A 144,179-nucleotide genomic window follows, 5' to 3' on the forward strand; every position below is an offset into this window, starting at 1 on the left:
CCAAGGCCGGAATAGAGAATATATCTATGAAGATCCACCACCTTTCAAGGCAGTGGCCCTGCCCTTTAGTGATATACTTTCCAGTGGGGGAGCCCTGACCACTCAGATAGTCAGCAGCTTCTAGGTGGATGTCTAGAAGGAGCCAGAGAGAGGGGCAGAGTTTCTCCTTTGTAGAGACATTGTAGGAAACTTTCAGCCCCAGCAGGCTTTTTTTCCAGCATGAATGTGAGCTATTGTATGTTTGAACCACTACAGGATGACTAGGATACTCTAGGATAAATTCCCATAGGAGCACACAACAAATTGATATTAATCATTACACATAGTATGACACATTTGTCCCAAATTAATATAAAATATGGAATTACACCAAAAGGAAAGTATTAGTGATTGCTATTTGTTTAAAAATAATGCTGGTACCATTTCAGAAACATCTATCAGAGAGTTTTGTTTTGTTTCAGCTAATGCACTAGTTGTTACAACAGCCGGATGTGAATAACAGACCAACCTGGGAAATTTCAAGTCCAGTCTTCCTATTAGAAATAACTTTAATTTGAGGTTATTAAAAATAATTTCTCTCTATTATTGAAACTGTCATGATAAAGGCATGAGGGCCAAATATTCAGTAGAAAATTTAGATTACTCAGATAGAAGCAGTATGCGAATAGAGTAATTACTGATCACAGAAATATAGGTTAAGTGTCTATGTCCTTATAACTATAGCAAGAACTGTTACTTGCTCTCCCGACAACCCTGTCCCATTACCCTGACTAACATAACTCTGATTTTATTAGGATGTACAATAGGCCCAAACCCAGGGCGTGGATCTTGCTAGATCTAATCTAGTCCCATGTGCTGGTGGGTGGTCTGGGGGGCATATCACAGTTTTGTACGGTGATACATAAGAAGTCTTCTGGATGGGGGCAGATGGGGTTGGAGATGAATGAATGGCATAGGAAAAGAATGCACTCTGGCTTGCACCAACATCCCCCCTGTGTAAAATGCTCTTCTACAAGGATATAATGCTTGCAGCTTGGGCAGCCATTTTGTGGGCCTAAAGAGACACATCACCAGTATGGTGCCACCGGGAGGCTGGCAGTGTGGAAAGACTAAAAGCCTGCCACTTGGGAAAAACCTGGCACCTGGGACTGATACCTTGATGAATTAAAAGCGCCTCTAAACCCACTCGGGACCAACTTCAGAATTTCTGTCAAATAAACAGTAAACAACTATGGTTTTTATGACTATATTTATATGACTATGACAGTCATATAAAACTGTATACACTTACAGCCAACAGCTGTATAACTTGATAGAGAAATATCTTTCAATTTGTTATTATTATTTGTTTCAAAGGAACAAATAAGAAATACATTTAGATAATTTAAACAACTGACTTCTTCCACTCAGCCAGGCCCAATACCTTTATTGACTCCTATATTTGTAATATTCTCCCCAATTCCAGTTAGTAAATACCTAGTTCAGTCCTAGACCAGTGTTTTTCAACATAAGCATGAATCAGAATCACCTGTTAAAACAGATTGCTGGGCCCATCTCCAGAGTTTCTAACTCAGTAGGTCTCAGGTAGAGCCTGAGAATTTGCATTTTTAACAAGTTCTCAGGTGATGCTGATGTCGCTGATGTGGGGACCATAGTTTGAACAACACTGCCTAGCCTATGGGCAGTCACACCCTAAGTCAGCCAAATCCCTGATGCCTTCTACTTACACCTATACCCCAGATGGTTTAGTCTGAATTTCACTTTTTGACCACAGGATTCCTCTCTATACTTACCAGTAACTTGTTCTGGGCCTCTTTAATGTTATCCAAACTGGTCCACCACAATCCTATGAACTTTGGGTTTGCAGCCTGCCTTGCTTTTATACATATCGTCTGCTCTGCCTAGAGTGTCCCCAAACCTTTTCCCATTAAAGCCTCTTTAGGTCTGACACAGTGGGTGGCTTTCCCTCTCTTGGCCAAATCATTATTTCTTTCTTTTTATCTCAGAGAAATGAAAACCATGGAACTCCAACATGTGGAAATAGGTTAAAGAATCTTTTTTCCTCCCTCTACTCCCTACCAGGTACAAGTGGGGGATGATGTCCTATATAATTGTCATTTGCACATTTGCTGGCCTTAACACAAAAAACTTTAACTCTAAAAACAAAACAAAACATCTTTAACCCTAAAATTGCCTTGTCCCACAGCTGAATGCTCACTCATTCTGCAGAGGACACAGAAAGGTTATGTAAGCTTATAGCTGAGCTGCTAGAAGCAAAACTAGTAACCCTCCCAAGAGTAAGCAACTGCTCTGTCCCTCACATTAATTTCTTTTGGGCAGAAATTATGAGCCCACAGGGACATCTAATCACAACTTTCTCACTTCACTGGTACGAAGAAGCACAATTTCTATACAAAGGGGTCATAAGCAGGGGTGTTGCAGAATGCATAGTCTCCTCCTTTTGACAGGTATGCTACCTGTCTCTGGGACAGTGGCCACAAACTGGAGTGTGTCTTGCTCAAGAACAATATGCAATGTTCACAATCAAGTAAGTCCACCAAGCAAGTTTTCATCCTCATTCCCCAAGAGCTACCTCAATGTTTGAAAAATCCCATTATGAGCTCTCAGTCCCCATGCTGACTTCACCTACCATCAGTGTTTGACATGGTTGATCATTTACGCTCTCTGATACACTTCTCTTGCCTTCCAGGGCATGACACTCTCAAGCTTTTTTCCCTACTGAATGTCCATGAAGTGCCCCCCATTTTTTCCAGTATCCCTTGCTAGTTCCTCCTCTTCTCCCCTCATAATGCCAACAATCTGTCCTTGGTTATCTTCCCTGTTTACATTCATCTATTCATGATCCCAACTTGTCCCATGACTTTATATGCCATCTATATGTAAGTAACTCCCAAATTTGTATCATCTATTCCAAACCCGAGATTCATCTATGCTGCTTAACATTTCCAGTCAAATGGCTAATAGGCAAGGAAATTAACAAGTCCCAGATTTGCCTTTTAATTCCAACATCGCCCACCCCAAACCTACTATTCCCACAAAATCTCATTAAAGAGAAACTTTATCCTTCCACTTGTTCAAGCCAAATCCCTCAGAGTCATCCCTGACTTTTCTTTCTCTCACATTCTGCACTTAGTCTCTTAGAAAATTCTGTTAGCTCTACCTTCAAAATATTCTGGATTGTCCAGAAGCCAATCTCCACCATTACCACCCCCTTCTATCTTTGACCTCCTATAAACTATTCTAGGATGGTGGCCAAAGTGGTGCTTTCTTTTAAAATATGAATCATATTCTACCTTCTCTGTGTTAAAAGCCTGTTGAGTCTCTCCATTTACTTCAGAGTAAAAAGCCAAAGTCCTTACAATGGCCTTATAAAATGTTTCTACCCCCACCTTTGCATCTCTCTACTACAGAGAGACCCATTCTCATCACACTCTGCTCTGGCCACACTGGCCTCTTGGCTTTATCTTACATCTGCCAGACACCCCTCCACCTGAGAGCCTCTACCTGGAATACTATTTCCCCAAGTGGTATTTAACAAGCATCTTCACTTCAAGTCTTCACTCAAATTACTCTTTCTTAATGAAGCCTACCTGTACCATGCTACTTAATACTGTAATCAGCCCTTCTTAGCAATCTCAAGCCTATACTTTGTTTTATTCCATAGCACTTAAATAGTCTAAAATTATGTTGTTTGTTCTATGTTATACTTATTTTGTCCAACTCCCACACTAGAATGAATGATCTTCATCTGTTCTGATGTTTTCTGAACATCTACAATATCTGACATACAACTCTGATCATTATATGTTTTTAATCCCTCCCTTCTAAATTCTGACAATATCCATTATTACTTTTGAAGTATAAAAGAAGAGGAAAAACCAGTGGGTTTCCCAAGGAAGCTGGAAGGTTACTATTAGGGTGACACTACTTGGTAGAAACCACCACCAAAACCTGTTCTTCATCTTTGCAGTATTAGGAGTGTAGTTAGCGGGCACCATTAGTGATCCTCACACAACCAAGACAACAAGACTAATGAATGGTGGAACAAGAATGCCAATTTATAAATCTGAGATTTAAAGTAGAACTACTGAGGATACCACATGTCTACAGGCCTAACAGTGAATTCACTTCATGTGCAAGACAAAATTACTATCAGAAGGCTTAGTCAGAACAAGGAAAATTATTTAGATGATTTGGAAATCTGATGACCCCAGGCTCTAAGCCATATACAACAGAGACTGGTTGAGATGGGCAGGGCACTCTCTTCCTGCTTAATGCCAATCAGTTTCTCCTGATTCATTTTTTCAACACATTTCTTGAGTGCTTGTGATGGGTCATACAGTGTGGGAAGTGAACCCTGAGGATACAAAGCACAATTCTGCTCCCAGTTCTGAGATGTGGGGGTTTCCTCACCACCAAGCAAGACTCCAACACCATCTGGGTATACTACAGATCAACACAATTCTGAAACTGTCTACCTGGAGATAAGATCAGACCCCACATGTTAAGAGCTCAGTCCTAGAAGACTGCCCACCCCTATCCCACTTCAGATACCAATCCAAAGTCCAAGTTGTCCCCTGTGCTTCTGACCCACCCGCTTACAGATCAAAGGTCACAACAGCTCTCTCCTTGGATTCAATTAATTTTCTAGAGGGGTTCACAGAATTCAGAGAAATATTTTACCTACCAGATTACCAGTTTGATACAAATTGATATAACTCAGCAGCTAGATGGAAGAAGTGCATAGGGCAGGGTATGGGGAAAGGGCACAAAGCTTCTATACCCTCTCCAGTGCACCAGTCACTCCAAATCTCCACATGTTCACCAATCCAGAAACTCTCTGAACCCCACCATTCTGAATGTTTATGGAAGCTTCACTGCATAGGAATGAATGATTAAATCACTGGCCACTGGTGATTGATTTAACCTCTAGGTCCTCTCTCCTCCCTGGAAATCAGGGGTAAGACTTGAAAGTTCCAACCTTCTAATCATGGGGTTGGTTCCCCTGACAACCAGCCCCCTTCCTCAGAGAAAGCCAAAAGTTGCCCCATTTACATAATGAAACATGTTAACTCTCCCACCCCTTAAGAAATTCCAAGGGTTTTTTATTTATTAGAGAGTGCAAGCAGGGGAAGAGGCAGAGGGAGGAGAGAGAGAATCTCAAGCAGACTCTGAATGCAGAGCCCAATATGGGATTTGATCTCTCATGATCCTGAGATCATGAACTGAGCCAAAATCAAGAGTTGGACACTTGACTGACTGAGCCACCCAGGTGCTGCAGGAAATTACAAGGGTTTTAAGAGCTCTGTGCCAGAGAGACAAAGACCAAATACATATTACTTATTATAAATCACAATGTCATACAGGGACAAACAAGAGAGAAGAGTTCTTTTTCCTGCCCTTGAGAAACTTGCTTTCTAGTAGAGAAGAAAAATAATCAACATATTAACATTAAAAAAAAAAACAAGATGACCACAGTTTGTGCTTATAGCTGTGAATAAAGTAATGTATTGAAGCTACTTCAAATAGGGTGGTCATGGAAGACCTCAATGAAGCCTAAAACATGAGTTTATACCCTTGATCCGAATCTCCCATCCCATTCTTCCCCCATTTCTGGTAAACACTATTCTGCTCTCTATTACTACGAGGTCAACTTTTTTCTTCTTTTTAAAAAAGTCCATGTATACGTGAGATTGTGTAATATTTTTTTCTATGTCTGGCTTATTTCACTTAGCATAATATCCTCCAGGTTCAACCACATTATTGCAAATGGCAGGATTTCCTTCTTTTTTGAGGTTCTATAGTACTCCATTGTATATACATGCCACATACTCTTTATTCTTTATCCCTTAGCACTTAAACAACTTAGGTTGTTTCTATATTTTGGCTACCGTGAATAAAGCTATAGTGACCCTAGGAGTGCAGAGATCTCTTTGAAAAACTGATTTTGTCTCCTTCTGATATATACCCAGAAGTAGAATTGCAGGATCATATGGGAGATTGATGGTTTTTTTATTTTTTATAAACATATAATATATTTTTATCCCCAGGGGTACAGGTCTGTGAATCGGCAGGTTACACACTTCACAGCACTCACCATAGCACACAGCCTACCCCCCAACCCCCCTCCCCCCATCAACCCTCAGTTTGTTTTGTGAGATTAAGAGTCACTTATGGTTTGTCTCCCTCCCAATCCCATCTTGTTTCATTTACTCTTCTCCTACCCCCTTAACCCCCCATGTTGCATCTCCTCTCCCTCATATCAGGGAGATCATATGATAGTTGTCTTTCTCCAATTGACTTATTTCACTAAGCATGATACCCTCTAGTTCCATCCACGTCATCGCAAATGGCAAGATTTCATTTCTTTTGATGGCTGCATAGTATTCCATTGTATATATATACCACATCTTCTTTATCCATTCCTCTGTTGGAGATTGATTTTTAATTTTTTGAGGGATCTCCCCATTGTTTTCCATAATGGCTGTACCAATTCATCCTACCAACAATGTACAAATGTTCCCTTTCCTCTATTTTATCTTGAGTCAATTTTAGTAACTTAATTTTTTCTTGAAATCATTCATACATATGTAAGTATGTATATAAAATTATCCTGTAATTTATATAAGAGGCTACCTACACATTTTAGGGTACAGTGTGTCAAGAATCTTCTTCCTCTCTTGGGAGGTTGAGTGTTCAAATGTATATGTAAAGAGCTATCAGATAGAGGGTAAAAAGAACATTGGCTGCCTCAAAAAACAGTACCTGTGCACAATAACCAATGACGACCCAGTTTCTGGTTGGTGTGGATCCTGTTAGGTCCAAATTAGGGCACATTGTATAGGAAGTTTGAACCCTCTTCCTACCTGTTTCCTCAGGGTGGGGCTGCTCTGATTCAAGGTAAAGACTGATAATTGCAAATTACCATTTACAGAACTTACTGCCATGTCCACAAAAAATGCCTCCCGGTTGGTTATAAATGATGTAGTAAAATTGTAGTAACTGGTTTTGATTTATAACCCAAAACATTCTATGAAAGAGAAAAGTCTCAATGTGGCTAAGTCTACCTGAGCTTGAACCAGGAAGTACAACAGTAACTAAGACTTTCCAGTTAACAGAAGTAGGTGAAACCCAGTCCTGGTAGCTTTTATCTCAGTCAGTCTGAAACAGTCAGACGGAAAGCTCAGATGAACAATTGCCCATTTGCTTAAGTTACTTTCCAACAAACCTTAGTTCATTTGTTCATTTTAAATATTTATCTATATAATTATGTCATTTTGACTGAAACTTCAGACAACTTTTTTTTTTTTTTTTCCTGCTAAGATTCTTGAGCCACATAATTAAATCAGCACCAGAGGGTTGCACAAATCTCAACAGGGCAGCATTCACTAAAACATCCCAACGCCCTCTATTGCCAAGATATAATGGAATATAAAAGTTATAAATATGATTTCAACTTTAAGTCTCCAACACTCAAAAGACATAGATTTCGTGTGAGATAAACTTACTCTCTTCCCACACTGTCTTATCTGGTCCCAGAAAATCAATATAATTTATAAAGGAAAAGGCACGTGATGGGTTATTTTCTCCCCTCTTCTTGATCCATTCTAATCCCATTGTTAATCCATTTTTCATTCTTTAAAATGTCCCAAATTTGTTTTTTAAGAAACCAATAGTGTGATACTAAAATTTTTCTTTTTTTCTTTTTTTTTTAATTTTATTTTTTATAAACACATATTTTTTTTTCCCCAGGGGTACAGGTCTGTGAATCTCCAGGTTTACACACTTCACAGCACTCACCATAGCACATACCCTACCCAATGTCCATAACCCCAACCCCCTCTCCCAACCCCCCTCCCCCCAGCAACCCTCGATACTAAAATTTTTCTTAAAGAAAGGAATACATTGGCTGTCTTTGGATATCATACTGACTTTTGAAAACTGATTTTTATTATGAGACATTCTGGAGTGGATTAGTGACCAATTGTCATAATTGTTTTAAATACTTCAGTTGGGACCATGGACTCCCAGACATTCTGGCTTTCCAGAGCACAGAGAAGTAGTATATTTATGAAGTAATATACCTGTGCTTTGGGTTCTAACCCTTTTGAGAGACATTAAAATCAGCTCCTTACTTCTCCAGCACTCTGAAAACACTAGTGGTAAAGTTTTAATACATTTGGTTCATTAGACACCATTTTTTATTTATAACATACTAGGATTCCAAAAGGTTTATTTTTAATCTGAATTTCTCAAAAATAGAGACATTTTCAGATGATACTAAAAACTTCAGAGGAAATATGCACAAATTATTACCATTTTGAACATTTGCCTTATATTTTGTGCCCTTTAAAAATGTGTAGTAGTACCTCTGTATTTATGAGAGAATTAATCAAATGAATTAGATTCCATTTCTAGGTCACTCTTATCTGGGATGATTAGTAAGGTGGCCATTACCTGGGAAATGGAGCCCTTTTGACCGTATCTTGATCTCTATGGCAACCCCTACTCTCCACAACACCCAGAAGATGCTTTACTTGCCTCTCCTACACATGAGAGTAATACAGAAATAGCCCGTTGAAACAGAGATGTAGGAGTGGCTTTAAATTATTCAAGATCTTTATTACTAATGAATGCACTTTTGTGAGGCCTTAAAAAGGGTTGTACCCTCAATGTCACTGCTTTGCATGAAATTGCTGGGCAGTCAGAATAAGGCATCAACTCTCCATAGGAATGCTACGTCTGGAAATCTGTTATTACTCAGCTTTTCCCTCTTCCAAAACTGCTGAGTAACCTATATAGGCTGTTTGGCTAACCTGCTTCCCAGTAAAGTAAGAAAGGTAAGGAGCTGGCGAAGAGGCAAATCAATTTCATCTCTCGCTGCACTGTGGATGGAGCGGGAGGCTGGACCCTTCTGCACCCACCTGGGGGCTTTGGGGAGAGCTCAGGGGAGAAGTTTCTACACCAAATAGAGTTTTGATCTGATTGTCCTTGCTATAACTTTTCAAAACAAATCTTACTTGAATATATTTGGAACCTTCCTAGTTTGGGGCAAGTCTGGGATTCTCACTTTTGCTGCCATTTTTTTAAGTAATGAATGTAGTCAGTTTTTGTTTGTAAAATTACCATTAATTCATCCCTTCATTAGAAGAGGAGGAAAGTATTATTGAAATTTAATTATCATGTGACTTTTAAAAACAGCTTTCAACTGCTTATGTGAAAAAATGTTTTTTTCTTAGAACCATGTAAGGTTTCTCATAGCGTAACCCATTAATCCATTCTTTTTGTTGTCAGTAAAAAAATATATAGGGGCGCTTGGGTGGCTCAGTGGGTTAAAACCTCTGCCTTCGGCTCAGGTCATGATCCCAGGGTCCTGGGATCGAGCCCCACAACGGGCTCTCTGCTCAGCAGGGAGCCTGCTTCCTCCTCTGTCTCTGCCTGTCTCTCTGCCTACTTGAGATCTCTGTCTGTCAAATAAATAAATAAAATCTTAAAATATATATATATACATATATATATATATACATACATATGCACATACACATGGGCAATTTGAACAATAGTTACAACATGAAACAACAGGTGACTACTTTTTTTAAAAAAAGATTTATTTATTGATTTCTTTATTTGAGAGACAGCACAAACAGAGGGAGGGGGAGAGGTAGAGGGAAAGGAAGAAACAGACCCCCCACTGAGCAGGGGGAACAACACGGGGCTGGATCCCAAGACCCTGAGATCACGACCTAAGTCGAAGGCAGACACTTAACCAACGGAGCCACCCAGGCGTCCTTGACTACTCTTCTTAAAATAAAACATTGATTGACATCTGTGTACACACACGTATATATACATATATGTGATAAGATGTTCAAATGGATAGTATCTGTCAGAAATTTAATATGTAGATTATTTAGCATAGTACTATTAGAAATTTAAATTGAGAGCTTTAAATTTTGTGCTTAAAAATTCAAGTAAGTTTACATTTTTTTGAGGTGAGATTAAAATTACAATGCCTCCAAAGTTCCAAGTATTCACTGTATTAGTTTCAGGAGCTGCTTGCAGTTTCAGAGATACAGCTCCAAATCCCCACGAGGATATAAGTGTAAGAGGCATCTAGCCCACATTTCTTATTTTTATCCTCCCAAGAGATTACACAGGCTCCCTGAACACCTTTTATTCATCGTTCCATAGGTGAAATGACTTTGCCTAGTTGTCATTTTGTCCTCCCATCTTTCCCCTTCTAACTGCAAAATCTTTTGCTTAAAATATTGGTTTATTTTCTGTTGCAGGGACCTCTTACCATCTGCCATTCCAAGAAATTCCTGAAATGGACCCAGGTAAACAAGGTGAGTATCATTCTCAAGTTTCTGAGCATAGTTTGTAAATGAAAAATTGAGGCACAGATGTTGTATTTTCAGACTTCTGAGGTACAAAACAGGAGACATTCAGCATCTGGCAGAAAAAGAAACTAGTGGGTGATTAAGAAGATTTTCTTTCTTTTCTAAACAGAAATTTGTAATATATGGAAGAGCATTTGGTCTATTGTCCCGAAAGCACCAACGGTAACTTAGCAAGACTTGTTCTCAATATAATTACACCTTAAATTACTATCCAACTACACAGAAAGTAACTTACCTAATTTTTTTATATCTTCATGGTTTACTGGTAAAATGACATCACTGTAGCTATTTTAACATCAGGGGTAGGTTCATAGTACTATGCGGGCCCAAAGTTGGGTGAAAGGTCTCACAGCTGTCACTGTATAAATATTTGATAACTGGGTATGAAGGCACTACCAGGTAGTCTACCAATACCTCTGAATTCCAGGGTAAGCCCAGGAGTGGCTTGTGATTTTTTTTTTTTTTTACAGATTTTATTTATTCATTTGAGAGAGAGAGAACAAGAAAGAGAACATGAACTAGGGGGAGGGAGAGGGAGCTCACCTGCTGAGCAGGGAGCCCAACGCAGTGTGGATGGTGCCTGGATCCTAGGATGCCGGGATCATGACCTGAGCCAAAGCAGACACTTAACTGACTGAGCCACCCAGGTGTCCAAGAACATGCATTTCTAACAAGCTCCCAGGCAGTGCTGACACTCCTCACCTGAAACCACACTTTGAGAATCACTGGCCAAAAATCTATTTTTGGATCATCCCACCAGAGATGATAGTCTGTTCATTAGAGTCTCAGAATCTGTAGAATCTGTAGAATCTGTATAAAGTGACAAAATAAGCATCATTTAAAGCAAAACATGTTTCCCAGTCAAATTGCTTTCATGAACAAGACCATATGTAGCTTGGATTATTATTTCTTTAAGCATCTAAAACTGCTTTCTGCATAGTTGTGGGCCTCAGACATCAAACAACTTCTTCCTTTCTTGAGTTTTCTCCCACCGGCAGAAAAGGAAAAGAAAAAAAAAGCCCTTAGGAAGCAAAGCTGGTAGTGAATCACCTGGGATGCTCATTCATTTTCCACATTGTCCTCGATCACAGCTTGCCGTGTTATGCTGCATAACTTCATCAGATGACACTGCAAAACGTAATTTGACAGGAGTGCCATGGGCCAGATGGTACAGCAGGTAGCGAATCGCTCTTCCACCAGCGGCAGCATCTGGGAAAACCTGCAGAGCCCGAGTTTGCTGATTCTCTGGATCCGTTTGGTGCATCTGAGAGGAACCAGGGCACAAAAACTGGTCAATTTCCAGAAGGAAAGAAAATGTTGGGCATTACAGTTTTGTAAAACTATTTTTGCACCATTCTGGCTACTCTCGATGTGTTTTCCCGTCTCCAGATAGTGGGCAGAGGTGTTTCTTCTAACTTCTCCATAGTCTAATGCTGGCGAGCTGAAAACTGAAAAGTATTTCCAAAACATGGAGAAATGTTAAATAATAAAAGATTAAGAGCAAATTGTAGCTTCTTTGATATGGTTGCATCTGTTCAAAAAAAAAAAAAAAGAGGGAAATAGGATGTGAAGGGTTCTTAAGATTATTTGTTTAATGACATTTTTAGGCACATTCACTTGAGGTAAGTGTCTTCCACTCATGGTCACATACCAATCATTGAATTAGGGTATGTTCCAGGAGAAGCTTTTGCTGTGCTCTAACTCCCCAGGTGTGGATCTGACCTGGTTTGGCACCATAAGCCCCTCAGTGGGTTAGCACAGTGCCTGGCACTCAATACCCACATATATAACAGCTAGGACTTTTTCCCCACAACACTTCAGGGAAAGAAACATTATTTTCTAAACCAAAACCAAGTCTTTGTAGCTTGGTATGAAATTTAAACTCAGTTAAGTTTGGGAAGGAGCCATTCCTTAAACAGATGATAAAAACCTTTTCAGGTTCCTCCACCGAACATCTGATCTGAACTATTCAGGACTTCCTGTCCCGGCATCAGCCCTTCTCCCGCTTCAGGCAAGAGACAGCCATAGCTAGAGTGACCCTGAAATCAAGATTGGTTTTCAAAGCAAGGGAAGTCCAGAATACGTGTATGTGGCAAGGAGGAGGAACTAGGAGAGAGGACAAGGTTGTGGACACAGAAAGTGGGGGATCCCGGTGGTATTTATGTCAAGAACCTCTTCCTAGGTCCACCCAGCTCCCAGTCAGCCTTCTTCTGTTGAACCAGTGCACCTGTTCTGCTTTGGAAGAATAACTTGCCCTTGATCTTGGTCCTTGAAACTCTATTAGTATTGAGTCAAACCCCCATTTCCATGAATAGCTTTAGTTCCTGGATGGGCCTTCCATACAAAGGCCTGGGTGGGCTGACTTTACGGAGGCCCCTTAAACACAAAGAAGCTGTTCAATCTTCCAAAGGAGTGAAGAGTTTAGACCTTGAAACACACACAGGAAGGGACACGGAAAAATTGCCTCTTCATCCTCTAAATGCTCCCATTTCTTCAAGAATAAGAAATTAAAATCAACATAAATTATCCTGCCACATGGGTGTGAGTCGATGAAAGCCACTGGGCAGCCCCCTTGTTGGTGTTTTGCTATCGGGCTTGCTTAGCAGGAGCTAAAGGGCTGTCTGTGTGTCTACTCACAAACGTGTCTCCAGCACACATATCTATTTACCTGATGAAGAAAGTGAAGATCAAATAGTAAACTAATTTCCCCAAAAGGAACAGGAACTAGTTATGACTCTAGAGCTTTCTCTTCTCCACCACACTGTGAAAGGGATGGATAAACACTCAGGACACGAAAAGGGCTCAGAAATGTTAACCATTGTTGTAGTGTTCTTGGTTGTGGTAACTCTCAAAAGAAGGTATAATAATAATTCTTTTCTGATCGTAAAAATAACGGACGCTCTCCATAAACACATTGAGGTGATATCAACAAGTAGAATGAAAATAACTCTACAAAGAATTCTAACAACCAGAAATAACCTCTATGAACCATTTGATAATTGCCCTGAGAAATTAAGCTCCACGTGGCAAGGATTTGTATCTGTTTTGTTAACTGTTACATTTCAAGGGCCTGGAATCATGCTGGGACCATATAGTAAGAGCTCAATAAATATTTGCAGAAGGAATGAATGGATGGAGAGCTTTTGTGTCATTTTCCTATACGCATAAATTTTTGTGTGTACATCTGACTAGAATTTATTTACAAAATTGACTTTATATTCTACACAGTTTTTTTTTATCCTATTTGATTCACAAGACTGTTTCCACTTTTTAAAAATATTTTCTTTGTTTATCTGAGAGAGAGAGCATGCATGAGCTCTGAGGGAGGGGCAGGCAGAGAGAAAGAGAGAAAAGCAGACTCTTTGCTGAGCAGAGAGCCCCAATGCAGGGCCAATCCCAGGACCCTGAGATCATGACCTGACCCAAAGGCAGAAGTTTAACTGACTGAGCCACCCAGGTGCCCCAAGACTGTTTCCTTTTTACATAAAAAGTTTAGTAGACTCAGAGGATGTCCTGTAGGGTCACTTGCAGCCTAGGACACTGCAACCATTATTTTTTGTTCCCAGGTAGGAAAGAAAGCTCTGGACGTTGATTTCTTCACCTGCAGAAATAACGACATGGCTACATGATCTCTAGGATTCCCTTCTCCGGTGTGGGATTTGTCTAACGAGATGGTCCTTTACTCATGATATTTCATGTTTTCTTTCCAGATGCCCTTAACAGTATTGAGAATTCCATTTACAGAACAGCCTTCAAATTACGATCAATGCAAACTCTGTGCCAGTGTAAGTACAGAATCTCTTTAAAAACTTGAAATAATCTGATCCTGATGTATGTTGTAAAATTCACAGAGAAAACAAGAACTCCCCCCATGCGAGTGACTGCTAGCTCCAGAAGGCTGGGTCTATACATTTACCTTATTAGTAACAGAGATGATGGAATGGGGAGAGTACAGCCTTTGTGTGCTACCCACATGTAGCTTCACTGTCTGACAAGAGAAAATAACTTGTGGAAGATGTTTTAAATTTTTTTTTAATTTTTCCTACTTGGTTTCTGGACATTTTTTGTTTGTTTCCTTTTCAGGATACCAATATTGACACAAAATAAAATTGTAAAATTAGTTTAGAATCTACACGTGTAGATTTAAGCATGAAAATTAAAAATTCCTTCTACCATGTATGATTTGCATTTTGAAGTCATACCCCTCTATTTGAACATGCAAAAGTACATTCAGATGAATCATCCTTGGGCCACAAATCTTAAAACGATCTCAAGAATTCTCTGAGAACTGCTTTTTTGCATTAAATTTATATCTGGTTGAATGCCATGATTTTCTTTTCCTATATTATTATCATGGGCAAAATAAGATAAAATACAGTAAAAGTGTTTATTTAGTAAAAATTCTTCAAAATGAAATAAATTGGGTTCTATGTATGAAAAACAACAGGGATTCAAACTAAAGTTATTGATTTCTAGTAAGTGCTGAGTTGCATTAAAAAAAAATTTCATGTGAAGTGATTTATGACATTTATCAGATCAGACCTTAAAGAAGTGTTATACCTAGGACATTTGTCCTGAAGATTGCAATTTTTGTCATAGTTTGCCTTCTGCCTAATAAGTTATTTAGACCAGTGATTTTCAAATTGTGCTTCCCAAAGTGCCTAAGGGTAAGAGTACGGCAGGAAAGGAAGTAGAGGCAACTGAGGGAAGGGCAAAAGACCATCTCTTCAACCAATGCAACTCGTTTTCTCTATTTTCCCTACTGCAAAAGGGCCCTTTGAAGAAGAGACTCCCAGCTTAAAAAAAAAAAAAAAAAAAGGGTTTGACAAATTCATGTATAACTCTTACTTATTATTCCAGAGGTCAATAAAAGGCAGAATATACTCACCAAAAATTTACCCTCAATTCTGCTATTTTCCTGGGGAATTTCTCCCATTAAAGAAAGTGGCAAATGTTCGTGTAAGTCTCCCTCATCAATGCCTGGAGAGTGGACTAACGGTAAAATTTGAGGATATACCTTTTTGAACGTTTTATCACCCCTGGCATTAGAACTTGAATAATACTTATGGGGAATATTAACAATACACAAAACCAGTAGTTCAAAGTTCTCCCCAGAAGAGATATCCAAACAATGATCTGAAAACAAGCAAGTCCCAATGCCTGAGATAAAGCACACGGTGAGCTCCAGGCGGCAGGATCTCAGGGCACCACATAAATCTTGTGGGGAGACGCACGCACACCACCATTATCTGTTTTGCTGTAATACAGAACTCGCCGCAGAGGACAAGAACGCCTTGTGTACAGCGCGCCGGCCAGGGTGATGAGTTTTGTGACTGAGCAACGATAAAACAGTTTGCACTTTCCACCACCTGCAGCCAGGTTTTTATTAAAGTCACAACCTAAAACCTACTCCTCCCTTCTGCAGGCTCTCCCCTTGAAAGCAGGATCAGAGAACAAATAAAAAATTTTATTATACTTGCTAGATTTCTTATCTGTGAGGCTGATTTACGAAGTAGAGAAAAGCGCAGGGTTTTATCATTCCACAGACTGAAGGATTTTCAAGGCCAGCAGCTCTGGGCGCCACTGACATCCTCATCTCTCAGATGGTGCAAGTGGGTGTTTATTAATCTGGTCTGTTATCCTCTGTCTGCAAGAAACCATAGGGTTAGCTCTATTTCATTCTTCCTTGTATTCATTGCCTTGTAAAATTTTTTAGGAAGTGGTAAAAAAAAAAACATAAGAAATAAACCATTATTTTTTGTAAGCAACGTTCGCTTTATTAAGTGCCTTTCCTAGATAAAAATACCGATGGAACCAAGATCAACAAAAAGAAATATCACTGAGCCAAGGGCGGACCCGAAGAGTCTGATAATTCAGCAACTGCACTTTTATAAAGATCACTGGTTTTTTAACTTAGGCAAATGCATTTTAACACAATATTCCTTCTGAAGCAAGGCTGTGGACAGGGAAAACTATATTTGAACACGAAAGGTAAATTTGCTCAATTCACTTAATCAAGAGTCGAAGAACTGTTTTCACCACTTCTCAGCACAGTGCCCTAACTTCCTTAGAAGGCTGCTTTTCAATTTTCTCACTTTTTTTCCCCTTTTCAACGTCATCCTGCAAAGCAACGTCCTAGAGGTTAGGTTGGGAATAATGTTATAACTAGGCTTTACTCACAGATGCGCTTTTCCGAAACCAAATCTGCTATCCCACTAATAAAGTCTGCATTCTACACAAGAGATATTCATCCAAAGAGTGGTCATATTCTAATTCCCTTTAAAGAAAATAGTTGCTATTAAAAAAGTCTTGATTAAACACTAGAAGACATTTGCTTTATTTGAAGCCTTTATTTGAAGCCTGTGTTCCCATTGGAAAATAAGATAATTTCCTGTTTGCTTTCCACAGTGGACTTGATGGACAGCTCTCTGATTCAGCAAGTCCTCCTCCGTCGCAGCCTCTGGGAAGCGAGAGAGATCCCGCTCCCTGTGCAGCAGCTCTCTCAGGCTCTTCAGGAGCTTTTTCATAGAGTCAGGGTGGACAAACCAGGACAGGTGCATCCCAGAGCTTCAGAACTCACTCTGAGCCTTCTCACAACGATGTATGACAGGTGAGGATGTGAAGGTCACACTGTGGCCTCAAGATAGTGTTTAGTCACCGCTGGTCATTGGCCGCCTAGTGTCATCTAAGGTTTGCTTGAGGTTTGTTACATAAGAAGGCCTCTTTGTTTTCCACAAATGTATTATTCATTCAGGAGGGGGATGAAGAAGTACATGTTTATCAGCTTCACTAATACAAATGACCTGTGAATAGCAAAAAGGGAAAAACAAATCCACATGACTTCTGTCTCACACAAACTCATTTCCACTCTGGAGGCATGCCCACCTTTTGTGAAGGTGGTTATCTAGCTATGCATACAAAAAACTACTAAGAAAACTTTTTTCTTGGGTCCCTGGTAGCTTATTTCTTATAACCAATTATTGGTTTTTGTTTTGTTTCTCAGGTACAGTAAGGTTGATTAACCTATGCATGAGTGGCTAAGCGTTGTCTTAGTCTGTTTGGGCTGCTGCAACAAAAATACTGTAGACCTGGTGGCTCAAACAACAAACATTTATTTCTCACCATTCCCAAGGCTGGGAAGTCTGAGGTCAAGGTGCCGGCTGTTTTCAGTGTTTGATGAGGACCAACTTCCTGATTCACAGAGAACTATCTTCTTGCTGTGTCCTCATGTGGTGGAAGGGGTGAGGGAGTTCTCTGAGTTCTCTTTTACTTAATTTTTTTTTTTCTGAGTTCTCTTTTATAAGAAGAGCCCTAACCCAGTTCATGAGGGTTCCAATCTCATGACCTAATCATCCCTAAGTCCCACCTCCAAATTCCATCACATTGGAGGTGAGAATTTTGACATGTGAATTTCAGAGGGATCCAAATATTCAGTCCTCTGCATCTGTAAGCCAATTTAGACCATATCAAAGGCTTAATTATGCATGCCCCGAAGTAAATGATGTGTGTGTGTGTGTGTGTGTGTGTATGTGTGTCTGTGACTGTGTGTTCCCCTGGCTCTCGGGTCTACCCTTCTTCTGCCGCACTTCATTCTGTTTTCCTTAGGTGGTCTTGACCGAGGAGGGCTCATCTTTTAGAATGCATTTTAAAAAATCATAGTAAATATAAAACATTTGGAAAGTGCAGAAAAGAGTGAAGAAGAAGAAATGTTACCCCAAATCCTGCCTCTCAGAGGCAAGCACAGTTTAGCCATCTGGCAAATTCCTAGTGTTTCCTTTTCTAGTTTATTATTTTTTTTAATCACACAAATAATATATAAACATGTTCTCAAGCTATTTTTTCATTATTTCAGACTCCTTAAGCATTAAGCTTTTTTAAAAAGATTGTATTTAGTTATTTGTCATAGAGAGAGAGAGAGAGTACAAACAGGGGGAGTGGCAGGCAGAGGGAGAAGCAGGCTCCCTGTTGAGCAAGGAGCTCAATGAGAGACTCAATCCCACGACCCTGGAATCATGACCTAAGCCAAAGGCAGATGCTTAGCTGACTGAGCCACCTAGGTGCCCTTAGCTAAGCATTAAGCTTTTGAGGAAGCACCTGGATGGTTCAATTAAGCATCTGAGTCTTGATTTCAGCTCAGGTCATAATCTCAGGATCGTGAGAGCGAGCCCACTTTGGGCTGCACTTTGAGCTTGGAGCTTGCTTAAGATTCTCTCTCTCACTCTCCCTCTGCCCCTCCCCACGCCAAAAAACAAACAAACAAACAAACAAACAAAACCAAACAAACAAAAACAACTTTTTTTTTTTGCAAGAAAAAAACACCTCCAACATTAAGCTTTTGACCATCATTTTTAATATCAACGCCTGCTTCTAAGAATCTTCTTGCCTTTGAGGCATTGTTTTGCAGGCTTGGATCTGCACAATCAGTGACCAACAGATGATTAGGCTCTAAGTGAGGGCCTGTGAGCTTGTGGATCTTTTATGTACATGTTTTTGTGCTTGTATCTTTGTTTGGTTTCTAGGTACGTGCATCCTAAGGAAGTGACGCTGCCTGCTCCGTGAAGACGGGGTGCATCCCTGTTTCCCCAGTGCCCAATGCAGTGCTTAGCACCAAGAAAGCGTCCAATAAATATCCGTTGGGCACATGAATGAATGAGTGAATGATGAAAAAATTTAATTCAATTTTTAGTCTGCCAAAACCTAGATATAGGAAAACAGACCACAAAAAATATGAACTTAAAAAAAAAAAAAATAGATAAGAAAGAAAATAAAGAGAAGGAAAGTGTGAACTTGGAAAACGATGTCAGAAGTCTCTATTAATAGTTATAGTCTTTATAAGGCAACTTCACCCAGAATCACCCTGCCTTTCCCATTCTTTTCTCTGTGTTTTGTTGCCGTGTAGCACAGAAACGGGTTTGCTCAAGCTTGTGCCTGCAGCTGCTGCCCTGATTGCTTTGTCCGGGGACAGCCCTCTTACGAAATACAGAGGTAACTCACTGAGGAGTTTATCAAGTGCAGTGACCTCCAAATCTCCAAAAACACTATCTTCTTCATTCATTCCTATGCCCCTGCCATGTGGCTTTTCTTCGATACGCAGTCAGCATGAAGAAAGTTTTCAAGGTGTCGATCTATTCTTTCTAATTATTCATAACTTGGTCGTCCTCGCTATTTATTTGTGTGGGGATTTTTCAGGCACAGAAGTAGTTATTATTCCTTTAAAGACCGGGACTCTCCTCACAATGTCATTTATCAACCTTGTGGTCTTCATCACTGTTGTGCTGAATTATCAGGAGGTTGAAATGTGAGTTGGTTTTCATTAGTTGTCAAATTACCTCATTTGGGAAGTCTTCAAACTAGCAAGCAAATAATCGAGAAATATGGCTTTCCTTTCCTTTTCCCTTCGTACCTACAAATAAACTGCTTAGAATTCAAGGCACTTAGTCTTCCAAGACGTATGGCAAGTGTTCCTTTTAAAGATTTCTTTCTCCCTTTGTATGTCTAGCTCTTTTTCAGCTCTATGCAGAAAATACCAGGGGAGCTTATGATTCTGGGGCACGCATGACTCGAAGCATTTTGAGAAACCTACTAACAGATCTACAGCAGGTAAATCTCTAATACTTAAGAATTCTAAATTCATTCTAGTTATATTAGTCACCTTTATTAGCAAAGAATCTGATTTTTACAGTGTCAGTTCTCCCTTAATACAGTTCTCCATGCCATTCTTCCCCTCTACAGCCACTGCTATTACCTGAGCATAGATGTGACCATTATAATCACTTCTTAACTCAAGCTTCTCCTCTCTCCAACTCTGCCCCCACACTGCAGTCAGTGACTTTTCCAAAATGCAAATGTCACCCTCATGCTTAAAATTCTTCACTGCCCATGCTTGTCTATAGAACAAAGCCTAAATTTTCATATGAAAAGCTTTCATGATTTGACCCAATCCTTTTCTTTTCAAAAAGAGGTAAAATCATGATTTTATAGGATTATAAAAATGAACACCAGTCCAAAAATGTATTTAGTTTATGAATTAAAAAAGGGTATCAGTAAGGTGCTGAAACTAGTTGAAAGAAATAACCGAAGAATGGACAAACTGATAGACAAGGAATATTAAAATGAACTTGCAGGTGGATGCAAGACTGGCTTTTGGAGGAAGTTGGGAGTGAGTCCCTAACCAGGCCAGAATTTATGTGCATATCTATAGATGAGAATTATTTACAATTCAATCTGTTTTCTGCACATTAACTTTGATTCTCTTGCGGAGTTGTAAAATAGCCTAGCTAAAGGAAATGATGCATAGCTCTATACATTCAGGTATCACCATTGAAAAGATCGCCGATGGTTTCTTTTGCTTATTCCACAGACTTTAATTTTTCCTTGCATTTTTTATGCCAATTTCACTTCTATATATCAAAATCCTTGCTCTGCCCAACATGTGCCAAGTTCTCGTCCCCTGACGTGTGCAGCCCCATCTATCAGCAACATTTGTTGCCTATCACTTGGAAAATACCGGAAAATACCGTTCATCTTTCAAGTCATTCAGATGGTTAGTCACCTCCTCACTGAAAGCTCTTTAACTTCCTATGCATAACTTTGTTATAGCACTCATTGAATTTTGTTGCCATTATTATCAGATGTATGCCTTCTACACTAGAGTGTTTCTCAAGGGGAAGGACTGTATTGCACTCCTGTTTATGTCTCCAATGGCTTACAAAGTGCCTGGTTGTAAGGCCTTCGACCAAAGATTAATGAAAGCATAAATGAAATGCAGTGCTGAAGATTCAAATAGTTAAGGTTTCCTCATTTCCTGTGCTTTAAGAACATACAGATTTAATATTGTTTTTATCCTTGCTTAATCGAGGGAATTTAACCCCCTTAAAGCAAAGATATTACTTAACTGTTAAAATGATATTAAATGATGCATCTGAGCATCTACAAATGGTTGGAGCACACTCCAGATTGTCTTGTGTGGAAGTGGTTGCTGTCCTAGTGTGCCTTTTACCCCTGCTTCAAAGATGCCTCTGCTGTTCTTCCAGCTCCTGTAAAGTCCCCACAGTGAGTTTTCTGCACTGTGAAGCAATAATAACTTTCTGTTATTTTTCTCCTATATCTAGGCTGTAAGAAAGAATACTTTGTAAGGTTCTCTGGCTGGGGTCCTGTCAATTAGACTGACAAACGACAGATGAACAAGAGGAGAACAAACAGAAGTTTACTAGCATGTATATGGCACATACACATGGGAGTGCCCAGTGAGGAGTAACTCAAAGGGCTGACTAGAACTCAGGCTTACATACAATCTTAAGCTAAACAAAAGCAAATGGGTTCTGGGCTTCCCAGTGGGGAAGGAAAGTGATGAAAAGGTGACCAGGAAAAGTATGATGAGCAAGGGTTGTTTAAAGTTTGTTGTGAGGATTTAGGTTGGTCCCTTCTCCATTGATAAGAGTTGCTTAGTGTCCTCTTCTTGCTGGTAGGAAGAAGGAGACATCTTTGGCAAATTGAAATTTCCCTCATAAGTATACATTTTCTTGACAAATAAACATTTTCTTTCCTGATTTTAGAGCTTCTCCTGCATCTGCTAGTTTTCATTGGCCTTTAGCTCAAAATAATCCATATGCCAAGGGGGGTGGCATATTCTGGTACTCTTCAAGTACCAGAATTCAAGAATTCTGAACTTGGAATTCTGAACTTGGAATTCTGAACTGGGAATAGTCATGAAGGAAATGGGTAAAGAGGAAGATTATTAGAACTTTAGGACAGGGAGTATGGTTTAGAAAAACCAATCCTGGGGGCACCTGGGTGAGCATCTGACTCTTGATTTCAGCTCAAGTCATGATCTCAGGGTTGTGAAATCGATCCCCATGTCAGGCTCCAAGCTTAGTGGAGAGTCTGCTTGAGATTCTCTCTCTCTCCCTCTCCCTCTGTCTCTTTCTCCTGCACTTGCTCTCTCTCTCTCAAATAAATAAATAAATAAATAAATCTTTAAAAAAGAGAGAGAGAAAGAAAAACCTATCCAAAGTTACCTGTGCTTTGATTTGGTCTTAACATCTCATGTTCGTATTGATCATAATAATTAATATTTCATTTGTTCTAGAAATTCCCAGTAATATTCAACATGTTCATATTTTTTCAAATGGAGTGATGATTTTTTAAAAATTTAGAAAGTTAAACATCAGGCATAGTTATTTCAGAGCTGTTCTGGTGGTGGTGGTGGCACATAGATCCCATTGCCAGCTTTCTGCTAACTCTCAGGCATATCTGCCAGAGCAGAGGTACTACCCAACCATCCTCATGCCTCAGGACTCAAGCTGGTGGAGAGCCAGAGAGAGTGGCAAAGTCTGTCCACGCATTTATGCAGTCAGACTTAAAAGGGTGGGGGAGGGGAGCTTAGGTGAATATTATGAAAGTAGGTGTTCTGAGGGGTATTTTCCTTTTCTTGGAGAAATCCTTGTTCTCACTTTGTAACTACTGTAGCCCCAAACCAGCACCCTACCCAACAAGCCCTAAAAATGTGCTCTTGTTCCAGGCTCAACTGAGGTCAACGAGCCGCCGAAATGGCAGCTCCAGCAGGGCTCCGTCTCCCACATTAGGACGCTCCTGAGAAAACTCTTAGGAAGGTGGAAATTTGCATAGCAAATTATCCTCCCATTGACTTCCATTAAGAACTCAGAGATGGATTCCCATAGAAAATTCCAGGCCTCACCATGTGATTCAAACCACTCCCCCAAGAATCCTAATTATCATTTCAAGTGGCGTTCTGCCTGGGGTAGCATGCCATCTAAGCCACATGCAATCTTCCATAGCACACCTGCAAGAAATTAGTCAAATGGGCAATTAATCCACAAAATCTTTGTGCACATACTTAAAGCCAAAAATGGAGGTTAAAATCCACTACAGAAGTGAGTTTTCTTTTGATTGATGTCAGCATCGCAGAGCCGGCAAATGAACCCCATCTGATCCCCTCTCCTTATTTTACAAGAAGCTAACCCCCCTTTCCAAGGGCTCAGAAACACCCTCTAAATAAGTGTCCAGCTAGTTCCTCAACACTCACAGGCCACAGTATGGATAATGAGTTAGTTTTTCAGACAAAGGCCAAGTGACGTAGGGAGCAGTTACTTCTGTTCAGCTGGTGATGGGGTTATTATCAATTTAAAGTACAGCCATCTTGTCACTATTACGCAAATGTTTGTTGACTCCTGCCTGGCTAATTGTCAGCAAAGTGGTTCTAAGTGCCACTTTCCTGATTAGAAGAATGTTTATTCGAGTTGATGGACTCAGCAGGGGGGTCTTCGAAATTACTTTTGAGCTTGCAGGCAATGCCTCTTGACAGCCTGTGCTGGAGAAGACATCAGACATGAAATGAGGACTCGTGACCACATGGGCATAAATGGAGGTGACAGGTACACGTATCTGTGCATCTAGATATGTCAGAGCCAAGTCTCTGGCCCTCCTGGCAGTCACAAGGGATCCTTAGTCCCTAAGTGGAACTCCTTTGGTCACCTTGATTGAAAGATGGAAACCAGCACAGATGGAACCTTTGGAACCCCTACAATGTGAGTCCAAAGGACAAAGCTCTGTGATCCCACCCTCCTCAACAGAGTAAGGAGTCATGAAGTGAGATCTCAATTCTGCAGCTAAATCACGTTCTCTTTTTACCTGGAGCAAAATATTAAATCTCAAGTGCCCCTTGCTTTAAACAAGGATAATGACTACTGCCCTCGCTCCAAAATTGGTGTTTGTTAAAATGGGATGCTATGAAAGTGTTTGGAAAGATTTTTCTTAAAACGGCTCTGAACATGAATACGGTATCATTGTTACATATAATTAATTCACAAGTAAAGAAGGGCAAAGCAGGGTGAAAATAACATCCCTGGGAGCATAAGAAGTGAAACAATGGAAGCCGTCCCCGTACTGCCCCAATTGCTGGACACTCTTCTCAGTCTCCCCCTTCCTCCTGGCTCCCTTCCTCTCCCATGTTCATTCACTTTCCCCATTCAGACATTGCACAAAACCCACACATTTCTCATCTGCTTGAATGAGGGCAGTTCATCCAGTGTCATACACCAAGTACTTGTGAGTCCCTGGCTGGAAGCACCAGGACGCAGGCGTGCTGATTCCAGGGGTCATGTATTTCTCCAGCTTCTCACGGCTGACATGGGGTTTCCTGCCTCTTGTAGATCCCAGCTGTCGTAGGGGAGAGTCGCGCTCTGTGCTCTGTGGAAAGCGCTACCCGCAGCTGTTTCCAAGGGGTGAGTGCCATGCAAATGTCCCCCAGAGTTGGGGGCAGACATGTGTGCTAACTGGTTCAAATGACAGAATGGTGACTGGGCACAACATCCCAGACAACCTAGTAGAAGATACAAACTTCTTTGGCAGAAACAGCCAGAAAAGAAGATAAAACTACATTTTCCTCTGCACTAGAGACCAAAGTCATGCCTGGCAGCACAATTTGAGTGAGCCATTGTTTTTCAGGTGTTGAGCCCAACAATCAAAGAAGAAAAATTCCTGTCTTGGTTACAGTCTGAGCCTCCCATCCTCCTGTGGCTCCCAACCTGCTACCGGTTATCTGCTACAGAAATGGTCACTCACCCTGCCCGGTGTAGAATCTGCAGGAACTTTCCAATCACAGGACTGAGGTACAGTCATTCATCAATATTTCACAGACAGTCATGCTCCAAAGGGGTCTAGGGGTGGAGCTGCATCCCTCCAGATTCTTCTGTGGTCCTCACACATTTGGAACTCATTTGATATTTTGGGGTCAATAATTTTCTGCATGGGGGATCTTGGTTGACAATAAATTATATTTTATCTTCTACAGCTAATAGAATATTAAATTCTTCCATTGACACATGGTCTGATCAATAAACATTTTTATTCCTCTAAGAGAAAAATATTTTTTCTTCTGTTACCAAAAAAAAAACAAAAAACACTTCTAAATACTTTGGAATCATGCATAAGAATTATAGTAATAATAATAGTTTATTAAGTGTTAAGTTGAGTGGTTCACATGGATCATTTCATTTAAGGACTTGCTAAAACCTCTATAAAAGGTGGTATTACTTTCCCCAGTTTGCAGAGAAGCTAAATAACTTGCACATGGTCAGCAAGTAATTACTGGCAGCCTGAATCCCCAGGCACTGCTTTGCAACCATGATGCCATGCTGCCTCCCAGTGTAGACAACTGGGAACAGGGTCTCAGGAACCAAAGGAAAAATCAGGTTTGCAGGGAGGGGCACAGCTTACACCAGATCCTCACTCTGCTTAGAGGAAAGGGCAGATTGGGAAGCTAGGGGAGATCTTTCCATATCTTTGAAGACAGTCAAACCCTACCTTAGGAAAAGGGTGTTGTTGGTCTCTCATAAATAAAACAGTAAGGAAGTGAAATTAAAGTCAGATAGACTTGGGGAGGAAAGAAGGAAACTGGCAGGTCAAGACCAGGCACAGGGATGCCATTATCCTGGTGAATGAACGCCGGCAGGGGCTGAAGGTGTAGTAGGACTGACTCGCTGGGACAGCTGGGTTGCTAAAAACAAGTCAAAGAACGGGGTGCCCAGAAGGGGAAGGAGTGAGGACTTGGGGACTCTGTTCTTCTCCTCTTATACTTTCAGATCTTAACTAACCCAGATGGTAAACATGCCCCCCGTGGATATAAAATACATCTGCTGGGTCTGCTAGGAAGCTGGAAGATTCTAATTTTGCCGAGAAAACAAAGTGGGTTTGCAGAGAATTCTGAGGACATGGTGACATTTCACTCATGAAAACCTCTCTGCAAATAACTATCCTTTAAGCAATAAAACATAAATGGAAAGGACCTTTGGAAACTGAGCAAACCAAACCAAAGAAATCTCCACACCACAATGAAAGATAAACTCTCTTAGTATTGGACTGTGGAGGAACATGAATAGGATTTATCATGTTATATGCACGTTGCAATCATTTAACCAAAAAACACACACTAATTGAGTAGTTACTGCAAGCCCTGCCCTGGACAGGTACAGGATTCACTTTGCAATTATATAAAATACAACTTTTATGCTGAAATATTTTTTCAAAATTATTATGTGTGACATAAACCAGATATTATTGCTCCTATTTTTTAAAAGATTTTTATTTATTTATTTGACAGACAGAGATCACAAGTAGGCAGAGAGGCAGCCAGAGAGAGTGGAGGAAGCAGGCTCCCTGCTGAACAGAGAGCTTGATCCGAGGACCCTGGGATCATGACCTGAGCTGAAGGCAGAGGCTTTAACCTACTGAGCCACATGGTGATGACCCGTGAGCCACCCAGGCACCCTATTGCTCCTATTTTATAAAGGAGTCTCAAAGAGCTTGAATGACACAGGTCATGCCAAGGCAGAGGGCAAGAAGTGCCATTTTTTAAGTTCAGGTTACCTCCCTTTCTATTGAGAATGAAATTCACTTCTTCTTAGAAATGCCTCTGTGCAAACCATCCTTCATCCTAGACATCCAAGGCAATGTAAAGTTCCCATACATGCAGACACCTGGATGACCTGCACAAGGCCATTAACCTCTCTGGACCTCAGTTTCTTTATAAGTAAAATAAGGAGGGCTGGGCCCATTGGAGTGCTAGGCTTCTTTTAGCTGTAACCTTCTGCGTCTATTAGAAATTATTTGAATTTATGACAGTCCAAAACTTAAACTTGTTTTTTGGCTCTCCCAAACTCCAGCAATAACCTCAAGGCTCTACGTTTTAGTGAGATTAATAAAGTCATTTTAGAGCAGAAGTGTTTGCAGACCTGGAGGTAACAGGAAGAAGGCAAAGGCTTAACCTTCTAAAATAAGAAAAAGTGCAAAGACAGAGATTGGTGCTAAGCCAGTGTTATATTTTAGCAGGACACATCACGTTTATGCTCTATAATAACCATGTAAGTTGAGATGAGATTGGGAAAAAAAAAACTTGATTTTTCTTGGTAAAGACATCAACAGACCAATCTCATTATTCATACTACACCTTTCCTTGTATACCTGTAGGTCGTTTCTGAGCATAAAGGAATTAATGCAAGGTTAGGGTCAGGGTATTGTCCCAGACGAGTCAAGGGCAACCATACGGTAATGCTGGATAATGCAATCAGTACTTATAAATAAACCTTATTTAAAACACTGTATTATACATTTCTTGCAAACAGTAATTGTCTTCCCAATTACGCATGTTGAGTAATTTTCAAAGCTTTGTAAAACTTTGCAAAGCCAAGAAGGCAGAGTTTACTAGTCCCATTTTCCTTGTGCATAAACTAAGTCATTCACTTAACTTCATTCAACTGATGGTCATTAAAAAATCTGTGGTGTTAACTAGGTATCTGCCTCAAGCCTCTGGCACTGGTGGTCTATGCTAGTTGCTAAAATAGCTATTTCTCCATTCGGGTGGTATCCCTGGGCTCAAAGCCTACTTCTACCACTGACCAAGAAGTTGTGTAACTTGGTGTCAGTTGCTTAAAATCTGATTGATTCCGTTTCTTCATCTGGAAAAACGATAATCATAAGAACACCTTCCCTTAAAGAGCTTTCATGGTGATGACCCGTGTGTCAACACATGTATACTGCCTACCCTTTAGTAAGTGTTCCAAAACATTACCTACTATTCTAGCCACTGGACACTATTTATTAATAGTGTAAGATATTATTAATATCTTACCGTGGAACTAGGTATTGAGGTACAGCAATGAACAAGGGCAGCTGATGGTTGTTCTCACAGACCTTGCATGCTCTTGCTCTGCCATCCAGCCTCAGGGGCATTCCAAGTTTTGATTCCTCTGTTCTTTAGAATAATCCAAATGTCTGAAATTCAGGTCTGATAGATGTGAGGTGCTCCAAACCCTCCTTCATGGCTCCAGCCCCCTTCCCTCACTCTTCTTTCTCTTTGTGATTTCATCCTCATTGGTCTCCAGCCCAAAGGCACACTTCCTCCATGAAAACTTCTCACCCACCCTCAGGTGTCTCTGCCTCTCTCCCTCCTATCGCATTTGCCTTCCAATGCCTCATACGTGGTGCATAATCACATATTGCTTAACTTTGCTAGTTAGTACTGCAAGCTTCCCTAACCTCTTTCTGCAGCAAGACATGAAATTTGAAGAGCACAGAGATGTGGTATCACCCTGTTTTCCCTGAGTGTTATGAGACACCCCTCTTTACCACCGTGTCTCAAGATACTCTCCTCCCGTTACCACCGGAGACTTAAGGATGCCACTGTTCATATGGGAAGGACTTCAGTGTTGATGTGTTAAGAAACTTGGATGCAGGGGTCTCTCCCCGACCCTCTCCCCCACACAGTGGCTAGAAGAACTAGCCCTCCTCCACCCCGTTTCTTTCCTACAGACAGACTTCTGGAAAATCGCAAATTTTATTTCAGATTCTTTGTCCACAATTTTATCTTCCCCAGTACCATGCAGGAATGCAGGTCCAGTGTTATCAGATGTTGACAATTTTCAAAAGGAGTCAAAGTTCAGAAAATACTGAAAAATCTCCTGGTTTATTTTATTTTTTAAGTGGGCAACTAAATTCAAAATATATGAATGCGTTGTGCAACCATAGAAAAGGTGGCCCCAGACTTAGGGGTCTATCCCAAGGTTTGTGGCACACAGTGCCTTGTGTAGGCAACGTGCTTGGTATATTCGCAGGGGCATGAATCAGACTTCTAGACTGCAGTCTGTTGGGTGAAACTATGTTAACATAATGCCATATTATAAAAAGTACCACCAAAAGATTAATTCTTTGAGTAAATAAACATGTTAGAGTCACTTAACATCCCTACAAAGTTTGGGAGAAGTTTTGCACTTCCTTGATAGCGTAAATGTCTCCTGTATGTTTTGGGGTGCTCATTGTACACCTGATCTGCTCACGGGCTGGTTGTGACATTATCCGCACTTCCACTGTTATTGGCAGATACCGCTGTCTGAAGTGTCTCAACTTTGACCTCTGCCAAGCGTGCTTCTTTGCTGGGCTTCACAGAGGATCTCCCCAGAAGGTCCATCCTGTGATGGAGGTCTGCGTCCAGGTAACCTCTAACCCACCGCACACCAGTGATTTATGAATCCAGTCAGGGCCAGCTGCAGCAACTAAAGAACTTTCCCTGGATAAACCACAGATTTTGTTCCTTTCATTCGTGATAATATTTAAGGAAGTAACAAGGAAGTAACAAAGTCCACCGAAAATACCTCTCAATATCCATATGCTTTCTCTACATCATAGATTTTAATGAACCTTTGGGGACATGAAAAGGCCAAACAGAGTTCAATCTCATGGGACTGGTCCCACAATATATGGCAGAAAGTATCTGAGGAATAAAAGGGGAGAAACACTGGAAGTGAGTACGGGTTCAAAGAAAAGGCTTGGTTTGCTAAAAATGAGAAAATCAGGTTTCTGATTACTACTATCTTTTGGGGAAACTTTTCTCTTTTCACATGTCTCTTCCCGAAATTCCAGTATTTTTTCTTTAGGAAAAATGAAAGGGAAAAATTACTATCTGTCTTTGGATGGAAAGAATAGAAAACTAAGACTTCATAGTTGCCTTTTAAGTGTTCTTTAAGAAAATTCTAAATACTCAGCAAGAGAATTCAGACCTTTTGAAGAAAAAAGAGAAATAGGATAGTCAAGTTTAAGCAAAGAGCATTTTCATTTTTCCCGGAAAGAACACTTTCTTCTATGCACTAAGTTCCTATAACTCAGTTTCTCTGTACAAAGGTATCACCCTCAAACAGGGCAGTAGTGAAGGGTGTTGGTTAGCTATCCCTACCAAGGACAGATTTGCTTCCTTCTCTTTAACATGAATGGTCCACTAAAGACAAGTGCTTGGAGCGTATTAAAGAATTCCCAGTGGGCATTGTTTTGCTGAACTTGGATAACCCAGATGCTCAGGTTCCTTGGCCCATCAGCTCCCTTTTCCTAAAACTCAGGGGAGGAATAGGACTTTTCAATGTTAGACTGACACCGTGTGGTCATTTTGTTATTACACTTCAGATTTCAAGGGCTGAAAATTTTTAGTAAGATACCTCATTCCTTTGTTCTTTTGGCAAAGGTTCTTTTTTTTTAGGATTTTATTTATTTATTTGACAGACAGAGATCACAAGTAGGCAGAGAGGCAGGCAGAGAGAGAGAGGAGGAAGCAGGCTCCCTGCTGAGCAGAGAGCCCAATGCGGGGCTTGATCCCAGGACTCTGGGATCATGACCTGAATCGAAGGCAGAGGTTTTAACTCACTGAGCCACCCAAGCGCCCCTTGGCAAAGGTTCTTAATGTGGGGTTGACGGGTGGACCTCAGAGGGTCTGTGAATCCACTGACATTTTATACAGAATTAAATGTATGGCATTTTTCTGGAGATAAATCCACCAGCGATCATCCAGTTCTGAAGAGAATCCACACCCCAGCTGTTGGCAGCCCTGGATTTAGCCCTGCTCCGTACCTCTTCTTGCTTTAGAATTCCACGTTCCTGGATCGATTTCAGGAAGAGGGGTTAATTGTAAGCGAGTGGTATTTAATTTGGAAACTTACACTCTGGAAAGCAGAGATGGTGGCAAGACATTCAGGTAGTACAGAAAGAAGATGATTTTTCTGAGGACATAAAAGTGAGTGGAGTAATTCCAAAAATTTTCGTGGTGGCCAGTTTGCCCAAATGAGGAAAAAAGACCTGGGTACTCTGATAGGACTCTCCTTTTTACTGGTGGCCGTTCTGGCAGATGTCGGCAAAGGAGAATACGAAATGCCTGGTCAGGACCCTCAGAAACAACCTGCTCCGAGGACGCAGGAGAAAAGAAACTTCGAGAAGGCCGTGGCTGCTGGACCAGGCGACTCCAGGGAAGCTGGCTAATGACACACAGGCCAGGTGAGTGTCTGTGAGTGACAGTCCTGCAGAGCGGCAGCCCGGCCTGGTTTCCTAAAGCTGGTCAGAAAGAAGGCAGGAGGCTGGGCTGGCTGAGGACTGAAAATGCACTTCACCTCCCGAAATGATCCTTAATTTTCAAACAGAACAAGAGGCAAAAAATACTTCTAAATGGCCCATCCCATCTTTTAGAATTATTCCAACTAAAGCATCAAACACAGGAGACGCTTAACATTAAAGTATTTGAATGACTGCTTTATATCTCTGGGTTGTTTGTTTTTTGTTTTTTGTTTTTTTTATATCTTTAGTTTCTATTCGTTTGCTTTTGAAAGGCTAACTTAGAATGAATACTTAATTTTTACTAAAAAGGGAAAGGAAAGACACTCAGAATCCTATCACTCACAGACGAATGCTAGTCACATGTTAGTATTACCAAAACAGGAATTATGCAGTAGATACAATATTACATTCTTCGTTTCTTTTCCGTATGGACAGTATTTCCCATGTCATTAGTTTCCAAAATATTATTTTTAATCGCCTCACTCTCATCCTTATAAGGAAGTATCGTAACATACCGGAATCCCTTATATCATTGAACATTTTGGTTATTTTTAGAATTTGCCCCCTGAAATTCTGTAGTCAACATCCCTATTCATGCATCTTCCTATAGTTTTAATATTTTACTAAGATAAATTTAGTCCAGTAAAATCATTGGATCAAAAGTTGTTAACTCTGTTAACTCTCAAAATTCAGAACACCAAATTGTGCTCCAGAGGGTTAAGCCAAAAGATACCCAACACTATTGGTATATGAGGTCACCCATCACTTACCAAAAGATTACCAGCCTAAAGATGACTTTAAAAAGTCTTTGTGATAAGGCCACTTGGCTGGCTCTGTAGGTAGAGCATACAACTCTTGATCTTGTGGATTGTGAGGTCAAGCCCCACATTGGGTGCAGACATTACTTAAAATTAAATCTTTTTTTTTTTTTTTACAAAAGTCTTTGTGATGTTAATTTTGGAAGTAACCACTTCTTCAAAATTAAAAAGTGTAGAAAATAAAGCAAAAAGATAATGTTTCTGTGGGCTTATGATCATCAACCTTTTGGGAGGAAAAAAACCTCAGAAATATTAATTCACTACCATTTTATCTAGTGAGAGTAGAACAGATAGATTTAAATCAGAATGGTATTCATTTACTAATTCCTTTTGTAATTCCTAATCTCTTCTCAGACACCCACCAGCATATTTCTGTCTCAATCCCAGACCTTATTTTTAGGGTCCTTTTGTCACTTTCCAATCTAAACAAGTTTTTATAACTCTTTAAAGGAAAAAGTATATGTTGACATTACAATTAGATGCCATTTATTATACCTATATCACATTTACTTAGCAGGTTGTTATCAATATATCTTCAAAGTTAGAGAATTTATCATTTGATGTGTATCTTTAATATAGTACAAGGAATTTAAAAATAAGAACAAAGATATCAGGCACCAATTCATCTGTCTTCTTCAAGGCAGGTTTCATCTTTCCCTAGCAAAGGAACAATACAATGTGTCGATTAGTCATCTGGATTTATTGGATACTTGAGATCTTGTCTAAATTCCTACATTCTCATACTTAGAACACAAAGATCCAGACTCTTAATTTGATTTCTTTTGGCCACTGAAGCCAGACTGATGTTTTGAAAGTAAAAATATGATGGCATCCCTCATGTGCCCACCTCCCCCAAACTCCTAGCCTCAAATCCCACCATTCTCCTCCCATTGTTTTAAGCTAAAAACTAGAAGTCATAATGGCTTAGAAAAGTTCTGCATATCCCACCCCCACAAACCTCTCCAGTTTCATCTCCCCAGCCCCACATTGTCTGTGCTCCAGTCCTCATTCCTTCCCCCTCCCCACAAGACTAAGCCAGATCCGCCCCTCTAATGACTTAAACCTTTACCTTAAAGAAGTATCCCAAGCCCACCAACCTGCATGGCTTGAGCCTCACTCCTAAAAACCTAGAGGGGGAACACCTGGGAGGCTCAGTTGTTTAAGCTTCCGACACGTGGTTTTGGCTCAGGTCATGATCTCAGGGTCATAGGACAGAGCCCTGAGTTAGGCTCCAGACTGGGCATGGGGATTGCTTAAGATTCTGTCTCTCCCTCTCTTTTTGCCGCCTCCCCGCCTTTGCACACATGCACATGCGCGCTCTCTCTCTCTCTCTCAAAAATAATAGTAATAATAATAATAATAATAAAGACCCGTAGAGGTCTTTGTTCAAATGCCATCTCATCCATAAGTCCATTCGCAACTACTTAACATTTCAGCCCCTGTTCCCCTCTGGCACTCACAATCCTTCTCCCTTGCTTTATTTTTCTTCAGAGCATTTCATCAGTACCTTACACCCTATATATTTTACTTTTATTTTTTGTTTGTTTGGTATCATGTAAGCTCAGGGGCAGGGCTGGAGAAATTTTTATTGTTTCCAGATATATTTCCAGAATCTATAACTAATGTCTAAATTTGACAAATGCTCAATAAATGTTTATTGAATGATGGGTCGATGGGCTGAATAATACAATGAGGGATGTGTGATGAAGGCACTGATGGGGGTAATAAGGTAGGTCACGAAGTCTTTTAGAATGGAGCATGGGAAAGTGTCACAGAGTGATTACAAAGTGTTGGGAGAAGGTAGTGAAATTCGATTGAGCTTTGTCCTCAGTCAGGTGTGTAGCCTTGGGGAAGTGGCTTCATGTTTTTGTGACTCAGTGTCTTCACTTGATAGTAGAGATAACCTGTCCTACTCCCAGAGTAGCATCAGTAGAGATAAGAGGAGGAAAGGAAATTCAATTGCTATGCAAAGCTAAAGGTTTTTAGAATGTCAGTGTGTTCTACTCTGTCCACCTGAGCACAACAGTGTTCCCCAAAGTAAAACTCTTACGTAATAATTTTCAGCTTCACCTAGATATTAATGAGTTCAGAAATTCTGATTAGTGTCTTATCTAGGAGAAAGGAATGTGGGACATTATTATTTAACAATGTGGTAAAAGGCAAAATACATCCTTAATATCTATTAAGTTGACACATTAGTACTGACCATCTTCTAAGAGATTTGTGATTTTGCCAAGTGATGATACTAAATTCATTCATTGACTTAGCAAATATTCTGCAAGGTAATAAGCCTCCTTTTCATGTGGTTTCACTTAATTTACATATAATAGTTTACACTGAGAACATTTTCACTTGCAAAAAACATAACTGAAAGTTAGGTGCCAAAATATCAACACTGTTATTAAATAGTTTTGGAAGTTCTTGCAAATATAATAAAAAAGAAAATTAAAACAGTGAAACAGACAAAATTACTTTCATTTGCAGCTAATATGATTTTAAGTTCCCAAGAAAGCTCAGGTAGCTCTAGTAAAAATAACTAGAATAAATAGGCTTTGAGTGGTGGGAAATAAAATGCATACACACAGATTAGTAGGTCTTCATTATGATAGTAGTCGTCAGCTAGAAATTTTATTAAAATCCCCTTTACAGCACCTGCAAAAATTATTTTAAAGAGAAACTTAGAAAAAAAAAGCTTAGCAAAAAGGATACAAAAACCACATTTTAAAAAAACTATAATATTTCAGAATACAGCAAATAAGACCTGAATGAAAGGAGAAACATACCAAATTCCTGGAAGAGAAGACTCTGGCATAAGAATTGTACATGCTCCAAAAATTAATACAGTTGATTCTCATTATTCACAGATTCTGTACTTATGAATGCACTTACTCATGAAAATTTATGTATAACCCTAAAATCAATACTTGTGATGTTTCCCTGGTCATCTGCAGACAGGCACAGAGTGGCAAAAAATCTGAACTATTGATGCACCCCTGAGGTCGAACTGAGAATCATTCTGTCTTCTTGTTTCAGCTCTCATACCATAAACACATCCTTTTCACATGTTTGTGCTTTTTAATGGTGATTTCACTATTGCAAATTGCTCCCCAAACACCATGCGGAAATGTCTGCTCTTCCTAAGCACAGGAAGGTTATGAAGCTCCTTAAGAAGAAAATATGTATGTTAAATAACCTCCTTCCAAGCAGGAGTTATAGTGCTGTTGACCATAAGTTCTGTGTGAATGAATTGACAGTATGTATTAAATAAGGTGTCCATATACAAGACATGCATAAAACAAAGTTATATGTTGCTTGGATGACAAAAATAATCTGACCAGAGACTAGCAAGAACCTAACCTTTTATTTCCCCTGGAAGCAATGGGTCAATTTTCCCTAATTCATAGTTAACAGTGACTGTGTAGAGTATAATGGCCATCAGTAATGAGAATCAATTGTATTTAAACTAAGTGCATTTCCAAATAGAATCACGATGTTTTTTAAATAGGAAAAAATTATTTTGAAAACATTTTTGGAATAATAAATTAAACAAGAATATTTAAAATTATGAAATTGAAGACTAGTGGGAAGGGATGTTCTTCAACAGATATTAAAATGTACTATAGACAACTAAGACCAAATAGTATTATATAAAAAAAGAATGGGGGGCACTTGAGTGGCTCAATTGGTTAAGCATATGACTTTTGATTACAGTTCAGTTCATGATCTTGGGGTCATGGGATCGAGCCCTCTGTCTGGCTCTGGGCTGAGCATGGATCCTGCTTGATATTCTCTCTCTTCCTCTTTCTCTGCCCCTCCCTGCTTGCTCTCTCTCTCTCTCTCTCTCTCTTAAAAAAAATGGAATAGACATATAGATCTGAGGACAAGAATTCAAAATTTAATGATTGATATAAGCCTAAATGGGAACCCAACATATGATAAATGTGGTGTTTTCATTCACCAAAAAAAAGAAGAAAAAATGCATAATTGGCTATCCATCTGGGAGTGTGCTTGGCAGGTCCAAAGAACAGCAAGGAAGCCAGTGTGGCAGAGTGCAAGAAAGAGGAGATGCTGAGAATAGTCTAGAGGGAAGGCAGGGTGGAGGCAAGTGTAGAAGCAAGGTCACGTAACTTTCTAAATGTTCTTCTAGTGTTTCAGTTTTTAATGTTGAGTTTGAATTTCAATCCATTTGGAATTTATTTCAGCAAGGGTCTGGCTTTGCTTTCTTTCAGAAGCATAGCCAATTATGCTAACTTTTCCCCAGTTAATTAAAATGCCAACTTTATCACATATCAGATTTCCTTATATACTTGGATCAATTAAGATAACTTATATTCTCATCCTCAGATCTATGGGTCAATTCTTGTATCTTGTATCTACTCTAATCTATTGTATAGTATAGTATTCCACAGTAAGTAGAAGGAGAAAACAGCTGTGATCTGAAATGGCGAGACTGTAGGTAGAGCAGGTTTGGGAGGAACGATCAGAAGTTCAGTTTGGGATATGTTAAGATTGAGATATCTCAGACATCACATGAAAATGTTGAATAGGACATTCCCCATTCATGGCTGGAATTTGGAGGAAAGTCTCCCAGAGATACAAATTTGGGAGTTGTTGGCATGATGGCTCTTCAAGCTGTGAGATTGTATGAGATCACCAAGGAGAGTATAGACAGGAAAGAGGAGGATAGAGGATTGAGCCCTATGACAGTCCACACACTACAAACTTGGAGAGCAGAAGATGAGCCATTGGGGAGACAAGAAAGATGAAAGATCCGGGAGAAAACCAAGAAAATGAGGAATCATGGAAGGCAGGTAAATAAAGTGTTTTAAGGAGGAGGGCGTGGTCTACTCTGTCAAATGCTGTGCTAGGGCAAGTAAGAATTGGCCTTTGGACTTTGCAATGAGGGATTCATTGATGAGCTCAAAAAGAGCAGGGTAGGACGGTGGTAGTAGAAAAAAATCAGACTAGAGATGGTTTAAGAGAGAATGGGAGCTGAGGAATTGAAGATACCGAATACAATTCTTTCCTGGATTTGTTAAAGTAGAGGGAACAAAGAGATAGTGTAGGTGGTAGGGTACCTGACATGAAGAGAATGTTTTGTTATGATGGCAAAAGTAACAGCATGTTTGACTATTGAAGGGGATGACCCTATAGGAATGAAAGTACCACTAAATAGTAAATAAGGACACACATGACAGCACTGGAGGGGAGGGGCAATAAACCAGAAAGAACCTAAGAGTCTACCGGTAGAAAAATGGAGGAACACCCATGATACAGGCAGACGACAGAATATAATGAATCCACTTAAACGAACAAATTTAAGCACCTATCTATGACAGTAGAGAGCATTCATCATCTTCAATTAACAAAAAGAGTAAGTGACAGAACAGTGTGCATGAAATGTCATTTTTGTTCCAAAAACAAACTCAGTATATATATTTGATGTTTGTATGAGTACAGAAAACAGTATGGAACAACCCAAAGGAATCAAAATGATCTCACATAGGGTAGGAAGAGAATGTGTCACTCAAAGATATGTGACAAAGAAGTCCAGGGTTATCCCCAAATGCCCCACTGCTTAACTGCATAATTAAGTGTACCACACAATAATCACTTCTCTCCCTGTGAGCCCATCACGTTCTGTAGAAATAAAATCGCATCATGTCAATAACAATCATATGTTCATCTGTTCATTAAATATGAAATCTCTGTGAGCAAGGAGTTCTCTGCTTTTGTTTTCCATCTTTTATCTGCAATAACTCAAGATGGTGAGATGCTTTAAAATCATTTTTGGGGGCACCTGGGTGGCTCAGTGGGTTAAGCCTCTGCCTTCAGCTCGGGTCATGATCTCAGGGTCCTGGGATCAAGCCCCGCATCAGGATCTCTGCTCCGCAGGGAGCCTGCTTCTGCCTCTCTCTCTGCCCGCTTGCTTGTGATCTCTCTCTCTCTCTGTGTCAAATAAATAAATAAAATCTTTTAAAAATAAATAAATAAATAATAAAATCATTTTTGAATAAAGGAATGAAACTAAGTGGAACTACATAAAATGGAACATGCCTGACCTTAAACTGACTGCTCTATTCTACGTTCTTTCCAATATGACACAATAATTATGAACACATCTGTGCTCAGAACCCCTAGTATCTGATTTGAACAGGATAACCTTGGGGATTTTATGCAGTCATTCCTTAATTTCTTTGCATTCTTATTCCTAGATCATCAAGAAGGAGGGCAGTAAATAGAATCCCCATTTCCATTATTGGCCGATTGCTGTCTATCACCTAAGTAGTTGGATGGGAAAAGGCACAGGGGGGAAAAAAAGTCATGCTACTTTAATGCTATTTTGAATATCAAAGTTAATATCTGATTTAACATTTTCTAAAAAGGCTTTCCTCAATGTCATGCCTGATAATTAATTATCATTACAATGTCTTATAAACCTCTGCCTTATAGCAGGATCTCGATTCCGTACAGTAGCTCTGAAGTACCAATACTTGGAAGTTGGACTAGACCAGTGGAAACTATAGCCACAGAGGCTCCCAGACAAGTATCTCCAACGATATTTCAGGCTCAGCAAACTGACAACAGCAACCCACATCCTCAGGTGAGTCCAAAAGGGAAAGGAACCAATGCACAAACAATCTGGACCACTTTGTAAGGATGCCGTGAGATTCAGTGTGGTGTGTGGAATATTTTCAAGATGTTAACATGATCAAAGAAAATATTGTTTAAAATAATTTTTTATCTCCAATCATAAGGGGTTACATATTTATTACAGAAAGTTTGGAAAAGCCAACAAAGAACAAAATAACAATTACAAACCATGATATAACCACTATTTCAATATTTTTATTAAGATTTTTCTTTTAATTCCAGGAGAGTTAAAATACAGAGTTATATTAGTTTCAGGTGTTGAACTATTCTATACGTTACTCAGTCCCCATTATGACAAGTGTACTCTTTATTAATATTAATATTTTAATGTTAATATGTTAATATTTTGGTGTACTTCTTTCCCTGCAAATACTTCTGATATAGTTTACATCACACTGCAGAATGTGTTACTGATACAGTTCCGTATCAGTGTTTTTGAGCATTTCCCATTGCCATTACAAATCTTCTGACACATTGTTTTGCAGGTTTCATTTAAACGGATACAACATTATTTAACCCCTCTTCTTTTGTTGGATATTTGAATTGCTTCCAATTTTTGCTAAAACTTGAAATTATACTATTGAAATCCTTGTACATTATTCTTTGTACATGATTTCCCAGATACTTTGGTAGGGTTTTTTTTCTTTAAGTGGGACAACTAGGATAAGAAGTGGGAATATTTTTAGGCTCTTAATACTTACTGAAAAATTATTGTTTAGAAAGGATATACCAAACTGTGCACCCAGTGAGTTCAAATAACTATTCCTCTTGATCCTTGTTACTCTTACTTGTAACTTGTTACTATCATCAAATTTTGAACTTTGTTACTTTTATGAGCAGAATATATTTTATTTGCCTTAATGTCCATTTCTTTACTTAGAAGGCAATTGTATTTGCTCTTCTGTCACTGTCCTCTGCCCAGTTTTATCGATGCATCAGCTTGTTTTATTAATGTATTTGAGCTTTTAAAACTCTAGCTATGGGAAACCTTTCTTTATGGTTGTTTCCTTTTAGTCTAATTTATAATGTGACTTGCTATATATAGACATTTTTAATTCCTATGAAAACACTATTAACCTTTTCTGACTTCTCACACAATTTTATGCTTGGAAAATTTTTCTGCATTAAAAAAGTCAAATGAGACTTCACTGTATTGCTGTAACATGGATTGATTTTGGGGGGGATGGGGGTGGTATTTACGTGGCTTGACTTTTTTGGACATTTAAGGTTTAAACCTACCTGGCTTTTATTATGGATGGCACGTTAGAAGGTGAGGATATTCCCCTACTCCTACTTTTTTACTGAAATAGCCCATTCTTCAGGCAACCCCCAGTAAAATCAGGGCTTGGACATACAGCCTAGTCCTTCCCTCAGTTCCCCAGGCAGAAACAAGAACTGAGGTGATGTTTAATCAGTGTTGGCTGGGGTGAGATGATGGATAGGAGGGTCCAGGGCTCCCTCTTCTGGTGTCTTGCTGACATCATTGTTATTTTGATTTTTTTAATTGTTAGCTATTATCAAACAATTATTCTTCTAGAAGGACTTTAAAATCATTTCTAAAATGCCAGGTTAATCTTACTAGTATTTTGGTTTGATTTGCATTAAACCTGTATTTTGAGGTGCAAAAATCTGTCAGTAATGGCTGTATGTGGCTTACTTCTCAGTCTAGGTTTCTCACTGAGGGCACCTGGCTCTTTTATGCTTATTGTTCTTATTTTGAATAAAGACCTTTCCCTTATTTTGAATAAAGAAAAAGTACCTTTTTCTTAATTATTGATGATGGTATACTGGAAAGTTATGGATTTTTGAATGGTTTTCTTATAAAGAGAAACCTTTCTGAACTCTCTTAATTTCAAATACTGGTCTAGTTTGACTCTCTTGCTTCTAACTAAACAATCATGCATTGTGTGTGGGGGGGGGAGATATTTTGGTCTCTTTCTCTCCAATATTTAAACCTCTCATGTCTACTGCATGTCTTCATTCCCGAGAGAATCCAGATCTTCCAGAACAAACTGAATAATGCAAGAGATGACGGGGCAGCTTCTTTTACTTTAAATGGGAGGAGATTTAATGAGGGCACTTCTCTTATGCTTCTCCATTAAATATGATGGTGTTAGTTGTTGGGTTGAAACTCCTTTTAATTTTATGGAAGTCCTTTTTCTATTTTACTTTTTTTGTTTTTTGTTTTGTCTTGTTTTTGTGGAAATAGGCAATCAGAAGTGATTTTGAGTTTATTTATTTGAAGTCTCCTTTTTAGCCTCATTTGAAATGATCTCATGCTTTTTCCTGTTGGGAGCATTGCACCAGTAGTCCTTGAGAGTAAACGTTCCTGGCATTGCTGAAACCAACACCTATATTTGTTCACAGTGGATCCTTTTTAAATATGACTTAAATTTGCTTTGCTTATTTCTCATTTAGAATCGCAACATTTATAAGTCAAAATATTCTTTCTGTCACTCAACACTGTCTTTGTTAGTTTTATGCATTTTCAGCAGCTACTCCTTTTTCATCTTTTCTTGTGTCTGAAGGAATTTATCTAAGATAAGAATTATTTTATTTTTTAAAAAGATATGTTTATTTATTTGAAAGAGACAGTGCAAGCAAGGGGAGGGGCAGAGAGAGAGAGAGGGAATCCACGAGCCGGCTCACCAGTGAACGCAGAGTCCAATGTGGGGCTCGATCCCATGACCCCAAAATCATGACCGGAGCTGAAATGAAGAGTTGCACAACCATCTGAGCCACCCAGGAGCCCCAGAACTATTTGTATCTTAACAATTGACAGAATTTGGGGCACATGGGTGGCTCAGTCGTTAAGTGTCTGCCTTGGGCTCAGGTCATCATCCCAGGATCCTGGGATCAAGCCCCACATATGTGCCCTGTTCAGCGGGAAGCCTGCTTCTCCCTCTCCCACTCTCCCTGCTTGTATTCCCTCTCTTGCTGTCTCTCTGTGTCAAATAAATAAATAAAATCTTTTTTAAAAATTGACAGAATTTAAGAGTAAAACCCTTGGACACTGGAGCCTTTATAATATTTAGATAATTTTTTCTCTTTCTTCAAAAGTGATCGTCTGTTAATGCTTTCTTCAGTTAACTTTGATAATTTAATCTTCTTGAGAAAATTACTTACTTCCAGAAGATTTTCAAATTAGTTAAAGTATTTTAAACTTACTATTTTATTTTTCAAATCTTCACATTTCTACTCTAATTCAACTCAAATATGCTCAACTTTTATGCCAAAAGAATAAAATCACATTTGTATCAGAAGGATCAAATCAGTTATCTATTAGGAAAACCTATATTCTCAAAATACATAACTTCTGGTCCGTCTTTGGCCTATTTCACATAATCAATTGCATAGTTTTTCATGAAGAGTAGGATGTATAAGGTTAATCTGATGCTGGCAAGCATGAAGTTCATTGTAAAAAAGTGCTTCACTTTTTGAAGTGAATTAATGGCCATGGTGGTCCACACTATTAAAATATAATTTGTATTGTTGTCTGGGCATGTTTTAGAAGACTCAATATTAACAGCCTTAAGAAGACATAAAACCGACCCTCATCTACATGTAACTGAGCAACATGAACTTTCTCTTACCTGTTGCTCTCCCAAGTGGTCAGTTCTCACTCCCACAGTACAAGTCCCCTTTGCAGCCAGTCACCTGGATTGTCCACTTTAGCGGACCAAGCTCAGCTTTGAGGGGACTGTGGCTAAGTCTACCTCCTACAGGTAAGCTGCACTGGGCTCTGATGTCTTTACATTACAGCAGCGTCCATAGATTCGAAGTCTCTGCCCCCAAACGTGCCCATATAACTTGCGGATAAAGATTCCTTCTCCCCATAGGGGTCTTATGGCAACTCGCTATCACACAATGTGATGCTATTCAAAAGTGGGGGAGCGGGGGAGGAAATCCGGTACGTCCACAAATAAGGAAACTGTCAGGAAATTTGGAAGAGAAGACGTAAGGGAAAGAACAAACAAACAAAAAAATTCCAATGAAATTTTTCCATCACAGGAATTAGAGATGACACGTGGGTTGTGTGTGTGTGTGTGTGTGTGTGTGTGTGAGGAATTAGAGATGACATCTCGGGGTGTGTGTGTGTGTGAGAGAGAGAGAGAGACAGGAATTGCCGATGACCTGTGGTTGTGTGTGTGTGTGTTGTAAGGTCTGCAAACACTTTATCACGTTTTCAGTCTTGTTATTTGCCCGGCCCTCTGCGACCGCACCGGTAGGCGTTCCCTCCAATCAGTGCAATCAGTATAGTCTGACCCTAAGGAAGGTCTTCAAAATCGTTTCTGTAATGCTTTTCAGTCACCCAAGAAAAACTAAAGTCCCCACGCCGCAGTCGTGCAGGGGGGAAGCCGAGGCGAGGCTGGGTCCCGCGGCCACCCGCGCACTTCCTCCTCCCCACTGCGCCGCCTGCGGCCGCTGCGCGCGTAAACCCTCCGCGGCCCGAGACGAGCCTCTGCAGGCCGCGCCGCGGACCTCGCACGCCCCCTCCTGGGCGCCCGGCAGAGCGGCCGGCTTGCACCTGCGGAGTCGCCCTGAAAAGCTCCTCTACTCCTGCTTTGAATAAGGGGAAGAGCCATTTTCACAATGCAGCCCCCCTCACCGCTTTTTTAAACCAACGTTTCTTCTTTGCAAAGGAGGAAATTTAACAGAAGTTCTGTGTTTGGATTTCTCTCCTTTACTTCACTCTCGTTTCATTCTATCTCACGTCCTTCATGTTTATTCATGCAGTACATTTCTTCCTTTGATTAAAAAAAAAAAATTTAGGGGCGCCTGGGTGGCTCCGTTGGTTCAGCATCAGCCTTGGGCTCAGTTCATGATCCCAGAGTCCTGGGATGGAGCCCTGCATTGGGCTCTTTGCTCAGGGACCAGTCGGCTTCTCCCTCACCGTCTGCCTCTCCCTCAGCTTTTGCTCTCTCTCTGTCAAATAAATAAATAAAATCTAGAAAGAAAGAAAGAAGGAAGAATATTTTTATTTATACAGAAAGAACGAAAGAAAGAAAAAGAAAAATTTTTATTTTACAAATAGGACCTTATAAAAAGTTAAGACATTTCAGATAATGACAAAGTTATTTTCAGCGCTAATTCCCAACCCAGGGCGGGTTCCTACTTCCCCAGAGGTAATCTGTTTGGGGTAGATCTTTGCATTTGTTTGTGGTGTATTTATGCGTTTTCAAATATCCATGCGTGGGCATGTGTCGTGTGCCTGCCCAGTGTGGGCAAACATCTGGTATCTATTAATCTTAAAAGCTGAGAATGCTGCCCACACATATCTGCTCAAGGAAGCAGGTACAGCTTGGTTCACTGCAGCATTGCCTGTACTTTGAAAAATTGGAAACAGCCTCATGTGTGTCAATTGAGACTGACAACCTAAAGCATAGGACCTATTGCTATCCTGAAATGCTTCTCATCTGCAGAATGACCCATGCCACAGGATAACATATCATAACATTGATATTAATAATATAAAGTTCACTGATTCAAAGACTATGTGAAGCATTGGAAGCTGTTTGAGCATTTGAATGAAGAGACAAATGGGCCACAGAGTACACCCCAACCAGATCGTGTGACTTTATGTCTGTAGTTCAGCTCCTTCTTCCTGCCCTTCCCTCTTCCTTTCTCAGGCTGTTCCCGTAGACCAGTGTTCCCAAGGTAGCCAGGCCCTCTTCAGATCATTTGCAGGAACCAGATGAGGCCACTGAGTGTAGCCACAGCTCTTATAAATGTAGAGTAATGAAATCCAATCTCCCATCCAGACACGTGGGAGCCAAGGGCCAGTTCATGGTGTCCCAGACTGGATCAGGGACTAGGACGGATCAGGTCAGGACTTGCACTTGGGTGCCATTCAGGGAGCAGAATGTGGTATGAAGAGAGACAAGGTTTGGTGGGAAAACCCCAAATGAAAGCTGCTGAGCTGATCACTATTAACACAAAGAGCCTTGGTGATTTCAAAGAGATAAGCTATGACTCTCAGTACACATCCATGCGGAGAGCAACGGAAAGTTGAGAAAGTTTAAATAGAAGGTGGCGGATAGAAGGGAAAGATTTTTTTTCTTTTTTTTTAAAGATTTTATTTATTTATTTGAGACAGAGTGCTCACAAACAGGAGGCGGGGCAGAGGGAGAGGGAGAAGCAGACCCCACTGAGCGGGGAGCCTCATGTGGGGCTCGATCCTGGGATCCTGGGATCAGGAACTGAGTCAAAGGCAGACACTTAACTGACTGAGCCACCTGGGTGCCCTGAAAGGAAAGATTTCTTGAGCCAAGGAGGAGAAAGTGATCCAGCTGCTTTTTGTAGATGCTTTTGGGGAAGGAGGTTTTCTGGGCAGGAACCTAACTCAGGCAAAGGACTATTATAATGGATTTTTAAAATCTAAAGATCTTGTTTATGTTGAAATCCTTTAAAGAAAAGCATCATGTAAAAATGAGATCATGAAACTTCCCTGTGAGCATATGAACATCTGCATCATATCTGAATCGAAACCCAAATACGACTCACTTTTTAATATATGTAATTAATATGTATTATATATTTAATTTATATATATAATTATCATATTCCTATGGTGAATTTTTAGGAATGTGGCTTAAATTCAAACCAAAAGCCAAAGATTTATTTTCTGTATTTCTTGCTTTAGACTGTGGTCAGCCTCAGGAATGAACTGAGAAGAATTCATGAATCCATTAATGCACTCCACAGTGAAAGAAGGTAGGACCCATGTGGGAATGCACAAACACTGACAGCAGAGACAAACCAAAAGCATTTCATTTTTGCCTTTATGGCAAAAAATTCTACAAAGATATCACCATGCCTTTTTTTTAATTTAGAAAAAATTCCTTAAAAAGAGAAATAGCCCAATAGGAAGGTAAAAGAGGGCTTTGGCTCTATCTGAGTAGTTAAGGATAACATACATAATCTGGTTAATTATACTAAGGATGGGGAATGGAGAACAGCATAGGAAAAAGAGAGAAACTGTTATCACTGGTGGTCATAAGAAGCACAACACTGCCTAAAAAACCAGCCAGAGATGACTTATAAGAATGTATCTTTGTCATCTGCTATCAAATCCCTGGGCTGACTCCTTTCTGGAAAAATCCATCATAAAGATATATTTGAAACTCCAATTATGATCAAGGATTTTAGAGTCAGACTCCCATTTCACCTGATTGTGGCTGTCTGGAAGTTTGAGGGCTCTCCTTCAGAGACGCTCCCTTTGGGTGGAAACCCAAACTAGATTCCAAGACTTCTTTAAGATCTTGGAAATTGGTAATTAGGAATTTCAAAGGCTGTAACATTGAGAAATCTTTTGCATTTCCCACCGGTGAGATAATTTCTACAAATTCCACAAATATGCCCACCACAATGATTAAAGGTAAAACTGTACTTTACTCAGCCAATTTTGATTGTAAGGGACTATTTTAGGCCTGGGCTGGGGGATATCTGACAACAAGCAAAAAAGAAGAAAGAAGTTTCCAGAATAAAGAAGCAATAAGCAATTATTAAGCAATAGAGTAATTAATAAATAACTAAAATAATAAGTAAAATATGTCCTATGTCATATAATGTGACTGTCCAGAGGTTTGAAGACTGGAGGTGAAGTCCAAAATCTCAGATCATATCATGATCTGTAACAATTAGACCTGGAGACAAATAAAGTAAGGAGGAGACGGGAGGTGTGGGAGGCGAGGTTCGGGGTCCTGGTTTGCAGTTTCCAGGAAGGCAATTAGGGATGGTCTCATGGAAAATACAATTGTGAGAGATGACTTGAAGGACGTGAGAAGTAAGGAGAGCAAGAACCTGGAGAAGGAGGGTTCCGAGCAGAGGGGCCAAAGAGAAGACTCTCAGGGGAGGTCAGGCTTGGTGTGTTAGAGTAGCCAAGAGCTGTGTGTGGCTGCAAGACAGTGCGGGAGCAAGAGGAGGCAGAGAGCAGGTGAAAAAAGACAGGGGGTGGGTCTTGGCCAATTGTTGGGACTGCCTCCCAACAGTCCGCCTCCGAAGGACTTTGGCGTATTCTAAACTAGGGGGACCATCGGAGAGTTTTGAGCAGAGGAGTAACATGATCTGCTTTATGTTTTATTTTATTTTATTTTATTTATCATTATTTGGTTTATGGTTGTGTGTTTATTTTAATGCTTTAAAAGAATTGCTCTGACTGCTTGGTTCATTCTTAAAACAATAAATAACTAGACTTAGGAAGAGGAGCCAAAACAGATCCACAATTCATGAACTGCCTGCCTCATTGTTCCTTCCCTATCCTGGTCAGGTGTTAGGTGTTTGGCCAGGACATGTATACTTTTGTTCTAAACAGAGTGATTTGAGACCAAAGGATAACAAATGAATATTCAAATTTAAGTAGCTAGTCAAGGTATGCTGCCAAAATTACTCCCTAACAGGCAGGGTGAGTTTTCTAAAACACCTCCAATGCCGACGAAGTTCTTGGTGGAGTCATGTACATAGGAGGCACGAAGGTCTGCGGTGCGTAGTGAATGGTTGAACAATATTAAACAGCATTGATCAATGTGAAATAATAGCGGAGGCATGGACTTCTCTAGCATCTTCTCCCACAGAGAAGACTCACAGCCCATGTCGCTAGGGAGCTAGTTAGTTTGCTGACCTCTTTCCCTTTCAAATCACTAAAAGTTGTCCTTTTTGCAGATTCCTTAAAAAACAGTTAAAACGATACAAAGGCAAGTTGCAAGCCATCTATGCTTCGCAGGAAGAAAAAAGTTGCAGATTTGAAACCAAGATTCACAGGCTTACAGCCAACCAGGGTAGCCTGTGGACCCAGCTACAGCAGATGGGGCAGGATCTCCAGGTAGGAAGTGTTTAACGTCCGGAAGCCGGACCTCAAATCCACTGGCCGTGGGAGGACTTCAGCCTGAAGCTTCTCACCTCATTTTGATCAGCCTCTTCTCTTTTCCTCTTCTCTCCATACCCTCACTTCCTCCCACATTCACCCTCAGACTCTATCCTTCTCCTTCAGACCCACTAGGAGAACTGGTGGTAGTATACTGGTACCGGTTAAGAAACTGTAGATCTAGAGCAAAGCAGTCCTTTACAGCGCTGATGCCTAGCCTCTTGGTCTATGCAACCTTTTTACATTCTTAAAACATTTTGAGGATCCCAAAGAGCCTTTTTGGGTCATATCTCTTGTTCTTTACCTTGATCAAAATTAAAAGTGAGAAGTGGCTTAAAAGTTTATTAATTTAAAAATGAAATAAGCCCATTATATATGGAACAGTTTTAAACAGTAACTACATATTTTTTTTAAATTTTTGAAGAGTGGCATTGCTTTATATTTTTTTAAAAATTTCTTTAATATTTGACTTAACGAAAGACAGATTTTCATAACTGCTTCATTCAATCTGTTGCAAGATGTTATAGTTGAAGTATATGAAGAAATCTGGCCTCAGAGATTTGCCATTGAAAAAGAGAATAATATTTTATTTTATTTTTTAAAGATTTTATCTATTTATTTCACAGAGACCACTAGTAGGCAGAGAGTGGGGGGAAGCAGGCTCCCTGCTGAGCAGAGAGCCCAGTGTGGGGCTCGATCCCAGGTCCCTGAGATCATGATCTGAGTCAAAGGCAGAGGCTTAACCCACTGAGCCACCCAGGCACCCCAAAAAAGAGAATAATATTTTAATAGTCTGTTCACATCATTGAAGATCTTTTTCTTTGGTAGTACACCAACACATAATAAGTGCTCGTTTCTTAAAGGATAGTTGCAGCATTATATCTGAAACTGTATCCACTTCACACACTGTTTCATTAAAATACAAGGTTTTGTTGTGCTCTTTGAATGGATTTTCTACCTATGCATGATTTTGTAGTGTGATACACTGGTAATGTGGAAGTTCACTGAGCTATGCCAAGCTTCCTAATGCTCATTATACATATCCACCCCCACCCTGACAAAGAAATCATATTCATTAATATCACCATTATCCTCACTGGGAAAGTCTTTAGGAATTGGAAATCTGTTAGGCACATGGTAATGAATGTGTTTTCTGAAATTTTGATTTTTGCTTAAAAACTCAACTCTTAAAATTGGCAATATATGTTTTTAATTATTTCTTTACTATGCCAATCTCACTTCACTCATTTTTGAGAAAATATTTACCAAATATCCAAATCTGAATTAGAGTCCGCAAGTCATTCTTTCACACCAAAGGCAACTTCTGTGTTTCAATAATATTAGAGGTATTTTACACGGTTCCCATTTCATCATACACAATATTAAAAAGACAAATTGTAATTAAGAAAATCGAGAGTTTTAGGTCATCAAGGATATTCTTGGGGCACCTGAGTGGCTCAGTTGGTTAGGTGTCTGCCTTTGGGTTAGGTCTTGATCCCAGGGTCCTGGGGTTGAACCCCATGTTGGGCTCCCTGCCTTGCAGTCAGTCTACTTCTCTCTCTCCCTCTGCCCCTCCTCCTCTTTTTGTGCTCTGTCTCTAGCTTTATCTCTCTTTCAAATAAGTAAATAAAATCTTTAAAAAAAAGGGGGGGGATATTCTTAAGTGGAACTGTTCGTTGTTGTTATTTGGTTGTTTTTTAGCTGTGAGAGCATGACGGTGATGAGTACCATGACCACTAGCACTGTTTGATGTTGCCTTCATTTGTACTAAGACACCAAGAGTGCTTTAACTCCTTTAGCCTTACTTACTTTTGACTTTTCACTATCTGGGCAAATGTCAACATAGTGACCATCTAAGTATCATTGTGAAAATAATTTTGACTTCACAGACCTCTGAAAGGGTTTTAGGGATTTCCAGGAGTCTGTGGACCACACTTTGGGAATTGTGCCCTAGATTTTAAACCTGTGCCTTATTATGACTGCCCCCCACAACATAGCTTCCCAGGTGGATCCTTATGAACATGTTTTATTGTAATACATTTTAGCTACCAATTCAATAGATGCTGATGTTCTTAGAAATTGCTTATGATATTTTTAGAACCTGAACATTTAGGACCTAGATTTTTTTCCCCAAATGCTTCGTGATTACTCCCTGTGATATTTTTAGAATCTGAGCTGTTGTATCTTTTGTGGATAGTTTTAGATGGACATTGAACTGACAGCATAAAATAAAATCAATAATAATTGATTTGGAAAGGAGAAAGAAAAATCTTGCATTAAATATCCTAGTATGAGATTAAAACTAAACGCATTTATGAAAACGGTAAGATAAATGTCGGTTTCTTCATCAAGTTTTCTTTATTCAGGCAGTGTTACAGTCACTCCCTCCTTCCTTGTCTTCCTGTCAAAGTATGATTTCCAAGGGTGACCATGGAAAGGCTGAAAGGCTTTGCAGGGGAGGAGATTCTTCCCAGGTCAAGAAAGCCACAGAGGATTGTTCAGAATGGCAACCTCTTGCCTCCCCAACCACAACTGACACCAAAGTCACTAAAAGTCACCAAAGTCAAGCAAATGCAGAGCAAGCTCTACCAAATTCAGAATCACCAGAGGCCATTTCGCAGCTGAAGTCAACACAAAGCACCAGGGCACAAAGCCAAGCACAAAAGATCTCAAAGGAAATCTTTAGCTCCCCAACCGCTTCTCAGGAGGGACTGCCGCGGGACAACCCCCAGATTGTTCCCACTGAAATGAACAGTCCTACTCTGGCACTGGCAAAAAGGAAAGAGACAGTTAACATCCAGGAAGGAAAGGATGAGCTCAAGGAAAAGGAACTACAAGAACTGTTGTCAAAACTTACAGATGCCTTCACTCTAGAAATGCCATCAGGTAAGGTTTTCACAATCACCGGAGATAGTGATGGCCAGGGATTCAAGCTTCCTTTTAAACACTTAATTTTTGTTACAGCAGGGAGGTGCAGAGAGAGAGAGAGAGGGAGAGAGAGGATCCTCAAGCAGATTTCCCTGGTGAGCAAGGAGCCCTACATGGGGCTCGATCCCACGACCCTGAGATCATGACCTGAGCTGAAATCAAGTGTTTGGTGATTAGCCAACCGAGCCACCCAGTTGCCCCTAAATACTTGATTTTATAGCATCATCCCAACAGTGCAATTTATCAAGTGAGTAACAGAGTTGGGAACCTTTTGGACATCAGTAGCATCGGTGAACTTGATGTCTAGTATTGCCCAGTTCACAGTGTTTTTGTGAGCATTAATGTTGATAGACCATAAGAGGCTTTAACACAGCACCTGACACAGTCCAAGCATTCAATAATAATAAATAACTACAAATATTTTAGAAATCAGCAGCTTTCAGAAGCTGAACTGGAGAAACAAAAACAAACCAAAAAAATGAGATGAAGATGTCAAAGACTTAAAGACTTTTCTAGAAAAAGAGTCAAGTTTTATGTGAAATTTAATTTCCATAGCATTTACATTACAAAATATTAAATTATAAAATATAAAATAAGTAACAAATATTAGATGATTTTATTATGCAGTTAATATTATCAATAGTACTACAACAAATATAACTGGGCAGCCTGATGTTACCACTTACAAGTGGGGGTAATAAAGACCCTCTTCCTAGAGGATCATTGATTAGGTTTCTGTCATGTAAGTGGTACCATCATTAGCATCACCATCTACTTCATAAGATATAGCTCATTGCTAAATTCTGAAGGCTCTTTTAAAAAATGTTTTTTTAACTATAGTTATTTCTTGTGCTTTGGACTGTCTTATTTATACTGTTTTGTTACCTTAATATATCTATGCACATATATCCATGTCTTTTTTGAAAGCCTCAGATCTTTTATATTTGAGGAATCATCTAGAGATTTGTGATAAAATGAAGGATAACATTCTCATGTGTTTCTGAATGGGAGGAGGCCTTCTCAGAATATTTCTGAATTGGTGGATGAGTTTGCTAGAGCTACCATAACGAAGTACCTACCACAGGCTGGGTAGCTTAAACATCCCAGATTAATTTTCTCACAGTCCTGGAAGCTAGAAGGCTGAGATCAAGGTGTCCCTCTGTGGGGGCCCCCTATCCAAATTTGCTCTTTTTATGAAGACACCACTCATATTGGATTAGGACCCACTCCACGTAACTTTATTTTAATTTAATTATCTCTTTAAAGAATCTACTCCAAATATATTCCCATTCTGAGGTATGGGGGTTGAGGACTTCCACATATGAATTTAGGCAGGGAGACACACAATCCATCCCATAGCAGTTGGAGAGCTATAGAATCAGGACATTATAATGTCAGTTGTGTATTAAAGTTGGCAGAGCCCAGTCAATGAAATCATTATTTGGTGATTCTAAAAATATGTGCTGTGAAGAGTTGGAGTTACAGTCCTTGTATTAGAGAAGACAAGATCACAAAAATGTCAGACACTTGCTCAGACTGCCCGAGACCAAGACAGGATGGGAACTCCTTGTGCCTAATTCTGAGGCCGACAAAAGTTTCCTCCCACTGTGTTTCTATCTTTACTTCTTTGGGGTCATGATGAGCACTCAAAGCAAAGTCAACATCTACTTGAACTTCTTAGGAAAATTTCACATAAAAATTTGACTTTTATTATATAAAAGTCTTTTAGTCCTTAACATCTTCATTTTTATTTTTCATTAGGTTTCTCCAGCTGAGCTTATAAAAGCTGCTGATTCCTCACAGCCTTCACAAATCCAGTGGACTGTGTTGCACATTCCAGAATGCTAATAAGCTACGTTGACTACACACGTTGGGAAGACATTGTCCCAACACTTACGCAGTTTTATATCTGAAACTGAAAGATTCATGCATATTTTAAGTTACTTTATCAAAGTCTATTTATTTAAAAAAATCTAAATACCTATATATACACACATGATTATATTATTAAAAGGGAAATCAGGAAAGGATAAAGCTTATTTCTACATTTAGATGATGCAATAATGTATAAAGATGCAATTAGCATTGTCCAGTCTTGCAGAAAATGAAAAAAAGTCTTAAAAAATTACCTCTTCTTCCACTTCAAATTTAAATAAAACCAATGAGATATTTCTGTTAAAAGTATGCATTATTATACAAAAGTGCTTACAATGTTAGCAAGAAGGTGCACATTTTCCCTTTTTGTTATTATAGTTATGTATATTTGTGATGATTCAGCAAATGCTAATTGATAAGATTGAAACTGACAGTCCTATTTCTCTTATATCAGCCTTGTTTCCATAATGCTCTTTTTAAAAGATTTTATTTACTTATTTGAGAGAGAAAGCTAGCGAGCAGCAAAGGGAAAGAGAAAGAGAGCATGACTGGGGGGAAGGAGAGGGAGAAGCAGAATCCCCTGCTGGGCAGGAAGCTTGACGCCAGGCTCTATCCCAGGACCCTGGGATCATGACCTGAGCTAAAGCAGATGCTTAATGACTGAGCCACCCAGGTGCCCCCCTTAATGCTTTTAAGCATCTATGTTAATCTCCATAGCTACTTGCATTTAATAAATATTGTCACCCCTCACTCAAATATTTCTAAGTAAGTTTATATCTTTGTTCGTTCTGGTTTTGAATATGATCCTCTTTGCAAATTCTACTCAGCCATTGGCAATATGGATTATAAAAGTACACTCCATAATTTATGCACATTCTGTGCACGCTTACCAAAACTACACCAAACCTAATCAGAACCAGAAGTGTCATAACCACACTGATGAAGAGGAGGAAAGGCAAACAAACTAAAATAGGGTATTGGTTACCTTTGTTTTATCTCTCTGTCACAGATGCGTTTGATGACAGCAGGAAGCTTTTGGTCATTTTACTGCTTCAGTTCTTTTTTTTTTTTTTTTAACTTGAGGATTATTTGGAAAATTAGAAAGTTGCACTGTTTGTAACATGCCAAGGTTTACTCAGATAGTGTCAACGTCTCCAGCCGGTGCTGTTTGATCATCCTAGTGGTTCCGCAGGAGTCCTTGGCTTCACCCAGAATGGAAATCAAATGCGACCCACCAGGAGGCAAAAGCAAAATTTATTGAAGATATATATATATATATATATATAGAGAGAGAGAGAGAGATGAACAGAGTGTCCACGAGACTCAGAAGGGAAAAGAGGGAGTCTTGTCTTTGCTTGGGGTCTGGGCTTCTTCTTGGCAATTGTGGTGTGGTGCGTGTGTCTTCTCAGGCTGGCAGGAACCAGGCAAAACAAGGACAGGGTCCAGGTGTCCATCATAAGCACTTATTCCTCGAGTCAGGAGGTCTCGGCATGGAGATGTCTAGCGTCGATGATCTGGAATAGGCACGTGATGGCTCTGCCCGGTCATGCCCTCCCATCTGTTGTGTTGGAAGACCCCCAAAATATCATACCTCTTTGTCCCTTCCAAGGAGGACAGACAATAAGGGGTGTATAGGTTGGAGATGCATGTTGTAGCAAGAATAGAAGTAGAAAAAGAAGCAAAGGGGGAAAAAACCCAGCTTTTTCCTTCACAGGTCCCTTCGGTTTCCCTGCCTCCCTGTAGCTGACTGTCCTTTCAGACTGGAGTTTTGCTAAGGATTCAATACATTTTAGAAATTAAGATGAACCTTACATTACTTAAAAGCTTAATAAGACTAAAACAGCAAGCGTGATGGTCAGTTTGCAGGGAGTTGTAGACCTTTACTGCATAGAGTCATTCAGTACCAAGACAGGGTAACAGGATGTCACAAGACTATGAGAGTCTAATAGAAAGTATGTAGAAGAGGTTCCCCAAGCCTCTTTAAATTCCAAATATTGGGTTGAAAATCAGTAGCAAACATTTTGCTTACACTTGCAGTAAAGGAATTCAATTTGAAAGAGTCTAACACTATTTGCTTCTGTGGTGAAAAAAAAAAAAAGACATAACACTCTGGGTTTATTTTCTCATTAAATGATTTTCATTCCATTTGTGAGTGAAATTTCCTGTGTCATCTCTGAAACCCTTTTCCAAGCTTCTCTCCCATCCCTCTTTGTCATCTGTCTGCCACTGTATGTTTTAAGGATGAGAAGGGAAGGCCAGGGAATGGATGTGGGAGGGTTATTCCTGTCCCTTTCTTCCTCACGTGAGACTATCATCAGCACTATTATTATAAGTAACCAGAAAATAGGCTTTAACTTTAGCAAATTCTAAGAACATAAAGGCAGTGCAAGCTCAGGAGAGAGAAGTGTGGCACTCTATCTTTAGCTCACTCATTTAAGAAGGTAGTCTTCTCAAATAATTGCCTGGAGATCCCAGGTCAGGGGTATACTGAAATCGTATTGAATCTTTCTCTGTCTCTCTCATTCTCTCTCTCAAATATATGTATGTGTGTATGTATGTATGAAAAAGTAGAAGCAATTACTCTTGATGGGAGAAGATACAGACCTCCAGTAACTAAGCTCCATGAAGGTAGAAAAAAAAGTCTAATGAATTCATCATTCATTCACTCATTTATTCATTCAACAAATATTCCTCCAACATTACTCTGTGCTGGATGCTGGGCATTCATTTTGAAAGGTGTACATTACGTTGTTAAGATACTCTAGCATTAAAAAAAGTACTCTGGCATTATGTGGAGAATGGTTTGTATAAGGGCAAGGGGGTGAGCACAGAGTCTGGGTAAAACCTGTTGAAATCTCGGCAGGAAGTGGTAGTTTGCCCTGGGCGGATGGGGATACATTTATTGTAATGGGGAGAGCTGAGATGGGGGACTGCACATCAATAGTTCTGTTTGGATCACATTAAGTGTCAGTTTCCTGAGAGACATCGAAATGGGGGATATCAGAGTGTCCATCAACATGTACAATATGGAGCTCACAGAAGTCTTAGTACAGAGTAGATATTCAACATATATGGGTTTGCTTAATTAGTTATTGTTGTAAGGAAGACACAGGCTCAGCATTTCTGTTTCCCAGCACAGTAATTCTAGACTAGACTAGATCTAGACTAGACTAGATCTAGACTAGATCACGTAATACGTTTTAATCTCTATATCTATCATTCTGGTAACCTCCTCTCACATCACTGATTGATTCAGAGACCAGATAGATTTTTTAATACATTGAAGTGAATTATTCTCCCATTTGTATTTCCTTTGGACTGTCGATTTCACAGATATTTCTAACATCTCATTAGGCTACCACCTGTGCTATACATTAATTCAGTCCCGATATGCATGGAATCCCAGGTATATGCCACGCATCATGCTAGGTGCTAAGTGAACGTATATCTGGCTTTTTTTTTTTTTAACATTTCAAGGGACTGAAGCTTAAAAAGAAAATGACCAAATAGTAAAAAAAAGTCCCATGAATGAAATGGATTGTTGCTCTTCTATTTCTTTATTGTTGTATTTTAAGTTTTCAGGGACTAAGAAGCAGAATGTCCTAAAATAAGTTTGTCTCTGGACAAGGTTTTGTATTCAGTCAATAAAATATTATTAATTCAAGATTCTTATAATTCTGGAACAATGTTAGAAAATAGATTTAAAAAGTCATGAATCCTCTCCTCTTATGTTCAACAGAAAACCGCATAGAGGAAGCCATTATATAAATCATGTAACAAAATTATGTAACTATTAAGTCTTTCTAAGTTCATTCCCTGCAATTTTATTTTTTATTAATTACACCAATAATATTATACTACATGTTCATCATAGTATTAAAATGTCTGAGTTTACAGGGTTTTTAAAAAATGGATTGTTTCATTGTGTCCTTCCCTCCTTGTCACCAGTTTCTCAAAGATAATACCTGTTAACAGTTTAGTGAGTTTTCCCTCCAACATTTTTCTCTGTACTTTTTATGCCTTTCCTTTCTCAAAATAACTTAGATTGTTCTTTTGGCTTTTTTTTTCACTTAACAATATACCTTAGACATTGAGCAATTTCATTTTTATCACATGGTACAAATGTACCGTAAATTATTTATTGGTCTGTAATTAAGTTGCTTCCAATTTTTATGACCATAAAAATGGTTTGGTGATTATCTTTATATACCTATATATTTGTATGTATATGTGAATACATTTGTAGGATCAGTTCATAGAAAGGTAACTCTTAGGTTAAAAATTATGCATATCAATCTTTTGGTTGATAACTGCCACACTGTAAATCTTTCTACAACACAATCCCTATTATAACAGATCATAGGGGACCACTCCAACCATTCATCAGTAACTATACAGCAGAGGTTCTCAGAGCATGGTTCCTAGATCAAGGGCATCAGAATCACCTGGGACCATATCAGAAATGCAAATTTTTGGGCCCCCTCCCTGATACCCTATATTAGCTAGGGACTGCCAGAAGAATGGAACCAATAGGATAGAGATAGGAAGATACAGAAAGAGACTTATTTTATGGAATTGGCCCATGTGATTATGGAGGCTGACAAGCCCCAAGATCTACCGTCAGCAAACTAGAAAACTAAAAGAACCAGTGGGTGGGGTTCCCGTGCGAAAGCTGGCAGGCTAGAGACGTAGAAAGAGCTGCTGTTTTGATTGGAAGCTGAAGGCAGAGGAAAACTGATGTGGGAGCCACAAGGCAGTCAAGCAGAAGGTATTCTCTTACTCAGCTTTTCTGCTTAATTCAGGCCTTCGACTGATTGGATGAAGCCCAACCACATCAGGGAGGGCAATTAGCTGTAGTCAGCCTACAGATTCAAATATTCATCTTGTCTAGAAACACCCCCATAGCACACCCAGAATAACGTTTGACCAAACCTCTGGGCTTTAGTAGCCAGTCAGGGTGAGGCATAAAATTAACCATCATATGTACTGAATCAGAGCTCTTAGAGTAGGAGCCAGAAATCTGTCTTTACACCCTCCAGGTAATTCTGATAGACGCCAGAGTTTGAAGACCACTGCTCGAGAGTGGCTTTCTGGCTACTCAGATTTGTGCTCAGAGTCATGGAAAAATGCCCTTTAAGAACCCACAACCAAGTGCAATTAGGAATGGATCATGGCAAATAATGGCCGTCTTATTTGTCAGCTGGTAGAGAGAGGGCCTTGTCATCAGGACCTGGGGAGAGATGGCTTCTATATCTTCTCTGTGTCAGAGCTTTAGTAAGATCAGCTTGAAAACCTACAGGTGCTTTCTCTGAAGGACTCTCCCATTTGTTGATTTCAGGCCTACAGCCTTCAGTAAACATGGACCTGTACCGTGGAGCTGAGCGGCTGTCCAAGGCCTTCTGTGCCCTTGTTGATCAAATCACCTTGTCCAGCTTGAAGTGATTAGTAGGAGTCCAGGCTCCAAGGCCCCTTAAGATGGTGATGAAACATATTTTCCATAATCTGTACTAAAGAATTAAGTGTTTTGCCTCTCAAGAATTTGGTGTGAAGCATGAAGAGAATAAGTTTTATTTTTTTTAATCTCCCTACTCATGTGTCTTAGTTCCTCAGTTCAAAGTAAATCCTTGGGAGTGAGAGGTAGGAACGGGAGAGGGAAAGAAGAGGCGGAGTTGAATCTGGGTGTGCTGAGTTTCCAGCTGGGGGCTATTCTTAATTTAGATACCTTGGTAGTGATATCCAAGTGTGTGATTTACATGAATTCATGCTATTGTCTTCTTCAAATATCATTTAAATTATTGAATTGATGACCAAATTTTCTATCTGGATGCTCCTGATGGAGAACAGGCAGAGAACAAAACACACACACACACCATTGAGTGGATGCAAAACTGGTGAAATCTGAATAAACTCTGTGGGATTGTACCCATGTCAATTTCCTGGTTGCATTACTCTACTGTAATTATGCAAGGTGGCACTACCATGGGGGGAAACTGGATGAAGAGTATATAGGATGTCTCTGTATTATTTCTTATAACCGTAGAGGAATCAACAATGATCTCAAAATAAATTTATTTTGAAATCGTGAACATTTCTTGCTAAAATCCTGTATGTGGGGCGCCTGGGTGGCTCAGCGGGTTAAAGCCTTGCCTTCGGCTCAGGTCATGATCTCAGGGTCCTGGGATCAAGCCCTGAGTCTGGCTCTCTGCTCAGCGGGAAGCCTGCTCTCCACCCCACCCCGCCTGCCTCTCTGCCTACTTGTGATCTCTGCCTGTCAAATAAATAAATAAAATCTTTTTAAAAAATAATAAAATAATAAAATAAAATAAAATCCTATATGTGGTGAGTTTGGCTAACGTATCTGTCAGCCTCCCTTCTCTGCATGTATGACTGCAGTATAGATGCTTAATTCCATAATGTCCAAAGATATAGCTGATAATTGTTTTACTGTTAGAGCACTTAGCTTCTAAGCACCTTACAAGCACTAACTCATTTAATCCTCAAGACAAAACTAGCAAGTAGATATCGAATTTTATGAGGGAGCTATGACACAAGGAGGGTCAGTAAGTTTTCTAAAGTTTCTTGGCCAGTAGTTAATGATGTTGAGATTTGAACCTGGGTTCTGAGTCTGTACTCTGCTCTGTACTTTCTCTCAATAAATATTGCTCTGATTCTAGTCTTTTACATATTTTCTTCATGTGCAATCCATGCTGCATTTAGAGAGGACTTTTTTTTAAATTTATGTGGACTTTTATTTATATGATCTGTAATTTCTAGTACTGTTCCAGAAGAAAATAACGTCCAATTGAATAGGATTAGGACTAGGTTATCCCTGTTCAATCTCATAATATTTGCTTATCAGCCTATTACAAATTTTTTATTTTTATTTTATTCACTGTCCTTCTCACTTTATCCTAGCTTATTCCTTATGAGTTTTTTTATTAACATATAATGTATTCCTTAAGAGTTTAATAAGCAACCCCTAAACACTGATCAGCAAGCCACACCCCACAAGCCAAATCCTGCCCACTGCCTGTTTTGTCCACGCTATGAGCTAAGAGTGGTCATTGCATCTTTAAAAAATTGTTGAAAGAGTCAAAAGAAGAATATATTGGGACACCTGAAAACGATACAGATTCAGATTTCATTGTCCATAAACAAAGTTTTATTAGAACACAACCATGCTCGTTCATTTACATGGTATCTATGGTTACTTGTATTCTACAAAAGCAGAATTGATTATTAGTTGCAATAGAGACAGATAGCCTACGATCATGATATTTGCTATCTGATCCTTTACAGAAAAATTCAGCAGCCTCTGTTGAATAGTACCCAGGTGAGGGAAGAGCAAAGGGCAGGCTTTTCTGTGAGCAGGCATGGCATTTCTTCCATGATTTATAAGAGATCATAAGTTTACATGATGGTTTTTAGGAATGTGATAAAAGGTATCAGAGAAAGTAGCAGGAAAGTAGAACCATGAGCCCATGTAAAAATACAATGTGGCAGCTTTTAACGTGCTCATTCTCCCAACCAAGAAAAGCTGAGGCTGCTTCCCGTCCCCACTTGCTTCCCCAGACTCATTTCCCTGTTGTTAGAACTTGGTTAATTCTCAATTGCAGCTGTGTCTTCTGATAACCCTTTTTTTTCTTTTTTTGCTTTTTTAGCATCTTTATTGAAGTATAATTGACAAGTATATTGACATAAACTCCATATAATTACGATGCACAGTTGAAGTTTTGACATATTACACACTTATGAAACTGTCACCACAGTCAAGTCATGAACATACTCATCACTTCCAAAAATTTCTTTAAGCACTGATTGTTGAAAAGACTACCCTTTCTCCATGGAATTGCCTTTGCATCTTTATCTAAGGAATATCTAAATAAATATTTTCCGATTACATTTAGATGAGGTTTTTAGTTTAAGGAGTCCCCTCAACCTTCCATGAAAAAGCATTTACTGATGTTTCCTTTAGATCTGGAAAAAGCAAGTAAATTGCTAACGTATCTGAAATTCAAACTGATTGTCCAGTATTGGTTGTGAAAGAACAATTGCAAAGAGGAAGTAATTAGAGATAAAAAATCACATTGTGTCTGGATCTCAAATACATTTGCTCATTGGACTTCTGTACTGTGAACCTCATCAGGTCTGTTCATTTTTCAGGGAAAAATTTTTTATGGATTCTTTTATTATAATGCTGTTCATTTTACTTTTAGTTTGTTTTGTGATGCAAAGTATAACTAACCACTTACAGAGTTTTAATATCTAATCAAAATAGAAAATATGCTGGAGCACATGGGTGGCTCAGTGGGTTAAGTCTCTGCCTTCGGCTCAGGTCATATCTCAGGGTCCTGGGATCGAGCCCCTCATTGGGTTCTCTCCTCAGCAGGGATCCTGCTTCCCCCTCTCTCTCTGCCTGCCTCTCTGCCTACTTGTGATTTCTCTATCAAATAAATAAATAATTTTTTTTTAAAAATAGAAAATATGCTAATTATAAAATACTCATACTTACTGCTATTTTATTAGAGTTTAGATTATCAGTAATGGTAACATCAAATGTTGAAATAAAGATACTCCAATAATGTTACTTGGGGTCCAGAGCTTTTATTAATTTTGTTTCCATTAGAAGAATGCTTTATTTGCCATTTTTGTGCATTTTTTGTTTGTTCTTTGTTTTATATAGTATTCAAAAATATTATTTCAAACAAGAATTAGGTATTACAGTCAGTAACTGGTAATTAATAAATATAGTCCTTTGTATGCTTATACATAAGCCGTGGTTAATGGCTTGGAAGTCATGCAGTGTATTCAGTTAAATGTATGGCCCTCTGGTTCATTAATAGTATCCAGCATCCCAGAACAATTTGTCAGAGTGAATACAAACAATCTGACAAATAATCTGGTCCTCTTTGGAAGCTATTTTAACTCTCAGACAGTGGGATGATCTGACAGTAAAGCCACCATTTGAAGGAACATGCTAGCAGGCTAAAAGAATGAAACTGTAAGGAAGTACTCTGCGAGAATGTAGCTTATGATTTATCTCTGGACATTCCCACCATTTCAATTAAACAAATGATCAATAGTCAAGAAGAACATGTTTGTTTGTTTGTTTTTTAATTCCAAGATGTGAGATAGCTATGAGGTGAGATTTATTTTCTCTTTATTTCCAGGCCACTGGTGACTTTTCCAATGAACTTAGACCCACTCCTGTGCAACCGCATGCTTATCAAACCTTCAATCAACTCTTTCTTCTTTAGGAAAGGTGTTCTTAGTTGCTGAGAATATGCACCTGAAAGTAGAGAAAAGGAACTCATTATTAGAGCACCAAATTATTCTCAGGTTAATTAAATATCAATACCTTGTTTTTTTTTTAAAGATTTTATTTATTTATTTGACAGACAGAGATCACAAGTAGGCAGAGAGGCAGGCAGAGAGAGAGGAGGAAGCAGGCTCCCTGCTGAGCAGAGAGCCCGACGTGGGGCTCGATCCCAAGACCCTGGGATCATGACCTGAGCCGAAAGCAGAGGCTTTAACCCACTGAGCCACCCAGGTGCCCCTCAATACCTTGGTTTTAAAAGGAAGTTTGTTGGGGCACCTGGGTGGCTCGGTCAACTGAGCATCTGACTCATGGTTTTGACTCAGATCAAGATCTCATGGGTTTTGGGATTAAGCCCCATTACAGGCTCCATGCTCAGTGGGGAGTCTGATTGAAGATTCTCTCTCTCTCTCTGCCCCTCCCCCTGCATGCTCTCTCTCTCTCTTTCTTTCTCTCTCAAATAATAAATCTCTAAAAATAAAAGAAAGTTTGTTGTTTCTGTCACTATCTAAGTCTCTATAAATTTATTGCAAGAATGCATATGTAAATCTCTGTTTATGTGTCCTTTGTAATTTAAATAACAAAGTAAATTATAATAAATACAGTTCCTTGTTAATTAATGTATTAAGATTTTTTTCTGATTAAAAAAGTAAAAATAGTCATTGTATGATTTTTATATTAAAGTTCTTTGTATATGCACTTTATTCCATAATTTAGTTAACCATTACTTTAAATCATTTCTAAGTTTTCTGCTGTTATAAACAGTATTACAGTGAAATCCATGTACTGCATTGTTGGCCACATCTCTGAATGTTTCCTTAAGATCGATTTCTAGATGATTAATTTCTGAAGATGTTACTAGGAAATTTCTTGAAATAAGCAAAGTAAAAAATCAAGCATTTGTGAAACTAATTACATATATGTTCCTGAAGCATTGTTTTCTCTAATGCTTGGTGTTTAAAAAATAAACAACAAAATAACATTTGCCAGCTAGTTACACACCAACTGCAAACATCATCAAATTATATATCTAAATTTTAATTTTCTCATCATGAAGGAATGCAAAGATTCACAATTTTTCTAGAACATTAAACAGCCAGTCTCAGGCAGGCAGGTTTTTCTGTTTCTCACTGGCAGAGCGAGGTTTGTTGAAGGAAAACGCCATTATTTTTTGACACAAACAGGGATATACTTCAAAATCCCTTCATTTGCATTGAAGCCCTTATTAACCCATGAGTTAACCTTAACTCTGTTATTCTCCATTTGGGAGTTATCAGTCTACTCTTTTCCTCAATTTATAACTCTCTCTTTCACTTTCTCTTTCTCTCTGCCTTGACATAATGTGTCATAATATAGTGGTTAAGCTGGGTACACTCTCTTCACACCTTCTGGACATTTTAACATTCAGTTATTGACTCATATCTTTCTAGACTAAATAATGATGATCTTTTAGTCTTTCCCCAAGTGATGCTATCTCTAGCCCTCAGAATTTTTGGAATTCTCATTTCTGGATACCCTCTGTTCCTGACGAGCATTGTTATAAACAACTACAGTATCCAGGTCACCACCCAGTTCAGTAAGCTGTCTTTGGGGTAAAGCTCTTCCAGACTCTACCCAGAGTTAAATACATACCTTTCATTAATTCCTTCCTACAGAATCAGAGAATATTAAAATGGAGAATGTAAAAAGGGCCTTCTAATTCTTTCCTCACCCCTCTTTTTCAGATGAAGAAATGGAGGTCTAAGTAAGTTAATGAAGTTAATTGAGGTTACATAGATATATATGATTTCTTGTTTTCATATTTGTTGGCCCAATATTGACAAACATGATATATTAACATACAAAATTATATAGGAGTTTTATGTTTTTAACAAAACATGATTCATAACAACACACATTTCTCAAGTGTGCTTAAACTATTTAAATTTGAGGACATCAAAATAACAAAAAACTTTTTGCATATTATGTAGACATATTCATTCTTTCCTTCTGTTCCAGTGATTTGATTTCCCCAAGAACATCTTCACCCTCACCCCCATCCCAACCTGGTAGTATATTAATCCCCCAAGGACAATAGAAAAAATTAGTGGAGAATCTGTGCAGGTACATCCAGAGCCCAGATGAGCCACTAGAGATTTAATCAAACCTCTTGAGATGAAATCTCAATGTTCCAGCAACTATTTAACTTTTAGACATGGTGTTTCCTTGACCCAAGACCCTCTTTGACTGTGATTATACAATCGAAATGGAAAGTTTTGTTTCCTGATCTGCAAACAATTGTTTATGGCCAACATTAAAATAACTTCAATAAAGTGAAATATTCCTTCTTGCTACATAGCCACTCTGGCTAAAATTTGCAGACCAGCTGAGTCAACACCAACTCTGTAACAAGAGAAGAGAAGTGGCTCCTGGAGCTGAAGATAAATCTACTACCTTTAAAAAAAAAAAAAGATAGAAATGCTATGTTGCAATATGCTCAAAAAAATTGCGCATAGCTTCAGACGATTCTGATAGTGACACTGCAGGCAAGCCAACTGGAAGCTCTTTTAGAAAAAGACCTTGTGGGTGTGCCTGGGTGGCTCATGGCTCAGTGGGTTGAGCCTCTCTGCCTTCGGCTCGGGCCATGATCTCAGGGTCCTGGGATCAAGCCCTGCATTGGGCTCTCTGCTCAGCAGGGAATCTGCTTCCTCCTCTCTCTCTGCCTGACTCTTGCCTACTTGTGATCTCTGTCAAATAAATAAAACCTTAAAAAAAGAAAAAGACCTTGTGTATGTATATAATTATTTTCATGTTTGTCTCAACTCAAATATGATTTTCATTTATTCTATAAATATTTTAGTAATTTAAAGTGAGTGTGATATACCAAAAAACCCCAATAAATATTGGTGGTGACTTGAGTATGACAACTAAATATGTGAAGAATGGGAAAATGAATCCTAGACTACAAATGAAGAAAATATCCAATTCTATGGATGCTGATGTCTGAAGAGCCTCTGCTTAAAATGGTTTCTAAATATTGGTAACAAACATTGAAGGACACTTATTTTTGTGTTTCTTTAGTAGCTAAGCTGGTAAAAGAATATTTCCTCTAAAAATGGAAAATTGTTTTAAGTCACAATAACACTTGCCAAAATAATAAACTTATCTATAAATAACAGCAGTGGATTATCTGGTTTAATGGATCAGCAAAGCATGAGGATATTTAGCTAGTGAGGTTAAAACAAACTAGATATATAAAGGCTCTATAATATCTTTGGAAAGGATTGACCTAGAACTGTTACTGTTAAGTGCTATTCTAATAGAGAAATTACAGGGATATATAACAATTATAGGGATATATAACAATTCTCACAAGAAAATATACAAATATACAAACAATTCTCACAATAAAATATACAAAAATTAGCTATGCCTCAGTTTTGCACTAGTGCATAAGTAATTCTAAGTGTCACTACCACCCAAACAGCCTTTGCTGCAAGGACTGGAAGCTCATTGGTTGAAACAACATTAAAAAAGGGGAAAAAACTAATTTGAATAGGGCTAAGTTATCTATTTCTCAGCTTACTCACAGTGGCTCATTTGTTCTAATCCTAATTCCATAAAGGACATTTCTTTTATTGCCCCCAGAGAAGACTGTTTTTGAATATAATATTTGCACCAGTGAAGTTCCAAATTACTAAAAATTAATCACTCCACTTGCTGGAAGTTAATTACATATTTGAGATTTGTTCAAAAAGCAACAAGGCGTAAATCTGCAAGCCAGCCAATTTTTCTGCCCTTCATTTCACCAACTAAATATATCACAAGGGGCCCCTCCATTTACAGGGAGCCTTTTTTTTTTTTCTATTTAAAAAGGGTGAGAGCCTGTATGTTGTGAATATTCCCCAGACTTACATGCAAATCTTCCCAAATCCACAGCATGTAAAGACAGGTTATGATTGCTAATATTCAGGCTAATCACTTTATAGTTTTGTGTTGTACTTTGGGAATCATGCTTTTCCTTACTTGTGTTTTTACTTTTCCTTGCTGCTGTTCACATGAAGTATGAGAATGAGGAAAATATGTGGATATAAACAGCTACCATGAAATACAAAAGGAAGTGCTATCCTTCTATCATTTGTGTGCTCTTGCATGCTCTTGGGTTCACTCCTGAGAGCACAATTAATTCCCCTAAAGCAATTTCCCTCTTCCTCACAACTGAGCACATTCATACTTGATTGGCCCTTTTGAAAGACATGGGACCTAGAGGTGACCACCTTGATTTCTCCCCGCGTGCTGTGGGTGTGCTGCTGAAATCTTCTCTTCCTTCCCAGACAATTGCCTCCTTCCTAAGCCATGGTTCCTGGAGAGGACACAGTCCACATAGATGTCCCAGAAGAGTTGGGCCAGATCCCAAAACAGTGCCCCATGCTTCAAGTTCTCAGAAGACTTCAGGTAGATCATAAAATCCCAGAAACCAGAAACAGTGTTAGAAATTCGAGGCTTCCGCATTTCCAGGAGGAGCACTGAAGAAGATTCCCAGCACTGAGGGTCAGCTTGGTTAAGAGCCAGCAGGTCTGTCTGGCTATAGCAGAAGAAAGGAGACACACAGCACATTCCCACAATGAGCAAGGAGCAGGTAAGGGTCAAGGGGCGGTAGATCCCTCTTCTGTTCCCAGGATCGGCCATGGCACTGAAACTGCGTAGAATGGAAATAAATTACGAATCCTTGCTTGAGCTCCACTCAGTAATGAAAATAATTATGCCTTTAAAAACCTTGGTGCCAGCAAAGGAAATACACCATTGTCCCTAGGAATAGTCTTATCATACCTCCCCTAAGTCCCATTCTATCTAAAATGACACATTGCCAAGCCATGTACTATAAAACCAAAATATTTAGATAGGAAGTACTTATTCCTAAGACATGTTCCTTTATGAGATGAGTAAGTGAACTTGTTTTCCCTTGAACAGAGGAACATAATTTAAAAGAATATTAAGTAAAAATTTAAAATCTTGCTAAATGGTTTTAATTATTTTATATATAGTTTAGCCTACCTATTCTAATCCAGGACCCCCATTCAATTAAGAATTTTAATCTATTTTATCCATAGATGTTTTTCTATTTGAAGACTTTCAATTCTTAAAAAGCATAAGAATTGTAAAATGTTATAAATAAAAATGAACATAAGGTAGAGTGCTAAAAGTAGGGGAGCCAAGAGGTATATATTCAATCCATTAGAGTAGAATCAATTGACATTTTATCAACACCTAAAATGCTCCATGATTCTGATATAATTTTCATAAAGATAATGTTTTTATCATTTTTTTCTTCTTGCTATGAATCTCAAGAATTTTAGTGAAAACATTTGCATCTCATTCAACTTTTCTGGCTCTCAAAGCCTGCTGTAATAAAATTAAACTATATAGGGGCCCCTGGAAGGCTCAGTCGGTTGGTTGGGCCTCCCACTCTTTATTTCTGCTCAGGTCATGATCTCATGGGTCGTGGGGTCAAGCCCTGCCCCCCACTGTTTGAAGATTCTCTCCCTCTGCCCCATCCCCCCAACTCTGTCTTTCTATTAAAGAAATAAATCCTTAAAAAATTAAACTATATAACACTTTGAAATTATGATGTTACACTTCAAACAAGTGCAATGAGAAATAATGTCCTTAAAATAATACTAATCTAAATTTTCTTTTTTCCTCGGAAAAAAGCTTATCTGACTCTTTAAGACCACACAAAATCACACTTAAACAACTCTAACATAAAGAAAAAACAGGAGGACGTACGCAGCTCACTTTCGGTTTTATCTTGTATTTCCAAACCTCTTAGATGTGAGTATCACGAAGGCAAGCAAGGCACAGCTCATAGGAATACGTCTATCCTGGAACATTTAAGGATAACACGGTAGGATTGAATCCTTCTCTTCTACACAGCAGCAGAACCCTTCATTCTACACAGCAGCAGAACCCCTCAATCAGTATTTCAGAAATGCCTTTGAACATGCTCTTTCCCTTTTGGAAAAGACATGTTGAGATTCAAGGCTATTCAAAAATATTTCAGATCACTTACACAGGATCTCTCCCTGAACAAAACTGTATTCAATACGTCCTCTTCTGAACTAAAATATCAAAGTCAAGTTGTCCCAAAGGCTGTTTATCCTTAGGGAACACGGCCAAGTCGTCAGAGGTTATTGGAAGACAGAGCGCGGACGCTGTCCAGTGTGCTGAAGTTAGTGTAGTCCAGGACTCCCTGTCTGCTCGCACCACAACACTCATCTTATTGGCTCTTTTAGGTTCCCTTCTCAGGACAGTTTTCCCCGAGCCTGGAAGCTCTCAACCCTGGGGTCCTTCGTGCGTCCCGCTACCATCCCCGCTCTGGGCTCCCTGCGTCCCGATCCCACACCTGGTTCAATGGCCTAATCCTCTTTAGGGCGGAGATGCCAAGGACCTGCTGTGTCCTTTGTGCCCCATTATATTCTTTACACCGATGCTCAACTCCCAGGTTGTAGGAGGGCACCCCTTCGCACTTACCTGCTCAACCCTCCCCGGATTCCCTGGAGAGTGTGAAGAGGAAAAGCGCAGGCTGCTTCCCGAGCGAGTGACGGTCCCCAGCCCCGGCGTCCTGAAGGCTACGGTGCCTCTTAAGCAGTGGGAGTGTTCGGCGCCTCTCCAAGTCTACGTCAAAGCGCCGGGAACTGCCGCCACCTCTCGCCCCCAAGTCCATCTCCGGAACCCTCTTCCTCCGCCCCCCCTTCCCCTGGAGATCTCACTTCAGGTAACCAGCAGGCTTAACCGCACACACTCTCACGGACCCTGACGCACACCTACCCTCCACCCAGTGGAACTGAGTCTATATGCGGTTTGGCTTCCCGGTCTTACCTCGGAAGGCGTGGAGCTCCCGGCAGGAACTGGAAAGTTGGGACTTAGCTCCGCGACAGTCTAGAAGCAAGTGGGGCTCCCCAGATCCCCACGCTTCAGGCGTGCCTTGTTTGAGAATAAAAAGGGAAACTCATGGGGTCCGAAAGGGCTCTGAGGAAATAGGGCGCCTCCTAAAGACATCTGGGTGTGAATTTCTCCTGCCTACCTGTAGTCCTCGGCTGGGAGGAGAAAAACGCACCTGGGGCAAAGACGGAGAGAGGAAAGGACATGGCCTTGCTGGCGGCTCTCCCTGTCTGGGGACAGGAGACTCCATTACCTCCAGGCTCTGTGGCCTGGATCCCCTAAGGAGTCCGTGTTGTTGCTGGCATCACTTACGTCAGTCCACCCCTCCGTATTCACAGCCGGGTCCCTGCTTTCTGCCTGGGACTCCCTTTTGGTGCTCCACTCACAGTTAAGATCTTACTGTGGGTCTAAACACTGTCAAGAGTCCAGGGCCCTGTAGAACATTTGTGTCCAATTCAACTGAAACACACCCAGCCTGGGGGCCTGAAGCAAAAGTTCTACGCTTGCTTTCTACATTTGTTTCCAGGGTTTGCCCCTCACCTCAAAACCTTCTAAGTGTCCTAAAAAACACTTGTAGTCTCCATTAGCTGAAGGCTTTTGTGCCTGTTCAGTAGTATCCATGGTTACCTTCCAGAAGGGCACAGGGAGGAGCACAGGCTTGTGGCAAGGTTTACTAAAGACAAGAACTGACCAGCTACCCAGGGGATAGAGATAGAGCTCCAAAAAGGATTCCTGAGGGGTTCTGGGCTTTTTCTCCTGCTGTGAAACTAGATAGAGTGTACTTCAGTTTCTCAATCTATGAACTGAGCATGCTAATGCCTGCTTCTAATTATACCCTAAAGATGGGGGGAAGATAATAGGTGAGGTCTTGAACTTGCTTCCTGGACTTCAACATGCTCTCAGCCTTTTAGAGAAGTTCATGAGAGAAACGCAGGTGTGGGAGCACAGGGAGAACCTTGTGGAAAGGAAAGGGAAAAGAGAGGGAAGAGCAGGTATTTTTGAGGAAGTGACCAATGAACTTCTTGAAGAAGAAATTATATAGGTGTCCTGGGCCAAAAGGAGAGGGGCTAGTCTCCTCTGGGCAAGGAAATCAGCATGAGCAAAGACATGGAGGGAGCATCCAGCAGTTCTGTGTTTCTGGGAAGAAAAGGAAAGGAAAGAAGTATAGAGAGAGAAGGAAAAACAGAAGTAAGGTGTTGAGGATTTAATTCTGGTTTGGGGCATGTTGACATTTCCTTTGAAAATATATAATAAATATGCAGTGCTTACTTTTTTTCCAGTGCCTATGTGCCAGGTGCTATTCTAGATGCTATGTATGCTATGTATGCAGAAGGAACAAAACAAAGCCCCTTCACTCATGGAGTTTACATTCTAGAAGGAGTGGGGAAAGAACATTTATATTTTAAGTTAAAATTTACACACACACACACACACACACACACACACACAGTTGGATGGCTCAGTTGGTTGAGCATCTGACTTTTTTTTTTTAAGATGTTATTTACTTATGAGAGAGAGCGAGAGTAAGGGCAAGTGAGCTGGAGATTGGGGGTGGGAGAGAAGCAGAGGGAGAGGAACAAACAGATTCCAAACCCAGCACAGACCCTGTGGCCAACTCCAGGCTTGATCTCAAGACCCTGGGATTATGACCTGAGCAGAAACCAAGAGTCTAGCCTTTAGCCACCTGAGCCACCCAGGTTCCCCTAGGATCTGACTCTTAATTTCAGCTCAGGTGCTGGTCTCAGGTCCTGGGGTTGATCCCCTCTTGGAGCTCAATGCTCAGTGGGGAGTCTGCCTCTCTCTCTCTGTCTCTCTCCCTCTCCCTTTGCCCCTCCCCTGATCATGCTTCTCTTTCTTTCTAAAATAAGTGGATAACTCTTTTAAAGAATTACATATATTTATAATGATTTGTGTTTCCAGTTTCTGTGTTGAACATTGAGTTTACAGCTATATGTCAAATACACTTAACCAGCTAATTAAATAAACAAACAGTGCCATGTATGAGTCAATAATGAGAGTCTATCATTCAGAGGCCCTCCAAAATGTACATTTGGTGAAATGTGTCAGATATGGTAAGAAAAAGGAAAAGATCGTGAAAAACTAAAGCAGGATTGGGAAAGGATGTGGAGAAGAGCTATTCTATATAGAATACTGAGAAGCCCTTCCTGGTGAGGAAATATTGAATAAATTCTATTAAGGTGAAAGAGTGAGTCATACATAAACATAGGAACAAATGCTCCACGTGAGGTACAGGGGAAGAATGGAACAAGTATGTTGTGAGGAGTGTTTTCTGGGCATAGTGGTAGGAAGTGAGGCCAGAAAGGTGGTCAAAAACCGATTCTGGCTGCTCAATAAAGAATTGACTATATGGGACAGGGCAGAGGCAGGGAGTACAGTTGGGAGCTGCTACAAAAATTTGGACCAGATATGGTGAAATCAATAAAAGAGTAGCAGTGGAGTTGATGAAAGTTAGTGGATTCTGAATATATTTTGATGATTAAAAAAAAAAAAAAAACAGAACTTATTGATGTCCTGGATACAGAGTGCAAGAAAAAAAGAGAAACTGAAGATGACTTCAACTTTTGAGGGCTAACCAACTGGAAGTTTGAAATTACCCCCAGCCAAGAGAGGAAAAGTGTTTTAAGGAATAAGTTGGGGAAAAAAACATCAAGAATTTGGTTTTCAAGATGTCAGGTTTGAGATGACTGTCATCCAAATGGAGATGCTGAATAGGCAGGGCAAATGTGGAGACTAATGATAAACACTTGGGATACAGCATTCAAGAAAGAAGTCTAGACTTGGGATTTAGGTTTACCTGTAGGCAATAGTTAAATTTCACAGAAAAGTATGTAAAGTAGGTAAAATAGTAGCCAGAGGATAGAAAGTGAGATATGCCCACATTTAAATGATTAAGAAACAGAGTTAAGGGAACCAGAAATGTGTGGTGCCTTACAAGCCGAAGAGATAGAGATTTTTCACAAAGAAGGAAGAAATCAACCATATCACACAGATTCAGAAAAGGGGGTCAATAAAATGAAGACCAAGAATTTTCCATTGGATCTGAAAAGTAGGAGGCTGCCAAGTTTGCTCATTAGGAGAAAATTTCAATGAGTGTTCAGGGAGGAGCGGTGGGCTGAGGAGAAACAGAAATGAAGAAATGCGGACAGCCCCTGTGAAGCACTTCTGTGAAGTTTAGAAAAGAAGAGGAAGATGGATTGGAACGGAAGATTAGGGATTAGATCTTTATTGTATTCATAGGCTGAGGGAGATAAACCATTAGAGAGAAAGGAAGTTGAAATTCAGGAGAGAAGGATGACTAACAATCTCAGAGGAAAAAAGAAGCAAGGGGAATAAGAAATTTTTTTCAAAAAGTGGTTAACAGAAGGGGGCATTACTTGCTCTATGAACAAGGAAGGGGGGCTATCTCTGGATATGGATATGTCTGTAGGTAGTATGGTGGGGAGAGGTGCAGGAGTTGAGAGAAATGGTGAGAGATGGTCTCAATTCTCTTATTTAAGTAAGATGTGTAGTCATCCACAAGAAATGAATGAGGGGAGATGTTAAGGAGTGAATTGAAGAGTGAAAAGACTTCAGAATAATTATTGAAGAGAAGAGAGGAGATAAGACAGAAAGGGAGACTTAAAAAAGTACTAAAAGCTCAGGCAAAGTTTGAGACCATAAATTTGTAACAAACAATTTTGTATGCATCCTTGGTTTTTATGAGGCAAAATAACTAAACAATGAAGACTTTAATGCTCTGTATCCAAATTGCCTGGGTTTATACCGTATCTTTCTCACTTGCCATATTTCACTGATTCTTAGATGCATTTTTTTTTTCACATTTAACACCGCTGAAATCAGAATGTATCTATCAGCTGACGGTATCTTCCAATTAGAATTGCAGCATTTTCTTTTGCTTTTTCAAAATAATGGGATGTCTACAGCTGATCGTATCTTTGATTTAATGTAAAATTGTGGGCAACTTAACCCCTGTGAAACAGTTTTCCTGCCTGTAAATGGGCAAAAATCTCTCTTATGACTCGTGGAAGTAAAATTAGATCATACATGGAAAATACTTAAAATGCGGCCACATGTAGCAAATAATTGAGAAATGCTGGTTAATACTTTTCTCCTGCAGTGTTCATCCAGCTGAACGTAGAAGAAAAGAATGGTCATTATTACATTGATTTAGTGTTAGGATTTTGTTGAGCAAATGCTGATGAAGAAGGATGCAAAGGACCGAATGTCATGAAAGCAAGTTAGAGAAGGAGCAAAGGCTGGGGTGGGGGAGAAAGACTGGAAAGTGGGGGAAACTGGAGGTCTCAGTGAGAGGGGAAAAGGGGCAGCTGTGAGAGGCATAAAGAAAGAAGGTTCTAGTCACGGAGAGGGACATTTATGTTTCACACTGTAGAGGTGGAACAGCTTTGAATTCTGAGCACAACCACTGAAATGAGTGACTGAAACGGAGTAAAATTAGAGACACTATAGATGAGCTCCACCTTCCCTTAAGTCTGAAGATGATGAACTGAAATGGTCGTCCCTATTTAGAGAAGCTGAGGGTGCGCAACACTGCTATCCCCATGAGGTGGCCTATACCAACTCTTAAAATGAGAGGAACGGGTTTAAAAATATATTTTTTAGAAGTCTAGCTTGTGCCTATTCATATACTTTTTTAAAATATACTTTAACAATTACTTAGGACTGGATGTTTTGACCTTCAGTAAAACTTTCACAGTACCACACTGGAAAACATTGTCCTGATGAAACATTTCTCATAAACACAATTTGCCACCTTGCACTCGAAAATTAAATAGTCATCTTATTGAATACTTTTATTTAGAAAGGGATCCTAACGACTACATACTCTGTTGTAACGTATGTTTAGGATTCCTCGGTTAACAGAGAAATCTGGAGAGATTCTTGGGAAGAAATATATGTCTTTCATCTGAACCTTATAATCAGCTCAATAATTGCAGGAGAAAAGTAGCAGACTAATTCTTGAATTTAGATAAAACAAAAGCTGCCACCAAACGATTTCAATAAAACACTTTATACTCTATTTAACATGTAAAAATGCTTAGTTTGATATCTTACCCTTGTGGCTTCATTTCCATAAACTAAACTCTCCCTAACAATGCTGACTTCTTATCGGCAATTACATTTTACAAAACATCATTTTCATAGAGTTGGTTTCATGTGACCCTAAGGAAGACATATTTTATCCCCTTCTTTCCCCATTTGCTGTTAAGATAAGGGGTTTTCTCTGGGTGACATCGTCGGTAAAAGTTAGAACATGGTCTGTTCCAAAACTTAGCTTTATTTATTTTCATTTATTTGTCTTAAATTGTGCACTTGTACAAACACACGCACTGTCACTCTCTGTTCTCTTCATTGTATAGTCTACCCTCATTCCCCTACTTGTTCCCCAGTACCAATTGGGGGGGGAGCATATGGCAGGTCCAACTTAGAGAATCATTTTAATAAGCTTACATCTGGAATCACTCTATAACATCATCATTTTAACTTGTTAAAAATATTCAGGAAACCAACGGGTCATTTAAAATTATATGATGCCAAAAAAAAAAAAACTGGTTCGACTGGCATTTGTCATCCAAAGAGTTGTTTCAGTTTTATGCCGTTGCAGCCTAAGGGCCAAAGAATGACTTGTTGAGACGTAAATCGCAATTAGCTGAATGTGCCCCATGGGTCGATTTCCTGATTTTTGCCACTTGAAGCAATTCTCAAAGACATTAAAAGGGACTTCCGATTAATTTTAATGAAATTCGAGAGCAGTTATATGGTAGTTTGCATCTTCAACAGTACATTAATTTGCAAATGATGGGGACAGCCTTTAAGAATTGGATGCTTCTTTAACATTTAGGATCAGATAGTAAAAATAATTACTTTCTCTCATTCTTTTATGCTTTTCCATAATTTGAAGATGGCCATAAACAAGGACAATTTCCTGGAATGCCCACTGGGGTAAGTGGGTGAGTCATTCTTTAAGTGTTATCAGATTCATAAGGACACATTGCAGTGAAGTAGTCAGATGATATTGGACACTGATTCTAAAATGTGCAGAAAAGGAAAGTTACTCCGCATGCAGGAATAGTTCATTCATGTTTTTCCTGCTTGTACAAGTAAAGATACAAGTTGTGATCCTAGGCATGGTGGTGGTTTTTTTCAAAGGTACCTCTCAAGATACATCTATCCTTTGCTCATCCTTTCCATTAGGTTGCAAAGCCCCTAGGGATTCTTACGGCTTTGTCAGGAGTTGAGTTTCTCTTGCAATAACCCTAGTCATTCAAAAGTGACCATAGTAAGACCTGTCTTTTGGGCAACTCATTTCCAAAGGAGACGACAATACCAGTGATTTGTTTTCAGTTTGGTTTATCACCAAAGCAACAATAACAAAAGTCTAAGGTTTTAGTGATAGTAAGCTTCTTTTTCTAAGGCTTCAATTATAGCAGAGTAGCAAAAACAACATAAAAATGCTACTTCACACAAAGGAGCAGTAGAGGGGTTCACAACCAGAAAGTCAGGGGCCCAGTAACAATCATGCATTTTTGCCAAGAAGAAAACTTCTGTGAAAAGATCAATAAGGACATAGACCTACATGTTGAAGGCATAAAACATTTCACTCTCACAGTATGAGCAGGGCTCCTGGGATGAGGAACTTTTCCTAGACTCATGTGCCTCTAAGGGAGTTAGCTTTTCTCTGCACCAGATTTTGTTCATACTTTGTTCTGCCACAATTTTTTTCATACCTTGATTATGCACTTACCATATTTTAATTGACATACATGCTTATCTGTTTCTCCTCACCTTCCTACTCCTACCCTAACCATTCCTTCAGAATGGGAATCAGGTTTAACTACTCTCAGCTTCAGAGCCCAATTCACATATAATAACTTCTTAATCAATGTGGGTTTAATTTATTTATGAGGATAGTCTCATTTTGAACCTGAGACTGCAGCAGTGAGTGTCATTAATCAACTTTGGGTTAGTCAAATTTCTTTTTTTTTTTTTAAGGTTTTATTTATTTAGGATAGAGAGATAGCAGGAGAGAGAACACAAGCACAGGGGAGGTGGAGAGGGAGAAGCAGGCTCCCCACTAAGCAGGGAGCCTGACATGGGGCTCAGTCCCAAGATGCTGGTATCATGACCTGAGTCAAAGGCAGACAGACACAATGACTGAGCACCAACGTGCACAGCATTGGTCAAATTTCTTATGTCTGGACAAAGAAATTATAATGTCAAGCAGCCAATTTTTTTTCCTTTATTCAGAGTCCCAAGTTTTTTATCATGCTTTTGCTGGAGTTATTACTTTGAGATGATTATGAATACATGCTCTGAAATGAAGTTTTTGCTTGAAAGACTATCATCTAAATGCTAGGATGTAAGTACAAAATCATTTTCCCTGAGGAAAAAAATCTCCCATTCAATGATAAGATTTTAATTTTTAGTCATTAGAAAATGAGAAACATTAAACCTAGTTTGAGACCATTTTTGTAACATGTTATATTAGCTAGAAATGCCTTTAACTACAAGTAACAGAAAGCCTGACTATAGTAGCTTAAATAAATAGGGATTTATTTTTCTTACCCAGTAGGAAGGCTAGAGAAGAGTAGGTGCTGGTACTAATTCAGTGGCCCAAAATATCGGGTCTTACATTTCTTATTCCCTTAACCTTCCTTTAGACTCTCAGGTTGGCTACCACAGCTCCAGGCATCATATCTACATTTAAGGTAGGAAGTCAGTAGAAGGATTGTTCCAGCCTACTTTCAAGAAATTATTTTTTTGATTAATCAAGAAATTAATCAAGAAATTATTTTTTAATCAAGAAAATGAAAACATTTCTAAAGCATTTATCAACAGACTTAGACCTAAATTCATGAGCTACAACTAGGTCACATGGTCATTTATGAACTCAGGTAAGTTTGGGAGAAGAACTCCAGTGGACGGGGGTAAAATACTTTGTCCAGGGAGTTGGGAATGGCTTTTTGGGAAGCCATCAGCAAAGGCAGCCCCAGAAGATGACATGAGCTGATGGAAAACTATGCAACCTTAACCCTACATTGGGATAACTCTTTGGCTGCTTATTTTTTATTTTCTTAGGTCTTAACTTCTTTATCTTAAACATGGAGGTCTTATTATTATTCACCAAACATTACATATTTGAGAAAGAGAAGATGTAAGTAAGAATGCAGTGATAGTAACATAAACTACTTGGGGATGTATATGAAAGCCCCTTCTTCTAGGACTTTGAGCTAACCATTTCAGCTGTCCTATGCATCAATGTTTTCTGCAAATTATATGAGTCCAATTAGATAATCCCAAAATTCTTTTCTGTTTTATCAATTACCTATGATTTGTGGTAATAATCCATTTATTAAATAAGTATCTAGAAATCCTGGGGCTTAGAACACTATTGAAATTAAAAATTTGAAGTGGTATAATCATTGTAGAAAGGAGTTACAGATTTCTATACCCCATGATTAAGTATATACTTCTCAACATAAACACCAGAGAAATGCTTGCACTCATACACTAATAAATATGTATAAGAATGTTCACAGACACACTGTTCATATGGCAAGTACCCAGAAACAACTCAAATGTCTAAAGAGTAGGGAATAAATAAATTGTAGTGCTACTTCAATTACTACTTCACAGTAGTTACAATGAATGAAGTACGTCTAGTTGGAACACTATGGATGATTTTATAAATAAAATACTGGGAATGAAAAGATAAGTCCTGAAAGTTTATATACAAAATGTCAATACCATATTTATAAAGTTAAGACAACTAAAACCAAACAACACATTATTAGGACTATGTAAAAGAATATAACTACATGCTTCAAATGGCAATGAAATTATTATTATAGGAATCAAGGTAGTAATTACATTAGGAGGGAAGAGTTCAATGTACAAGATAGAGGAGTTTCACACAAACAATATTAGTTATCACATTGGATAGTAGATTTATGGATATTTATTATAGGATTTTAAATAAATATGTAGGTAAGTAAATAAATATGTACATGCATACAGAAGTCCAGTGGACTAATGATAAAGTATATCAAGAATTGATTCTGATTATTTATATTTCAAGTAAAAATTTTTTTTTCTTTTTTAAAGACTTTATTTATATATTTGAGAGAGAGAGAGAATGAGAGAGAGAGAGAGAACATGAGTGGAGAAAGGTCAGTGGGAGAAGCAGACTCCCTGTGGAGCAGGAAGCCCGATGTGGGACTTGATCTCGGGACTCCAGGATCAGGACCTGAGCTGAAGGCAATCAAGTAACCGACTGAGCCACCCAGGAACCCTCAAGCAAAAAAAAATTTTTAAGTCCATACTACCTATAGGAGGTTTTTAAGATAAAGACCTTATTAAGCTATGTTCTTCCTTCCTCCTATAAAACAAATGATACAGAACTTCATTCACCAAAAATAGAATTTCTTTGTTATTTAGAATGTCTTCTACTAGAGCACCAACTCATTTAACCAGTGCTAATAAAACAAGGTGGAAACCAGAAATGTATCATAACAACCTGCCCTGAACCCTAGTTCCTCTTGGGATGACCATATTCTATTCTCTTTGACCACCAGTCCTATCCCTGTGCTCCTTCAGGAGGAAAATCAGGACAGTGAAATGTGAGGGTCCATCCATGGCATCTTCCTGAGCAGAAAGCAGATTGTTGAGATGAATACTTGCTGTTTCAAAGCATGTCCTCTACTGGGTGCAATCAGGTGGTCAAGATATGCTTTAAACTATTCATAAACCCACAAGTTAATGAGGAATACGGTAGATGAGGCAAAGGACAAAGAAAATATACTAACACATATACCCAAACAAAAGCAATTCATTTGTTCAATATAACACACACACACACACACACAGTGCCATTCACTGTTATGGGCATGGGGGATATATATCGCTGAACACGATAAGTAGAATCTTTGCTTTTGTGGAAATTCCATTCTACTGGAGAACACTAACAATATTGAAGTAAACACGTAAACAAGATCATTTAAGCACAAGAGTGAAATGAAGGAAATGAAATCATGTATTATAATAGAGATTGAGAAGAAAAACATGGCTTTAATGCACAGTTGACTTCAGTCTTCTAACTTTTTTAGGTCTTCGATCTACAGAAACTTTGAGATTGCGTTAATATTCATTAGAACAAAATCACGGCCCCTTAGGCTTGTAAAATTGGCTAGTATCAATCAACCAAATTTAATGTTATTAGGCATACACACGTGAAACTATTGAAATCTTTCAAGATATGTGGAGAGCATATGCCTCTTTGCCAGTCGGCCACTCTGCAATCAGGCTTCTGTTTAACCCTTTCCCTACCTCTTCCTTAAAAACCTTTCACATGAGAGGAGAGCCACCCCTTCTGTAATGACCAGCAGCTCCTGAAGAATAAATTTCTTTTAAGAGGACCCATGCTTCTGACATATCTAAGCTTTATATTCTAAGGGAATTTAAATTTGTGCATAATTTATATAGGCACAGATTTGGAAAAGCATGTTACATATTCAAATATATATGCATATATAGTTGTTTGTTTATATGTGTGTATATGTATACATATATCCATCTCATCTTGGGATTCCCTATCCAGATGAAGTTTCATACCTAAATGACACTTTGGGATACCCATTCATACACAGTTTTGAATTAGCGCCCGTGTAGCAAACTTCTAGACTCTAACAAAAGTGTGACATCAGCCAAGGCATCAATTAAATCTTAGTGAGAAGTTTACCAATTGCCATGTGTACGTTTGTGATTGTTCTCAACATGTAAACCTGACCCAGAGTTGCTATCAGAAAACTGACCAACTCTGCTCTCAAATAGGACATCTACATTTGATACCTAACATAACTTGTTATCTCCAGCTGCAAATTTTGATTTTGGAACAAATTTCTTGAGCTTTTAATTCAACATCTCTTGCTCACTAGGTACCAGGAGTGAGAGAATTTTCTAGAAGATCTATTATACGACCATTGCATTGACCCATTTCAAGACCAGAAAGATGCCAGGCAACAACTCACATTCAAGGAGCATTCGTATTGAACAGTTCATCAACTGCTTGGCAGGGTTTTTTTCTGTTTTTTTGTTTTGTTTTGTTTTGTTTTTTTAAGATTTTATTTATTTATTTGACAGACAGAGATCACAAGTAGGCAGAAAGGCAGGCGGAGAGAGAGGAGGAAGCAGGCTCCCCGCAGGGCTCAATCCCAGGACCCTGGGATCATGTCCTGAGCTGAAGGCAGTGGTTTTAACCCACTGAGCCACCCAGGCGCCCCCTGCTTGGCAGTTTTGGAAACACTCTGGTGAGCTGCTGGTCATAAAGACTGTAGAACTGGGGTGCCTGGGTGGCTCAGTTAGTTAACTGTCCACCTCTTGATTTTGGCTCAGGTCATGATCTCAGGGTTGTGAGATTGAGCCCTACATTGGGGTATGTGCTGGGTGTGGAGCCTGCTTAAGATTCTCTCCTTCTTCCTCTGCCCCTCCCTCCTCTTAAAAAAAATAAAATAAAACAACTATTGAACCTGTTCTTTACCTGCCTCAGATGTAAATGTTTCAGACATCAAAAAACAAACAAACAAAACAAAAAAGAAAACAAAACAAAAAAAACCCAGTAAAATAGAGGAGGAAATCAAAACAGCAAACAAAGTTAAAGCCATTCTCATCTGCTAAGAGACTCATGCCCTGTCTCTCTGGTCATTTTTGAAAAGTCCTATTTATAAACATGGCCCACCTCATTTCTAAATCACCATAGTTCAACCATACTCTGTCCAGAACCTTGATCCCAGTAGATTGTTTACACCACACATCTACCTTTTTCTAAAATGGTTCCCATGAGAAGGGTTAACCCCATAACACATCCTATATAATGGCCTCCCTTACAGTGAAAAGGGAGATGGAGTCATTCTCAGGCTCTCATAAAATCTAGATGGGGAAAAGAGTATTAGGAGGGGTTGGGACGATTCTGTTAGGAGTGCTTCCAGGCTTTAATTTTTCTGTGATGGGAAAAAATTACTTGTTTCAAAAGCAAGATGTCAACGTTATTTTTAGCTATCAATCACATTTTGTGCAAGGAACTCAGTTTTAGATATCGATCACTTTTTGTGCAAGGAATTCAAAATTTATCTTTCTCTTTTACTATAATAAAAGTAAATATACACAAAGTGTTCCAACCAAACTAATTTCGGAGCTATTTAACTAACCTTCAAAATAAGGTTTTTCCAAACAAAGAGACGATCTATGTTATAGCCAAACAAAGGGAAAGTCAGCCAAACAAAGAGATGATCTATGTTATAAAATATTTGTAATAGTCCACTAATATAAGTGATATGTAAAAGGTGGATATATGAATTGTTTGCCTTTCCGGGTAACTAACTGGAAATTGTACAAACTTTGATAGTCAAAGGACTTCTTCCAGGGACATTCATCTGTAATTCATTCATCTGTAAAAAGCAAAAGGCTTTTTATTTTATATGGACAGCTACCTACTCGGTATCTATGTCCTGAGAACAAAGCCAAAATGGACTGAATTGACTACGTTTTCCTCCTTCCATCTGAGTGTTTGGTCTCATATAAATATTTGAGTACAAGGCCTTCTCAGAGTTTTTTTTAACGTTAATAAAGAAAAATTTATTTCTTCATTTCTAACCATTTCTAATGAAATGTGGCTCCCGGCAATACATCACCAGGAAAGGAGAGGTTATACAACTTTCTGAGAACTCAATGAAATATAGAGCCATTTTGATTATCTGTAACCATGATTCCCTACTTAGAATGGCTTCTTTTATTTCTTTTGTCCAAATCACATTTCTCAAAATGTCTGATGAAATGTCTAAATAACTTACCTCTCCTCTGTGTGGTACCAAGAATGTAATTTGGGGAGTCAAGAACAATTACCACCTTTGCTGTGTTCCACCTTATACCACTCGCACTTAAATCATTGTGGCCCAGAAGTAATACTTTTCTGTGGAGAGTCACCATGGTGTTATTAATAAACAGCTACTCTGCTGATAAATCAATATTTGGCTTCTACTAAGTAGGGGAGTGTCATGCTCATCTCTTGTTCCTGGAATGCCAAATGTTTATAATTTCAGTTTTGGACTAAAGAAAGTATAATTACGGTTATAGTAATGGAAATGAAAGGATTTTTTTTTTTTAAACCCATTCTCTTGTTATACAGAGATATTGTCAAAAGTTTCTTCAGGTTTGGATATCCCAGTTTAAATATATCCTAGTGAAGAATTTAAATATATTTAAATATATCCTAGTGAAGCTCCCAGAATTTGGGGAAGTTGATGTTGCCCTTTATGGAAAGCCATTATTGATTTCATATGGGTTGGGATCATGGCCACAGCAGGAAGACTGGATTCACCCTTTCTTGCTAAGTTCTGACTTGGGACCAACAGAATTCAGTTCCTCTGCCAGTATTATCTTTGAGCACATAGTGCCAAACTCACAGAAGCCATCTTCTTCCTCTGCTACATTTATTCCATATTTCAGCCCAGTTTCATCAGGTCTTCGTCTCCCCTGCTCTCTCCCTTTCCCTTTCCCTTTCCGTGGTACCTCTTCAAGAATCTGCCTCTAATTTCATGGCTTAAATTATTACATCTATAGATGGTTCTGAAGTAAATATTTCCATCCTAAACCCTCCAAGGTATTCTATATCTTTGTTTCAAACAACATGCTGGACATCTTCACCTGATTTCTTTCAAGCACCTCAAATTCAACAGATCCAAAATGGAATACCTCTTTGCCTCCTAAATCAGGATTTCCTCCAGGCTGTCCCCATCATCCCAACTACTAGGTATCAAACCTGGCCTTCATTTTTTACCCTTCCTTCTTTCTTGCTTCCCACAACAAGCTGCTCACTTTTGTTGATCCTACCTGTGTGAATCTGTCCCTTCCATTCACTTTTGCCTTGCCAGAGCCCGATTTCAATTCCTTCTTAACCTAGACCTGTGATAGGGGCCTGGCGTCCTAACTGGTTTGGATACTACCTTCTGGCTCTCTGTCCCACACTCCGTCTTATATACTACTGCCAGACAGCTTCCACTACTCTGGTCCTCAGAAAACTGCTTCCTGCAGTTGCCTAAGAATTGAGCCCACACACCACAGTTTGTAATCGACAACTTTACCTAAGGCTACAGGTCATTCCTCACTGCCTTCCTTTCTGTATACTCTATTCTCTGATAAAACCAAGCTGCTTGGCGAATGTTCCAGATGGGGTCTCCTGGGACACAGACTCTGAGGCAGAGAATAGGGACAAGCGGTTTACTAGGGAGGGAAGGAAGTAGGGTTGGGCAGGAGACGAGTTTCCTCGCAGGCCATGGAGGAGGAGGTTTGGGAGGTGGTCAGGCCCTGAGAGGTGTTCTGAGTTAGGGCTAGAGGTCTGGGCCTTGATAAGCCCTACTAATCCACCACTGGATGTGGCCCACCTCAGCAAGGGCAGTTTTCTTCAGTTGAGGCAAACCCCAAAACAGCCAACAGCTGATGCCCATCTTCTGGTGGCATTCCCAGCAGTTAGAGGAACAAATCTTTTCTACTCCCTTTATTTCTCAAAGTAGATCTGAGCAACACATCACACACACACACACACTGAGGGGTCGCCATCCACCCTCATGACTCACCAACCTGTTTCTTTAGGGATAATATGCCCCACCCATTACATTCTCTAGTCTCCTTTGCAAAGGGGTGTGACTATGTGACTAAGTTCTAACCAGTGCCTGTGAAAAAAAGTGATCTGTGCAACTGCCGGATTGGTATCCAGAACTGGTACTCTGTCCATGTCTCCATCTTCCTTCCTGCTTCCTGGAAGGTGGGGGGGACGCTGGCACAGAGCACTTGTTTCATGGGACACAAGTACTAAGGATGGCATGCGGGAAGATGCACGGTGTTTGGAGTTACCATACCATCTCTGGACTGCTCATGGAAGGGAAAAAAAAAAAATTCCCATATTGTTTAAGCCACTGGTATTTTTAGTCTTTGTTATTTTAGCTGAACTTGTACATCCTATCTAGTTCAAGCGATGATACTTTTCTTCCTCATTTCCATGTGTCCATAGTGCACCAATTGTTTAAAACCAGTTCAAATGCTATTCTATCCCGAGAAGTTTGTGGATCTCCTTCCTTCACCTTTGTAGCAGGAAGGAACATTTTCCTCTGCTGATCTTCCATAGTCATCACAAATAGTCATTCTTTCCCTAGTTCTCAGCTCTTCTATAGACTGTGATATACTACAGAGCAACATCTGGGCATTGGAATTCCCGATCCACCATAATTACCCAAAGGTCTTTCACTGGGAGATGTTCATAGTACTCATTGACTCAATGGAGTTCTTTTTCGTATCGGACTGAGCATGGCATTCCTATAATCTTTCGCTCACCAGTTTTGTAACCGAAAACTGTTACACTTGTCAGAAGTAACAAAGAAATCCCATTTTTCCTCTCACTCAATGCCCCACACATACTTCAAGCTGGTTTACATATTCCCTCTTAGGTGGAGTGCCATAGGAATACATTTTCAGTCCTGCTGCTCTCTTATCTCTCTCTAGTTCTAACAAGAGGTTAATATTTACATTTAGAGAAGATTTTACCAGACAGGTTCTCTGAACTGGGATACTCCCTGTGTCCTAGGGGTGGCAGTGAGTAGTGGAGTAGTTAGTTGTTCCAGGAGCTCTGCTTGTTGGCTCAGCCCACAGAGGTAGGCAGCAAGTGATTCTCTGAGGATCTCCTGTTAACACCCTCCTGCTCCTTTTCTTGTGTTACAAGTGCTTTATTCCATGCTTTCTTGGGTTCAGGGAAAGATCCAGAACTGGACTGCCTGTGTCCTGAGTCTGGCCTTGCCATTTATTATAGAATGGTGATCTTTAAGGAAGGTGTTCAACCTCTTCAACATAGAGGGGTTTTTTAACTGTAAAATGGGAATAAAAGAGGGACAATAAAATGTGATTAGACCATGGGCTCTGAAGCTTAGAGTGCCTAGAAGTTTCATTCCAGCTCCACCAGTAGGTGTGCATGTCCGTGCATACCTAGAAAGCAGTGGAAGGAGGAGGAAAGACTTCATTAAGAAGGTAACATTTGAGGTGATGCTTGGGGGTGCATAGGAATTTGATTGGGCTGTGGGAGGAAGAAGAAGTCTTCTTAGCCCAAGAAACAGGCTAAGCCCAGGCCAAGAGATTAGAAAGGACTACTTTGCCCTAATGATCTGTCTTATCCTTTTCTGGAGCCCGCAGGATACAAAACATGGAAGTAGTGGGCGTGGAAACATGCACACACACACACACACACACACACATGAATGCACACATGCACATGAGCAGGAGAATGAAAACACAGATCCTCAGAGAGACCCACTTGCTGCCTATCTTTCTGGGCTGATTCTGTAGCAGTGAGAGAAAATGAAAGATTCAAGAAATTAACAAAATATAGATGGGGGCTATAGCTTGCTGATTAGATTATGATTATTTTAATTTTCTTTACATTTTTGTTTTTTTTTCAATTTTTCTGTACTAGACATGTAAATTTTCATAATCAGAAAAAATGTAAGTTGTTCCTTCCTGCTGAATTTTTCAGCTTCTGCATTTCTTTGCTTAAAAAAAATCTTTTTCATGGGGCACCTGGGTGGTTCAGTGCATTAAGCATCTGCCTTTGCCTCAGGTCATGATCCTAGGGTCTTGGGATAGGTCCTGGGATTGGCCCCCAAATAGGGCTCCCTGCTCAGCAGAGAATCTGCTTCTCCCTCTCCCTCTGTCCCTCCCCTCTGCTAGTGCTCTCTCCCTCCCTTCCTCCCTGCTTCTGTCTTTCCTGCTTTCTAATAAATAAAAATCTTTAAAAATATCCTCTTAAAAAATATTTTTCTTATTTCCCTGGATCCAGAAAATTACGTAGGATCTCTGAATTAGCTCGATTGGCTGATTCACCCCTAAATCCAATTGGTTTTGATAGTCAAAGACTGAAAGAAAGACTGTCTTAAGATTTGTGTGGATCTAGTCTGGTACTTCTGGTTGCCAGGTAGCAGCCATTCATCATCAATCACAGCACTGTCCCTAACAGATTGGCGCACATCGCTTAGGATCCAGGCAGCCACTAAGCTGCTTTAGTGAGCATTGAGACAAAGCCTATTTGCGGATGTATTATTAGTTAGTTGCTCACAAACAGGCACATCTGCATAAGCTTAGCCCACAAAATACCACCAAAAGGAAGTACCCCTGGACAGGCCACTTTCCGTAAGTCAACACTGCAAGTAGCAACTCATGTGATCCCTTGCCTGACTTCCACTTGGCAACCTGCTGCCCGGACTGGAAGCAAGGCCATGTCTGGGTACTCCCTGGAGTGATCAGGAGATTTCAGGGGGCCACACGTGAAAATGTCTTACTAATTAGGGAGAAGTTCCATACTAGGGGCCAAGAGGCTCAATCCTACACCAAGACAGTTTCTGCCTGCACCACCTGGATCCACTCAATATTTTTAAAGTATGAATTGGCTGCACCATGTAAAAAATAGGAAATTTTGTATATAAGTCTGGATTTCTAGCTCCTCTGGAAAAATAAATGGAAAGGGCAATAAGGAGCCAATTTTCCACCTGGTAATAACTGGCAAGAGCTGAGGAGAGATAGGGCATGTGCTCTCCAGCCCAGCTGGGTTTCCCCACCCCTCTTGTTTCCTAGGCTGCACTGTTCTGCTCATTTGGGTAATTTGTCGAAAGAAGTCCTTGCTTTATGGCCATTTCACCACCATAGAAAACCTACTGCATATAGTCCATGCACTATCTCTGTGGGATTTACAATGGCCCCATAGTCTTGCTGCAGACTACAGGCGTCTCTGATGTTATTTACAATCCAAGTTACTTTGAGGCCTGGGCCTGAAGAAGCAAACAGCTTTGCTGCAAGCTCATTTACCCCCTGAAGACTGGAAGCTATTTAAAGCTCCAAAGAGATCTGAAAACCCTTGAAATACTCCTCATCGCTCAGGACAAAGATTTTTTTTGTTTGTTTTATTTTGCTTTGCTTTGCTTTGTTTTGCCTTGTTTTTGTAGGACCAATCGATTGACTCAGCTAATTTGGCTTTCAAGGATCATCACCGTCAGATAAATGTTTTCCTAAAAGTGGACTCTGTGGGGTCACAAGTGTAGTCTTTGCAGCCACACCAGGGCAAGTGTGTATGTACGCAATCGTCTGATAAAGGAGTATCAGTAGATCCCAGCAGGGCAATTTTCTGGTAATGAGAGATATGGCATTTGCTTTCTCTCCAGAAGTCACATCCGTGGCCAAGAACTTATTCTAGTCAAGGAGCCAGACCTGATGACAGGTTTCAGAAAAGCTCAAGGAATGGCAATCTCTCCAAAGCATAAAAGACAGATAAACACTAACTTTACTGGACCGGAAGTGCACCCACACCTGGAAAATGATTCTGACCCTTCATTAATCGAAGGACCCACTAAATGATGCTTTAAAAATATTAGTGGTTTTTATCCATCCCCTTGCTCCAGACTGAAATTAAGCCAGGGATCTTTATGCGAAGAAAATATTAGAAATTTACAGGTCAGGTCAAAAAGCCCTTGTTGTCATCACGGACAGCCCCAAACATTTAAGACTGAGCCATGATGAGCAAGCACACAGTGGGAAAATATTTAAAGAATACAAGATTCTGGCAGAGAATCTTATAGTCATTATCTCCACACAAGCTGGAAGAATTCAGATATCTGAAAGTTCGACTCAATGTTATATAGGTTGTTCTTCTTCAAGGAATTCATGAGTGGACTTCCACCAACCAAAATGAGTCCTGGTTAACCTAACAATAAGTTATCATGGCATTAGGTCCAATGGCTCAGCTTTTTTCTCAAATGCCACCTCCCCTGTGAAGCCCTTCTTGATCTCAAGGGCAGCGATAGAGTCTCCCTCTTCTTCTGAAGTACCTAATACTTAACGTCTGCCAGGGCACTTAGCACATTGTATTTACATGTTGCATTTTATTTCCAAGATTAAGAGCTCATTGTTGTCCCTGAGACCTGGCACAACACTGTACGATTTTTATAGACCAAGTGTTTGTGAAACATAGGAGGAAAAGAAGGAAAAAGGGAAGGAGAAAGAATGGAAGGAAACATGGATACGTAGCATTCCTTAACCAAGGGTCTGAGCAGCTCTTGCTGGGTCTTGACACATTGCTTCCTGTGCCTTGAGCATGCCTCCCACTCTCCCACAGTGAACTCTTGTCATCTCTCAAGGTAGTTCAAAAGTCACCTCTTTCGGGAAGCCTTCATGCATCCCTCTCCCACCTGCCCCACATCAGTTCTCATCTCTCCCATTCATGATATTTTGCATCACGTTAATCCTGTATCTTTCTCTTCTAAATTGTGAGCAACTTTAGACCAAGAATTTCCTATTGTTCCTTCAATTTCCTTGAGGAGTTCCTGGCATAGAGGCTTCCTAAATAGTTCTTGAATGAGTAAATTGATAAATGGAAGTCCCTAACCCTTGCACATTAACCTAAAGGGTGCCTATCTTAAATTTCAAGTGACTTAAGAATTCCATTTTAAGGGGTGCCTGGGTGGCTCAGTCAGTTAAGTGTCTGCCTTCTGCTCAGGTTATGATCCCAGAGTCCTGGGATGCAGCCATACATGGGGCTTCCTGCTCTGTGGGGAGTTCACTTTTCCCCCTCCCTCTCCTTGGCACCTCCCTCTTCCTCTGCCTCTTCCCCCCACTCAAATGCTCACGCACACGCTCTCTCTCTCTCTCAAATAAATAAATAAAATCTTAAAAAAAGAATTCTATTGTGAGCATATGAATCATCTACTTAATTAATTATTCATATCAAAGTTTTCACCCTAGGGCTGCTGTTCTGTGTCTAGGAAGTTTCTGGTTTCAGACCTCCTTTCTCAGTCAGCATCCAAGGGAGCATGGGGTAGAACTCATTTCAATGTCAACCTCAAAAACAGAATGACTTAAAGGAAAACACATCAAAAAAATCAGATAATTCTTCTAAAGTCGAACTTAAAATGATTCTCTAAAATTTCTTCTGGTTACAAGTATGATACTTGTGTTAAAGTGTTACTATATTTCTTTTATTACATGAAATGACATAGAAACAAAGAGATTACAGTGAATGGACATAAAATTTCCAAGTTATTCAGCTTGGGTAGCAGAGGCTCTTGGAGGGGAATCTTAAGTTAGGGAACAGAGAGGATAAGCCAATAGAAAAATAAACAAGGTTGGGGCTGAGAAAGGCAGGCAGAAGCTTTAGTTACACTATTAAGTTTGAACTTCATCCTAGAGGATATGGAGAACCCCTCCCTGCAAACTTTCAGCAGAAGGATGTGATCAGATCAGCCTCTCTGCACATCAGTGTGGTACCAGTGAGTTACCAGAGTCGGCTGAGGTCAAACCAAGAATGGAGAAGACAGACTGAAAGACACTTGTAAAGAAGGAGTATCATTTGGTAACCAATTTCATGTAAGGTGTGAGGAAATTTCTTCCTTTGAATGTTTTTGATAAAACGATTTGTATAACCAAATACTTCTATTTTCTTTGTAGCTTGTTTGTAAATTCTGTACCAGGTCAGAAGTGTGGATCGTATCTCTAGTTACCCCCTTTAGATGCAGAAGAGAGACACTAAAGAAAAAAAAAAATTGATCATGGTATGATCCTAAGGTGGGCTCCCCCCATTTATAAGAGGCGGAGCATTTCCAATAAATCCAATGAAACTGATCTAATCAGGAATTTGTTTCTCATGAATCAGAGATTTTATTTCGCTCTATTGACTGCTTTAATTTTCAATGAGCCTTTGACTGAGAAGCCCGTGATAAAAAAAAAAAAAAACTCTTGATATCAGGCACGTGGCCATTTAATCAACACCACAAGATAACACAAAAAAGGGGGCCTAAGAAAACTGGTCGAAGTATAAAGCTACAACAATCTATCTTAGCAAAGATTTTAATACACACTTGACTAAAAGATGCATACAATGACTATTGAATCTCCATTCACAGGCAGCCAACGAGATTATGAATGAATTTATTAACTTCAAACAAAACTTCAGGTTGTACACTTAAAAAATTACAAACCATTTAAAAACAAAAATTAACAACGGAAGCAACAATGACTATAAAATATGATGGGATGACTGTAAAGAAAGGTTCAAGTATTATTTGTAAAGTTCTTCAGACACTGGAGTCTTTGAGAAGTTTGTGCATTTCCCATCTTTGCATAGTGAAAACAAAAATGAAAACAAAAAACATACTACTTGGTAAAACTCCACAGCTCTATGTGATTCATGTTTCATAACATGCACCTATGTGTACTGCTCATTTATCTAATAGGAGTAGCACTAATTCAGTGGGCTCATGCAGTACCCCAGGTGAGCAATGAAGTTAGCACACGCCTCCTCATCCAGGTGTCGTTAATTAATGCGGCAAGAAGAGCGGATGAAATGGGAACTTGTCATCACTGAACGATAACTCTTGTTGGGTAACAGTAAGACAGCGACACGTTTGGACTTTGAGCTCAAATTAATAAAAAGGACTATTCTCACCACAAAAATCAGCAAATGAATGGCATGTGCAAGAGAAAAGACAGCAAAGAGTTTGGAACGTCATAACCAAATACCACCCAAAGTAAGTATAATCCATTGTTTACGGTTGGTATGGTTGCATTATCTTTCATCTTCATACACAGGTAGCTTAAAGCTTGTGTATTTTACATATACACACAGATAATTTAACATTGGAACATAGGTGTGGTTACCTATGAAACTGCCAGTGTAACAAAAAGTTACACTGACATTTGCCATTATGTACATAATATTTGGGGACCACTGTGGTCTGATTTAAAACGTAACATCGCACACTTACAATGTTGTCTGTGAAATGCTCAAAAGTTAATAATAGAGATTTAACTTGTTTTGTAACCACTATGGTTTGGTTCTGTGAAGTCACATGTGGTGCCTCCCAAAGAGCAGTGAAATGTGCATGGTGTAGTCAGTAACAGATGGATTCCGCCAGCAAGTAGGATCCAGCAACAAAGACATAAACAATGCGGTGACAGGAAGAGATGCCAAGTAATCTGAGTTTTCTCTGGACTGAAAGAGCCATCGCCACTAGGTGGAGGGACACAGCCCGTGTCTCATGAAGCTGAGAATAAGGCTGATAAACCTTGGAGATAGCCCTGTTGTTAGGACACAAATATACAGCTAGTTCTAGAGAAAGACTGCTGACTGGGTAGCACCTATTACTCAGAAAGCAGTAACAACATTGAGGTTAGGTATTGATCTCCTGGAGCATACTGAAAGTACGGTTTCTGCTCAATGACTGTGATATGGCCACAGTTCAATATACCGGGGGGGAAAAACCTCACAGTTTTAAGCAGTACATTTTTTTTTAAATTTTATTTTTTATAAACATATATTTTTTTCCCCAGGGGTACAGGTCTGTGAATCGCTAGGTTTACACACTTCACTAAGCAGTACATTTTTAGCACGTTATCCTTTCCAAAATCGAAGCAAAAATTGTGAGACTGGTGTCATGAATCTTGCTGAAACAGGACTGAAAGCCAAATCTAGCAATTCATTTGGTTGTCATGAAATGAATAGACGATGGCGTGTCCTGTTCCTGAAAAGAGGGCGTTAGAGAAGTGCAGGCTCTTGGGGTGGGGAGGGGATGCTTCAGGAAAGCTCGTCTCTAAGTGTCTAAGTGGGTGCTGAGTGAAGGACTCACGTACAAGTTTCTACATTCAAAACCAAGTCAGGACCAGATTTCTTTATTCACGTATATACTATGCCCTTGAACGGACACTATCTTGATCCTAAATGGAAGAAGAAAGTGGTGTCAGTGAAGGAAACTCAAGAGGGACTTGGGAACCCAGATTACATCGGCACATCTGCCTGGAGGCCAAAGATGAACAAATTTGTGATTAGTAGAATCCCATCGCAATCCAGAACATTCCACAAATCGGTAACACACTACGGGCCCCTGACAAGATTTATTGAAAACACACCACACAGACGTAAAGCCCACAACAGCAACACTCACAAGAAGGCAGCCCCTGCTGTGTGTCCGTTACCAGCTTGCCAGTGGGGTTCTACCACATGTATTTCAAGGCGGGGAGATGAAGCATGATTGAGATATTGACAATAACAGCTGTGAACGAAATGGAAAGTGTAACTTTCCCCCCCAGTTTTTTAACACTGAAAAGTTATTTTTTAATTTAAGGCTTTAAGTTCATCCTCCTTTCACATTAAAGACAGGGAAAGAAAACTGTCAAAACCAAAAATGCAAATCATGAGTTTGGCACTTTTGTGATTCATTTGAGAGCGTGTCTACTTTCTTACATTATATACATACATGTATAATGACATCAAAAAATGTTAGACTTGTCAGTACATATATTTGCATTTACATAATTTTTGTGTTCTTAGTATGGGTTATTTAGTTGTTTGTGTCCCCCCTGCCCCGCTTTTGCTTATTTTTGGTTTCAAGCATTTCATTTCGTTCACGCATTTCCTTGTTAACTTGCACCTGCTTTGTGCCCAAACTCCCTGCATCTGTGGCTACATCTGTCTTTTTTGAAGCAAGCCCCCAAATCACTGAACAACACGTTACCAGAGAAGAGAGAGAGAAAACAGCGAAAAGAACCCAAAAGATGGGGAGCAAACAATAAACTCCAATCTACAGAGAACTTTTACAAGAAAAATATTCCAGTACAGACAAGTGAAAATGATGTCAAAATCTCTTATTTCCATATTTACATTTATAAAAGAACTATACAATAGCATCATTGTTCAAATTCCAGCTCCCATTTCCAAAGGATGCTTGGTCCAGGCGAGCACATGGGGAAAAGGACTCAACATGAGCAGGGGTCCGTGGAGTCTCTCGTGGCTGGCCTAGACAAGGGGGTGAGGGCCGGGCAGCAGGCCCGTGTTCCCCGGCCGGTTCACCTCGGGAATTCAGCTGCAGGTTTTGCTGTGGATGGGCTTGCTAGCTGCTTGTTGTAGATCGGCCATGCGGATTTTACCCTTTCGAAAATTAGATCTTCATGCCACTGGAGTGTGTCATTGGTAGGAAAAGAAAAAAAAAAATCATGCCAAATCATTTAGAAGGTAGTAAGTGCCAGCAGGCTGAGGAAAGAAAAAAAATCTTTTGCTATTTTTTAATGGTTCTTTTATTGCACTTAATTTTCCGTTATTGTTCCTTCTTCCTTTAGTTAGGAAAAAAAAAGATTCTGAAATAGTTCTTTTTATAACATTGTCTTTGATCCCCTTTTCCTGACAGGTGGTAAGAGGGGTTCTTTGAAATTATTTCCCCAAAGGACAGTTTCCTGTTCCCCCAACCCTGTCCCCCAACTTCAGTGCTGTGGTCATTACCACCCAGCGGTCTTGCTCACAGATGGAACAGTTCCGGCAATGGTGCAGCGGGTCTGTCGCACCCAGAATCCAATGGTGCGAGGCACCGGGCTCACCCGCTGCCACCGCAGACTCAGATGGGGCCCTGCTGGGTTGGATCGAATCTCCTCTTCTTGACATTTCTTCCAGAGATGCAGGCAGAGAGGGAAAAATCCACAATATTAATCAGATCATGATGAGAGCAGGATGATGAGAATGACAACAACGCTAGTTCCAGAGCAAAGTAATCAACTCACACGGGGGGCGGCCTTCCCAAAATAACTGGAGATGCGGGACAGCTCACATGTCTGAGTGCCTTTACAACATCTCTGCTAGAGTCCTTCCATTTGTAAAGACCCAAAGAAGCTTCGAGTTGTGCATTTTAAATCATTGGAAGCCTCCGCAGCCCAATCAGTCTCTTATTTCAGAAGTAAAGGCTACGGGCTAATTTTAACCAGATGAACATAACAGGAAGTGCTCTTCCCACATTCTAGGGGCCTATCAGGGGAGCTTCACAAAACTCTGAAGGGCTCCTAGCTGCCTCCTTCCAGGACTTGAGAGTTCTCTATCAGTGGACCGGCCTTTGCCAAGAGGGCCAAGAGCCTTGTTCTACCCAGTTATCTTGCTGCCTTGATGTGTGAGCTCTTACCCCACCATGGAACAAGCATTTTTCACATCTAGTAAGTTGAAAACCAGAGTGCACAGTAAGACAGTACACTCTAAGGAGAATGGACACAGGCTCGGGTTAGTTAAGCAAATGCAGCAGTTAAGCCTAGTGGAAATAAGCAAGTTAAAACGCCTTGCTCACAGTGTCCAGTCTCCTAAAAAGTGGTTCCTACGTTGAAAAAGAGAAAAAGAAAAGAACCGGCAAGACACTACAAGGCAACAACAGAAGTTGGTTGCAACCTCCCCATGGTCTGGCTTCATGTGGGGCATCAAGCAAGGGGGCTCATGCATTTAGTCTGCGCACTGGGCGGGTGCAACGCTGCCATCGAGGCTTCATGCAAGACTGGAGCCCGGGGAGGCCCCGAGATCCCTCTCTCCTCTGCCCACTCAGGGCCAGCCGGATCTCCTTTCAGTCCTAAGTGCCAAAAAATTACAGCGTGTTCCTCCTCCTCCTCCCCGCCACGTAATTCAAAATAAAAACAATACCAAAGCTCAAAATATGTATAAGGCATCCCACAAAGTTCTCATTTCTCCCAAAATGACTACTTTGATACTTCTCTTTTGAAAGAACAAAAATTTTAAAAAATGAAACTTGAAAGAAAAATCTCCCTTCGATTTTAAAAGGTTTCATTAAAATGTCTTCATTAATGGCCTAAGCCTGCGTCTGTTGGCCTAGCCGGTATTTGCAACAGTGCTACTTCCTTTTTTCCCCAGTCTCTGTCACCTCCAACAACCTTCTTTTGAGTCAATGTTCTTGATTGCTGCTGCTTGGGGTTCCAAAAGGGACCTCTCCCATAATGTATCTGGCAGAGTTTGTTTGCTTCAGAGCACTGGACCTGTGCCTACTACCCACACACACAGCCCTTAAGGGTAGGTGTATGGTGTATAAGGAACAGCTCTACCCATGAATCACATGGGGAAAAACAAGCACTGCTTGACCTTGCCAAATGACCCTGAAGGACCAGGGGCTCCAGCCAATTTAGCTATCTATTGCTGGAATTGAAGAGAAATGCGAAACTAATGCCCCCTCAATTAAAAACGAATACAGAGGAAAGTTCAAGCCAGATAGTGCTGTGTGTGTAAATGACTACACGGCTCATGTCTAAATTCCCTTATTCAAATTCAGGGAATGGCAGATAACTAGCCATGGCCAAGGTCTTGACTGCAATCCAGCTCATTTTTAAAGGGAGATATGAATTCCCATTTCAGCCCGGCATACAGTCAACCTCCAGTGTCCAAAAGCTTGTGCTCCTTGTCAAAGTCAGTGTTGGAAGTTTAGATTGCATTATTTTAAAGAAAATCTATTCTATGGGGTGAATGAGTTCCCAGGTCAGACCAGGAGGCCATGCCACCCTGTAGAACCATGTATTTATATGGGAAAATGGACCCTGACTACCAAGAGGGCACTGTATTTTCCTTACGGACGTCCCAGAGGGAGGAAGGCAGGGCCCTGTGATGAGCACAGAGAGGAACCCTCCCGTAGCAGGCTGACTGTAACGGCTCCTCACGTATCAACGGCAAAACTACTAAGGTGAGTTGTGAGAACTCACCATATATTGAGAACTGCCTGCCCTGAATTTTCTACATGAAAAAAATCTTTTTTTTTCCCATTTTAATGTGAAAGTGCAACTATCACAGGTAGATAATTGCTGTCTCCCTTTCACAACTGTTTCAACTGAATTCCCTCCACTCACTAGGATTGGGAAGGCAACAAACTTTCTCATCATAACCCTTAAGGTATTTCAGGATCATTATACAATATTATCATAATCCATAAGTTTTGCTTTGACCCAGTTTTCATCAATCTTGATGATGTCTGAAAAATCTGTACTTTTGTCTACAACATATGTTATATACATATATATCTATACAACATCAAAACAAAGCTCTTTAGGTAACAACAGCCATCTCTGGTCTGTAAAGTCTCTAGTTCTTTCAAGGTTATTTATCCACTGCTATCACCTTCTTATCTTTCCACAATGAGTTATCACTGCTCACCAAGAATCCATCACTCACGACCCCTCCTAGGGGACCGTTGTAAGCCACCTTTGACAGCGTTCACTTCCACAGAGGGCTGAGTCAGGGCACTGACCTTGGATCTTCCTGGCCAGGCTGCTAAGTCTGAGTGAGAAAGCGCCTAACCCAGGAGCTGCAGGGTTTAAGGAATTAGGTTCCTTGTTTCCCACTGGGATATGGTCATGGGATTCAGATACGCAGAAGCTTGGTTTTCCTCATAGGAAGACTACCTACGATTAATTCCATTTCCTAATTCTACAAAAATAAAAAAAACAAAAGACATTTACTCTTTTGAGAAAAGAGAATGAGCAATATTAAATTCCTTTCGAGTTTCATCCAACTTGATATTCAGAATTTCAACTTTCCTTGTGACAAACCCAGATACGATCCTTTACATATCATTCATGTGAGTACCTTCTCTTTAACCTGTTCTTTAGCACGTCCTCTGAAATGAACACAGGACAAACAGAATTGCTTATGGTCGAGAGCAGGCTCAGTAAGAACTTGTAACCCAAGTAACTTCTCATAGAGAGGAAATCACGGTTACTATACAGATTTATTAAAGTAACACTTTTAGCATCAAGAGCAGCTCTGACAAACGTATGACCACTACTGCCACTGAATTACATTGAGAGAGCCAGTGGCAGGAAAGTGGGACATGGTAGCAGGGCTCCATAGTCTGAGGCATGGTAACATGGTTGGAAGAGCTCAAGGCTCATCCTCAAATCCAATCAACAAGCTGTCTCTGTTACATTCAAGTTCCTTTCCTATTATCACCTAGAATTTCTCTTTCTAAGCACCATGGCTTGGCATGTAAATAGCTATATTGCTCACATCTCATTCCTATATTCAAATTTAGGGAATATCCAATAAAAAGCCATGTCCAAGGTGGGAATGGCAATTCTGTTCATTTTCAAATAGAAACTTCAAATCGTCTTTTCATGTATTTTTTACCTTTCCTAAGATTTAGAGAAGATGCTACAGAATGGTCCTTCATCTACTTGATTCTTCTAGTGTCTAGTAAAAGCAACAACCCTAAAAATCGAATCAAGCAGCATTACTATTCAAAACTGAACAGAGTTGACTCATGAGTCCTCGTGAGTCAACCAGGACCAAGGTTTGCAATACTCTGCAGCACAACCCTTAGCTTTAGTCTGTGTGTATAGGTGATGGAGAGGAAAAGGAACATGGGGGCATTGAGCTTGTAAAAAGTGTGCCAAGAAGCTACCTTCATTTTTCACAGGATTTCTCAGAGAAATGAACTAATGCTCCGAAGACTGGGAATCCATAAAAACTACTTCTGGAGTATGGGCTTAACTGAAGTTACTACACATTACCCTGTGTATCAGGATGTGTTCAATAAAATAGCCTATGAAATAAAGCATTTTTTTCCTTCTTGGGAGTTTTACAACATCGCTTATGGAAATCTTTTTTGCATTAAGCAAAGCTTGCAAACTATTATTCTGCTAGAAAGATGTCATCTAGATGTATATTGTTTTTTATCATAATTATCTTGACCAAACTTCATTATCACTTATTCACACAAAGGTGCACACAGTCACACATATATGCACACTCACAGAGACTCATGCTTTTTACCACCTATTTCAGAGGAAATATGGCTTAAGAAAAAGTCTGTAGAGAATGGCAGACATTGTCAGGGGTCAGAGCATCACTGTTTTCTCCCTTATACTTGAACGGGACAGAAATGGTATGACACTTCTTCCACATTTTAATGACTCTCGGTGTTCCAGCCCAAGAAACGTGACTTTAGGAAAAAGCAATACTTCCCTTGAGCAGTTAACATGGTTTTTTTTGACCTAAAAGTTTAAGGACCCTCCAATTCTTCAGGCAACTTTGCTACTTGCTTTGCTTTTCTCTTTTAGTAAAACAATTCCAGGAAGGATTTCCAAGACCGGATTTAGAGCAATCTCTTTTACAAACTATTTTCTATTTCTGATCCTAAATGACCTTCTTTTGTATTTACACTGAACTCAGTGAAAAACTCAAAGACTTTCAGTTCAACTAGCAAATAACTTCTAGACCAAGAGTCTCCAAAATCCCCAAGTGGGGGGGAAACCTAACCTGCATCATCGGGCACCCAAAGCCTTTTCTTGCAAAGTGGAAGTAGTGGTTTAACGTTTAAGGTAAACCACATGGCGACTCTTAAAATCTAAAGCAAATTCAGATAGCAATCAATAGTCATCACAAAGAGCAGTGGCTCCTCCAAGTTTAAACTTCTAAAATTAAAGCATTATTCTGGTTTTGCTTTTTTCTTTGCTTTAGATTATAAAGATACTTCACATTATCGTGTGCCTCCCTATAATGTTTTCCTTTACAGTAACTGTTAGGGTCATAGGGCACGGGAAGGGGTATTGGCTTAGCACAGTAGTATGCATGTCTGCATGGTAGTCCCCACTCCGCGGTCAGCAGGGGCTGTTTCTCACCTCACTAGGTGTCCATCTCCCCTTCCTTTTCTCTGTTCTTCTGATGATCAGACATACTTCTCACATGTAAATAATGTGCACAGGGCCTAATCCACTTATATACACAGTGATGAAGGCTTTTCCATTTTTCCCCAAAGAAACATGCAATTCAAGCTGTGCGCTAGGCCAGGCCACTGTTTTGAGGTCCTGCTACAGAGCAGTGCTCTTGTCTCCAAAGGCCGAGATGGTCAATTTGGCGTTGTGAGTGGCTGGATAGCAAAAGATGCGTAGGACTGTTTTCCAGCCCTTGAAACTGAGGCTTCCTGATGCCAAGAAGGCTTAAGTTTGGGCAGAAGCCAAATTTATTTTTCTTGAAGCATATTTATAAAAAGTTCAAGGGAGCATTATAAAATAATAACAGATCATGGAACTACCATAATGTGCAATGACTTTTTAACAGTAATATGGCACTAAGAAAAAATTTTTGCTTGAATTAGTTTAGCCAAAACCAAAGAACAACAACAACAACAACAACATATATGTCTTTCGTTGTTGTTGTTGTAAGGTATCATGACTGACTCATTATCTGGGCAACGTTTTGTTAATACCACAAGGAGAAATTCAAGTTTGAGCTGCCCATTTTGTGTGTGTTTTTGAAAACATAATGATGCCAAAACTACGGTTTCAGCAAACAAGTTCAAGTTTTAAAATATCTCTGTAAAAAGGAAGTGCCATTTGGTAACAACTTTCCAAGTTGAAGCCATTCAACAACTTGTAGGCTTACTCATTAAATCTTAATGTAACAAAATTAGCAGAAAATGTTGAATGTATGGAAATCATCATGTGGTTTGTTTTTCCTTCATAATCAGTTTCTAATAACATTTTATCTGGTTTCAATATTTTGAATTTAGGATTCAAAATGTAAAATAGCATAAAGTTCATAATTGATGCAATTATTCAGATAATTCAAGTAAAAAACTTCTTCTATTGAGTAACCAGATGGAGGCAGAGTGGGCTTTGAATTTAGGCAATGGTCTTATTTCCCACTTAAATTTGTTCCTATAGCTCTGGTTGGGACTTAATTTATCACAGGGAGTATTTGGCACAGGAAGTTTTATCTATAAATCATAGTAATCAAGCCACCAACGTATGAAAAGACATAAAAAGTAATTATCCAATGAATCTGAGCTATGAAAACACCTAAACTTGATAAGATAGCCTTACAGATTTTGATCATAATTAAGGTTGATTTGTGAATTTCTGCCATGTGTATTTCAACAAACTTAGTTCAGTGATCCATGCATAGTCCAACTAAAATGTTACTATGAAAACATACCAGTTAATTTGCAGTTAATTAGAAAATATTTAGGTATTACCACACCACAGATTTCAAATTCCAATGTGAAACCAATTCAGTTAGTTAGGGAATTAGTAAAATTTTTAAATCTGTATTTTATAAAATAAGGAAGCTTTTCAAATCACAAAGTTATGTATAATGTTATGTGTGAAAAATAATGAACAAATAGTTACTTAGGTTGTGAAAACCTCAAAATGTCAGTGGACTATAAACCAGTTTTAAACAGACGCAAAGGATTTATATCCACTTATTTCCGACTACCTAGTTTCCTAATCATCATGTATAAAAAACTTTATCTCAGGATGCTTGCTCCTAAAAGCTGGAGTGTCTTCTCCTGAAGAACCTCTCCTTTGTTCTCCTGAAGCTTGTGCATATGGAATGCCTTCTACATTTCCTGTTCTCCTATGAGCCTGAAGATGACATCTGTGGATCGATGTTTCTTCTTTCCTAACCCATTTCTCAATAAAAATATTTACTCATAGCAGTTTAGTGTTAAACCTGGCAATCTTGTAGCAGGAACTCAAAACTTGGTTATGTAAGCAGAAAAGAGAAGTGCCAGAGCCACTGAGAAGCAGACATGCGCTGTTGCTTACTTAAATCCCCATCCTGTGCCCCCAAGGACAATAGCTGCTACCAGGATGGCACCAGCGATGGAGCCTATTATGAGATTGGTGGCACTAGGACCTGTGACAAAGGATCATGGGAAGAAAGTCATATGAGCCAACGCCTGTCGTTACCACAAGGGAAAGGCAGTTAAGCGGTTTCAGGAAGTAAATACCCTGCATAAAAAAAAAAAAAATTGCTAAACACGTCAATCACCTTTATTGACTTAGCTTAATTGCACTTCCGATGTTACAGAGAGCTACTGCTTGGAGAGGAATGGCCTCCACATCTAGAGTGTCTGCACTGCTGACACTGAGCTTCCTTTAACTTCACCTGCCACCAAATTGGAAGCAAATGCACCCCAACAGCCAGCACTGCCCATCTTTCTTCTCCTCCTCCCTCCCAATATCATGAATCAAACAAGCAAAAGAGCACATCAAGAACACAGATGGGTGTGGATTAGCCTGACCTGACTGGCCCATGAAGGCAAGAAAAGAGGGGAAAATATTCTAATCAAGTGCTCTTTCAAGCCCCACACCAAGTGGTCCAAAGGCTACTTTTTTTTTTTTAAATCCCCCACGTGGAAACAGTTCACATTTGAAATTTAGAAGGAGGTTACTAATAAAGATCTGACTTTGAAGCCTTGCTCTCAGAGAGGCATTTCTTCACTGTAGGGATCCATACAGGATCGAAACAACAATGGTGGGTGGTTCCAAAGGCAAGACAGGGAGGAACCCTAAAATTCCTCTGGGGGATTCTGTGGGAAACGGAAATGAGATTCTGCAGGTCCAGTTGAGACTATCTTTCGAGTCCCCATTTGCAAGTTGAGGCTTAGAGATAAAAGGGAGCAGAAAGGACAGCAAGACAGAAAACCCAAGGTGCAGTTTCCATCAACTGTTTGAGTCAGAGGTGATACATAGGAACAGCACATCCTCTCCGCTCACAGGGGAAAATGCCTTATCTCGAGTTCTCAATGTAAGTGACATTGACTTTATCACAAGAATTATTTTGAATGTCACATCCTTCGGGATGCTAATACATAGGTACAGGGCCCCGATCGGCAGCATACTTCCAGTTCTGACTGACTATCCTGTTCCGGAAGTCACAAAGCCACTTTTGGTATTTTCCCTAAACCCCTCGACTTTGTGACTATATTCATTTCTGTGTAAAAAATTCTCTTTTCTGCTCACATTGGTGCCCTCGACTGTGTACATAAATGGACGCCACTTTGAGCAGCACTAAAATCACGTGCATCACATGTTTTTAATTCAGAGACCACCCAGTGCTTGTCAGGGTGCGTAGAAAGGTGGGAGGACAGCTGCAATGGGGGTTCGAGCATGTGGTCTCTTCAGGATTGTGGGCTTGTGACACATTCTTAAGACTAAGCACTGCAGTCCTACAGAGCACACATCTCAGTGGCCTTTGGCAATGCACAAATAATAATGACTAGAAATAAGAGAGCAAGAAAGGCGGGCTGGTCACTGTGCATTGAGCACTTACTATGTGTCAGGTGCGGTTCTAAGCACATGACAAGTATTAGCTCACTGGATCCTCACAAAAACCATACGAGGTAGGAAGGATGACGAGGTAGGAATGAAGAAACCGTGGCTTCTAGAATGTAGTGACAGAGGCAAGATTTGAAGACTGATTGGTCTGACTCTAAAGCTTATGCTATAAATCAAGGGTCAGCAAGCTGTAGCCCACTGCCCAAATCTGGCCCCACTTCCTGTTTTTGCGAAGAAATTTGATTGGAAGAAAGCCACACTCATTCCTTTTCCTGTTGTTTACAAGTTGCTTTTCTGCGAAGACAGCAGAGTCACAGGTTGTGGCAAACATCCTGGGGCCTGCGAAGTCAAAACTATTTACCCCCAGCCCCTTATGGAAAGTTCGAGAACCCCTGCTCTAACAAAACATTCCATTTATATGTATTTCCTTCCCACCCTTTTATACAGAAACACATTTTGAAACAAACATTGAGAAAATATTTATATTTCCGTGTACATTATGCTTTAGGCATGATCTGCACTTTACTAGCTCAGAAAACAGGCTGGGTTAGAATCAATACATAATTCATGAGAAATGATTCCTGATTTACAATTCTAAACTACGGAGTAGAAAAAAAAGCCCCCCATCCCCGCCCCCCAAGAAAATCCCAAACACACAAAAAACCCAAACCTCTGTCCATGGAATCCTTAGTGAGTAAATGAACATGACACTATCAGCTAAGCTAGGAAGTTTTAAAACAATGTGTATTGTACCATTGTGGATTTTTAAAAATTTACATCTATGATTTAGCAATTATGGCAAAATTTAGATATAGAAGGAAAACAATCAGCTAATAAAAATAGTGCATCAACCAAGGATAATAAATAACAAATCTATTTTTAGGGAAAAAATACACTCATATGGACTTACCTGTCACAACCAGAAATAGGCACAAACCAACAAGACTGGAAGGGAGGATGAGAACAAAGGCTGGTAACAAGGACCCTGCTTTACAACAAACGCCTTGGGGTTTGCCTATCTCTAAGGCTCAAAGGGAAAATTATTAAAATGCATCCCTTAGTTGGTACACTGCAGCACATCACAATTATGGTCAATAAATAATCTAAAAAACACCATTGGAAAGTTTTTTTTTTGTTTGTTTGTTTGTTTGTTTTGTTTGTTTGTTTTTTAGAAAACTACCTTTCTTTAAGGAGGAATTTCACATAAATGTATATAGAAAATTTCCCCTGGAAAAGGAAAGTTACTTCTATATATAATCCAGTCTGCAGATCCAAAGTGAGATTATATAACACAGGGTTTGTTTTCTCTAAGGGTACTACCTCTGCCATACTACTTTCTTTTCTAACAAGTAAAAAGAAACAAAATATCTTTCCCAGCGTTTCTAGCTGCCCTGAGTTAACTACCTCACAGTCCCCAGGAGAAGGATGTGAGTGAGCAGGTGCAAGTCTAGTCAAAGTCCTTTAAACCAGGCGAGAGAAAGTTCAGGTACTCTTTAACACAGAGCAGGACCTTACTGATGTTCAGTGCCCGGCTCTCCTCGGCCCTGAATGGAAGAGCACCCGTGGGCTGTCATTACTGGGACTAAGGAAGAAACTGTGTAATAGGATCAACATGCCTATAGTTTGGACCAGTTGAGTAGAGGGTATCCGGTGATTCCTTAAGACACTAGTACTTCATCCCTGGGCCACTGGGAAGTGTTACCACTGCCCACGTGAACACAAAGACAGCACATGAAGTGGTATTTCTGTCGTCAGTAAGTGTTCTCTAGAATTAGAGAGAGGGGAAAAATCACAATAATCTTTTAGTCTGCAGATTAGCAACCTCATGAAGGCAATATCCCATGGAGAACTGACACCTATTTTGAGGCTGTAGATCAAGTATACAGTAACCTAAATGAAGGCACCAGAAGAGTTTATATTTCTGTGAGAGATCGACAGGCAAGTGACACACAACTAACTAGTTAATGCACTGGCTACTTTGAAGACAAAACCCCCAGATAATTGGCAACTATTCACTGAAGGTTTTGCAGGTTTTGATAAATACCTCTTTCTTCTTCATACTCTTAGGTCCCAAATATTTATGTAAATTTCTAATTTGAAGTATCTATTTTATATGAAAAAAATGAAGGCAATATCCTACATATCTTCTTTGAAAAAATTAAGCCAAAGCCTCCCCTATCACTTTAATTAAATGGAAAATGTATTAGTGACTACCATTCAGATTATCTTAAAAAGAAGCTACAGCTGTTGATAATTCTTATTTAGATATGTGGATCTATTTGACTGGTGAAGATCGCATTCATTAAAGGAATCCTAATCAAACACTCATATAAAAACATTTTTTTTTTGCCAATAAAAAATAATGACAATAAAAGGTCTGTATCTTGAAATGGCTTTTGGTAAGTAGAGGAGCAATGAAAGCTTTTGGACTATCATCTTAATTCTGAAGACATCATAAGCACCCCAGTTTTATTTTATGCCCCACATCGTTCCAGACAGGAGAAGGTTCTTAACTGCACAAGAAAACCACATGACACAAACATATCCAAACCACACCACAAGTTGCACTAGCATGGGAATCACGTCAATGAGACAACACACACTAGGGGTCAGGTACCAAGGGTCAGCTCACACACCAGGAACCAAAGAGAAACACTCTGAAACTCACAAAGATGCTTACTCTATTCCCCACCCTGTGCCTCCAAAAATCACCCCCAGGGCCAGAATGGTGCCTGCCACAGCACCTATCAGCCTGCTTGTGGCCATGTTCACTGTGTGGAGGGAAAACGGAGATTTTCTTTAATATAGGAAATGAATTACACACTGATTTTGTTAACACACAAAATAATCTATTTAGTAAATCCTTTGAGAGTCATTTAAATACTGACACCTTTCCTTTAAGATTTGAGACGAAGGTCTATGTACACACTGAAAATACTTGAGGATAATTTCTGTGATTTTGAGGATAATTAAACCTCAAACTCCACAAACCCTTCTTAAAAACATCATCTTTTATAAATACTTCTAAACACATAAATAACCTAATTGGAATTAGAGTTCCTACAAGGAATGAGTTGGAATTAAAATGTTACTTAAATTGCATAACAGCAAGGCTGGATTTTAATTATAAAGTAACAAACCATTAGTATACTTTATAAACTTCTCAAACTGCAAAATAAGCCTAAGGAGCTATGTGTTTTTAAAATTCAGAACTTTTTACCCAATTTTGTGAAAATCCTTACAAATTTAAAACAGAATTATCTTTAAAATTAAGCATATTTTCACATAGAAGAATGTATTTCACCTAACTCTGCGATGTTTGGGTTTCTGTCCCATTAGTTGGGCATTTAGGATTTTTGTTTACAGTTTCCAGTGCATAAACTATTCACTGAGAGAAAGTTAGGGTCACTGAGAAGCTTGGGACGGCCCAGCGGTAGATGACTGAGTGGAGACACTGCATCCCCGCACATCACCCCTTCCATGCAGAGATTTTGGATACTGCAAAAAGGGCCTGCAATGAGCAGAGGTCCCCAAGATGCTCTCCACACAGGCAAGATGAAGCTTCGTGTTGAGGCAGGAAGCAGATTAGTTAAGATTGAGTGTGTGTGTGGGCGGGGGGGGGGCAGGTGGAAGCATGTGGACATACACACACTCTACCTCTTCTCCATGTGAATCAAAAGTACTGGCTTCAGATCACTTTACTAATGAAAAGAGGGGCGGCATCACACAGACCATGTGCCATGAGACAGTGAAGCAAAACAAAGAACCACAATTTGAACTCAGTTTTTTTTAAGGCGTAATACTGGTTTCATTGACCATTTTGTCTAACTATTGCTCCCACAGAAGAAAGAGAACCTTGGATCTCCAACTCTGGTGAGCAGCTGTACTTCAATTTATCACAGGGCAAACAGTATGAGGGAGAGATTCTAGTTTTATCATTGGGTAGGCGTGAGCTGAGTTGTTCTTAAAAAGCAAAAAAAAAAAAAAAAAAAAGAAGGAAGGGAAACACAACAAAAAAAGAGAAAGTCTTCTGAGGGCACTGAGGGGAATGTTAAGAAGACCAACATATAAGGTGGTGGCGATATTTTCCAAATATGACAATACATTATAATCCCAAAATAACCTAAACTGTATCTCAGATTTCTAAATTGTGGAGGCTAATACTGGAATGAAAGTTATTACAGATATAAATACTCATTTTTTTTAAGATCGTAAAAATCACTGCCTTCAGAATACTAAATTAACAAGGATATATTATTTTGTAATTGACTGATTGAGTGATTGATTTTGCTTAAGATTTGGACATTGGCCCTCAGAGCCAAAAGGCGTGAAAGTCCTATTACCTCTTCAGTTTTTATATAAGGTACAACTCTTTATAATGCTGAATTGTAGGAAAACACACACACACACACACACACCAGCAAAATGTGGTGCTAAATGAATATTTGTTAAATTTTAAAAACTATAACTGCATGAATGATGAATAGAATAGCAATTTAAGGAGGCTTTTGTGTTTGCTATGGATGTAATTGTTCACTGTAGAATCAAGAAGATGAGGCTATCTGTCCTGCATGTTTTAGAAACCAACCAGAGGAGCAAGGCATTGCCAGGTTGCTTCAAATATGCATTCCACATAAACAGATACAGTCTATAGTCTCTGCCAAACAAGAATGATGATCTCCAAATTCTTAACTGATAACCACTCTTAACAGCAAAGCAAGATAAAATAAGTGGGAAAAGAGCTTTTTCAAAAGTATCCCCTCTTCTCGTTTGCCTGCCTTCTCCCCCACACTACCTTTCATTCTGGTACACTGAAAATGTATGTAAAGTACACTTGATTCTGTATCATGATACTTCACAGCGCTCTCTCTCCCAGTGGGTCATGACTCAACCTGCTTTTAAGCTGACATGAATTAATCGAGTGGCTCACAAGTGGGTAGATTTTTACAGGGGACAACTTTGAAAACTGAGGGTTCAGCTGCTCCTCACAGCTACAAAGGAGATTATCTTCTTATTAAAACAAACCAACAAACCAACTGTTGAGCCTTTGGGGGCCTATGCTGTCATTCTACTTCTGTACTAATTTATTTATTAACTGTCATTGTTCATTCATTCTCTCCTTCATTTATTTGTCTATTAATTGTCTTTTTGTGTTCCAGGAGCTATGGCAGGCACATGATGATACACCTTACTTTTCTTTGCATCCCACCAAACCTGGAGATGGAACTTGTAAAGACTCTAGCCGATAACGCAATTCCCCCATTAGGGATTTGACTTTGTTCCCTAATTCTTTAACGTACTTACCTTCACATTATAAGTTGTTTGTGGAAATTCTTTATTACCTAGCAGTATGTCTTCATTTTTGTTTCCTCATTAATCTCTGTTTGTGGTTTATTATTATCACTGTTTTTCATTTGGGTTCCCTGCTATCTAGGATCACTCGTGCTAAAAATGCAGAATTTTTAGTAAGCATATAATATTAAGGTACAAACTATATCCTTCCTCCTTTTCATGAGACTCTCTATTTTATATGTAGAATTCTTCCACAGACAAGTCACACTTCAGATAGCGTGAAACTATGCTTTTGAAAATGAAGAGTTGGGGTTTTTTTTTTCATACTTTTAGAGAGTTTCTTAAACAAAAATGTGCATTATTTCATCCATGTGATTCTAATGAGCCAAAGGGGCTAAAATCCTGCATCCCTTAATACTTCAAAGGCAGGAGGCATCAAAGCCATCATTTGTACTCTATAAGCCAAAGTTCTTTCTGCAGGGATTTATGATTTTGCTAAAATTTAAGATTAGAAATAAATACTAAATATACTCTTTAAACTTAAGAGTATAATATTGGCATGATGAACAGATGTGTTTTCTAGCTCCATATTTCAATGTTAAACATACAATCAGATCTCTTTACTCTTCTCCATAAAATTTTAAAAAAGCAATTAAGTTCATTTTCAGGTACATTGGGACAAATGTCTAAAAAAGATGAAAAACAAATTATTTCGTATAAGAACATTATTTCAGTCAGTTCACACTGTCACTGAGAATGTCATGGAGTTTTTCTGAAGTCAAACTCAGCTACTAAAAAAATTTTAAACCTGGTAAATCTTTAGGTTATTGAGGAGGCCATTATTAATGAGAAGAATACATAAGTGATACATAATTATACATGAGCATAATCATATATGGTAACATAATATCTAATGGTCTGGACTACAAAATCAAATATTTGTGCATTCATAAAGGAAGTTATCAACAAGATATATGGAAAAGGTACATGGAAACACTAAACAATATCCTTCAAGGTATTAACACTTAGAAATTATTGTTCTCAAAATACTAAATGCTAATAACATAAAACTCCCTTGGCAGGTAACGGATCAGCTAGCCAGCTTAATCATTACCTGGTTACTGTTTTACTTCTTCCACTTATTGGTATGCTGTGAGAACCAGCAGAATAACTGAATACTCAGCTTTAAATGAGGCCGTGCCCAATAACAGAAAAAGCAATCAGCTCAAGATTAGGTGATCTATGTTTGATTCTTGGCTCTGTCCCCATCTAGCAGTTAACCTGGATTAAGTTAGTTTTCTCCTTTGCAAAGCAATGGGTCTGGACTGAATGGCCACCAAGGCCCTTCTATCTCTGATTTGATGACTATGGACATAATGAGAGGGGCTGACCAAAGCTCACAGGAATGGTCTCTGCCCTTCCTTATCAATGACAACATGTGATGTGTTCCAGTTTCTTCTCTTCCCTCCCATAATGGTGATGTGAATCATCCAATGAGAGATGTTCCATTGTATTGCATAATAAGCACCGTGCAAAGATGTCCATAAATTGTCAAAAATTACCAGTACTTCTACTGGCTCTCCCTGTGGCAGGTGGGAGTTCCAGGCCTTTTAAAGGGTACAAACTTGTACCCCATGAGAACAAACCAAAATAATTTCTCTCTGTGAATTCAGTGGACATATGTCAGGAGAAGAAGCACCAGAAGAGTCTTCGTATGTGAAATAAATGACAATGTGGAGAAGGTGAGTGAAGTAATATGCAATAGAAAATCCTTTTTAAAAAAAATCCCTGCTCACATGGTTTGTGCTTTGAAATGCTATTTCCTGTCTTTAATAATTTTGGTTTGAGAAGTTGGAGGAAATAAACCAGTGTGCTTTAAACGATGGGTCAACAAGTGCAGAGTGACTTCAACGGCATTATTTTTATGTGCTTTTTTTGTCCCTACTCAGATGGAGAGGTTGAATTTTTATTCTTCCAGAAACTTACTGTTAAAATAAAATACGCAAACCACACTGGCTCATTTCTGATGTCCCCAAATCAACTGAAACAATGTCACAGAGTTCTCCTTGATTCTTACTAATTAGGCTTTGAGCCAGAGGCCTGCAGTTGGAGACAATTTATCCTTTATGCCCACGTTAGGAATAAAAAAGGCAACATTTTCAATTTTCTTTTTGAATTTTTTTCCTCCCTAACAAGAAAGCACACTAAACTAAGTATTTTTTAATATGCTGTCACTGTATCTATACAGAAAACCTTCACGTATGGATAGGACTGGTCACATCATTTGGGTGTTGCCCGTTATACATGGCAAGCAATTGAGAAGCACCCACTGTGATCAGTAAGGTAAGTGCCACCCAAACCACTTCCATCATGAGAAAGAATATATGGCATTTAGACGAAACCTGAGGCACCTCACAAATTACTGAACCTACAGTCAAGAAAGTACAGACTGTTTCAATATCTGGAGTTCATAACGTCCTCCTCTTCAACAAGGCAATATGACATGATTACTGATAAACTCAAAATCAGCACTAATGTGCACCATTTTATTTCCTTCACATGTTCCCAGTGGGAAAGGATGTAACGTTTATTGAGTACCTACAGTATGCCAAGGATATGTGGTCGTTTGATTGTAGACAGTCAATAAATATTTGCTATCTAGATAAAATTAGAGATAAAGCCCAGAGTTTCTCTATTACCATTTTCTTTTAACCAGAGTATCAAAAATAAAATCATAAACTCACTACAAGGTGTTAAACTTTGATTTCTGTTGTTTCTTGCTTTACTAGTGTATTAATGGAGTTTTCTATAGAGACTAGAAAGATATTAATAACCATTATAGACAGAGCTATTATTTATTCATACTAAAATTGCTTACCTTTTCCAGAAATCTAATAATTTACAATAAGGTCTGCTCTTCATTTGTAGTAATTAATGGATTTTTTCAATTTAATCAAGATTACCAGAGTCACGAGGATTTTAACAATTTTAGAACCAGTGGGGACCTTTACTTTCCCTAGTGACTCCATCGTCTTCATTAAAAATGAGAAAAGAAAACATGCAACAGAAAAAAAACATACCAGGGTGTGTATATGGATTACCTCTGAGTTGTGGAATTAAGCGTGATTTTTATTTTCTTTTTAATCTTTTCTGTATTTTCAAACTTCTCTACAATAAGCATGTATTCCTTGAATGGTCTTAAGAGTTATTTTTAAAATATAGAAGAGCACCACAGGGACAAGGAAAATAAGACAGAAGCCAACTGTGAATCCTTCTCTAGATCGCAGCTGTTGACGCCTCCAACTAAGCTTTCTAGGCATGGGTGGGCGAGGGAATGGCGACCAGACAGAAGTCGACACCTGATAAGTCCCCCACCCCACCTAATGGAAGAGGACAGAGGCTAAGCCAGTTGAGCTCTGATCATCTCTTCAGGCATCTTTATACATCACTAGAAGAGACAGCATCTAGAGCTTTAGGAGAATGAAGAGAAACTAACATGCCATGGAGAGAAATTCTGGAAAGCGTGAACATCTGCTTCCTTTGTAAGAGTCTTAAATATGCTCTAAATCTAACGTCTGAAGGTGGATCCAAGAATTTTTTGTTCTAGTTCTAAAGTAACTAAAGACTGAATTTAAAAGTGGAACTGGTTCCTTTTTACAAATAGAAGAAGGAGAACAGAAATAGACTGTGAAGGCGTGACTATGATTCTTAGAGAATTTTAATTTCATGGCCATATTCTGCAAATGCACGGAGAGTGTTAAACACACCCACTATTATCGAACATTACACATGCACCCGGACCAGCTACATCTCTTCAGGAATCGAGGACCATGGAGCTTCATACATTTTTGAAGTCGTATTTTCCCATATGGACAACGCTGAAGTTCAGAGAGTTTAAGTGAGTTTCATGCAAAACTAAGCAGATCAAATGATACTATTTCTATATGTGTTTTTCCTACCTACAGGGAAAGCATCACGATAATTATTTATAAAATGCCATTAGTGGTACCATGTAAAAGAAGAAGACATCATACATCATGATGTATGATGTCACTGGGATCCACCGTTTGTACTAGTAACTGAGGTTTCTCCGGTACGATGCTGTAGTAAGCCTATTGCAACGGATGCCTTTTTTAGATCTTTGAAAATCATATGAGGGATCTTGAATAGGGGGAATAATGAGAAAGTGATTACATGTTCATGATGACAAAGACTACACTATAACACAACGTAACGGAAGACAATGAGCCTGACACTGGGCCCTTGGGTCCTGGTCCCAGACCTGTGTCTGGTTACCTGGGTAATTATAGGATGTCACCTGACTTCAAGGCCTGGGTTTTCTCATCCACAAAACGAGGGTGGTTCTTATGGCCATTGAGATGCCTTCCAATTCTAAAATTTTAAGGGGCGCCTGGGTGGGCTCAGTTATCTGAGCATCTGACTCTTGACTCTGGCTCAGGTCATGATCTCAAGGTCATGGGATCGAGTCCTGAGTAGAGCTTCATGCTCAGCACAGAGTCTGCTTGAGAGTCTCTCTCTCTCCCTCTGCCGCTCCCTCTGCTCACTCTCCCTAAATAAATAAATAAGAAATAAATCAATTCTTTTTAAAAAATAAAAATTAAAAAAAAATAAAATTCTAATTTCTTTCCATCTGATGGCTGATTAAAACAAAGTCCAGATCTTTCATGTTCTCTTTGAAGAATGAAAGTTCCGTGAAGATTTTCAACTTCTTTCTAATCAAAGCTGTGTTTAAACAGAGGACAGAAAACTGCCATCTCCCTCTGGAGGAACTCAAATATTGAGGAATGAGTAGTCTCATGTCAGCCAAAAAGACTCTATCTATTAGAAAACTGGCATAGCATAGATAAACTGTAAAATGATTAACATATGTGATTCTGGAGAAAAAAGGTTTAAAAGAAAGAAAGGAAACTGGAAGGAAGGAACTGGTATACTTACTTCTTCCTCATCTCAGTTCTAAACTAAGAGGAAATTTAAATATTTTTGTATTTTGTATTGGTATTTGTATTGAAAGCAACACATCATTCTAGAATCCTTAATTCTGCAGTAACATGAATTATATATTTGAATGGCAAAAAAACAAGATATTCTGATGTGTCTCCTTTCAAATCTATTAAGTTGTTATACTGGCACCATTGGAAGAGTACCAACAAATTCAGTACGCAATGAATTGAAACCAAAATCACACAAACCCTTGGGTCCTTCATCCTTGGGAGGGTGAAGGTTCCTGACTGGATCCCGGATGCTGCAGTCTGTCCCTGCCCAGGTGAAATCACAGATGCAGGTGGCTTCGTTACTGCACACCTGTGAAGAACAAAGAACACAGAGGGCACATTTTTGCTGTGCTTTCCTGAATAATGGCAATAAAAGGAAAAGAGACACGGGCAGGGCAGAAACTTTTAAAAACCATTTTGAATTTTTTAAGTCCCCCACGGTTGAGAAGGAGAGATGATGGATACATTAAATTGTTGGTGTCTTCTTGTTAATTAGAGAGAAAGAGATCCATTAAAAAGAAGAAACTTTTAACTAAATGTTAATTGTTTATGTTGAAAAATTATTTAAGTGCACAAATGTCTGATGATGTAGTTTTTTTCAGAAGTAGTTGTTTCTAAAGAACGTACTTTAGAAACATAAGCTTAATTCAAGAAATTAATAGATCCTGGGCTCCAGTGGCAAGGCCAGTGATTAAAGACCAGAAGACATAAATCACCAATGCCCTGTTTTACCTCACTGCGTCCAATATCACATTTGTTTGGTGGCATTGTCCCAGCCAAATGAGCACCCCACCCACCGCCCTTCTCTCAGTCAGCCAGGCTGAAGACCCTCTAGCATGATCTTTGTCTCCTTTTGCTTGTCCTGGAGACCAAGCAGCATGCTGGAACAGGCCTGTAATTTAGATGAAATGAATCACCATCTGCAAACCAGAGACAGAGGTGTTTAAACTCTTCTCTGCCTGTGAGATACATTCAGAGACCAATCATTACAGGTGGTAAATTGAACATAAGCTTATTGCTGTAAGAAGTTTTTTAATCTGAAATGTTATAATATCACAATTATGATTAACGAGGCTGAATTTGAACTTCTATTTAACAGGATGAAAAAGTGGGAGGGGTAGTAGAGAATGAAGGGCCTTTCTAGGCGTTAAGTGTTGTGATGTGTTCAGTCCAGTAACTGGAAGGTCTCTCTGGGGCTTTTATTTTGACAGAGTGATTACTGCACGTTGACGATGCTGAGCACTTTATGTAAGGCATCTGATTTAATCCTCACTCTAGCAGCCTACTGGCTGAGAGAGGGTAAGTGACTTACCCAAAGTCAACAGGAGAACAAGAAGCAGAGCCAGGACTCAAACCCATGGCTCCATCTAGCCTCCAAATCCAAGCTCTAAATCACTAAGCTACACTGCCCTCCCTCCATCCCACAAGCCTAGGATTCAACCAAACGTGAAACTCTAGTCACTGGGCATGTCCTCCTTAGGCCTCTCTACCTCTTTATTCTCCACATTGTCCACTAGCTATATTCTGAATTATGTTTACCTTCATTCCAGCATCTTCCTTTTACATTACCACTCTCAAAATTTCTTCATGTCTCTTTTTTTTTCCATTTCTAAAGCCTGTACTAATTTTTTTGAAATATCTTTCTTTGACTAAGCCAATTTAAATAATTATTAAAATTTGTTTCTAGATATTAAGCCTAGGTTTGCCAGGAAGTGTCTGCCCAACCGCTTCATAGAATTACAAATACAACTCATTCAACTAGAAACGTAGTTCACAGAATTAGAAATACATGCAGGTTTGAGTAGAGACAGCCTCTTCTCTTCAGCTGGTAATGGTCTGAGCATAACTGTTCGACTTGAAACATGTGAACTCTATCAGTGATCCAAGCTCTAGTCTATGCGATCTGGCACACACAATGCTCAGGATACAGGCTGAGTAGCTAAAAGGGAATTACTGGGAGGAATGAAGTTATTTTGAATGGTACAAAGTAATGCACATGGGGTCTACAGCTCTTTTAGGAACCATATCAATTTCCTTCCAACTCTTTAGATGTCAAGCTATAGACAATGTGGCAAATACAAATAACCAGTGATAAAAGAAACAACAAGATAAAATCATATCAACACATATGGGAATTATCCTTAGCAGGTAAGGATCTGAAGGAAATCATCATAGTCAGAGCATAGAGACTGGCAACACTCACAAAGGGAGAATAGCTAAAACGGAAATCTAACCACTGTGAACTTTGAGGATGCCAGACAATAAAGGTTTGAACCAGAACACAGATGCTTACTTACCCCATGGCCTGAACAGACTTTACCCTTGGAATCGAGGGGGCAGCTACTCATATTCAGGGCCTGAATCTGTAGGCACTTCCGATCTAAACACATCATGGATGGACCACATGGCGTTCCATCTTCTACATAGCCCACATCTGTATCATCATCTAAAATCACATGAGCACCACTAAAAGGAGAGAGATAGTCATACAACCATTAGCACCATAGTTAGAAAAAGAAAGTCAACATGAATGAGGGCTTGCTCTTCAGGAAACTAAAGAGGCTGTCAGCCGACATGAATGGCTCCTAGTATTTCTCCACTTTTCCTTTTATTTCCCATGTCCCCACTTCCCCTTAATAAAAGAGCACATTGACATGAAATACCTCTCATTATCATTATTACACTATATGCCATCAGGAAAAAAATGTCCTTTATTCCAGGAAGGATCTTATTGTCTAAGACTGGTTACAATGGTGTTCAGAACAATTTAAAAGAAAAAAACAGGGGCACCTGAGTGGCTCAGTTCGTTTGTCTGACTCTTGGTTTTGGCTCAGGGCATCAGCGGGCTCCATGCCCAGTGGGGAGTCTGCTTGAAGATTCTCTCCTTGTGCCCCTCCCCCACCCACAAGTTCCTGCACACCCATGTGCACTATCTTTCAAATAAATAAATAAATGTTAAAAAAAAGGCAAAAAAAGCAATCATTTCACCAAGAGAATTTTATTCGTTTTGTTTACCTAATCGATTTCCTAAATTTTGTTCAGAAAAATTTTTGCATGTTTCCACATTTTACCTTCACTCACATAAAGTGAAGGTTTGCTACTCTAAGGATACTACAGATAAAAGTTTGCAGATGCTAAAGGCAGTTCTGTAGGGGAATCCCAATAGTGTTTTGGGCAACAATACCATCTGAATGAAAGCATAGCATCTTAGAATTATGACTACTTTGAAGGGAACTATACTTACTTAGAATATGACATGACTTCCTGGTTTAAAAAAGAAGCTTCATACACCCTGTGCCTTGTTCTCACAGATATTTGGATATGAAATGTTTGCCTACAGTATAAATAGTATTTTAATAAATGCGTTCTGTATGTGATTGACTACTCATTAAGCCATCATCTAAACCAGAAATATGTTATATGAAGTGTAGCTTAACTGCCTTTTTTTTGTCATAAAAAATAAAATACACATAGTGTTCAAATAGTGATCTATTCCAATGCTCAAAGCTTTAATCATGGGTCAAAATGGGTACTGTTAAGTCTACTTGATGATCATAATTACTGAGTGTCCCACTACTAAGAGTGGTCTGATTTTTGGGCAAATGTAATTTGCAAATCAATATACAACTTTTTTTTTTTAATAACTCTAAACATGAAAGGCGATCATAAAATCAAAGTCAACATTCCTCTGGTGTGATACAGAAAAATTTCACCTAATTTTTCTGAATTTGTAATTCTTGTGATTCATTAGGTTTTCAAACATTTAATATATTACCTGCAGTCAATCACTCGGCCTTGATGGTAGAAGGAAGTTGGGATGATTTCACCCTGAAGCTGACCAATACGCGGAGCTCGAGTAAGATTGGTACAGAGTAAAAACCCACAGAACACATCACTGAGCATGTTAAATAAAAATAGAAAAAGAACAGGACAGGAAGAATCAAGCTCAAAATAATCAAAACTATTCAGTCTGCATATATTCAAAAATTGAAAATATTTTCTCTCCTTCTAAATAAAAATGTGTGTTCAGATTTCGTTGGTTGGCTATGACCCCCATCCTTCCTTGCTAACAGGATCACAGTTTTGTCTGGGTAGCAACATACACAGCCTCAAAGGACAGATCATGGCTGGTTGAAGCTAGTCATGGCACCCCTGACTCCTATATCCACTGTCCTTGCCGTCCCACTCTCCCTGCCCTAATAGAGCTAAAAGTGACCCCTGGATGTTGGGATGTGAGGAAAAGCCAGCTAGGAAGTTGCTAGGGGTGAATGTTGCTTCTGGACAAGAGGTTAGAGCATGACGGGGAGAGAGACCTTTTGTTCCAACTCCCACGCTGCCTGCCTTTGAATGTGCAGCCTGGCATCCACCTTGCTATAGTGAGCTCACAGCACAAGAATACACATGCTAAGCATTCCAGAGCAGAGGGGAGAAATCATCTGGATCTTTAGTGACATCGTTAAATGACTTAGCCCACCTGAGAGCAGCTACGTCCAGCCTCTGCTAAGTAAACAATGAACTCCCTCTTAAAAAAAGGGCAAGAAATTGAAATGACACATAAAAAGAGAGAGAGAGAGAGAGAGATCCATATCCAATAAATGCATGAAAATGTACTAAATTCCATTGGTCATCAGAGAAATGCAATAAAACCACAATAATGTAGCAGTTTATACCCACCAGGATGGAGGAAACTAGAAAGTTTGATGATACCGAGTGCTGGTTCAGTATGTGACTCCACAACATTCTCATGTACATATTATTGATGGTCAGGTTTGCTATCAAGCCCATTTTAGAAAACCGTGACATCATACGGTGACACAGAAAATATACATATCCTTTGACCTAGTAAATTTTATTCTAGATGTAGGCATTAGAAGAATGTCTACAAATGTGCACTAAGTTACATGTACAAAAATACCCATGGCTGCGTGGTTCCTAACAGCGAACACGTGGACACAACCTAAATGCCCGTGTTTGCAGAGTGGGGACTACATCATGGTATATGAGCATGAATACAAATGATAATAAAACCAATGAACAATAAACATGAATAGTGACACACACCATGCGAGACGCTTCAAATGCTGAACTTAAGAGGCAAAATACAAAATAATACATGAAGTATGATTCCCAAACGTTATACCAAACTTTTAGGCAAAATACAGCATTTAGGGAGGAAAACCGAGGCAGCCAAACTCTAAAAGGCAAGAAAATAATTGTCATAAAAGTCAGGATGAGTAGTACCTCCAGGAGCAAGATAAGGGCACCTTGTGGGGAAGGATACATTTTCTGCAATGCTGTGAGTTCTATTTCTTGATCCAGGTAGGGATGACATGGGAGCTCTTGTAATAATTATTTGGCAAACTGTCCATTTGTGTATTATTCACTTTTCTCCTTCTATGTTCTATTTCCCAACTTTTGAACATTTCAGAAAACACGCATTAATTGTCTTCAACTCGGTGGTTAGATATTCTGTTAATAGCGAATCAAAAGCTATCTTTAACAATGATCCAATCCAGTGCCTCCCCAACTTTTTGAAGGGACAAAGATACAGAGAAATGATCAGGTTTGTTTAGGACATTAAGCTAATGAAAGAAGCTAATGAAATCCAGGTGTTCAACCACATGGATTTTTTACGACTTTAGGCCCCACTTCCTCCTAGTCTCTGGCACCTCAGAAAGAGGAGCAATATTTTGGAACATCTGTGCCTCACTTGTGAGACATAAGGTGGGAAGTTCTGTCCTATTATTTTTGTTTAATTTTAAAGAAACTATGGTCAAAGATTTATTGCCTCGTCAGACCTCATCCACCATCAAGGACTGCCTGGAATAGCAAAGTTTCATGAGGCACAACAGACAGATCATTAACTAGAAAAATAAACCTTCCTTAAATCCTTCCTCAGCCTCAGAATTAGAAGAATCCTCACTGTTAGGGAAGGATAATGAAGGAAATTTGGCCCATAACTTGATGGTCCCATAGCTCCATGTCATTGAGGTAACCTTAATAAACTACTAAATCACAATTTTAATGTTCCTCAACTAATCCGGGGAAAATATTACCAATGTACTCTGAAAATATCTCATTTTCTCATTTCCTGAATATCTCATTTCCTGAAAAAAAAAGATTCCTCTGGAATGCACTAACTAGATGATTTTTAGAAGGGGAAAAATATGATATGGACATTAGATGTTTAATGAAATCAAATGGTGTTGCACTCATGGAACGATCAAAAATATATATTACTTTGGATATCCCCCAAATAGATACATAGTCTACATATTTTGCTTATAGAGCTCTGTGCATACTAGGACATTCATAGGCCATATGTTCCAGCAAAAGTAGAAAATTAAGACCTGACAGCATTGCATAATACCTTAGCAAAGTGTTTTTTCAAAACAAGCATCAAGTAAAATATGACATATGAGAAGTGTTCTGAAGTTTACAGAAATGTTGTTGAGTCTATGCTATGGTTAACAGCTTGGACCACAGCCATTTGCTTCTAGATATACTAATGTATTTTTTGAAATATATACCTGGGAACAAGTCCCACTTCAGACTCCTTGCTCATTAGAGAGTCTGCTTTTCCCTTTCACTCTCCCCCTACTTGTACTTTCTCTCTCTCTCTCTCTGTCAAGTGAATAAATAAAATCTTTAAAAAAAAATCATTAACATTTATTTTGTGCTCAAGTCACATTTGAATCAGGGCTTCCAAATCACTCATCGTGCCCCCAAAGCTGACCACTCACTGTTTGCTGCACTGGATCCAGCGGTCTCCGTCCCTCCCACAGTTCCCTTTCTCCGTGCCTTCTGTGTTCAGCTTCTCATAACAGAACTTGTCAGACCCGGAAGCCTCTTGGAGAAGAACACATGAAGACCATGTGTTTTAGTGGCCTTTGTTATGCACAACCAGCAGCGTGCATGTAAATGTTTAACAACTGATTCTCCAGAAAAAGAAAAAAAAAATCCGGACATATAGCATTTGCCAATTTCCATGGTGTAAATACCATCATGTCAATTTCCATGGTGTAACATATGGCTAATTTTAAGCTATCAATGGGATGGGGACAGGTTTCTGAAATTCCTTAGAATTTAACACTTGGCTCTTACAAGCTACTCCAAGACAGCTCCAACATGCTGCTGTTTTTAACTTGAGGAACAAACTGATTCCCAGTTCTTGTTGGTGGGTTTGAGGGAGGGAAGGAGGCATGGTCATCAGCAGGAATTAGGGAGGTGGCAGGTAGAAAATGAAGAAAGATTCTTAGGCCTGTTTTATACAAGTGTTAAAAGATATTATAAAGTCTTAGACAATTAAGATTTTATGTCAACACTTGGGTTTTGGTATTTAAACATTTTAAAAGACAAATGCGCCTCTATTATCTTTCCTCTGTCAAAACTGAAGCACTGAAAGTAAATCTTTCAGTTAAATGATATTTGCCAAACATGGAAATCACTCCTGCAGGGGTTCTGTTCTCCTTTTGTGTGCTTTATTTTCCTTTGAGGGTGACCTAGTCTCAGCCAATAAGACAGACCCCTTCCTCTCTGTCATCTGGTCCCCATGAACCGAAGTTCACAGGACAGGCACTATAAATGTCAGGAAGAGAGTAAGTGCACTGGGATACCTGGGTGGTTCAGTCAGTTAAGCATCTGCCTTCAGCTCAGGTCATGATCCTGGGGTCCTGGGATCAAGACCCATGTAGTTAAGGCTCCCTGCTCAGTGGGGAGCCTGTTTCTCCCTCTCTTTCCCCTCACCCTACCCCCATTCATGCTCTTTCTCTCTCTCTCAAATAAATTTTTTTTGTAAATCTTAAAAAAAGAGAGAGAGAGAATGTGCATTAACATTCACGGAACGTACTGAGAGCAAGGACCATATATGCAAATCTCTGGGTCTGCACCTCAGGAAGGACCTGCATTTCTTCTCTTCAAAGTGAGATGATACAACTACAGAATTTAAAAAATAAGTCTGGTACTTCCCCGGAGTAAAGGAACAGAAGGCTAATCTGAGGGGTAATGGTTAAATCCAAGGTACAGAGTGAATCACACAAGTGGTTGGATAATGAATGTGATCGCCACACTGAACCCAATCTTTGCATGTGCGTGTGACAGCCCCTCTCTGACAGCCCTGTCACTGTGTGACACGGCTTATTTTGGATGACCAGTCCCCAGCTTCAACAGATGTTTTCTGTGGTTCTGTGACTGAGATTCACAGTTCTCTTTATTTTCACCCTTTCCTAGATTTTTTTTTTTTTAAAAAATCATCACTTCAGGGGCACCTGGGTGGCACAGTCAGTTAAGCATCCAACCGTTGGTTTCAGCTCAGGTCATGGTTTGGGGTTGTGGAATTGAGCCCTCTGTTGGGATCTGCACTTAGCATGGAATCTGCTTGAGACTCTCTTTCCCTCTCTCTCTGCCCCCACCTTCTCTCTCTCTAAAATAAACAGATCTTAAAAAAATAAAAAATAATAAAATAAAATAAAAACACCTCTCCAAGCTGTCTATGTCTTCAGCAAGACTGGCAGAGCAGGATAACATCAGAGAAACCCGTGTGTCATCACCAAGCAGGAAAACGCAACTTACTTGTCCCCCAGACATGCTGACACTGGTTGTCCCGGGTCTTGCATTCCCCATTGTAACAGCGGCCCTGGGGACAGGGACACACATTAGGAGGCCCATACAGCCCGTTTCCTTGCCCCCAGATTTGGACTGCAAGGTCTCCTTTTGTTGTTTTTAGATAAGTTGATTTGTTTTTCACTCCATACCCCAATATTTTCACAGTGAGAATAAAAATCACAAACATCTTAAGGGAAGCAGAGTAGACAGTTAAATTCTAAAACTCAGAACAGATCTCGTAGTACAGCTCTTTAAGTCAAAACTAATCATCTGAAATTTTAAATTTTACAGAAAACAAACGTTGGTACACTTCCTTGGCCGATTCCAAAATGATTTTTAGCTTCTTTTGGGTATGAATGTTATATCAGAACATGGCTTCAGAAAAGACAAAACCCATAAGATCACATATGATAACACATTATAACAGTCATATTTTCCCACAATAGGCTGACATTACTGAAAGATGGTCATAACTCAATAAATTAGATTCTTAATTCTTTAGTCATTATATTTTTTTCCCTTGCCTTCAGTCTGGACAATTTGTCACCAGAATTTAATATCAAACTATATTTAGTCACCAGAATTTAATATCATACTATATTTAGTATTTGATATGTCACGAAGCCACCTCGAATTGGAAGTCCATTGCAATAATGTATGGTTCTTTGAGATGTCATTTCCCTTCGAAGATATATTCATCAGAAGGAAAAAAAACCCTCACAAACTAGTCCTTTTAAAATTACATCAAAAACGTATAGCCTGGTGTGCCTGGGTGGCTCAGTTGGTTAAGCGACTGCCTTTGGCTCAGGTCATGATCTTGGGGTCCTGGGATCGAGTCCCACTTCAGTCTCCCTGCTCATGGGGGAGCCTGCTTCTCCCTCTTCCCTGCTATGCTCTCTCCCTCTCTCTCAAATAAATAAATAAAATCTTAAAAAAAGAAAAAAGAAAAAACTTAGAGCCCAGCATACCTGATTTTGATTGCATGCATATCCATCTTGCTTATGAAGGTTTGGTGGGCACTGAAAAAATACAATGTTTTTTGTTAATGTTCAACATAAGTACTTTCACATTATGTGTATAATTTATGAAAATGCAAAAAAAAAGGAAGCATGGTGAATATATATTTGGTAATGTTTAGAAAAACATAAGTAACCCCTTAAATAGATTATCCAAACAATTTCTTCTATTTTTGGTAAAAATAATAAATTCACCCATACAGTGAGTACTTTTTATTTCTCTGTCTTCCTTGAGGTGGACTAGAATAAGAACTTGCATTCACTTGGCTACAGAGTCAAGAGCAGAAGGAATTAAAATGGACAACGAAGGGCATGAATCAGCTTGTTATGTAGGAGTAGACACATTTGGGTTCTAACTCACAGGACCTTTCTCGGATCTGGGAAATGTCAAATCTGCATTTGACACCCCTGACGCTCACTTCTAGGTCACGTTATTGAAAAAGAAGAAACACTCTTTCAACTCAACGTGAGTGCTCATCTCTGTGACATCTCTGACCTCTCTGATGTGCTACTACAACAATTGTGATGGGATAGTTGTTTCTTTTTCCAGGTCCACTTATCAAGTCTTTGTTTAAAAGTACACTTCATTTTCCCAAACGTCACCCTGAATGAATTAAACTTTTTGCTCCCTATGCACTTAATTTGCCACATTTGAGAGAACTGGAGACGGTTCAAGTCAAAGGCTCTGTAGTACAGTGTTCAAAGCAAATATGCAAAGAAAAAGCAATATACATGGAAAGCAAGTGAGGAAGAAACACAGTAATATGCACCAAGGTCTATCCCAGAGTCTTTCCCTTCTCAGTAAAGGACAGTTCTGCTTTTCCTATTGGTCAGACCCCAAATCATGAAGCCATCCTCTGTGTCTCTCCTTCACTCACATCCTTCTTGTAGTCAGTCAACAAATCCTACGAAGCCTACCTTCAAACCAGAATCACATCTGACTACTTTTCTCCGTCTTCACTGCCAACCCCCAGTGCAATCCACCATCATTCCTCACCTGAATCATGCACAGCCTTCAACTGATTACCCTGCTTCTGCCCTCATCTCTTTCAGCGACTAGAGCGTCCTTCTAAAAACATAAATCACATCACACCGCTCCTCTGCTTGGTGGCTTTCCAATGTACTCAGTGGACATCAGGATTCAACACGTCAGGCATATTTCCGTCCCAATCCATCCCCTCTCTGAGCCCTCCGAGCCCTGCCATGACTGAGCCGACCCTGGGAACGCGCCGCGCATGCTTCTACTCCATGGCTTTGCCCTGCTCTTCCTTCAATCTGCCCCCAGGTTTCTGCATGGTTTGCTCTCAAAAACTGGAACTCCTCCCACGTTGGCCTTCTCTGTTCCCCATTTCCTGGTGTTTTTCTCCTCCATAGGCCTTACCACCTCTTACTCAAATATGTTACTTATTTGTTTGTCTATGGTCCCCATCCCGATGTGAGTTCCACACACGCAGGGATGGCATGCGTTGTTTCCTGCTGCCCCCATCGCATCTAGAACAAAACGGGGCTCAATGGCTATGGAGTAGGTGCTCATTCACTGTTGGCTAACTGGATAAATAAGTGAGTGACCCACACAGACACAATTAAGTTCCTCTGCTCTGGGGCGCCTGGGCGGCTTAGTTGGTTAATTGCCTGCCTTTGGCTCAGGTCATGATCTCGAGGTCCTGCGATCGAGCCCTGCATCAGGCTCCCTGCACAGTGGGGAGTCTACTTCTCCCTTTCCCTTTGGCCCTCCCCGCAACTTGCGCTCTCTCAAATAAATAAATAAAATCTTCTTTTAAAAAGTTACTCTGTTCTGCACATATCAAACTGTTTATCAGGTTCACTACAGAAAGGTAAAGAACTAATTTAGAATTTGTAATTGCTAAGAAGCACTAAACCACAAAGGAACACTTTGAGATAAAATGCTTTGGTTCTACATCTTTCTAAAGACTTTCGTATACGCTTTCATTGACTACAGCTTTTCAATCAATCTGATGGTGACTATTCAAAGACATAATTATCAGCACCAAAACCTGGCCTACTGGGCCAACAGCACAGAAACACAGATCCTTGTGGCCTCCTTCATCCAACCAAATCCACTCCAAATGCAATCAGTATCTTATTAATCAACTAACAGTAATTATTCACTTATTCCAAGACCGATACAATCACACTGAACAAAAATCCAAAAGAAATGTTGCTACTAGAATAGGTATATCAGGGTCTAAAATCAATTTATCACAGTTGGCTTTTGTGATGTTTCAAGAAAAAAATCATTTGTAGAACTCTTTATTAATTTTTAAAAAGCCCCAATTATAAACTGTTGTAGCTACATGCAAGATTTCTTAATCAATTTATTTTTTGTATAGGCTAATAAAAGCAAGTTGCTTATCACTGAAATATTTAACATGGGAAATTATGGAATGTCTTACATTCTCTGGGGACATTTAAAACAGAAGAACCACAAATTTGTGTGCTTTATTCTGCCTGTGAGTAGAGCTCTTGATTCAGTCTCTAAATGCCATGCCAGCCCCCGGTTTCAGGCTGTGCAGGGAAGCTCACAGGAGGCAGGCTTCAACAGTGCAGTAGCATTTAAATGTGCTTATTTTTAATTGTGTTATGTCACCCATATAGCGCTAACAAAGACACATTTCCCACATCTTTCAAAAATACCTTTATTATATCATCCAGTATCATTTGCCAAGGATTTCTCTCAGTTGCACAAGTACTGTTTATTCTGTGATAAACTGTGAATTTAAAAAGTAGCTCAGAGGCCTCAGTAAAGGCTAATATCAAAATTAAGCAAAGACATGAGATACAAGGCAAAAAGCCATAGTGTTGCCAATGATGCTGATTCTCAAAGATGCAGATAGTCTCTGAGATCCCCTTCTTCCTAATCATAATTAGTATCAATTAAATTCAAGGCTCACTGTCTATTACAAAGCAGAAGAATTCTGGGGGCTCTTAACTCCCTCTACTCCAATTATCTATTTCAGGCACATTCTGGTCATATAAGGAAATTACTGCTAAAAGAACATGTTATTCTAATATGCCACTGAGAAATTAATTTAACAGCTCAATTTTCACCTTACATACATAAAGTGAAAGAAACGTTTGGGGTGCCTGGGTGGTTCAGTTGGTTAAGCGTCCAACTCTCAATTTCGGCTCAGGTCATGACCTCAGGGCCCTGAGATAGAGCCCCACTTTGGACTCACGCTCAGTGCAGAGTCTGCTTGTCCCTTTCCCTCTCTGTGCCTGCTCGCTCTTGCTCTCACTCCCACTCTCTCTCTCTAATAAATAAGATCTTAAAAAAAATGTTTTAAAAATTTAGACAGTAGACTATCAAGTTGAACATAGAGCCCTCATTATAAAAAACCTCACTTCCAGTAAGTTCTATGGCAATTCAGGAACTAAAGGCCGAAATGAAAAAACTGTACTTCGAAAATAGCTGAACACACAGAACCCAAACCATATATGATGGGTATAAGAACAGTAGTATTCTACAAAACTAAAAATATAACTCAGTGAAACAGCACACCAGGATTGTCACAAAACATAAAACTTGGCACAAAACACAGAACCCACAATTCTAACACTTTTACTATATTCTAGGAAAACGCAAAGAAACCTATTTACATATCTAAATAGAAGAAACAGATATGCATAAAAATCAATACAAAATAGTGTGAACATATTTCACTGGATCACATCCTTAAAAGTGTCCCTTTGAATTGAATCTCAGAAAATACACATCAAGAACGCTCAAAAAGTTTAGTTAGAAACCTTTGTCTCCCCCTCCTCTTGTTTCTTCCCAGTGAAGGGAACTCAGCCTCCCTCCAGCTACTCTGCACTCCCTTCCCCCTGAGCCAGGTAGAGTGACTGAATGACTGACAAACCTGGGAAGAATTACTGGCCCTTTGGCTCACTTCCGCCATTCTTCTCTTGCCTATCCACATAAATCATACTATCCTCGCTGCTCCTCCAAGACATGTAAGACAACGGCCCATCGCTGCAAGGAGAAGTCATGCAAGACCTACTTTTGTCAATAAGCTGTTCCTACAGCCTGAATCTAGGATCTATAAAGAGGCTCACTTAGCTCTCACACCAGGTTACAGCCTTCAACTTGGCCATATTCAAAATGAAAGATGGTATTTTGACCTCCAACCATATTCTATTATGGGGAGCCCCTTGGAAACCATAATACCTGGCAAAAGACAACTCCATTTCTGGGCCATTTACCCTAAGGAGAAAACCCTCAACAAGAAATACTCTTAAAGATGCGTAAAGATGTTCACTGCCATATTAATTATAATAATGAAAAACCGCCAACAACCTAAATATCCCCCAATGAATAACAAGTCCCAAGTCAACTAATGAATCCACATGACAGACTCATGCAATTGTAAAAAAGCGTATTTATAAAAACTGTGGAATGGTACAGGAATATGTTTTTGAAGTCATAAAAAATAAAAGTAGAATGAAATTCAGAATTCTTACCTATTCCCTAACTGCCCTGATTCCTGTCGTCCTCTTGATTTTTTCCCCACTACTCTTCAGTAATTCCTGCTCTCACTCCATTTCTTGAAGAAGCCAAGCTTCCTTACTTGCTGTTTTCAGACTAGAAGCTCCGTCTGTGCCTTTCTATTTAAATACCAACTCCTCCAGGAAAATACACCTGCGCACCCAACCCAAAGCCCCCCGCCCCACATCCCACGTTACACTTAGCACCACCAGATGTTTTTGTTAACTTGCTTCTCCACCCAGCAGAATGTAAGCTCCACAAGTGCAAGGACTTGACTATCTCGTTCCCTTCCATATCCCAACATTTACAGCAGTGCTTGCCTGGCACACAGCAGGTGCTCAGCAAATGTCCATTTGAATGAAAAATGAAGACTCAAAAATAATGTGATTTAAATTTCTAAAACATAAAAATTATATAAAGAAAGAATGCTAGTAGACAACATTAATTATGTTATAGTGATAGGGGGCATAATGCTAGGACCTTGCCAGTGGGGGAGAGTTGGTGACAGAACCAAGAGAGGTGGACACCTGCTCCCGGTCCCTTCTTTAATCAGAGCAGTATTCTTTGTTCTCTGCTTTCTACAGTGGGCATCCAACCAATTTTTTTCTTAAAAGTAGGGTTTGGTGGCTTAAAAATATTTGAAAACAGTGCATTAATTCTTCATCAGTGTGAATATGCTATTTTAGATGTGGGGACAGAAAGAAAAATCAATTCACTGGTAGAAAACATATAAAGGAAACTAATTATGAAGCGGAAATTTGGAAGAAAAAAGAGATCTAGGTCCAGGAAACACAATAAATATTCCTAAAATATAGGCATATCGGAGATCTAGAAATTACTAGAAAATAATGTAAAACAAAACAAAAAACAAAGAAACCAAATAATCATATTCACACATGTAGCCCAACTGAAAGCTTTCCAATGTGTACAATATTTGCAAGTAAAATGAATTATTTAAAAACTCAAGTTTGTCATACCTGGCCAGAGTCTCCAGTACAATATTCAGTAATATCACACCCGTTGACAGCATCCCGACATTCATACCCTCGTGGCTGAAACTGCACATCAAAATTCAATATTAGGAGCTACTGTTAATTAGTATTTCAAATACCTAGCATTGTTATATTCACCAATAATTCAGATACTATCCCAAAGCCATTACCACACTCTTTTTATGAATTAGCAAGATGGTTGCAGAATAGAGTCAAGGCCCAGATACCATTCTCTGTACTAAATATGAGTCATTAACCAAGGCATTAAATGTTCAGATTTTAAAACCCATGGTCTCAGAGTATTACTTTTTGGAAAACAAGGTAACAGCAATTCTATAAAGAAGATAGAGCAGTATGGTTTAAAACAAAAGAGCAAATCACTAAAATAGAAACATTTAAGATCTCCCTGAAGATTGATAGATACACCCAACCTTCACTAATTGTCCCTATTAGCTTGGATCTTATTTGTGCTTTAGCTAAATACATACAATCAAATTTCAGAGAATTCATATGAACTTCTTTCAGTGACACCAGTCACACTGAGGGAATGGGTGAAAGATGAAGGAAAGAGATCATTGATGTCAAGCAATTTATAATCTGGGGAGGGGGGAAGCATAAGGCAACAAATCTAGAATTTCTTAAAGTACCATAATGCCTAATACCTCTTGGTACAGAATAAAATAATAAAATAATGTAACTTTATGGTTATAAGGATAAAATAATATAACATTATGGTTATAAGGAATACTAGAGGTTTTGTAAATGAGAAAAAGGAAGATTTAAAAAACGACTTCTCAAGAATTGACTGGAGGTTCTACCGATGAAAGCAAACTATGTCCATACACACATAAGCTGTATATATACGCATATAAATATACACACGTAGATTACTTCTTTATATAGCTTTCTTGCCATTATAGGGGATTTAAAAAATCAAGCATAAAAAATGTGAGCACTAGGTTTGAGGTTCATGGTCCAAAGTAAATTAGGCCCAAAATAAATGTACAGATACATAGCAGGAAATTTAAAGAAAAATGTTATAAGTAGGTCATATTATTAAAAAGACCGCAGGAATTGTCCCTCTTCTATTCAACCATTTATTCAGTCATTTAATGCAGTTTTTATCTACCTTAGCAGGACAACTCTCAATATTTATTTTGGAAGGAGTTTACGTATATTTTCTTAAGGGGGCTCTGAAGGATAGGATAGTTGATAGTGCATCCTGATAAAGGTAAAGGGTTTGACCCACAGAATTTAGGTAGCTTTACTGATTCTACAAAATTGTGAAAGCACAGGCCAATCAACAAATGTTTGGCAAGCTCTACAAATGCTCTGTGTACACTGTGAGAGATTTAGCCAATAAGACGGAAGTGTCGGGGGACTCACGAGACATGAGGTATTGTTACAGCATGGCCCGTCGCTGCAGTGGGCCCCATTGGAGAGAGAGCACTTCTTACAGCACAGTCCATAGCATTCCTAGAGGGAACATTCGCGTGAGTAAGTGAGAAAGCTTACAGGCTGGTCTTTCATCCAACTCTCCACACGGGACGTATGTATAATCCACATGAGGAGACTTAAACAATAACAAGCAAATATTTCAGGAAGTCATCACTTTAAACAATGATAATATTCCTTCCTGCCATATTTTTCAGCTAAGTATGATCTTCTGTGAAAGGGCTTCCCTACCAAAAAGTAAGCTTATTTCTTAGCAGGCACCTCACCTTCAGTTAGTTCCAATACACTCTTAAGACTCTTTTTAAAAATATTTTATTTTTAAGTAATTTCTACACCCAACATGGGGCTTGGACCCATAAACCCAAAATCACGAGTCATGTGCTCTACTGACTGAGCCAGGCAGGGGCTCCCAAACTCTATCTAGTTTCATAAAGACAAAAATAATACACACCGCAGAAAGACTATTTTGTGATTTGATAATAGTTGAATGGGATGAATATGAACTATGAATTTTTAAGAGGTAGGAGATTTGATTAGAAGAACCCATTAGGTTTTTTTTCAAACTAGATCATAAGGACATGATGAATTCTAACATGTCTGAGCTGGGATTAAGCATTGATGAGAGAGATGAGAAAGACAGACAGTAAGACCCCAGAGGAAGACCCTGTAGACTTCTTGCTATTCTTATAGCTATTCTTGCTATAAAGGCGGGAAGGATCTCTTATACCTACCACGTGTAAACCACAGTCACATTCCTCTCCAGCCTCCACATATCCATTTCCACATTCTGTGGGCTCAAATAGCTAAAAGAGATTAGGAAGAGAAAGGAAAAACATTTTAATTTATCACAGAAAATCAACACGCAAATAGGGCTACCTACATGGTCCTGTAATCATGTGCAATTTTTCTGTGATCTGTTGTTAACAGCATCTTACAAATGATGTCTGTGTGGTAACACTGTTCACTTATTAATAACACTCCGAATAACTATATGGGTAGTATTTCTTGGAGGATTCTCTGGAGGTGGGCTCCAGAGATGACCTCTACCATTAGAATTACTTATTAATGGAAATGAGCTATCAAAAGGAATAGATCATTTATTACATTTGCTAATGGAGCTCAGATGCGATGCTAAGACTCACGGATAGCTAATTTACTGACTTATCTCCAGGCAGCTGAGAAAACATAAAAATCGTCAAACAGATAAAATGTTTCAGTCACAGCCACATGTAATGAATACCATCAAGGAAATGCAAATAAGTGTAGAAGAGGTGCTGTTGGAAATCCATGCCCATCATTCTCATTGAAAAGAAATCTGTCCTGTCTAAAGTATACTAAATAAATGTGCAGACAGATTCACGGAGGTATAGAAATCTTTCAATCATTCCTGGAACCCTGGAGGAGTCGAATTTCTAGAATAATGCACTCCACTAGTGCTATGAACTTCCCTACCAGACAACCTATCTTGTAGCCAATTGTGGAGGCTGCTGAGCATTTATGAGAAACAGTTCTTTTTTCCCTCAGCTGGGGCAAGATCTCCCTCTGCATGCCCATTACCCTTGCATGAAGACTGGAAGAGCACATTCCAATCCACATGCTCAAAGACAGGAATATGAGAGGGCAAGAGAGACTCCTCCTCTAGACACCCCAAGGAAGGGTTGCCTTCCACCGAGGCCATCTAAGAAAGACCCGATTCTCCTTCCACTTCCAGGAAAGAAAAACTCTTATTCAAAACAAGAAAGTTCTCCAGGGTACTTGGGTGAGACTCCTCCATAGGAAAGTCCAATGAGTGAAATCAACAGTCCTAATCTCTGTGGTATTTTATCAGCAGGCAGGACAAAATGGAAAGGGGAAGCTTAGACTGGAACATGGCTATAGCACTTCCTTCAGGCCTCGCGTGGAACCAACTGTTAGATCTCGCTCTGAGGAGCCTTCTTCCAACCAGCAGCAGGCCTTGATCACAAACTGGGTGGAAAACATAGCAAGTGGGAAGGATCCCACAGCACAGAAAAGAGGCATGCAGATAATGTGAAAAATAACATGTGAGTCACACATGCGCACATTCATTGACTAAAAGCACTTAGGAAAAAAAAGTCAGTTCTTCGATACATACATACAAATTATTCCACTGGAATACACAGGGGCTTTTAAAAAAATCCTTCTACCACGTAGCTTAAAAAAAAAAATCAATATTTACTAACTTTTAAAATTGAAGATGTATCATTATTTTTATTTAGTTTTCAAGTTACCTGAATAGTTTTCTTTCTACTGACAGGCAGTTTCAGAAATCTAATGATGGATCCTTCCACACACACACTAGAAACCTTCACAGGCACAATACTTCTAACTGGCTGGTGAGATACGAGGCAGGTGAGATCGTGTACGCTTCAACTCGTTAATGCCAGCAGCTCCCATCAATTCACTACTACTCCTTTCCCCCATTTTGAACACTTGGAAGTTTTCAGATTTCTGTTCTGAGGGTCAATGCCATGAAAGGCAGACAGCTGAATTTAATGGTTGCAAGGTCACTTTACAATTCCTGTTTCTTTTTCTGCAGACTCACTGAGAATTTATACAGACGTCAGGCATCCAACTAATATCCCCTGACTACAGAAGTATCACTTAATTATGAGAATAGGAGTAAATTATTCTGTCATTTACACACATTAGCCAGTGATTATTTTTCCTTAAGGTTAACATGATTTCATTACTCTCTCAATTTATAAAACATTACACATTTTGTATAGCAAAGGGACTATATTTGACTTACAAAGTAGTATTTTCAAAAGAAACATGAAATGTGCAATGTTAGAATTTCTATACCGTCTGCTAATTAGCAGCAATCCTGCTTTTATGCCTGTTGAATGATTCATTTCCAAATATGTTACTAGAGGTCCATGGTGCCTTATGCAAAAGCTTTGTAGGGCTGCCTGAGTGGCTCAGTGGGTTAAAGCCTCTGCCTTCAGCTCAGGTCATGATCTCAGGGTCCTGGGATCGAGTCCCACATCAGGCTCTCTGCTAGGTGAGGAGCCTACTTCCTCCTCCCTCTCTCTCCCTCTCTGCCTACTTGTGATCTCTCTGTGTCAAATAAATAAAATCTTAAAAAAAAAAATGTTTTGTAGCCAGTGAGTTTGAAAATTCTGACTTTGCTAGATTGTAGAAAAGTATGATGCATGTTCTATGTAATAGCCCTGAGGGGCCTGGTGCATACCCTATAATCACAAACATTTATATTTCTGCAGCAATACTTACGACTATTTACACTATGAGGGGTAATAAATGTTTTTAGTCCAAGAGAAGTTTTACTGCCTAATGTGTTTTCTGCAAACTCATAAAAAAGACTTCCAATTTTCAGAGCTTTTTGAGTTAAGGAATTAATGGATAAGGACTGTGACAATGCATATATGAATTTTGATGAAATGACAGTTGATACCATGGACCTTCCCACATAAAGAGACTATATATAATAAATAATAAATATGCATATGTATTTATGCGATCCATAAATACTGTGGGCCATCTTTTGGCTAGCTTCTGTGGGTATTTCCTATATCTATATCTATATCTAATATCTAGATATCCTAGATAGGAGAATAGACCACTCAAAAAGAAAAGAAAAAAAGCCAAGGAACTAGTTGTATTCTTTGAGAGAATGTCAATGTAAATTGGAATTTTCGTCAGAGAAACAGGTTAAAGCGATATAGGTTAATCTAACCCACAATCTCTAAGCAGCAGGTTGAAAATCCTAACATGTAAATTTCAAAGATGTTTTGATGGAAGTATGTTTGTTTCTTTGTTTGGAGGATGAAGTGGGAGGGGTACAACTAGCACTGAAAAATCAGAGACTCACAGCAGCAAAACTATGGTTTTGTCACTCATTTACACAGGATCAGATTTCATATGATAATGGCTTTTATGACTAAATACTAATCAGACTGACAAATCCCCTCCTCCCCCAAAAGACCTGTTTTCCAAGACAAGTATCTGGCATTTTTCAGTGTTCCACTGTAAAAAGATATGTAAAGACATATAAAAAGATATTTGCATCTTGTTTTATTAAGGCATGAGCTACTTTTCAACATTTCCCACTGAGTAAAATGCAAGCATGGCTTTTCAATCTTTTCCCATAAGAGATTTGTGACTGATGATTGTGAGAAGATCTGAGATGTATGTGATTTCTAAGGCTATATTGCTTTCATGAATATTATGTACATTAAACAAATTTCTTAGAAGTAAAAAAAAAAAAAATTAAAGAAATAATTATACTTCCTGAGTTACTAACCTTTGTTGGCCTGTTGAAAAGACAGGCTCCACCTCCTCTCTGTAAAAAGTCTCTATATTCCAAAATGCTGCACTTTGAGAACTTTCGGGAATGGGACACCCTGAGAAAATAAAGAATCAATTATGTAAATAATTTACCAAAAGCAGTCATCAGAGAAGAAAATTAGAACCCGTGAAATTAGAGCATCATGTTCACTCTGGAGCTAGACGATTCCGCACAGGTTCATTTATGTTCAAATTGCCAAATAAGTATGTGTGGTAGAATTTGTAAAAATAGATAGTCAAAGAAAACCACAGATTGGGAGCCAGGTTATAACTTCCTCAGCAGCCAAGCCCTTCTATGCCTGGGCTTAGAAGAGTTTTGGAAAGCTTATCACAAAACTTCGCCACCTAGGCTATGTTTTAAAGTGTGGTCATTTTTACTTGCTCTCTCTCAGTAAAGCAAGCACTTTTTTTTTTGCCTCTGTCCTGAATAAAAGATGCAAAGGAACCTATTAGTTTTTACTTTGGAGGAAGGAATTGTGACAATCTAGTAAAGATTACATAATGCAGACTGCAGCAACACCAATGAGGCAAACAAGGAAATCGTAAAGTATTATACTATATATATATATATATATATATACACACACACACACATATACATACATGAATATATATTTACATATATATGTATACATGTTTTTAGCACATATACACTTAGTAAAAACAGAATGAGGGTAAGCTCCTTCTGAATTAGAATTAGGTTATAGCTTTTCAGGCACAACTTCAAATATATTCATGACTTAGGAATATGATATGAGCCTTTTTGTGATTTAATTAATCCAATTACTACTCTACGTCAGTATATAGGGAAATATTATACACATGGTTAAGGTTAAGCTGAGTCATACACACTGATTCTTCAGGCATATTTTTCATAGTACTTGATTTGAGAGTAACAGGCCACTGATTTTAGGATGCAATCCAAAAGTTTTTTGTATCCTGATGCATGAGGGTAGTATATGCAAGTAGGAAAAAATTTTGCCATTGTTGACAGTGATCTCTTAAAGGGACTATGTAGAAATGTGTACTCAAGAAAATATATATATTAACTTTAGTTGTGGTTTTTTTTTTTTTTCTATCCTCCAGGTGGCCAGTCCGAAAATTCATTTAGAAATTAGGAGTTTAGAAGACAGAAAGTGCCTCTTCATAGAAGCAACATTATAAATGGTATTACCTTCCTATAGTAGGTATAGGAATGCTGTTTGAGCCGTAATTTTACTAAACTATGGCAGAACAGTAAGGGGAGCATGAAAGTTAACAGCTTCAGGTTTAAACTGCATTTCTAGAAACATGTTCTAAAGCAGCAGGCAGAACTGTTGACTATCTCTGCAAATCCTCATTTTCACACTCCTCTTTTCCCCATGAGTCCGACTCCCGGTGGGAACATAAAGAAGGGAATCTGTACAAGTAGGTCAGGGCCTCTGGCCTCAGGAGAGGAGGAGGACCAGAAATGGGCAATATATTGAGCAGATCTCTGGCATGGGCAGAAGAAGAAGGACAGACACGGGTGAAACAATGTCTTCCATCTAGTAGGAGTGGGCTCTAGCTTGGGAGCCTTGGATTAGTGGCTCCCACGGGGGCAGGAGCCAGGTTGTAGTGGGGCGGGGGCAATGTTTCCAGGCCCTGGCTCCCAACCCCTCCTGGGCATGACTCTAGTTCTCAAATTGTCCTCACAAGAAGAGAGGCGATAGGTGCGAAAATGTTCAAATGTCTATCAATAGATGATACCTATTTTAGACACAATAATTCTGTCTCAAAAAGAAAAAAGCTCTATCGATTATATAAGCAGTATGGTACCATTTTTACTACTCCAAATATGTCTATTTGTGAGTTCCTTAAAATATAAATTGATGAAGAAATTGATTTTCACGACTGCTTCAGGCAGACAACGAGCTTGTATTCTAAGTGCACTAAAAAAATCAATGCCTCTACTAAACTTAGAAGCATTTAATAATGGGCTTCTTCTAAAGGTTAATAGAAATAGAAGTTGTTATTATACTTTACTGTTATCAACAACTTTAAATGAAAAATTAAAATATAAGGTGAATCAGTCCTTTCATTTTTAAAATGTCAGAAAATTTATGATTGAACTTATACTGAGTGCTGAGCCTAAAAGACCAGTACCCGAGAGACTGTGTAGCACTTACATGTGGCAATGTCAGTGAAAGGCATAAATCAAATGCATGTATAATGAAAATTTACCCTGTTTCCTCCATGATGCAGCCACCCCAGGATTCTGTGCAGTCACATTCTAGTCCAATGAAATAATAAAAAGCAACAGAAGAAAAGAAAAACAACAAAAGTCACATCTTTAATTTGCATTTCCACTTTTGAGATAAGTCCTTATTACCAATTCCATGTCATGTAGATACAGAATGTGAAATCGCACCAAACAAAATCTATTTCCATTCAATCAATATTTCTTTACATCCCTTCCAGAAGTATAGGTTATTTCCTAAGACAACAGCTGGCAAGATATAAAACTGTCACTTTCTTCATTTTTGTAACTCAGAAAACTCAACTGAGTTCCTAGTTCTAATGTTTAATGAAAAGTAGCCTGGTCTGGAAATGAAAAGCCTGAGTTCTAGACCAAGGTCTACCTGAGTTCTAGTTCAAGGTCTCCCTCATAGGCAAGTCCTGTAGGCAAGTGACCTAGTATTTCTTGGGTTTTAGTGTTTCCACCTTGAAAATGGAGAACAGCCTCTCTGCCTATCGCCCAGAGTGGTTCGAGGGCTCACACAAGATGAGCGCCAGCACGCGCTCTGTGAGCGGTCAAGCTCTACTGCACACATGTCGTGAATCATTCCTGAAACCTCCCCCAATAGAGCACATTGGAAGTTACAGGAGAGAATTCACTTGCTAGATTCAAAGCGAGGTTTGGCCGAGATTTGCAGAACACTATGCTCAAAGGTTTAGGAAAAGAGAGCGTTCTAAAATGTAAGTGTAAACTGTCACTGAAACTAAACAACAATCACGAACTCAACCGAGATGCCAGAGACTGACATACTGATACTGCAATGGGCTGTTCTTTTCATTTACTTTTTTTTTTCCTATTCTCTTTTCTATCATAGACAAAGATATTTTCAAAGAAAGGCTTCCAGATAGATTTTTTAAAAGTCAAAGTTCAGAACTAAAGAACTATCCACCTAAACAAACAAGTCACAAAGGAATGAAACATTTTAGGAAGGACCTACTCCAGGCATTGGTCCTAAACCCCTACTTCTCACCGCATCCCCTCACCCAACTCCATAACATCTCCCAGCTGACCCCAGCGCTGGCCTCTTCCAGGCTCCAGGGTTCCCAAACAAGGTCATAAACCTGGCCGTACTCCCTTCTGATTTTAAGGCCATCTATCCCAGCTGATGAAACACAAAACACCTCCTTTAATGTGTACTATGTGATTCCTTGGAAAGCAAATACTCTGAGCAAGATTCTCATAAATGAAAGTTTGTGGATATTTGCTAAATGCCACCAGACTTAATATACACATCAAGTGATGACTTAATATACCCATAAAGGGAATCAAGAAGCCCCGGATACATATTTTGTTTCAAATTTCCCTAACACTATGCATTAATAATAATTATTTGATAGTCATCAAAAAGGTATAAAATAAGTGTAGGATAATGTTATAGTAGGTTTTTGTCCTTCTCTTCCTTGGGGAGCTGAGGTGGGCAGGGAGACCTTTACTTTTAGCATCTGATATTTTCACAGAGGGGAGCAGACTTCCACTTAAGAGAATAATTTGAGGGAATACCTTGGTCCTTCCTTCCATGGCATCCCATTATGACTTTTTTGGGTCCTAGGCACTTTTGCCCCATGCCACAAGAAATGTATCAGAAATCGTATTTTACTACTTTCTTGGTCTAAAGAGAAATATAATCCAGGTTGGATTTTATTCTGATTTTTAAAGAAATTGAAATTTTTCATGGATTCCTAAAACTATTGTGGGCTTTGGATACTTTGCCACTGGAAGCTCAGCCCTGTCTTTCCATCTTCCTGTCCTCTGATTAATGAAGAAAGTGCCGTGAGCACTCACTGGCTGAGTTTCCCCACTGGACGGGGCCCCACTTGTGGCCCTGTTTGGATTTCCTTCTTGGCATGACCTGCCCATGAGAGGGGTATCCTCTACCCCCTGTTTCCAGGCTTAAAGGGCCCTCAAAGCAGGGCTGCCTATAGGGGAGCCTTCTTCTTGAACCTTCCTGATGGGACCATGTGGGTGAGTTCCAAGGTAGGTAGGTGGGAAAGTTTAATTAGAGTTGGAGGTCTTCTTTGACACCGGATCTAAGCTATTTCCTGATCCAGCTGCATTATTATTTTTTTTTAATTTCTTTTCAGCGTAACAGTATTCAGCTGCATCATTATGGACTCCCAATGGAACTTTTTTGACATGTAGTGTCTACACTCCACTGCTAAGAACACAGAGGGTGACGGTTCACTCTCTCCCTTAAACCCCAACACTCCGCAATGTGAGAAAGAGCTGCTCCTGTTCTGAGAAAGCGAGTATGATTTTATGAATTTCGAAGGGGAATATCTACAACCCAAACAGATTGGGAATTACCTGCAGTTGCTCATTTGATCACCTTTTTGAAGAGGAAGGAGGTACATTACAATTAAGCTCTAATGACTTAGGAATAAAAATTATTTGTTTATTATTGACTGGACATGCACTATACAGACAGAATGGCACATGAAAGTGAGTAAGAAGGTCAATGTACATACTTGGCTTTCTGCTAGAAGGTTCCCATTGGATTCCAAGGTTTTGAGCCAGGCTCTGCGATAATACTTGTGCCACTGCCATTGGAAGACCATACTGTTTTTCAGAGTTGAAAGTGTGTGGGAGACATTTGAGAGAGTGCACAAAGCTAGTTATTATTTCTTAATCATCACCACATATCATCTCAGTTCCCTAAGTAGAGCCTCACAGCATCAAAAGATGGCATATGCTCCTTATCACTTCTTCCTTGCAACTGGGCCCAAGAAGCAGAAAGCCTCTCTTCCTATGTGACGTCTCTCAGAACTTGATGTTCTCACATGGAAACATAAAATATAAGCCATAAAAGGCTATGCCCTGATTCAACTCATACCAAACCAAGAATAAACTCAACTTACTACAAGTATGCCAAGAAAGGTCTCAACTGAATGTTGGCTTTTGGGATTAGCTGGTATAATATATTCTGGCATTGATCAGGGTTTAGATACAGTTGGTTTGGCTTTTTGGGTGCTGTTGCCAGCTGGTGTAAGGATTTCCTTGATATAAATGAAGGTACTAGAATCCAAACAAAGAGACTAAGGAAATATTTGTTTCAATGAATTCTACAGAGGGATAGGTAGAAGGCATAAAGATGGAAAATTTACATAGAGAGAAAACAAAAATACTGATTAAACATAATCATAAACTCTTTGATTTAATTGAGTTAAATCTAACATGCGTAGGAGAGCATTATAGCTTAAAATTATCAGGAAAGGAATAGTAAGTTTATAAAAATTTATCCACAGAGGTGAAAAAAATATCTGGACCAATCTTTGGCATGCATTTGCCTGATAAACATGAAAAGCCATAATTATGAAATGAAGCAATACCTCTCTTCTAACACCAAAGACCACTTTGGGTTCCAATTACTAATATAAATCACTCATACCTTATTCTTATGTCATTGTCATTTTAAACAAGCCTAAGAGGGATGGAAACTAGGCCACAGGGAAGAAAGAGGTCAGATGCAAAGATAAAGCTCTACTTTAAGAAAATTGATCAAGTTTACCTCATTCACACCAACTCCCCTTGTGCGAGAACAGACACCTCCAAAGTAACTCAGACTGCTTCTCTTATAGTGGAATGTCATACGCCTAAAGAAAAAAAAGAAGTGCTCTCAGGAAACCAATGTAATGACCATCATATACACCCTCCCAAGACATGCCTACTCACTCTTCTACACTGAACACTCCAAAGTCATTCTCCCTCAAGAAATTGAAAATTATATTTTAAATACCTTTAGGTTTATGTTGTCATAAATACCTTTAAATTTATGTTATGTGAAGAAATCTCAGTTGAACAAACATTAATTGAGCACCTACTAAGCACTGGCTGATTATTATAAATTATGATAAATTTCTAAATTATTATACATTGCTGATTATCGACTGAGAGACAAGGAAGTAAAGAACTAAGGTGAGAGGCAAGGAAGGAAGAATCTGGTGGGTCTGATTCCAGGACAGAACACTGGATGAGTCCGAAAATAGCTTTGCCATGAATGGAGAAGGAAACCACCTAATATATCGAAAGACAGTATGGTCATCCTTTTCCTCACTGATAAAATCTCAATTTTATTCAATGGTTCACTTCCAAAGACTGTATTTCCTGGACTCTCTTGCAGCTCTGTGTGGCATGTGACTATGAGCAAATGATTCGTTGGTAAAATGGATATATGCATGCTTTCAGGAAATCTGCTTTAAAAGACCTGACTCAGCTGGAAAGAGAGCTCTTTTGCAATCCTCCCTGCCTGTATTCCTGGTGCCTGTAATAAAGGCTGATGCACCAGCAGCCACCTTGAATCATGAGTTGACCTGGAGGACGGAAAGTGTTAAAGTAAGAACGTGCTCTGAAAGTAAATCTTAACGACCATAGAACCACCACGCCAGCACCTGACAACTTACTTCCCTGCTACTTATATAACCAGAGAGAGGAATCAATTCAAGATCCGTACACCGACGTATAACTTAACAGATACAGTAAGGGGATAAAGATCAATGTCAACCTAAAGACTGCAGATACGTACGAGATGAGGTGCACGGCATCGGCATGCTGTTTCATACGCTGCCGATATTTGGAGAACTCATGGAGCATCTGCACAGGGTTGGTGGTGATCTCAATATGATCTTTCTCAGTCCAGGTCTCTACTGCGACCAGGACAACCCTGGTATTGAGCTGCTCCTTGTAAATCTGAGGGTATACAGGACAGGTGCAGGAGGAAAACACTGGGTCAAACATGCACAATCAGTGATTCAGAATCAGTGGAAGGACAGGAGGGGAGGTGAGAGGAGAACATGAGGCCACAATTAGCTCATCATAAAGAATGTTCTTAACTTTCTCATTTCCAAGAAAAAAATAAAGACAAAAAATGAAAGAAAAAACAATCACAAAATTCAGCTTCTCCTACAAGACTATTTTAATCCCAAATCAGCACATTCATTGGCCAGGCATCTGACTAGGGGATGGACAGTAGGAATGTCAAGATTCTATAGTCTGGACATCAATTCCAAGCAGGGTTCAGTAAAATCACTCCCAAAGAGTGGCTTGAGCCTGACCTATTGGCTCTGAGTAAGTGCAGTACCACCCGTCAGTCCTGCAGGATTGAAACAGATCACCAAATCCTTGCACCAGTGCCCAGGAACATGGCTGGCTTGTCCTTGGAGGCCCTCTGCCATGACACGTAAAAGAACACTGGGAAGAAATCCTAGATCTGGGCCAAAAGAGGGAAAAGCAGATTCATATCACCCACTTCCCCCTCACCGGTGGCCTTACTCCCTATATTTAAACTGTGTTTTTCTGTTCTCTTTCTTGACTTTTGGCCCAGTAGCTAAACAATTCACACAATTAAGCAATTTCAAAGACTGCTGTCATTTTGTCCTATTTTCAAGCTAATTAAGAAAATAATGGGTGATCTTTGAACACACAGAAGAAAAGGAATATCATCATGCCTAAATCAACCTGAGGCTATCGTGATTTTACAACAAGCTAGTTAAATGTAATGTCTTTTAAAAATTAGTTGGTCAGCTTCAGAACCTTGTATGACAACCCAAAATAAAAATTCCACTTTGCAAGAGGTGGTTCTGTTCAATCATGGTAGAATGACCAACACAGAGATGTTACCAAGTCATCAGCTTTGGCAACTTCTCTTTTCCATATTCACTTATAGCCTCCTCTGAGAAGACTGCTGACAAGAGCTGAAACTACAGAAGATTAATAAACCAGGTGTAAACTGGCTTTCAGAATTTCAGTCCCAACTCTATATGGTAGACTCTGCCCATCCGCCTGTATTACACCTTTACTCAACTGTGCCTACAGGTATGACATGTTGTGAGTATTTACATGATGAAAGGTTTGGGGACTATTTCGAAGGCAGTTCTTTGGAGGAAATAAGTATCATTTAGACAGTTGGCAATTCATAAAAAGTTGTGGTTTTTTCCCAGTTAAGAGGGAACATACCATAAATATCAGATAAAAATAGACTTAACTGAACAAAATAGCACTTTACATTAGAAAACAAAGTAGTGTGCTGTATTTAATCTAGGACCAGCCAAACTGAACTATTCATTGGAACACAACAAATAATGTTCACATCTACGTAATTCTACCTAAATCAGGAAACAGGAAGAAAATCTTAACCATTATTCTCTGTAGCTTAAAAATGAGACAGAAAAAAATATCAGTATGAACGATTTATAGAGCTAGAAGTCTTTGTAAGGAGATATAGAACTTACTCTTTCAAATTAATTTTATTTGGGGGACTGCGCTTAATTGTCCTCTAGACATAAAATCTGAAGCCTTCACTACTAAGAAAATAAATCTCAGTTCTTAAAAAAACATACTCCACTTGAATCAATTAGCTCTCTTATACTTAAGACAATAAGCTCAATTGGTCATCAGTAACAAAGTCTCTAGATCAAGTGTAATTTACGCTCTTTTTAACAGTTAATTTTCTCTAGTGTTTTTGTCCTTTGTCACCTTTTAGGTGACAAAGAGGTCTAGACATGACTTAGAAGCAAAAGTAATGCATCTTTTGGATACCGAGAATGACCCAACCATCCCCAAAACTCTGTTAATACTATTTTTCGTGAAGCAGAACACTATAATTTCTTAGCCAGATGAGCTTAAGGATTGTGTTTTTACTTTTGCCCAAGAAAGAACTAAAGTAAAAAGTAAACAAAGAAATATAAACCATCCCATCTTGGAAAAGTACGTTCAAGAAAACTGGGATACTTACAGAATCCACAAGGTTGACCACGGACTTTGCAAAGTTATTGGTGTGTGCATGAGAAGAACGATACTTCTTATACTGGGGGGAGAAGGATAAACCAGTCACTGCCAAATCATTATTTAATGTTAATTTCACATATCAGTAAAAGCAGACATTTCAAAGAAAGCAATAGTACATATGGGGATTAAAAATAGACAATTCTAAGTCCACCATATTGGATATGGTGGTGTTTATTAGGCAGCAAAACTCCATCTAAAACACCTGTACCAGTTCCAAGTATGGAGAGAACCTGTAGAAATCTGTGTGAGAAACTTTACACCTGAGAAATGAGTTGTTCACTCAGTCTTAATGTCTACAAATGCAATCTTCTTGTGTTCACTGAAACAACCTTCACAGTTTACGAGGGGCTTAGCCGAGAAATTTAGTCCCAAGTGGACACGCTTCTCCCCTTAAACTCAAGACCAGACACAGATCACGAAAATATCTTAGACAACACTTAGGTACTAGCCATGATATAGACTGCATTTCTTATACACATTCATATATTCTTTCAGAAGAATGTCTCCTCCAAGGAGGCCAGACAAAGCCTTTGCCTTTCAACTGTTCCAAGTCAGAACAAAGGAGGGACCAAATTAAAAATGAAGTGCATGATTACTTTAAGACTGTTTATGGTTATTTATGATTATTTAAGAAAATAAATAAAAATAAATTAATAAAATAATTCCATAACAACATCTGGAGGGCTACGGTTTTAGCAAAGAATACTGAACAGTATGTCTTTGAGAGGACATCTGAAAACTGATTGAAAACCACAGGGGGATCACGCCCTCTACTGAGGAAAAAGGAAAACATACTCAAAACTACTGAATCAGATTTGCACCATAAATCTTTCAAATCTGTCTTAAATCATAATCTCTAAAATAACACATCTTTCATAAAGATTAAACACAGTTCTACACTGGAAATCCATGAAATCCTTTTTTTCCCTCTTCTGCCCACTTTCACACTATAAATTTGTCAGGCTCCCTTCATTTCATTCTCTCTCTACCCCTGGTACTATGTTTTTAAAACAAAGATTATATGTCTTCATGCTTACATACCTGGTATTTATTTTTTATGATACTTTATACACTGACAACCCATGACAGATGTGCAATAAATCAGTACTGTTATTGGTAGTATTCACTAATTTATCACCATTTTTCATTTATAATATTTACTATAATGTGAATGTTTATATCCCCCCCAAATTCGTATGTTGAAATCCTAACTCCCGAAATGATGGTATTAAGAGGTGGCACCTTTGGGAGATACTTTGATCATAAGGTGGAATTCTAATGACGGGGATGAGTGCCTCAAAGGAAACTCCAGGGAGCTCCCTTGCTCCTTGTACCAGAGGAAGTGGGCACAGACCAAGGTGCTGCCTATGAATAGGGAAGCAGGTCCTCGCCGCCTGCTGGTACCATGATCTTGGGCTTCTCAGCCCCTAGAGGGGTGAGAAATAAACTTCTGTCATTCACAAGCCCACCTAGTCTGCAGTGTTCTGTTATCAAGGCCTGAATGGACTTGGACTCAGAATGAACTCAAACTTGATGTTACTACTGTCTCCATGCATCATGATCTGATCTAAACTGTCTCCAGGTGTTCTTTTATAGTAAACAACAATCTGTGCCTGTAACTGGGCCAAAAACATCATATTCATCTAAGTATCTTAGGGCACTTTAACAGGGTTTTCAAACCTTGCACAAAGAAATTGCTATAAAGAGCTAAGCATTTTAAGTTGTCCAGCAGATTCCACATACTAAAAAATTTCAAAGATTTTTTTAAAGATTTTATTTATTTATTTGACAGACAGAGATCACAAGTAGGCAGAGAAGCAGGCAGAGAGAGATCGGAGGAAGCAGACTCTCCGCTGTGCAGAGAGCCCGATGTGGGGCTCGATCCCAGGACCCTGGGATCATGACCTGAGCCGAAGGCAGAGGCTTTAACCCACTGAGCCACCCAGGCGCCCCTCAAAGATATTTTTTAAAGTAAAAGTAAAAGCCTCAACCTTAAGTCCCTTTGGGGTGATGAAAATAATATAAAAGTCTTGACATTAAGAAGCACACATTATAAAAAGAAAGGAAAAATATTAACTGACCCCTATTCTAAGGCAGTGGTATTATATACCTATGACAATTAATTTTCCTGTGCTTCGAACATTAATTTGTCCATTTTGGAGACTTCTTTTTGTAGAATAATGATCATGGGAACATAGGACATGCAAGTTAAAAATTAATAAAATGAAGTCTTTTTTGCTGTTGTGATGTTTTTCACTTATTTCATATTTGTAATCTCCA

At 39.4% G+C, this 144,179-nt stretch overlaps 3 protein-coding genes across 4 annotated transcripts in view; 1 reads left to right on the plus strand and 2 right to left on the minus strand.

Moving 5' to 3' along the window:
- Positions 1-10,348: 10,348 nt before the first annotated feature.
- On the plus strand, positions 10,349-57,887 carry DYTN (dystrotelin). Its single transcript, XM_032860280.1, has 12 exons — positions 10,349-10,367; positions 14,132-14,206; positions 16,830-17,031; positions 19,321-19,406; positions 19,921-20,021; positions 24,593-24,664; positions 24,888-25,051; positions 29,316-29,427; positions 31,105-31,250; positions 47,441-47,600; positions 50,009-50,528; positions 57,784-57,887. Exons 1-12 carry the CDS (start codon positions 10,349-10,351, stop codon positions 57,885-57,887), a joined length of 1,761 nt encoding a protein of 586 aa, XP_032716171.1.
- Positions 57,888-61,594: 3,707 nt separating this feature from the next.
- FAM237A (family with sequence similarity 237 member A) lies at positions 61,595-66,429 on the minus strand. The gene is made up of 2 exons (XM_032860281.1): positions 66,018-66,429; positions 61,595-61,734 (listed from the first exon to the last, which is right to left on the minus strand). Exons 1-2 carry the CDS (start codon positions 66,427-66,429, stop codon positions 61,595-61,597), a joined length of 552 nt encoding a protein of 183 aa, XP_032716172.1.
- Positions 66,430-93,153: 26,724 nt separating this feature from the next.
- The window catches only part of ADAM23 (ADAM metallopeptidase domain 23), a 163,427-nt gene continuing 112,401 nt past the window's right edge, over positions 93,154-144,179 (minus strand). The window contains exons 10-26 of one of the 2 annotated variants that reach the window (XM_032859976.1): positions 141,847-141,918; positions 139,639-139,802; positions 138,625-138,709; positions 137,585-137,675; positions 135,065-135,113; positions 132,819-132,918; positions 129,268-129,339; positions 128,468-128,557; positions 127,067-127,147; positions 121,538-121,588; positions 120,537-120,600; positions 118,709-118,814; positions 115,741-115,860; positions 114,263-114,431; positions 112,164-112,275; positions 100,147-100,237; positions 93,154-93,231 (exon numbers count right to left, since the gene is read on the minus strand). In XM_032859976.1, the coding sequence (XP_032715867.1) occupies positions 93,183-93,231; positions 100,147-100,237; positions 112,164-112,275; positions 114,263-114,431; positions 115,741-115,860; positions 118,709-118,814; positions 120,537-120,600; positions 121,538-121,588; positions 127,067-127,147; positions 128,468-128,557; positions 129,268-129,339; positions 132,819-132,918; positions 135,065-135,113; positions 137,585-137,675; positions 138,625-138,709; positions 139,639-139,802; positions 141,847-141,918 (1,566 nt within the window). In that variant the 3' untranslated portion in view covers positions 93,154-93,182. Of the gene's footprint in view, positions 93,232-100,146; positions 100,238-104,030; positions 104,433-112,163; positions 112,276-114,262; positions 114,432-115,740; positions 115,861-118,708; positions 118,815-120,536; positions 120,601-121,537; positions 121,589-127,066; positions 127,148-128,467; positions 128,558-129,267; positions 129,340-132,818; positions 132,919-135,064; positions 135,114-137,584; positions 137,676-138,624; positions 138,710-139,638; positions 139,803-141,846; positions 141,919-144,179 lie in introns of those variants that run through there. The other variant, XM_032859977.1, reaches the window with a different exon arrangement.

The sequence above is a fragment of the Lontra canadensis genome, unplaced genomic scaffold (genome assembly GCF_010015895.1).
Source record: "Lontra canadensis isolate GAN:19392208 unplaced genomic scaffold, GSC_riverotter_1.0 scaffold18, whole genome shotgun sequence".
Classification (NCBI taxonomy): domain Eukaryota; kingdom Metazoa; phylum Chordata; class Mammalia; order Carnivora; family Mustelidae; genus Lontra; species Lontra canadensis.

Coding starts and splice junctions, on each gene's coding strand:
- DYTN (XM_032860280.1), top strand. Junction 14,207..16,829: donor AATGCAAACTCTGTGCCAGT/GTAAGTACAGAA, acceptor TGCTTTCCACAG/TGGACTTGATGGACAGCTCT. Junction 29,428..31,104: donor TGATGGAGGTCTGCGTCCAG/GTAACCTCTAAC, acceptor CCGTTCTGGCAG/ATGTCGGCAAAGGAGAATAC.
- FAM237A (XM_032860281.1), bottom strand. CDS start 66,429: ATGGCCGATCCTGGGAACAGAAGAGGGATCTACCGCCCCTTGACCCTT. Junction 61,735..66,017: donor GCACGCGGGGAGAAATCAAG/GTGGTCACCTCT, acceptor CTCTACTTTCAG/GTGCATATTCTCAGCAACTA.